Genomic DNA, 144179 nt, shown 5'->3' with positions numbered 1-144179 from the left:
GAGAGATGCTTTTCTAAGCAACTGTTTATGGAAAATAGATTTCAACCAACCCTGCTAGAGGAAAGATTGAATTATTTTACCAATCTCTGTATAGAAAATATGACAAAATTTTGTCATATGGAGAGGTGATCAAAGACTACACAGCCAAAATGACCCAGGAAAAGAATATTATAGAGACATGTCAGATAGTTAATTAGTAAAATATTATGTCACTTTTCTGGAATTTGTAGGTTTTTGGTATTTAACAGCCTTTTTTTTAAGTTATTTTTGTATTAAGGTATAATTGCCATATTGCATTAGTTTCAGATGTACAACATAATGATTGATATTTATATATATTGCAAAATGATCACGACAATAAGTTTAACATTTGTTAACTTAGGCGAATGTTAAATTAGGCTTAGGCTTTCATTGAAGCACACTTTTATTAAGCCTTTGTTGCTCAAATATTTCTTACGCAAGCGTTTCCAATTAAATTTTTTTTCTGAGTTCTCTTATTAATTGCAACATGTTTTATAATTTTATGTTTTGTATTGAAATCACTAATCTCTCTGGAACTTGATTTTTACATGGTTGAGAAGTAAATGTCCATCTTTGTTTTCTTCCATAGGCAAAGTTAGTTGTACCATGACTATTTATTTTTGAAACTACCTTTGCCTACTAAATTGAAATATTAACTTCGTCATATGTTAAGTTCCATGTATCTTTGTATCCATTTTCTCAGTTTACCTATTTCCTTCTACGTAGACTTGCGACAGTGCTAAGATCTTCTGATTTGATTTTCTTTTCATACATTTTACTTCCCCTAGAGCATTCTTTCCCTGGTATTTGACATTTTCAGGGACAGGGGAATAAGACAATAAAGTTGGGGAGGTTGGAGATTCAAATAATGTTTCATTTTGTAATTTCCAGCTTCTGGTAAAGAATTGAGAACAAATTGGGCTGCTGATGAGCATACATATGAAGCAGTTGCCTGGGGTAGAGAAACCCCAGGGGTTGGATTCCAGTCCTTTGGAGCTCTGGTTAGAAATGAATGTAATAAATCACGCACAGGAATGAACAAAAGAGTGAAAAAGCAGGATTCCCCCCAAGTAAAAAGGCAACGTAGGTTTACAGTAACCAATGTTCTCAGGCAAAAATAAGTAACAATGTTCTTCCTTTGACTATAAGAAAATGTGCAAGAAAAATATAAAATCATATTCTACCTTAGTGCGTATTCTATCCAGTGGAAGATAGAACATTAATTTTTTGCAGCATGGAATTTGTCACCTCCTCTTCCTCTACTATGGTGGTAAGATTTGTCTCTGTTTTGAAATGAGTGAGAAGGAAATTACCCAGTCACGTGGGAGCGAAAGAAGGAAAATACCAAACACATTCCTAGGAAATAGGTACAGCGTCAGAGGTGAATTTTATGAAATCAGTTTCCTCAGAGGCTGTCTTCTCCCTGAGACTCTGGAACCTACTTACTTGAAAATATTTAGCAGAGGATGGTTTCGATCCATCGACCTCTGGGTTATGGGCCCAGCACGCTTCCGCTGCGCCACTCTGCTCTTGGCTTGGCTGTCCTACTCTTCTTCTTTATCACGTAAAAGATAAGCCACTTTGCCAAAATAAACATTTTTCATTTCCTTATCTGTTTGTCCTGCACTTCCTCCATTTTTCCCCTTTCCTTTCTTGGCCTTTCTAAGATCGCTTCCTTCAAGAATTAGATGACCCTAGCAGTCATTTCCGAGGGAGGCGCGCTTCCCCAATCTGCAAAAGATGTATCCAGCTGTGACATCTTTTCTTTAGATGCTGCTCTGAGCTCAGAGGAGGAACTTTGAAGTATGTCAAGCAAAGCCCTCAGAAGTCCTTCCTCAGGAATAACCAAGGAAGGCATGGAGTCATACTTACTGTCCTTAGGGAGGAAGTATATTAGCCAGCATACTCTGTTTCCCGGTCAAGAAAATTTCTATGAGGAAACTAGAAGCAGCATTTCCCTGTATTGACATTTGCAGCCTCCTGGGCACCTGGTCTACCCATGCAGGCCTCTGCCCTTGGATTCATGAAAAGGGGCTTCTGATCCCTTTAGGTCATGTCTGCAGAGAGCTCTCTCCCACCCTCAGGGAATGTCTGCTCTCTCAGACCGATGGCCTGGATAGAGACCTCTGACACACTTTTATCCTGTGCTTTATTGGCCAAGTCCCTTCCTCAGCTTTCCTCTTGTTCTTTTCACCAACTTCCTTCTGTCTTTTCGGGGGTTTCTCTGTCTTCATTAAAGAATTGTTTTTCCAGTCCTAGGTGACCATTATTCTTCTAGAGAAGGAAAAATAATTTTCCCTCTACCCTTCGAAGTTCTTGGCTGGGAACTCTGTAACAAAAGATCAGCAAAAGAAAAACAAACAGAAACTGATTAACATGTATACCTCATGTATACATGGGAGATACCCAGGGAAAAAGGAGGAACTCATAGTGGTGGCTTAGAACTAAGGCTTAAATATCATCTTCAGCTAAAGACAAAGGAAAGAAACTTATAGAGGAGGCCAGTTATGGAGAGGTGACCAGGAAAAGCACGGTAAACAAGGGTAAGGTTTGTACACAGATTTAAGTCACTGCCTTCTCCATTGATAAGGGTCTAAAGTTGTCTCCAGAGGTTAATCTTTGTCTTTCCTAGTAGAAAGGGGAGGACAGACAACTTCGTAAATTTATGTCCTGCTTTTAGGCAAATACAGGGAGGGCAGAGAGCTTTTCTTAGATCTGCTGCTTCTCAGTTGCCCTCAGCTCAAAATAATCCTTAGGCCAAAGTGGAATATTTTGGAGTGGCATATTCTGCCATGCTTCACTCTCCAGCAATTCCATTTGAGTTTTCTCTCTTCCTTCCGCAAGAAACAGGTCGAGACACTGGGGCAGATATATTGGGGTTAGGAAGATGTTTCAGAACAGAAGTGTGAGAAAACTGGTGGGAATGATTCGTGTGGACAAGTTAGATTCTGAGCAAATCAGATTCAGTTCCCAGAAGGACTTGACCTGGGGCCACTAGATTTGGAGTCCTGGGAACTGTCACTTACCCCGTAAGGATGAGATTTATCACCTTCTTTTAATACCCCAGCTCCTGTTGCCTGGAGCCTGAGTTTTCACTGGACCTCTCACTCTGCCACTATGAAGCCTCCAGAGCCTCAGAAGGCTGCCCGTCATGTGCCTGAACAAGAATCTCGATGGAGAAACAATTTTATACCCCAAAGCCAGAATTCCTCACGCGTCCTCCCCTCCACCAAGGCTTTCCCTTTCAAGGTATTTAAGGCTATAGCACCTGGGCCTCTGGTCACTGGAAAACCAGTGAGACAGTGGAAGGAGGAGATTGAGAGCTTGCCATGTGACAAGCAGTGCTTCCCTCAGTTACTGCTCACCTTGCAGTTAAACGTCATCTGTTTTACACATGAGGAGACTGGGGCACACATCTGAGATCCTTCACCTGCATGCGCTACTTCATGTCCACGATATTTATCAGGATGCTATCTTATTCCTAAAAGGTAAAGGATCTGGCACTCCGGAAGAAAGGTAAAGGTAAAGGCATTCCTAAAAGGTAAAGGAACAATTTTAGGGGATTTTACAGAAATTATGTCAGGAGAAGCTAGACTTACCAGAAACGGAAATAAGTGTGATAGAACCACGAGGCTGGGAAAGTATTCTTGTACTATGCGACTGTTCCCATAAAGAGAGTGGGAAAGAGATGAGCGGATCCTGATGTGGAGGTTTAGAGAGGAAGGGGTAGAGGGAATCAGCAGTCTTCCAAATCCAGAACTGAAACAGGGCCCCCCGTTTCCGATCCCATCGTCAGGAACGATACCCAGGGAGAACCCCCAAATGTACCTACCGACGTTTCTCGGCCACTACCTCTCGCGTCCCTTTCCCCGCGTTCATAGGGGGACTGGCAAGTTATAAAATTCTGTAAAGCAGTCTTTGCTGCTTCACTGGGGGCTCAGTGTCAGTTTTCCCAAGAAAATTTCGCAGAGAGCTTGGGCGATGGCCTCAGCGCCGGAGCGGTGGGCAGAGCTCTCCTCCGAGCGGGTAGATTCGGCCGGACAAACGCAGGCGAGCAGCTCTGGCACCTGATTGCGTTTTCGGGGCTCGTGAGGCGTCTGTGTTCCAGGGACACCGGCCTTTCCGAGTTGACACGGAGTCCCTGGGACGCGCCGCCTGCTGGAGACCGCGGGGAAGAAGCAACCCCGGCGGCCCCCCGCGCAGCCGGTTCCAGTTTCCTGAAAAGACTTTAGAAACGCGGCTTTGAAAGGCTGTCCTCACTAAGCCCTTCGTCGCCGCTTTTCTACACGTTGCGAGTGAGATCCTCGTCCCCTCAGCCAATTTTCCACGAGGCGAGAGGCCAGGATGAGGTCGGTAGGGACCGTTTCCTGTCTGCACCAGGGACTGGAAACCTCAGGAGAGAGGCTGAGTGAAAACGCTCCACCGGCGATTCACACTCGTCACAACGTGGGATGGGATCTGAGCCGCCAGGTGTGAACAGGTGCAGCGAGGCCCAATTAAGTTTTCATCACATTAAGTAGCCAGACGCTGCATCACAGCCAGAAGACCTGACATGTTGTGTTGCCTGTCACATCTATGGTTTAGGCTAAGAAAATTTAGGGATGGGGCATGTTATGGACTGAATGGTGCCTCCAAAATCATATGCTGAAGGCTTAACACCCAATGTGACTTTACTTAGAGACAGGGCCTTTAAGGAGGCAAGTAAGGTTAAATGAAGTCATAAGACTGGGGCCCTAATCTAATACGACTAGTGTCCTTATAAGAAGAGGGAGAGACACCGGAGATGTGTACCCACAGAGAAAAGGCCCCAGGAGGGTACAGGGAGAAGGCAGCTGTCTGCCACCTCCGGAGAAATCAAACCTGGGACACTTTGATCTTCAACTTCCAGCCTTCAGACTGTGAGACAATAAATTTCTGTTGCTGAAGCCACCCAGCCTGTGGTACTCTGTTACGGCAGCCCCAGCAGACTACACAGATGTCTATTGTGTGTATGAGTTTGTCAGTCAAACCTTAAGACTCCCTGCAATGTTTATGCAGAGTGGCCACGCTGCCTTAGGAGTGAGGTCGGTAGTGTTCACATGGTCTCTTAAAAATATCAGTTTCTAGATGTACAACTTCCGGTTTTACTCTTTCTCATATCTTACCCTTAGGTGGACACACCTGCCAGGCCGGCCTTAGGTTCCTCTTTGTCACTTCCTCTTGTAAGGTTCACCTTTTTCAAACTTTTCAAAAGAAAACACCTTTTGCCACTGCTGAGACCATGATGGCCTGGAGGCTTGCTGCCTCCTTCACTAACGCCTGGTGGGGCTGGCCCAGTGGCAGAGTTAAGTTTGCGCATCCTACTTTGGCGGCCCGGGTTTGCTGGTTCACATTCCAGGGGCGGACACATGCATGGCTTGTCAAGCCATGCTGTGGCAGGCATACAGCATAAAATAGAAAATGATGGGCATAGATGTTAGCTCAGGGCCAATCTTCCTCAAAAAAAAAAAAGAATACCTGGGCCAAGAAGCCAGTGCAAGTTGTGGGGGGACTTCGCCATTGGGAGGACTTGCTATAATTCTGGCCCCACTCAGCCCCTGCATCAACTACGCCATCATGATCCACCAGGCCACACTCAATGCCTCTCTGAACTGATGGGGACATGCACAACATGCCCAGCCAACCCCAGGACCCCAGGGCCCAAGCTTGGAGTCGCCGAAGAAACTGTCAGCACCTCCACTGACAGGAGGAGGCCCCTTCCTCTGTGGCCTCCAGTAAAAATGTGAAAACTGAAAAAGGAACTCTTATCCTTTAAGAATATTAATATAGGGGCCGGGTCGGCCTGGTGGCGCAGCGGTGAAGTTTGCACGTTCCGCTTCTCGGCGGCCCGGGATTCACGGGTTCGGCTTCCAGGTGCGGACCTGGCACCGCTTGGCAAAAGCCATGCTGTGGTAGGCGTCCCACATATAAAGTGGGGGAAGATGGGCATGGCTGTTAGCTCAGGGCCAGTCTTCCTCAGCAAAAAGAGGAGGATTGGCAGTAGTTAGCTCAGGGCTAATCCTCCTTAAAAAAAAAAAGAATATTAATATAGTTAATTGCCCTGGAGGGTAAAAATCCTCTGGAATAAATTAAGATACAGTGTAAATATTGATGTCTGAAAAGCCCCTTTAAATCAGAACACTGGGCTCAGTTCCAGTTGCTTATTTCACATAAATTCACAGATGAGGATGTAAATATTTCCTGATTTCCTTGTAAAAGATCTGTTGTATGACTGAGGATAGAAATTATATACACTGGCAATAATATAGAGTTTTGTATTTCTATGAAATTTTATTTGAAGTCCTAGAAACAACAATTATTAATTTTTGCCAACATTTTTCTGATACCGTAAATCTACTGCTGTGAGAGAAGGATGTGTTCCAGGCCTCTCTCCGACGGCTTGTAGACGGCCATCTTCTCTCTGTGTCTTCACGCAGTCTTTCCTCTGCATTTGTGTCCCAATTTCCTCTTCTTATAAGGACACCAGTCATGCTGAATTAGGGCCCACCCTAATGATCTCACTTTAACTTAATCGCCTCTACAAAGACTCCGTCTTCAAAAACAGTCACACTCTGATGCATTGGGAGTTAGGACTTCAACATATAAATTTGATGCGGGACACAATTCAGCCTGTAGCAGATGCATACGTATTAAGGATTATCGTCTCTTCTTGGAGAATTGATTCCTTTATCATTAGGTAATGCCCCTCAATATTCCCAATAATTTTCCTTGCTCTGCAGTCTACGCTGTCTGACATTAATATAGTTTAACATAGTTACTCCAGTTAATATACAGTTTAATATAGTTACTCCAGTTTTCTTTTGAGTGGTGTTAGCATGGTCTATCTTTCTTCATACTTATACTTTTAATCTGAGTCTTTATATCTAAAGTCAGTTTCTTGTAGACAACATATAGTTGAGTCCTATTTTTTATCCACTGACAATCTCTGGCTTTTAATTGATGTATTTAGGCCAGTGGGGTTTAAGGTGACTATAATATAGTTGGATTGATATTTACCGTATTTGTGTTGTTTTCTATTCGTTGCTCTTCTCCTTCTTTGTGTCTTCCACTCTCTTTCTACATTCTCTGGCTTTAACTGAGCACTGAATAAGATCTCATTTTCTCTCCTCTCCTAGCTTATCAATTATACTTTTTTTTGGCGTTTTTTAGTGGTTGTCTGAGTTTGCAGTATCTACAAGATTTACACCTAATCCAAGTCCACTTTCAAATAACACTATACTTCTTCATGAGTAGTGCGAATGCCTTATAACAGAGTATTCCCAATTGCTCCTTCCCATTCCTTATCACCTTGCTTTCATTCATTTCACTTATCCATAAGCTAACATCACTGAATATAATGTTGTCATTATTATTTTGAAGAAACTGTTATCTATTAGATGAACTAAGAATAAGAAAAATATGGAGGCGACCTAGTGGCCTAGTGGTTAAGTTCACGCTCTCCCTTATGGTGGTCTGGGGTTCACCGGCCTGGATCCCAGGCAAGGACCTATGCACCGCTTATCAAGCCTTGCTGTGGCAGGCATCCCACATATAAAATAGAGGAAGATGGGCACAGATGTTAGTTAAGGGCCAATCTTCCTCACAAAGAAAAAGAGAAAAAGTTATTCTCTGCAACAGAAAGAGTCACAAGTACTATTCTGCTGCTGATGTGTTCATTGGCTGATAATTGATCTTATAAAAAGATCTTGTGCTAAATTCCAGAGACTGTGAACAGTCATGAATCTGAGGATTCAAGGGACCTTCAGTCCCTTCACTTGGGGTAGGAGGTTCCCTGTCTTACGGCTGTAACCCCCAATTCTTTATGGTCCCCGACAATATGCCGGGATCTCTACTAGGCAGTAGAGTAAGAGGTGCAGCATTAAAGACGAAACACGGGTCTGTCCTCAAGGAGCCTTCACCCATGAAAGAGACACAAACACCAATATCAGCCTGAGTCTCTAGGGAGACCCACGGAGAACTCTGCATGGGAAGCAACCCTGCCAAATGGAAGGATCAGAGAAGGCTTTCCAGGGGTGAAGGCATTCACACCGGGTCCTGAAAAATGACTACAATCTTACTGTGCTTCTTGCTTCCTGAGTCTTAGGCCTTGTTTTTATGTTTTCGTCATAGGAGAGTGAGCTGCCGAATTAATAAACTTTGTCCTCCTGGGAAAACTGCCAAAGGCGATGAGGCTATCAAAGAAGCATTTCCTCAGGGTAGGAATAGAGAACACCCGGATTCTGCTCCTGCTGCACTGCCAGGACCCCTAGTCTGATGCAGCCGGAATAAAGCGTGGACTCCATCTCTTTGTCCATAAGCCGAGGTCCCTCTTCTCCCAGAGACAGTGTGTACCTCAGTACGTTCTTGTTCTCATGGCATCTGTCACTCTTCATCAAGTGCCCACTGAGTGTCCAGAAGCCAGGGTTCTGTCCTAGCAAACATTCAAAATGATCCACACAGCCATGGAGTCTCAACTCCATGACATTTCAGCAAGAAATGACTTATTTTTCTCCAACCACTGCATTAGGATGTGTCTTGTTAAATCTCTCTTTCCTGTCATGTGAGCAAATTCCGTGATGGAGGACACATTTGGTTATTAAAAATTTCCATCTGAAACCAGATTTCTTAATTTCACAGTCTCCCCACAGTTCGCGCCTGAGGGGGGATGGAGAGGCAAGTAAAGGAGATGCAGGAGAGGCAGAGGAGGGGGCAAACTGCCTGCTGAGAGAGGAGGAGGGTGCAGGGTCGGGTGAGGCTGAGACACCCCCTCCCCACTTCTTCAAGGCCCAGCTTCTCTATTGTTTGCAGAGCATAAAAGGGAAAGAGACTTTTGTCTCCTCACTTAACTGGCTGCTGCCTGAGGCCTGTCTCTATTGTGGTTGCTGCTTATAACAAAGACTGGCCCAGACACCTTCTGTATGGGGTGAACCTGTAAGTAACCCCTCACCTGCAAACCACACTCCCTACAAGGAGGCGGGTGGCACTGACCTCTCGCTCTGCTCTTCCTCCCTGGTCTTCCTGTGGAGACAGGGAAGACGGATGGAGATGGTGGCTGGTCTTCAGAATAGTCCTACCACCTTTAGTAAGCCTTGAGGAAGGCAGATGGCCTCATTTGGGGCAGCGTTTTTAAGAATACGGAGTATTGAATAAATCTTGTTTTTCAATAAACACCACAGTCTCTAATCAAGAACAACTAGAAAAGTCCCGCTCACTATCTCTCCGATGAACACTGCCCACTGTGAAGGCTGAAGGGTCCCCATTGCTGTACGGTCTCTCTCAGTCCTGCTACCTGGGCTTGCAAATGAACCCACAGGGCTCCAGGAGTAAACAGACATCAAGTGCGCTGATGTGCAGGGTGAAGGGAGACTCCCTTAGTGCGCCTCCCAGATTCCTGCTCCTGTCTTGTCACCTGGCCTCCTCCACCAGGAAGCCTCCGGGAAGGGACTCCACCACGCAGGATTAGGGATGCTAGCTCTGAGCCCAGGCTCTGCCACGGGATCACTGCCTGACACTTCATCTCTCTACAACTCCTTTCCTACTCGCGTCGCAATAGTCACCATCCTTTTTCAACAGCTCTCTGAAATGTTTCAAAGTATTAATACTTCTGATAACAAATGCGTGGGCTTTTTCCTCACACCAACCAATTCTCCAACTCTCCAGACACCAACTGGCATCCTACAATTCAATTCCGTTCTGACACTACCTAGAATTAGTGCAGACCTCCCAGGTTAAGGGCTCAGTCCCTCAGGACTGCCCTCACTTCAGGCACCAATTGCAAGTCACAGGTCTGCCGTACTTCTGATCAACTGGCCACAAATCTAGGGTTCCTACGATCTCCTCTTGAGGTTTGATAATTTGCTAGAATGGCTCACAGAAAATTTGCCTGGGTCCCTAGAAAAACTCAGGAAAGCACTTTATTTATTATTACCGGTTTATTTTAAAGGATACAAATGAACAGCCAGATGAAGAAGTACTCAGTGCAAGGTCCAAAAGGGTCCCCAACACCAGAGCTTCTGTCCCTGTGGAGTTGGGCTGTGCCACCTCCCCGCACATGGGTTCATTCACCAACCCAGAAGCTCTCCAAACCCCATCATTTAGGGGTCTTTATGGAGGCTTCCTTACACAGGTGTGATACATTAAATCATGGTGGTTGCTCACTGAACTCAACCTCCAGCCCCTCTCGCCCCCCACCTCTCCAGAGGTTGAGGGGCCGGAACTGAAAGTTACAACTCTCTAATCATGTGGTTGGTTCCTCTGGGAACCAGCTCTTGTCCTGAAGCAATCTAGGGGCTTAGCAAGAGTCACCTGATTAGCATAAACTCAGGTATGGTCGAAAGAGGCTTATAATAAATAACAGGAGACCCTTCTCTCAACCTTATCACTCAGGAAATTCTAAGGGTTTTAGAAGCTCTTTGCCAGGAACCAGGAAAAAGATCAAATACATATTTCTTATTATATCACAGTACCTCAACAGCTCAACATGTACTTTGAAATATTATCTACCCCACAATGCTGTGAGGTAGTTTCTAAGAATAAAGATGACAGAATCAAATAGAGTGACCGAAGGCTTACATGAAAGGACTATCGAACTGCATAAAACGTAGGAGCAGAATTAAAAGACATGGGGTGACGATGTAACTCTAAGACCAACAATGGTGAGAAGCTACTTGCATTCTTAGGCTAGAAGGGACAAGAGAGAGAGAAGGTACCAAAACCTGGTGAGACCTGTCGGAGACAAACTATGGCCTTCTATAAAGCAGTATATCCATTGCCAACCGGGGGCCTAAAAAGGAAGAAATTAGGAGAATTGATATTCTGGCATCTCACTTCTCCCACCCTCCAATCCTCATTTGGTACTTCTTGTTGGCTGAATCTAACCAAAAACCAGTGTACAAGGAAGTTCAATTAATATAGTCTATAAAAATAATCTCCCAGGACACAGAAAAGTGGAGGAAGGTTGAGGGGGGATCTAGAGGGTCAAACAAAAAATGTACAGCACTAGGTATTACTAGATATCAGAGATGAGGAAGCTTGCCTGGGTCTCTCCAGACTTCGGACCCCAAATCTTCCTCTTGAGAGAAAGATCCAGGCAGTGCTCCAAGTATGGCTGTGCAGTTCATGCACTACACAGAGATGGTGGGCAAGGGGCCAAGCAAGGGCGGAAGGACAGAATGTCCTCTGCTCCTGAAGCCGTGTGCCCTGGGGCAGAGCTGAATTTGCCCAGAAAAGGTGAATTTTCTAATTTGCCCTCCCAGAGGGGGCAAAGTTTTTTAATCTGCATAAAGTCACAAGTAGGGTAGCAGTGGTCCTATTCCCAAGTGACAACCCCAGTCCCTACTAGCTCTGTCAGTCTTTTCCAGGGTTGCCATGTGCCTGTTTACAGATGGAATATTAGTCCTGTCAGCCGTCTCATTGTGTGAACTGGCAGGCAAACACGTCCTCCAGGACACGTTATCCCTCTTTGGCTGGTCTGTGTCCTGTGCTCCTTCCAGGCATATTGGCACTGTGATTCAGCATTTACACTGGAGGAGGAGCAAACAAGGGAATCTGTTTCTTTATCTTTTTCAGCTTCTAGAGGCCACCTGTATTCCTTAGTTGGTGACCCCTTCCTGGCATCACCCCAACCTCTTGCTTCCACCCTCACATCTCCTACTCTTGACTGATATTCCTGCTCCCCTTTTATAAGGACTCTTGTGATTACACTGGGTTTACCTGGATAGTCCAGGATAATCTCCCAATCTCACCATCCTTATCTTAATCACATCTGTAAAGTCTCTTTTACCATATGAGGTAACACATTCCCAGGTTCTAAGGGTTAGGATGTGGACATCTTTGGGGGACCGCTATTCTCCTCCACACCCCTCGTTTACTTTTTAGGCGTGAAATGGCTAGACCAGTGTAATTCCATCCCCTTCCTTCCTGTGTATGCATCAGAGAAGATTCATGCAGGGCGCTCATGCTGCTGAACTGCCAATACACTGTGCTGTTGGAACTGGCGTGATCCTCTCAGTGTCCCTCAGCTGGGGCTTCTTTCTTCTCAATCCTTCTGGAAAATCAGGTGAGGAAAGTGCTATGTAAGACACGAGCGCCCATGGGCGAGAACTTCTGGAGAGAGGCCTTTTCCAAGGCCTCATCCCTGAGGCCATAAGCATAATCCATTTCTCCTCTGTACAGCCAGAAAAGGGCTGCTGTCCTTCACAGCGTCTCGCAAAAACAGCCACTTTGGTTGAAAGTAACTTATCGAAGATTACAACCTCTGCACACAGCCTTGCAAGTGTGTGCTCAGTTTTCTTCTCATTCATAAATAACGTTGAAATTCATGTAGGCAAACCTAGACTCTAATCTTAGACTAAAGACACCAAGTCGTGTTGTGGGGAAGAGGACTGATTGTCCAAATCCCTCAGTCAGGAAATAGTGAGGCAGTTCTTGAATCCAGGTTTAACTCCCACTTTTGTGTTAAACTTTTAAAAATGGCACTTCTATTATACTAATTAACTCACTGGTTCTGAAACACCGGTTTTCATTGCCAGCAGCTCCAGGAAGAAAATCAGGGAAATGGTAAGAGACCTAAGGGAAAACTCTGTTTTTCTCCTCTACTCTCAAGACTTTCAATAGCAGATGTGTGGGGTTTTATCCCACACCAACCAATTCTCCAGTTCTCATCAGACATCAACTGGGTGTCCTTATAAATTTTACTCACTTCCAGGTAGACAACTATCTACCTGGAAACAGCATCTGATCCCATAGGCTCAGCCCCACAAGAATGTCCCCATTTCAGAAGTCAATCGCAAGTCCAGGTTATCACCTGTACTTCCAACTGACTGGCTATATATTGGGATTCCCCTTCCTCGAATTCAATCACTTGCTACAACAGCTCAGGAACTCATGGAAACGTTTACTTATATGTTTACCAATTTATTATAAAAGGATAAAACTCAGGAACAGCCACATGGAAGAGATGTATGGGAGAAAGAATGTGGAGCTTCCACGCCCTCTCAGAATGTGCCACCCTCCCAGCACCTTCAGGTGTTCACCAAGGTGGAAGCTCATCAATCTCATTTTGGGAAGTTTTATGGAGCTTAATCTACTGGCACTCCCCCCCTCTTCACCCCCCAACCTTCCCAGAAGCCCATGAGTGAGGCTAAAAGTTCCAACCCTCTAATCATTTGATATTTCTGGTAAACAGCCCCATTTTAAGGCTATCTAGGGGTCCCACCCTAAGTGACCTCATTAGTAGAAACTCAGGCATGCTCAAAAAGGGCTCCTTATAACAAAAGACACTCGTATTACTCAGGAACTTCCAAGAGTTTTAGGAACTCTGTGCCAGGCACCAGGAACAAAGAGCAAGTATATTTCTCATTATACCACAGGGACTTTTCTTAAAATGACCTTAAAATAACCAGATTGGGCCCAACATGGAGTCACTTATGATAAGCCCCACTTCAGCAAATCAAAGCCTAACTAAGTTTCTATGCTCAGCTCTCCCAGAAAAGGAAGCCCTAGGCCAACCAATCAGGGCTTACCGGTTCAGCAGAAGTTCCATGACCTGGCTCCAAGACGTCTTGAAGGTAACCCTGCTTTAACCAATCAGCAAATGCCAGTATAACTTCCCTTGTTCCTGCTCACTTCAGTCTATAAAAATCTCTTGCCTTGTACAGCTCTTTGGAGCTCCTGTCTGCTAGGTTGGATGCTGCCCAATTCATGAACTGCTGAATAAAGCCAATAAGATCTGTAAAATTTACTCGGTTGAATTTTGTCCTTTAATAATGAGTTGTTCTTTATTCTCCAATGGATACTTCCAAATTGTTTGGGATTAAAACTTTCATTTTTTTATGAAGTGATGTTGATGGCATTTGAAAACTAAAGCCACTTAGTGGGAGAGCACCTCCCCTCCAAACCCATGATTTAGGTTTTATTTTAGGCTTTGGAATGGTTGTTGAAATGCTGGGAATATGGGTGAATTTCTCCATGAGAGGTTCCCTGTGGGCTGGCCTCCTGCACAGCTCCTTGGAAACTGCGTATAGCTAGCTCTTAATGCAGAGTGCCTGAGCAGCAATTCAGGTCATCTGTCTACCCTAACTTGTAAGCTTCAAATTCTCTAGTCCTTGTTCACACCAGGGAGGATCTGGGGTTCCCCTCCTCAGGAATGCTGAGCTGGCAGAACAGTGCTGGAGCCCAGTTTCTGCTGCTTCACGCTGCTGTTGGATCCCAGCCCCTATTACCCTGTGGCTGGCGCTTCCCTAATCATGCAGCTGAAAATTCTCACAGCCTAAGAACCAGGGATGCTCTCCAAGAATCAACATGTAGCTCTGAAGGATCTGCACACTCCCTACTGTTCCTTCATGGTGAAAGACTCCTAATAAGCACCAGCCCAGCAGCCTGGGTTGTGTACTGTCAGGTCACCTGCCTTCATTGAAAAGAACCAGAGCCCCAGCACATGGCACTGACTGAGCTCCCAGCAAAAAGCCAGCACCAATTTGCCAACCATGGAAGTGAGACTTCTTAAAAGTGGATCCTCCAACTGAGCCTCTCCAGTTGACACCACTTTAAAAAAAGACAAGCCGACCCTGACCAAATTGCAGATTTGAGAGCAAGATGAATGGTGTTTCATTTTAAGCTACTATGTAATGGGGTGATTTGTTTTGCAGCAATATATAAATGGAACAATAAAAAGCAAAAGAGAATGCAAGATCTTTTTCACCCTCCTTAGTGACGGAGAGATGTTAAGTACTCAGTTTCAAATATGCTGAGTGTAAGATACATGGTTACTCAAGCAGCGATGCTCAGTAGGTAAGTTCTGGACTGCACATGTGAGGGGAGAACCAATAAGTTTTCTTGAAGGGCCAAGAAAGGATTATATCAAGGTATTATATATGAGATGGAGAGAGAAAAAGGGCCAAAGACTAAGCTTTGAAGAATGGCTTGGAGATGGCCTCACAGAAGGGAACTTATAAGAAAGGGTAAGAAAGAAAGGAGGAAGAGTGTGGTGTTACTGATGACATGGGAAGAGTGTTAAGAAGTTTAAATATCGAGAGGGCAAGTAATATTAAGACCAAAGACTGTCAATTGGAATGTACAACAAGGTCATTGGTAGTGATGTAGGCTAACGCCACATTGGAGTGGGCTGTAGATGGCATGGAGGGCATGTGGTTGGAGACGGTAAACATGTAAATTCAGCTAAGAAGGGAAATTGATAAGTAGTGAAAGAAAGCATGGAATAGGGGCAGATTCTTAAAGGCATTTGTGTTTGACTTAGGACTTGAGCATTTTTGAAAGGAGCTATGCATGTGTAGGGGTAGGGGGTATACAGGAATTCTCTGTGCTTTCTACTCAATTTTGCTATTAACCTAAAAAATTAATTCTATTTAAAAAAAAAAAGGGAGCCAGCCTTGATGGCCTTGTGGTTAAAGTTCAGTGCTCTCACTGCTTAGGCTGCCCAAATTCACTTTCCAGCCACAGAATCACACCGCTCATCTGTCAGTTGCCATGCTGTGGCAGTGGCTCACATAGAAGAACTAGAGGGACTTACAACTAGTATACACAACCATGCACTGGGGCTTTGGGGAGAGAAAGAAAAAAAGGAAGATTGGCAACAGATTTTAGATCAGGGCAAATCTTCCCCTGCCAAAAAGAAAAAAAGGATGGCGGATGGATTCCTGAGAAAATAGGAGGAAACAGAATTGAAGTGGAAGAAGAGGCCCTCTTCCTAGGGAGAAGGAAGAACATCTGTATTACAGAGGAAGGAATGAAAAAGTGATGACTACAAACACAGAGACATGTTGAAATATATATGAATTCAAGACATGCACAATTTTTTAACTTTAATTTAAATGTACATTTTTGGACATAAAGTTAGAGCTCTCCATTTATTCAACAATATCTGAGGATCTTTTATGTGCCCTGTGCTGTGGATACAGCTACAAAAAATGCATGGTTCCTATCCTCCGTGCAACTTAGAACTAATAAAGTATTTAAACTCTTTCAAGCTGTGTTTTAATATACATTAAATAAAACAAGTAATAATAATTATTAAAGTATCCAGAGTGTTAAAAGGTAAATTGAGGCATATTAAAAATTTTAATAGTTTATTTGAGCAAAATTTTGAGTCAAGCAGTATCCACTCTAGCAGATAGAAAGGAGTTCCAAGGAACTGTACAAAATGAAAGACTTTTGTAGGCAGGAGGGAGAGGGAACAATCAAGTTCCTCTACTATACCATATACTAGGCAAAAAAGCAGATTGGTTATTGAAGGTTACTTTCCATTAGGGGATAGGAGGGGTCTATCAGGCTGATTATCTAACTAGTGCTCATCAGGTGATTCCTGATTGACTGGTTTAAGATTCCATTTCTGGGAGAACCAAAATTGTAATTAGTTAAGTCTCAGTTTGGAGATGTGGGGCTTAGCATAACTGACTCCATTTTGGGTCTGTTTTCTTGCCTTTTAACAAGAGTGTTGAACATTCATCAGTGTGCCTGTCCTCATTAAAGCTGTACTTTTAGCAGCAGTCACAGTAAACTCAGAACAAGACGAGGATGCCAATTATGTCCCTACCAATCACCATGGTTGGCCCTGGAGGCCCTGATCAGTACATAGTGCTTAACACAGCAGAAATCTAAAAGTTAGAGAGGACACAAAAATCAGCTCAAAATGGATTGAAGACTTAAACGTAAGACCTAAAACTGTAAACTCCTTAAAGAAAACATAGGGGAAAAGCTTCATGACATTGATCTTAGCAATGATTTCATGGATACGACACCAAAAGCACAGGCAAGAAAAGCAAAAATAGACAAGTGGGGACTACATCAAACTAAAAAGGAACATAAAAGGAAACAATCAACAAAGCGAAAAAGCAGCCTGTGGAACGGGAGAAAATATTTGCAAACATATATCTGATAAGCGATTAATTCCCCCAAATGTATGAGGAATGCCTATGACTCAATAGCAAAAAAACTAATAACTTGATTAAAAAATAGGCTGAGAACTTGAATCGACATTTCTCCAAAGAAGACATACTAATGACCAACAGGTAATATAAAAAGATACTGAACATCACTATCATCAGGACAATGCAAATGAAAACCACAATGAGATATCTCCTCACACTTGTTAGGATATCTGTTACTGAAAAATAAAAGATAAGTATTGATGAGGATATGGAGAAACTGGAAATTTTGTACACTGTTGGTAGAATCTAAAATGGTGCAGCCACTACAGGAACAGTATGGAGGTTCCTCAAAAAATTAAGAATAGAATTATTAGGTATTTATCCAAAAGAATTGAAATCAGGATCTTAAAGAGATATTAGCACTCCCATGTTCATAGAAGCACTATTCACAATAGCCAAGATGTGGAAAAACCTGAATGACTGGTGACTGTTATTTACATACATGCAATTGAACAGGATTCAGCCTTAAAGAAGGAAATTCTGCAATATGTAATAGCGTGACTAAACCTTGAAGACATTACGCTAAGTGAAATAACCCAGCGACAGAAGGACAAATACTTCATGATTCCACTTATATAAGGTATTGAAGATAGTCAAACTCATAGAATCAGAGAGGCGAATGGCAGTTGCCAGGGGCTGGGGAGAGGAGGAGAAGAGAGAGTTGCTAATCAGCATAAAGTTTCAGTTATGCAAGATGAGTGAGTTCTAGAGATCTACTGTACAACATCGTGCTTCAAGTTAACAATACTGTATTGTACACTTAAAAATCTGTTCAAGAGGGTGGATCCTGTGTTATGTGTTCCTACCACAATGAAATAAAAATTTAAAAGAGAAGAAAAAATAAACTAGTCGTTTTTAGACCATATTATCCTGAATATATGTATATATATTAAAAAGCTATAATGACTACAATTCTTTGGTATTGCTGCAGTAATAAGCAAACAAGTGGAAATATATATACAGTCTAAAAACCTATCCATGTATTATAGAAACAGTATATAGTAAAAATGGCATCTCACATCAGGAAAGAAATGATGTTATACTCAAAAAAATCATTTCAAAGTAACAGCTTCTCGGTGTGGAGAAATAAATAGACCCTTGAGCTACACCATAACAAAAAAAGAAAAAGAACCTAAAAGACTGAACATTACAATGAAAAATCAAAACTCTAAAACCTTAGAAGAAAACATGGGACATGGGGTTAGAAAAACATTTTTTAAAACAGACCCTAAAAGACTCAGCAATTTGAGGTACTGAACGCATATCCAGGGAAATTATAAGCTGGGGTGGGTGGGAGGGGAATTGGGGAGGGGCAGTAACACTGTGCTCCCTTCAGAAGGATTTGTCATTGCCTGAAAGCAAAAACAGCTTGCTGTGTCTGACAATCAGAAGTGGATGAATAGAATGTGATATATATTCATTGACAGAAACCCTCTCAAATTTAAGCGCAACAAATTAAATTTAAATATATTGAGAGGAAATGATTTCTAAACATCAAGTGGAGTGAAAAAAGAATGATGCACGTAGTATAACATATTTATATAAATTTGAACAAAAACGCCAACAAAGATCTGTATCAGTTATGGACAAATATACAAATAAAAGAGCAAAAAACGAAGGGCTTGGAAGGCCACACCGAATGAATGATAATGGAGCCTATGGGGAGAGGAGGGAAGGGAGGGGAGTAAGCCCTGGGACGATGGATAAATAGGATGCTGCTTCATACGTAAACATTCATTTCTCACTAAAACTAAAAAGACTAAGCAAAAATAACAAAATATTAAGTACTTCTGGATTGTGGATATCTAGGCAACTGTCGACATGCCCATTTCTAACCAGGCCAGCACACTATCTCCATCATCCCTGCAGGAGCCTCTAGAGTAAGTGCTGACCAACACTTGGTCGGGCAGGGGCATCTCCCTGCGCTAGCAACTTAAGACCTTGCAGGATGCCTTCAATGCCACCGCAGAGTGGAACACACCCTAGAGCTTCCCAGACATTCCCCTACTCCTCCTACCTCTGCCTCTAATTCTACTGAGATGCTGCTTTCCCACTGGGGGATGCATTCCCCGCGAGCTCTTATTGGTTTTTCCATTGGCGGCTGCATTGACAGCGGGTTCTGTTTGGTTTTCCCATTGATGGACAGATTCCCAAAGGTAGTTCTGATTGGTAGTTTTTAAACATTTGCCAGCTGCTTTTTCCCAACAATCCCACCCAACCCTAGTCCCTGAGTCCCTCACCCTCTCAGTGGAATGCTTTTGTGAAGGGCAGAAAGTTACCTATGTCTGCCTACAGCCTCTCATCTTCTTTGAATAATAGTGCTAGTGCTGGCCATTACCTTCAAGGGGCTCATTCAGGCTGTGAACAGGATTGAGGTCTACACCCTGCTCTGTCCTCATTGGCAGGTGTCCTGAGCTGATGCCATGCCCTCCTCCCTCACCTTTCTGAGCTCGAAGGCATTCTGCCTTGCTGCCAAAATGATGTCCTTGTTATTTCCTTTTTTAAATGAAAATATTTTTATGGCTTTTTATATGACGTCTTTGTTGAACATGTGAAGCAACATAGGAAAATTAAAAGCTCTTCCAGAACCTTAAATCATATTACTAAGCAAAATAAACCAACTCTGAAAAGACTCCCTACTGTGTGATTCCAACTATATGATATTCTGAAAAACGCAAAACTATACAGTCTATAAAAAAGATCTGTGGTTGCCAGGGATTGGGGTTCGGAGAGTGAATGGGCAGAGCATGGAGGATTTTTAGGGCAGTGAAACTGTTCTGTACGATATTATAATGGTAGGTACGTGAAGTTATACATTAGTTCAAACCCCCAAATGTACAACACCAAAAGTGAACGATAATGTAAATTATGGACTTTGAGTGATTAAGATGTGTCAATGTAGGGTCACCAGTTGTAACAAATGCACCATTCTGGTTTCCCTCTGCACCTTCCTCTCAATCTTGCTGTGAACCTCAAACTGCTCTGAAAAAATTGTCTTTAATAATACTAAAAAACAAAACAAAAACAAAAAGAACGCACGCACATAAAAAAAGAAGCCCCTGAAAACCCGCTCAAACACGTATAACAATCAGATAGTTTGGTCTAGCCCAATGCAAACACATCTGTATATATCTGTTTTTTAAACTTCTAAGTTATAGTTGTTATTCCATTCTACTGTACTGTAATCTATTTTATTAAATCCCATTTATTGGAAATCTGTTTGTTTCTAGTTTTTCTTTCTCATAACGACATCTCCTACGAACACACCTGACCCCTGTGCCTGGGACATGTTGTCCTTGAAGGGTAGCAGAATATGCCACCCCAAAATATGCCACTTTGGCATAAAGATTATTGTGAGCTGAAAACAATAGAAGAGGAGCAGATACAAGAAAAGCTCACTGTCCTCCCCTGTTTGCCTAAAAGCGGGACATAAATTTGTAAAGGTGTCCCCCCCCCACCTTCCTACCAAGAAAGACAGAAGTTAATCACAGAGACAGCTCTAGACCCTTATCAGCGCAGATATGGCACCAGAGGAATCTATAAAACAAACCTTGCCAAAACTAGCCCTTACCTACCATTAGTTTCCCCGTATATTTGCCTTCCCACAATTTGCTACCCTAGAAGATCAAAGTCCTTTTCCTTTGTCTTGTCCCTTCTCTAAAAATGTATTGTTTTTTGTTAAGATGCTATATAAGCCCAAATTCTAACCACCCCTTTGAGTTCCTCATCACTGAGTTCTGTGTATTCAAGATGCACGTTAATAAACTTCTGTTTTTCCCTTATTAATCTGTCTTTTGCCCAGGGCCCTAGCCAATAAACCTAAGATGGATAGAGGGAAAACAGCTTTTCCTCCCCTACATCTTCTTCCTCAAGGCTGACCACTTGCTTAACTGACTCCTTAATTTCTGATTCAAATGCCCAACCCCTACAGGGAGCCTGTCCTGACTTGACTGCTCTGAAGCTGACAGCTTCGGTGGAGGCTTCATTGGAACCCATGGATTACAGAGCCCTGGGGCTGGCACTTTTGTTTCTTGTGCTCTGAAGCTGACAGCTTCGGTGGAGGCTTCATTGGAACCCATGGATTACAGAGCCCTGGGGCTGGCACTTTTGTTTCTTGTGCTCTGAGAAGGTGCATCTTGTGTCTCCTGTAGAAAAAGTTGGAGTCTAAAGAGACTGGAGACACAGATCCTGCGGAGAGGTCACTGCTAGAGTCATGTTTAGACCTACCAAGGCCTCTGGGCAGTGGGAGCAAGCTCTCTATATACAATCTTCTTTTTCCACATAAAACAAGAATACTGCCCTCCCCTCCTAGGCCCCCGATGTTGCTGAGCAAGAGCTCGCCTCAGAAGCCAACATTGTGGCGCATCAGTCTTTGAGGTGTCGACGAAAATAATCCATAACCAATCTATAAATGAAAATTTGGGAGAGTTTATTCTGAGCTGAAATCTGAGGACCATGGCCTGGGGCCTTTCTTCCCGAAGGAACAAAGGGCACCAAAGAAGTGAGGTATACAGAGTGGTTATATATCCCCATACAGGACATATGATTGAATGTTTCGCATATGATTGAAATGTTCCTCCCACAATAGTCACAAGATTGCCCTGTCAGCACAGCACTTGATGGACACAGCAGGTAGTGGGCCTGCTATCTGGGCGGGTGTAGCAGGAGACAAGTCTATTGTCTCGAGCTGGACGGCCACAGGTGAGCGCAGCAATCACTTCCTAGCCTAAGGAAAGATGCTTAATCCTTAAGGGAATGCCAACATTGGGAGGGGGAGGGAAGTTGCACCTTTAGCTCAAGGGCTTTTGCTCTTGCCATAGGGAATCGCTAAAGCAGATATACAATGCATGCTCAACAGCCTGGGTCAGGCCCTTTTGGAAAGACAAGATCAGGCCGAATTAGGTTTATACCAAATGTCTTCCCCATATTCTCCAATATATCCTATTGCTTGCCATTTTTATTTGTCAGAGGGAAGAAAGGCTTTATTGGAAGAATGATCATCAACAAGAAGACAGGAGGCCAGGCTCTCAGATCTGTCTCCTGCATCCAAGGTATGGGGTAAGGTTTAAGGGATCAGGGAGGACTGGCTGGTAGTCGAAGTGCTGACAGGGTGAGTTTCAATTGGCAGTTCAAAATTTTTCTCTTCTGTGCATGCTCCTGACTGGCTCAATGCTCCTGAAAAATAGCTTTAACATCCTACTAAGATGGGATCAGTTATGGGAGGTTACTAGGAAAAGTACAGTAAACAAGGGTGAAGTTGTTATGTAGATTTAAGTCATTGCCTTCTCCATTGATAAGAGTTTCTAGAGATTTAGAGTCCTCCTCTCTTTCCTTGCGCAGAGAGGGAGGCACCCTTACAAATGGCGATTTCTCTTACAAATGTAAATTTCCCTTACAAAAGGGTAACTTCTACTAGGTTTTCAGAGATGTTCCCGTCTGCTGTTTCTTAATAACCATCAGCTCAAAGTAGCCCTTATGCCAAAGAGGCATATTTTAGGGTGTCAAATTCTGTTCCTGGTCCTGTGGTTACACTGACACTAACTGTGAGGTCACAAGGGAGGCAGAGAGACCTCAGGAGAAGACTCATCTACAAGAAATCATAAGGACTCCCAGGGAAGCCGGGTACCTGGGGGTTACTGTAAATATTCAATATGAACATGGTTACCTTTTGGCCTTGTTCCCAACACAGACACAGAAGAAAAGAAGTTAATCTTGTTAGTTTGCTGTTTTCTTGTTTAATCTGAGGCGTGACTCAAGTGTCACAAGGATTTATGAGCTTATTTTGAAGAAGAAAAAGAATGCCTTTAAGGAAGTGACAAATAAATGGCAAACAAGAGGATTTATCGGAATATATGAGGAAGCCATTTGGTGTAAACCTAATTTGGCTTGACCTTGTTTTTCCAAAAGGGCCTGACATGGCCGTTGAACAGACAGTGTGTATCTGCTTTAAGCATTTGCTATATACCAAACACAAGAACAAATGGCCTCAAGATAAAGATGTAACTTCCCCCACATGGGCATTTCCTTAAGGATAGGCATCTTTCCCTAGGCTAGGAACTGATTGCTGTGCTCACCTGTGACCACCCAGCTGGCGACAACAGAACAGCCACCCTGCTGTGCCCACTGAGACAGCAGACCTTCTACCTGCCGTGTCCATCAATCACTGTGCTGACTAGCAGTCCTGTGACTATTCTAAAAGGTACATTTCAATCATATGTAAAACATGCTCTTTGAGGGTATGTAACCATTCTGTACACCCCCATTTCTTTGGTGCCCTTCCTTCCCCAAGGAGCTATATGGTCCTCACATTTGGTTCAGAATAAACTCACCCCAATTTTCTTCCTTTTTTTATATATATATATTTTTTTTTTTTTTTGAGGAAGATTAGCCCTGAGCTAACAACTGCCAGTCCTCCTCTTTTTGCTGAGGAAGCCTGGCCCTGAGCTAACATTGTGCCCATCTTCCTCTACTTTATATGTGGGACGCCTACCACAGCATGACGTGCCAAGAAGTGCCATGTCTGCACCCGGGATCGGAACCGGCGAACCCTGGGCCGCCGAGAAGTGGAACGTGCGAACTTAACCACTGTGCCACTGGGCCAGCCCCACCCCAATTTTCATTTACAGATTGGTTGTGGATTATTTGCATTGACTGAAGTTATGAGCACCAGGTAACAAGCCCCCAGCTGCCACTGATGCCCAGAAGTCAGATTGCCCAAGGGCTTATCTGGAGTGAAACAAACATGATTACACCTTTGTTTCTCTGAAACTACTCCTCTCTTGCCCCTTAGCTCTGTAAAACCCTCTGCTCTCTTCTTTTGTTAAAGTGAATTGGAGGAGCCTATCCTCCCACCTTCTCATTTTGGCCAATTGGAATAAACCTTTCTCCATCTCCAAGGACCAGTGTCTCAGTGATTGGCTTACTGGTCATCCGGCACATGAAGTTGAGATAGGGAGGCATCACCAGGAGGGAACTGGCTGAAAACCTGAGGCATACACTGAGGGAAGTTTTCTTTCTCTTCTTTCTCTGCCCAGTGGCTTCTCCCTGACCCCTTGAGACTCAAGGTGGTATCCAGGGTGCCCTATCAGCCCTCTGTCCCCAAGATCTCAAATGCCAGGAGAGGGGGTGCAAAGGGGACCTCACACAGAAGAGTGAGGGAGTCAGTCTCTCCTCATCTGGTTTCATGCCTTCAGGAGGCCAAACCCCTCCTTTCCCATGCATCCTGAGGGCCTTCTCCAGGAAAGGATTTTCAGCCTGAATTTTAAAGTTGGAGCAGGAAGAAGGGTCCCACACTTCTATCCACAATGAAACGAGGGCAGGGAAGGCTCACACCTTGCACTTGCAAGGATGATGGTGGCCTAGAGATGGTGAAAGGGCACGGGAGAAAGGGCTGTGTGGCCATGCCCAAGAGCATCACTTCTGCAAACAGCTCATCCCCAGCCTCACCAGGAGATGGGGCCTATGAAGAACCTGCTACTCTTGAACAGCTCTCATGACTTGGGAACTAGCTTCGAGCCACACTCCAACACCACGTGTTCACGAACCTGGAAGCTCTCTGAACCCAGTCCTGTTGAGCTTTTATGGAGACTTCATTACATAGGTATGATTGATTAAACTGTTGGTGATTGATTCGACCTCCAGCCCCTCTCCCCTCCCTGGAGGTCAGGAGGCGGGGATTGAAAGTTCTAACCCTCCAGTCACAGGATTGGCTCCACTGGCAACCAGCCCAGATCCTTAGGTGCTTTCCAAAAGTCACTTAATTCATTTAACAAAAGACACCTTTATTATCTCAACACTTAGGAAATTCCAAGGATTTTGGGAGCTGTGAGTCAGGAACCATGGACGAAGAGCAAATATATATGAGAAATATATTTTTGACCAAATATAAATCACAACATCACAGCATGATTCCTAAAATCCAAGTTGTTTCTCCAATATATCCAAGTTGCAAAAACTTTAGCTTTTTAATGCAGTCCATTTCATTTTTCTTTTTCTTTCTTTCTTTCTTTCTTTCTTTCTTTCTTTCTTTCTTTTTCTTTCTTTTTTTTTTTTTTTTGAGAAAAACTGGCCCTGAGCTAACATCTGTGCCCATCTTCCTCTACTTTATATGTGGGACACCTACCACAGCATGGCTTGACAAGCAGTGCCACAGCCGCACCTGGGACCCGAACCAGCAAACCTCCAGCCGCCAAAGTGCACACTTAACTGCTGCACCACCAGGCTGGCCCCAATGCAGCCTATTTCAGATGGAGAAAGAAGAAAGCAGTAGACATTGTCTACAGCTCTATATAAATTTATTAATCATTATGGTGGGCTAAATAATGGCCCTCAGAGATATCCAGGTCCTATAACCTAGAACCTGTGAATATTACCTCAATTTGCAGATGTGAATAAGGATCTTGAATTGAAGAGACTATCCTGGATTATCCAAGTGAGTCCTAAATGCAGTCAGAAACATTTTATAAGAAGGAAGCAGAGGGATATTTGACTATAAAGAAAAAGAATGTGACCCTGAAACAAGATGCTACACTGCAGGCTTTGAAGATGGGAGGAGAGGCCATGAGCCAAGGAATGCACCTCCGGAAACTGGAAAAGGCAAGGAAGCTTATTCTCTCCTAGAGCCTTGGGAGGAAGTGCTGTCCTGTTGGACACGTTGATTTTGGTCTACTGAAACTGGGTTCAGACTTCAGACCTCCAGAGCTGTAAGAGAATAAATGTGTGTTGTTTTAAGCCATCATGTTTGTGGTAATTTGTTAAAAAACAGACAAATACAACTAATAAAGTCATTTTTATTGATTTCTGCATCCTACCTCCTGTGCTAGGCACTGTGCTGAGGACTGAACATTCAGAACTAAAAGATAACTATTTTGCTAGAGTTTACAATCTAGTAAGGATGACTGGTAAGTAAACCAATGTTCCTACTACAATAAACATGTGCCTGAATACTCAAAATGCCAAATTCATTTCCAATCTTTTTATTAAAAGAAAAATCAGCATATATAAAACATTGTTAAAAGAGATTAAAGAAGACATAAATAAATGGCAACACATCTTGTGTCCACGGATTGGAAACTTAAGAATGTTAAGATGTCAATACTACTCAAAGTGATCCACAGCTGCAATGCAATCCCTATCAAAATCCCAATGATGTTTCTTTGCAGAAACAGAAAAACCCATCCTAAAATTTATATGGAATCTCAAGGGATCCCGAATAGTCAAGACAATCTTGAAAAACAAGAATGAAGTTGCAGGATCCACACTTCCTGATTTCAAAACTTACTACAAAGCTACAATCACCAAGACAGTATGATACTGGCATAATGGTAGACATATAGACGAATGGAATATAATAGCGCCCAGAAATAATCCCTCACATATTCAGTCATATGATTTTTGACAAGAGTGCCAAGACCATTCAATGGGGAAAGGACAGTCTTTTCAACAAATGATGCTGAGAAAACTGGATATCCATAGGCAAAGAATGAAGTTGGATGCTTACCTTGCACTGCATACAAGGATTAACTCAAAATGGATCAAAGACCTAAATGTAAGAGCTAAAACTAAAAACTTTTCGAATGGAACGTAGGAGAAAATCTTCATGACACTGGATTTGGCAATGACTTCTTGGATATGACACCAAAAGCACAGGCAACAAAAGAAAAAATAGATAAACTGGACTTCAACAAAATAAAAAACTTTTGTGTATCAAAGGACACTACCAACAGAGTGAAAACACAACACGCAGAATGGGAGAAAATATTTGCAAATCATATATTTGGTAAGGGATTAATATCTAGAATATATGAAGAACTCTTACAACTCAATGACAAAAAGACAACCCAATTTAAAAATGGGCAAAGAACTTGAATGGACATTTCTCCAAAGAAGATAAAGAAATGGTCAATAAGCTCATGAAAAGATGGTCAACATCACTAGCCACTAGGGAAATGCAAATCAAAATCATAATGAGATACCACTTCACACCCATTAGGATGGCTATTATCAAAAACTTGGAAAATAAGTGTTAGAGAGGATGTGGAAAATTGACATCCTTGTGCATTGCTGGTAGGAATGTTAAATGGAGCAGCCACTGTGGAAAACAGTATAACAGTTCCTCAAAAACTCAAACATAGAATTACATGATCCAGCAACCCCATTTCCAGATATATATCCAAAAGAATTGAAAACAGAGACTTAAACAGATATTTGTACACCAGTGTTCATAGTAGCATTATTGAATATGGCCAACAGGTAGAAATAACTCAAACATTCATAGATGGATGAATGGATAAACAAAATGTGGGTAAAGACCTACAATAGAATATTATTCAGCCTTAAAATAGAGTGAAATTCTGATGCATGCTATGACATGGATAAACTTTGAAGACATTACGTTAAATGAAATAAGCCAAACATATATATGATCCCTCCCATATGAGGTACCTAAACCAGTCGGATTCATGAAGACAGAAAGCAGTGCTGTGGTTATCAGGGGTTGGGTATTGGAGAGCTGGGGAGTTATTGTTTAATGGGTATAGAGTTTCAGTGTGAGATGATGACAAATTCTGGAGATGGTTAATTGTAATGGTTGTGCACCATTGTGAGTGTACTTAATGCCACTGAACTGTGACCTTAAAAATGGTTAAAATAGGGGCCACCCCATGGCCAAGGGGTTAAGTTCACATGCTAGGCTTTGGTGGCCTGGGGTTCGCTGCTTCAGATCTTGGGCACAGACCTACGAACCACTCACCAAGCCATGCTGTGGTAGCATCCCACATAGAAGAACTAGAATGACCTACATCCAGGATATACAACTATGTACTGGGGCTTTTGGGAGGAAAAAAAAAAGAGTAAGATTGGCAACAGATGTTAGCTCAGGGCCAATCTTCCTTACCAGAAAAAAAAAAAAAAAGGATACCTCGGAAAAAATTACCTATAAAAGTTAAAATGGACATTTCTTTGAAGTCCCATGCACTATACTGTTCCACTGGTGTTTTCTTTTAGAGCATTTTCATATTCGGGGCACTTTTTTCCTTTCCTTATAACTTCCATTTATCAAAACCAATAATATCAAAACTCCATGATCAAGACCACGAAAGTCTTTTGCCCAGTGACCCAAATCCTTCGCAAATCCAGGCCAGGAAACCTCAGGGCAAATACAGAAGAATTTGAATTCAAAACCTTCCTCAGGACTATCCTATGCTGGTTTCTCTGTCTAGCTCATGCACCCCGACATTTAGCTCCTGATTACAAAGAATGACTTTTTAGAACCAGGATCCCAAGGAACAGCCTTGGAGACCCACAGCCATCAGAGTGCAGGAAATGCTTGGCAGGGAGAGCTGGGGGTGGGGGTGGGGGAGTGGAGGTTGGGGTGTAACTAGCAGTCTTCAAAGAGGTGGTGGGCGTACCAGTCAGATCACTTGACTCAGCTTCTTCCTATCCTCATACAATTTACCACCTTCCCCCAGGGCTTAAGCATTCAGCTGCTCTTTCACCGGGTCTGTTTTCTGCATATCTCTGTGATTTTAACTTTGGTATTGTGCTGATCTCAATCTGGTTTTTGTTAGTGTTTACTTGACACTGAAAAATCTACCATCTTGCTACATAGGCATCTGCATTAGTGGTGACTGCTGCATACTAGGAAGATGTTTTAGCCACTGCAGTTCTTACTCATCCTGGTGAGGGACATGCAGGTAGCCTCCACTCTCTGCTATGTCAAATTGTGGCTATGATTAGTCTCCGTAAAGTCACCTATGGCACTAAGCTGGAATTTCACTGAGGAACATTCCTAGAAGTGGGATCACTGAGTAGTAGTTAACAAGGCTTCCGGAATAAGCACTCATCATGCCAGTACAGCAAAATCTAAGACCTAGATTTCTAAGACTACACTCAAGAATTCCATGTAGAAATTCATACCTAAGTTTTTATCATAATTATTGGAAACAGAGGAAGGATATCTTGCTCACATGTGCCTGAGAAAGTCCCATGGGAAGGTTACCCTTGAGGTAAATCTAAAAAACAGTAAACTTTAGGTAAAAAAAAAGTAGGGGAGATATTTTGAGCAGACAGACTTTTTAAGTTTGGGTTCTTTCTATTAGTAAACATTTCTTTGTTACTAATGACCTAAAAATATTTTCAGCAATGTCATAATCTTTTATGGGGCTGTCTTTTTAATAATTTTGAAATAACATAGGTAAATCCATTTTATAGACTCTCATAATAGATATTTCTGCGCATGGAGAAGATCCATGAATTTCCCAGTAAATCTCTGCCCAGCAAAAGCCCAGTAGCCCAACTGTGGATGCTCCATCAATTGGTGCTCTTAGCTTACCATCACGATCTTCTCATTGGTACAATTTCAAGTATCCCTGTCTTGTGGGGGACTTGACCTGGGTCTCTGACCAGAGACAGAAGTGTAACTTTTGCCTTGTGCCCACAGCAATCTAGGTTGTTCGGGAAAGAGAGAGCTTTTCTTTTTTGTTTTATAGTTGTGATCTTTTAAGCCAGGTTCCTGGGTACTGGTCTGTCAATTGATTGTGTACAAGTGATGGCCTTATGATGACAATTCAACATTCTGACACCAAACAAAATAATGACTATTCTTCCATAGTCTTCATGGATTACAGGGTTTTGCTGTATCGTTGTAGCAAGGAATCTACTATTTGGGTTTGTGAGATTGAGTGTTACCAGGATCTTGTTCAGTTGTGCTTGTTAGAAAGAAAGAAACTGTGCTCAGCCGCTACAGAAGGCAATTTGGCAGGATCAATCAACATTTCAAATTCATATGTCCTTTGATGTGTATGTGATGAGTGTGCAAAGTACACCTGCACACAAAAGAAATTATTATATTCAAATTATTCACTATAGCATTATTTGTAATAGAAAGATTGGGGAAAACCTATTTATCATCATAATATAATTAGTTAAATAATTTATGGCATATATACAAAATGGAATAATGTGCATAATTAAAAGATAATAAGGAAGATCTTTATTCATTTAGTCATGATTACTTCCAAAGATATCTCTAAGTGAAAAAAGCAAGGTGCAGGACAATGTGTCTAGATGCTACTACCATGGGGATGGGGTGAGAGGGAATATATGTTTGTTTCAGATTGTACATGCACTTTTAAACCTCTAGAAAGATAACAGGAAACCCACGACAGGGGTAACCTGTTGAGGAGGCTGCGAATGGGGCAGACGGCAAATAGATGTAGGAAGGTGATGTTCATGGCATCTGTACTGAGGATGTTTGAACCAAGTGAACGTTTTACCTCTTTTAAAAACTGAGGAATTTAAGAAACACTATAAACTCATAGGAAACGGCAAGAGTAGTCTCTGGAATGGTAACGAAAGTGAAGTTCCTTATTCAAAACATAAATACTTTAAGGAAAAATTATAAACACATACTAAACGGGGCTGGTCGGAGGACCAAAACTGATCCTGAGTCCTCGCAGGCAGAAGCGCCATTTGAGGCCACTCGGGGAAACTCTAGGCAAAAAGAGAAGCAAGCTCCAGAGTGGCGTTCAACACTGGTCCTGGAGGTGCCGTGAAGACAAGCCTGGGAGTCTGAGGAGAATCATCGGATCCAGCGAAAATCGGCCTCTCCTCTAATGACTTTCTACAGAAATTGGACCTGCCACTAGTGACCTGAACCTGTGAATCCAGGGCTTGTAGGTGTCTCAGTAGGTCAGACCAAGATCCCCCATTCTGACTCCAACCCTTTGAGGAGTAACGTTGACTACCACAAGGACTTCCTAATGGACACGGAAGAAATGCTCTTACCGTAGCATCTTCGCAGCGGATTTTTTGGGCCAAATCCACAGAAGTGAAAAAACTGAACTCCTTATTTCAAGTCGATCAGCCGTTTTTGGTTTCGGTGAGGAAGCCCGTCTCTTTTTATTCAGGCACAGGTACAAGGAGGGAAAGGACATCTTCCCTTTTTCCAAAAACATGCAAGAGTGAGCACAGGCATTCTCTTTCTCAAGCTCTTTCCACTCACAGGAGGTTCTTTATTATTGTTGCTTTTTGGTTTTGTTGTTAAAATAAGGAGCTTACAACCATTTTGATGGTTTATAGCATTTATTGAAGAAAATGGGTCAGTTGCGACTGGTGCATTGTGGAAGGCGGAAATAGGAAGAGTTAGGGAATTGCCTGCTTTATTAGAGCCAAACGTTAAGTGACAATGCAGGCTTAGCGTGATTTTAAGACATAAAGAGAAAAGAAATTATTCTGTTAATTACGTGATTAATTAGTTTAGGTGATTTGAGCATCATGAGGATAATGCCGCTCTTAGGAGTTTGGTCTTCAAATCGGCCAGATCAGGGTCTAATTCCTCCGCCAGTTTCTCTATAAGTGCCAGTACGCATATCCAAATGAGGTTGCCACTATTTTCATGGAAAATCTTCTCTTTGCTTCAGCAATTAAGAGCAGAGAATAGAGTCCTCAATTCCCTGCTTGTCTCAAAACGGAATTCTGTGCCGCCTTAGAAATCGCTGAGAAAACTCCCTTTGCAGAAAACCCAAATGTCCTGCCCTCGGGATTCCAAGGAAGCCAGTCTCATCCTTCGCGTAGCAGGAGGGGGTCTTTCGCTGCAGGCGCTTCCTCAGGTCAACGTCACCAGGAACCCTAACAGCCCGGCGACTGGAGCTAAAAAGGGAGAGTGGGGCCCCGGAATCTATCGGGCAGCCGGGGGAGGTAGTACGATGCGGGCTTCAATGTGGCTCCGGACTACGGAGGGAGCGAGAAGGTTCGTGCTTCTGATATAAACAAAGATTATATTTGGTTCAAATGGAGACTGTCAGGAACAAAAAAAGAAATAAAGCAAGAATAATAATAATAGACACCGAAGAGAAACAAGAGTATGTTTCCGCCCGGTTTCGAACCGGGGACCTTTACGCGTGTCAAGCGAATGTGCTAACCACTACACTACGGAAACACCTGTGAGTGTCAAAACTGAAGGAAGTATGTCCGAAAAATCCAGATCTGGAAATCTTTTCAGAAGTTTTTTTGGTGTGGTCCTTTCATATCTCTCAGATTTTCTATTCGTTAAAATCAAGAATACTACGTCTTGATGGTTATTTGCCAAGCAGATATTAGAACATATATTCACCAGATATATTTACGAGAATGTCCAGCAATCTATTCATAATAGCAGTCCAAAGAATGGAAATTTCCCAAGTGCCCTTCCCTAGTTGCATGAAAAAATAGAATGCAACAAGAAAGAACAAATTACAACTTATATGGATGAACCTCACAGACTTGTTAGCCAAAAGAAACCAGACACCAAAAAGGACATACTCTATAACTCAAAGTGTTTAAAATTTACAAAGTAGGCAAGACTCTTTCCCACTATTAGAAGTCAGAATAGTGGTTCCTTCTGGAAAGAATCGGGGGATGTTCTTGATTTGCATGCTGGTTCCCTGGGGGGTTCAGCTTGTGTAGAATCATCAAGACGAACATTTATATATTGGGGGGAGGGTTTTATTGGAGGAATTGGCTTATGCCAATTGTGAGGGCTGCTTAGGCAAGTGTTAAATCCATAGGGCAGGCACTCAGATAAGATAGGTCATCAAGAAGGGCAGGCCAGAAACAGTATCAAAAATATCAATGAAACCAAAATTTGGTTCCTTGAAAACTTCACCAAAATTGACAAGTGTTTAGCTAGATTGAACACAAAAAAAAGGAAGGAAGAGGAGACAAATTACTAAAATGAGAAATGAAAGTGGTGATATAACTACAGATTTTACAGAAATAAAAGTGATTTTAAGAGAATATCATGAAAAATTGTATGACTGCACATTGGATAACTTAGATGAAATGGACAAATTCCTAGAAACACACGATTTACCAAAGCTGAAAGATGAAGAAATAGAAATTTGAATAGACCTATATCTAGTAAGGATATTGAAGCAGTAATCAAAAATGTTGCAACAAAGAATTGTGTAACCCAGACGGTTTCACTGGTGAATTCTACCAAACATTTAAAGAAGAATTAACATCAATCCTTCTCAAACTCTTCCAAAAAGTTGAAAAAGAGGGAACATTTCTTAACTCACTCTACGAGGTCAGCATTCTCCTGATACCAAAGCCAGACAAAGACATGACAAGAAAAGAAAACTGCAGACCAATATCCCTTAAGAATATTCTTGTAAATATTCTCAACAAAATACTAGCAAACTGAATTCAACAACATATTAAAAGGATTATGTACCGTGATCAAGTAGAATTTATTCATGGACTGCAACAATGGTTCAACATAGGAAAATCAATCAATGTAATATACAGCACATTAATAGACTGAAGAAAAAACCCATGTGATCATCTTAATAGATGCAGAGAAAGCATTCGACAAAATTCAAGATTCTTTAGTTACAAAAACACTGAATAAAGTAGGAATAGAAGGAAATTTCATCTTCATGATAAAATCCATTTATGAAAAACCCACAGCTAACATCATATTCCATGATGAAAAATTGGAAGCTTTTCTTCTAATATCTGGAACAAGACACGGAGGCCCGTTTTCACTACTCCTATTCAGTATGGTATTGTCAGTTTTAGTCAGAGTAAGTGGGCAAGAAAAATGAAATAAAAGTCATCTAAATTGGAAAGGAAGAAGTAAAATTCTCTCTGTTCACAGGTGACATGATTTTATTTGTAGAAAATCCTGAAGACTACACACACAACACAAACGTTAGGGCTAACAAATGAATTCAGCAAAATTGAAGGATACAAAACTCAACATACAGAATTCAGTCATGTTTCTATACACCAACAATGAACCATCCAAAAAAAATTAAGAAAACAGTTTTCTCTACAATTGCATCAACAAAAATAGAATATTTAGGAATAAATTTAATCAAAGTGGAGGAAGATGTGTACCCTGAAAACTATAAGACATAATTGAAAGGAATTAAAGAAGATACCAACGAATGGGAAAACATCTGTGTTCAAGGATTGTAAGACTAATATAGTTAAGATGTCAATAATGCCCAAAGCTATCTACAGATTTAATGCAATCCTTATCAAAATCCCAACATGTTTTTCCAAAAATATAAAAATCTATCATAAAATTCATATGGAATCTCAAGGGAGCCTGAATAGCCAAAACAATCTTGAAAAAGAAGAAGAAAGTAGGATCACTCACTTTCTGATCTCAAAACTTACTATAATGCTACAGTAATCAAAACAGTGTAGTACTGGCGTACAGCCAGATGTACAGACCAATGGAATAGAACAGAGAGCCCACAAGTAAATTCTTGCATATGTGATGAATGGATTTTTGACAAGAGTGCCAAGACCACTCAATGGAGAAAGGATAGTCTTTTCAACAAATGATACTGGGAAAACTGGATATCCATATGCAAAAGAATGAAGTTGGACACTTACCTTGCACTGCATACAAAAACTAACTCAAAATGGATCAAGGACCTAAATGTAAGAGCTAAAGCCATAAAACTCTTAGAAGAAAACATTGGGGAAAATCTTCACAACATTAGATTTGGCAATGATTTCTTGGATATGACACCAAAAGTACAGGCAACAAGAAAAAAAATAGACAATTTGGACATCATCAAAACTGAAAACTTTTGTGCAAAGGACGCTATCAAGAGATTGAAAAGACAACCCACAGAATGGGAAAAAATATCTGTGAAGCATATATTTGATAAAGGATTAATATCCAGAATATATAAAGGACTCTTACAACTCAACAACAACAAAAAACAATTTAAAAATGGACAAAGGACTTGATTAGACATTTCTCCAAAGAAGATATACAAATAGCCAATAAGCACATGAAAAGATTAAAAACATCACTAGCTATTAGGGAAATGCAAATCAAAAGCACAATGAGATACCACTTCATACCCATTAGGGTGACTAGTATATTTTTTTAAAAAAGAAAGAAACTAACAAGTGTCAGGGAGGATGTATAAAATTGACATCGTTATGCTTTGTTATTGAGAGTGTTAAGTGGTGCAGCCACTATAGAAAACGGTTTAATGGTTCCCCAAAACGTTAAAAATAGGGGCCAGCCCTGTGGCCTAGTGGTTAAGTTTGGCACACTCCACTTCTGTGGCCCATGGGTTCAGATCCCAGATGTGGACCTACACCATTTGCCAGCCATGCTGTGGCAGCGACCCCCACGTAAAATAGAGGAAGATTGGCACAGATGTTAGCTCATGGCCACTCTTCCAGAGCAAAAAAAAAAAAAGTTAAAAATAGAATTACTATATGATCCAGAAATTTCAATTTTAGGTGTATATCCAAAAGAATTGAAGGCAGGGACTCAAACAGGTACTTGTATACCAACAGTCACAGCAGCATTATTCAGAACAAGCAAAAGGTAGAATTAAGCCAAATGTCCATCAACACATAAACAAAATGTAGTATATACATACAATGAAATATTATTCAGTCTTAAAAAGGAATGAAATTCTGATATATGCCACAATATGAACCAACTTTGAAAACATTATGCTAAGTGAAATAAGCAAGATACAAAGGAAAAATATTGTACAATTCCATTTATATGAAATACCTAAGATAGTCAAATTCATAGAGACAGAAAGAGTAGTTACCAAGGACTGGGTATGGGGGGAATAAGGAGTTATTGTTGAATGGGTACAGCGTTTCAATTTGAGGTGATGAAAAAGTTCTAGAAATGGATAATGGTTATGGTGGCACAACAATGTAAATATACTTAATGCTACTGAATCGTACACTTAAAAATGATTTAAATGACAAATTTTACATTATATATATTTTACCACAAGAAAAAAAATGCCCTAGAAAAAATATGTATAAAAACTGTAAAGTAAAAGGGATACAGAAAGATATACAACACAAAAGTTAACCATAAAAAAAAGTAGGTGTGAGTGTATTAACATAAAAAAAAGTAGACTTTAAGACAAAGAGTATTACCATAGAGACATTTCATAATAAGAGGGGCATTTCATAGTGTTAGAAGAGAAACATTTTATAAAAGGGAGATATAATAATTCTAACTGTGTATGCATCCAATAACGTAATTTCAAAATACACAAATAAAAAAGACATGAAAACTTGTGTCCACACAAAAATCTGTACTCAGTTGTTCATAGCAGTTTATTTGTAATAGCAAAACACTGGAAGCAAACAAAATGTCCCCCAAACTGTTAATGATTAAATAAACTACCATGGAATACTACCCAATAGTAAAAAGGCAAGAATTATTGATACAACAAAATGGATGGATCTCAAGGGTTTTAGGCTGAGGGAAAAAGGCCAATCTTAAAAGGTCATCCAGTGTATGATTACATTTATATAATGTTCTCAAAATGACAAAATCACAGAGAATATGAACAGATTAGTGGTTCTCAAGGGGAGAGGGAAGTGGGTATAGCAACAGGAGGAAGAATTTTGTGGGGCTAGAATCATTTTGTATCTTACTTTTGGTGATAGTTACATGAATCTATATGTGATAAAATGACCTAGAACTATCATGTGAACATCTTGTACCAATGTCAAATTCCTGGTTTTGATTGTGCTACAGTTATATGTCATGTAGCCTTTGGGAAAATCGGGAGAAGGGTATAAGGGGCTTGTCTGTACTTTCTTTGTAATTTCCTGTAAATCTATAATTACTTCAAAATTAAAAAGTTAAAAAAATCTGATGGAACTAAAACTAAAAAAATACACACTCGTGGCTGGGGGTTTTACCATACTTCCCCCCAGTAATATATAGAACAGATAAAAATACAATCAGTAAGGATAAAAATGATTTGAACTACACTCTTAACCAAACAACTTGACCTATTAGACTTGTACAAGACAATATCAAACAACTGCCGAATACTCTCTAAGTGCAAATGGAAAATTCACAAAACCTGGGCCATTAAGAAAATTTCTCTAAATTGTTAAAGGACTGAAATAACAAAGTGTTCTCTAATCAATACAGAATTAAACTAGAAATCAGTAACAAAAAGGAAGTGAGAATATATCCAAATGCTGGGAAATTAACATCACACTCCTAAATTACCCATTAATCAAAAATGAATTACAAGAGGAATTAGAAAATAGCTTGAACTAGAAAATAATGAAGTATAAAATATCAAAATTTATGATTAGCCTCTAAAACAGTTTTGGAGAGAAAATTATAGATTTAAATGCATATTATCCAGTCAGACATGTAAGAAGTTGGGAGTCACCACTCTGTCTCAAAAACAGGTAAAAAACTGAACAAACTGAAAAAAACAACTCTTGTTAGATCCATCAGAGAACTGAGGTCGCAGGGCAATCCACTGACCCCAAAGTGGACAGAGAGATAGGCAAATACACAGAATCACCCCTTACCGGAGCAGAAACCCACAAGCACAAACCTCTGCAGGGAGGAGGGCTGGGGCAGAAACTGAACTGTAATTGAGGACTTGCTGGAGGGTTAGCTTGGACAAGTCTGAGAGATAAAAACCTCCCGGGCACCCAGTCGTCTGGGTAAATTTTACCTCCAGGAGCTCAAACAGTTTCTTGCAGCAAATATGGGAGAAAAATCCCTTTGTGCTTCTGGCAAAGGAAGAGGAAAGGAATCATTTTTAAATATACCAGAACATTCTGTTCTTCTTAACAAGGTCTGCCCTCAAGAGAAACTAGTTAACCAAAGCCTAACTCCTGCGGTTTTATCACAGCCTAACTGACCCGGGAGGAAGGCAAACATCCTCCTCCAGCGAGCTGGAGCCTTTCTTGTGGAAGAAGGGAAATAGTCAATTCTAGCCCCATTTAGACTTCCAAGTGGGAGAAGGCAAATACCTAACTTCCACTCCCTCTAGACTTCCTGAACTACCGAAAGCAGGGGGAAAAACTGAGAAATATTTGTGAAGTTCACAGTTTAAGGACAGGCTCACTCAAAGACTGGGACCTAATCACAGGACTATAGAATGCTTCCCCTCCCCCACATCTTACCATCACGTTACTAAAGACCTATTTACAGCAGTTCCTTTTATCCAGGATGTCACATCCAGCTAACAAGAAAAAATTATAAGACATTCTAAGAGACAAAAAACACAGTTTGAAGAGACAGAGCAAATGTCAGAACCATGTTCAGATATGGCAGGGATGTTGGAATTATCAGATCAAGAATTTAAAACAACTATGAGTAAGATGCTAAAAGCTCTAATGGACCAAGTAGACAATTACAAGAACAGATGGGCAATGTAAGCAGTGAGATGGAAATTCTAAGAAAGAACCAAAAAGAAATGCTAGAGATCAAAAACACTGTAACAGAAATAAAGAATGCCTTCTGCTCTGTGAAAGACATTGCCAAGAGAAAAAGATATGACAGACTGAGAGAAAATATTTTCAAAAGACATATCTGATAAAGGACTGTTATCCAAAATATATAAAGAGTTCTCAAAACTCATCAACAAGAACACAACCCATCAAACAAGGGACCGAAAACCTTAACAGATCCTCACCAAAGAAGATATACAGAGGCAAATAAACATATGAAAAGATGCTCTACATCATATGTCATCAGGGAAATGCAAATTAAAACAACAATGAGACACCACCACACACTTATTAGAATGGCCAAAATCCAGAACACTGACAACACCAAATGCTGGTGAGCATGTGGAACAATGGGAACTTTCTTTCATTGCTGATGGGAATGCAGAATGGCACAGCCACTTTAGAAGATAGTTTAGCTATTTCTTACAAAACTAAATATATTCTTAGAATACTATCCAGGAATTGCACTCTTTGGTATGTACCCAACGGAGTTGAAACTTACGTCCACAAAAAAACCTGCACATGGATGTTCATAGTAGCTGTCTTCGTAATTGCCAAAACTTGAAAGCAATCAAGATGTCTGTCAGTAGATGAATGGATAAATAAACTGTGGTACATCCAGATAATGGATTATTATTCAGCGCTAAAGAGAAATGAGCTATGAAACCATGAAAAGACATGAAGGAAACTTAAATGCATATTACTAAGCAAAAGAAGCCAATCTCAAAGGCTACACACTGTATGAGCCCAACTATATGACATTTTGGAAAAGGCAAAACTATGGAGACAGTAGAAAGATCAGTGGTTGCCAGGGGGTAAGAGGACGGGACAGATGAATAGGCCAGCACAGATTTCTAGGGCAGGGAAACCACCCTATATGATACTATAATGATAGATTTCATTATACATTTGTCCAAACCCATAGAACATACAATACCAAGGGTGAACCCTAATGTAAACTAAGGACTCTGGGTGATAAGATGTGTCAGTGTAGATTTGTCAGTTGTACCAAATGTACCACTTTAGGGAGAGATGTTGATAATCAGGGAGGTTGTGTGGGGGGGCAGGGAACATATGGGAAATGTCTGTACCTTTTGCTCAATGCTTCTATGAACCTAAAACTGCTCTAAAAAAGTAGAATCTATTAAAAGAAATAGTAAATGCATGTATGAAAAAAGAGGAAAGGTCTATGTTTGCGGATTTTACCAAAGGAAATAAAGTTTTGAATTTTAAGCTAGGCGGAGAATAGATTTAGAGAGCCAAGCCTGGGAGCTGTATGGAGAGTAGCGAAGAACAGATATTAAGGGCCTAAACTAGGGACCCATAAAGAACAGAGGGAAAGGATATTTCACAGAGTTTGAGGTAAACTCAACAGAAGTTGGCAATCATTTTGATGCTGGGTGAGGAGGTGGAAAGGAATTCTGAGGGACGTAGGAGGACGAATTCCAGTGATTCCGTCGTCATGTCAAAACGTCAAGAAGTAAAAGTCAAGTTTGGTCAGCGCCAAGATGTTTGGGATTTTTCTTATTGTGGTCACGGTTTTAGTATAAGGCTCATAGAACTTAAAAATTTCTGGACTGAATACCTCCTAACCTCAGAGTGGTGGTTGTTTTGCATCACTTTTAAAATGCAATTGTAGACAATGACTCAGTAACAAGCCTGACTAGAGAGAAGACCATACTTTTAGGAGCTAACGCTGATGAACACAGGAAACTCAGGTTGGGTTTACAGAGCCACACCTCCCAGCAAGGGGTTTCCGTAGTGTAGTGGTTATCACGTTCGCCTCACACGCGAAAGGTCCCCGGTTCGAAACCGGGCGGAAACAAGCCAAAGAGCTGCCAGCTTTTTCTCTTTCTCATCAATTAATGTCGTGTGTTTTACATAGACGCCTTTTACCTTCCCAGCCCAGCGCATTCTATCGCTAACATGAATGCTATCCAGCGCGCAGCCTTGCGGTATTGAATACAGTCTTATCTCTTGCTACGAGGATCCCCCAAGACAACAGGAGGCAAGAACATGATGGGAAGAGGAGCCGTCTATCTCCTCTGTCACCAGGCCAGGTGACATTTAATAGGACCTGGAAGAAAGAGGAGTTGTTTGAGAAAAGAATAACATGAGCCAGGAAAGAAACATTGCGGTTGGAGAGAAGATTCTTTTACAAAGTCCTAACCTGAAGAATATTTTTTATAGTGTAACATTTCCCTATTTAGTACCTTTAAGTTCTCATGTCTTCTAGAATTACTTGATATCATTGACCATCACTTTAGATTCCACTCTATTTTTAAGTGTCCTTTAAAATCCAGGCTTTTGGCAAATAATTGCACTCTCAGACAGGGCCAGCTTTACAGATATGCAAGCTATGCGTTTGCAGGAGGCCAGGCACTTGATTTAATGCTTTGCTTTTGCTGGTTTGAAATTCTCAATAATTTCTAAACAAAAGGCTCTGCATTTTCATTTTGCACAGGGCCCAGAAATTATGTAACACATTCTTCTCCCAAATGCTCAGAAAAGGAGCAATCATCCAATTTCCTCATTCCTTAGAGGCAGAAACAACAAGCTGAGAGCAATGCCAGCCTTTGCCTGACAAGGAATGTGGTGCACATTACCAAGGTGAGGGGGCGCATTTGTAGAATATAATACTTTGAAGACATGTCCTAGAATATCAAAAGAAAAAGATCGGCTAAAATATGAAAACTTTATTTCAGGGTTTGATGAATTTTTTCCAGCCTTTATTTTAATCTAAGAAATGATCCAGGACTTCAGGTCTCAATTGCCTCCAGTGTCTTGTTAGGTTTTTTGCTTTGTTTTGATTTGGTGTGTTTCTTCACTTATCATCCTTCTTGCTCTCTTTCAAGATGTCATCATGTTATTCCACTTTCCAAAATATTCAATGATGTCTAGAGTTCAGAATCATGCAAGAAGGAGGAATGGTTATCACGGCGCTCAATTTATACAATATGCATGTCCTATCTTTTTCTTGCCTTCTTTTAGACTTGTATTAAAAGCAAAAATGTTAAGGGAGACTGCAAGTTTCTTAACAAATGTGGAAAGTAGCTATAAAAATTTTAAAATAGAAAATTGTAGTTCAACTCTAGGTTACAGCATAGACTTTGCTAATTCGAGGTGAATAATTTCTTAACTCCCTTTTCTACTCTCCTGGGCAAAGTGCCTGAAACATCAAGACTCAGCATCTGAGGCTTCAATTAGGTATAAATCCAAGTTGTCTTAACCAGTGACAAGAATTTTCCTTCAAGGACTTCACCTTATAAAACCACAAGGAGAAAGGCCCCGCTGGGATTCGAACCCAGGATCTCCTGTTTACTAGACAGGCGCTTTAACCAACTAAGCCACGAAGCCCCATGCCTCATACCTCCTAGTCACATATTATTTTACAAAATTTCACACCTCAATCTGTTAACATTTTTTATTTCAGCAGTTTCCTTGGGTTTAATAAGCTGTACCTGGGCCTCAGTCAGAACCAAAGAAGAACGTTCTCGCTGTAGAGTGAGAACGTTGAGTTGAGACAACTTCCTTTAGGAAACTGCTCTAGGAATGCCACTAGACTATAGGCTCTGGCAGTCGGGTAGGGACCTTGCTTGTTTTGACAACCATTGTATTCCTCAGGCCTAGCAAGGAGTCTGCCTTCTCTTATAAGCTCTCATTTCATTTGTTCACTCTGAGGGTGAGTGATATCAGGAACAAGGCCCTGGATTTTATCCGCATTTTTCTCTAACTTTTGGCCCCCAGTGATTCCGTCTTTCTGACATGCAAAATATACTCACTCCCTTCAAGTCTGATTCCTTTACGTCAATTGAAGTCCAGGACGGCATCATCTGGATCAGGTAAAGGTTCAGATGAGATTCCTTGGGGAGGAATTCTCAAGTGAGATTCTTCTTAATTTTGAACATCTATATGCTTAAGATACAAGTTACCTGTCTCCTAACGGACAGGCACAGGAGGCGTAGGATAACCTCTATACACACTCCCATTCAAAAAGAAGAAAACCAGGAGGTACGCTAGTCCATTATAATTCTAGAATCCAGTGGGCACACGATGCTACATTATTAGGACTCAGTAGTGCTGTCCGGGAATGATTCTCCAGGGCTCTTGGTTCCACCAATTGGGCTCTCAGTTCCACACACCCGTCCTTTTAACAAGAAATTTTACTTACTTGCGGCCAAGTAGTCTTCTTAGCCTTCTTCCTTCCCATAGCAGTCTGGGAGGTCCAAAGTCCTCTTTTCATTTTGCACTGTCCTCTATCCCTTTTAGTTCAAGGCATCAGGGTCCAACTACAATTCCCTTTAAAAACAGGTGATTTTATGAAAGTTGTTGGAGTTTATTCCTTCAGATCTGGAGTTGGTAAACTATGGTCCATAGGCTGAATCTGGCCAGCTATCTATTTTTATAAAGTTTAATTAGAACACAACCAAATTCATTCATTTAGTATTATTTACAGCTGCTTTCCTGCTACAACAGCAGATTTGAGTAGTTTTAGAAGAGACCGAGTGGCCCAAAAATCCTGAAACATTTACTATCTGGACAGTTAAAGAAAAAGTTTACCAACCTCTGTGTTAAACAAAAGCCTCATTTGCAAACCTCATGAAAATAAGCCCTGTCTCCCTTGGCTTTCTATAAAGCTACTGGACGACCACTTTTGTTGTGTGGATAGGATCTGTAAGGCAGGTGCTTAAGATGCTTAGGAGTTTGTTTTTCTGTTTAGATATGACCTTAACTCACTTTGGGGGTCTTAAAAATGGATTTTACAATCACTCCCTTGGCTTCATCTTTAAACCACGTTTTCTGACAGTGCTCTGGAATTGATTTTCGCCTGAAAGTCCTTTCTTAATTTTAGCATCATTTTCCATCTAGAGCAGCTGGGAATAATAAATAGCTTTCCTTTCAAATTCTATAAGTTCTGGTTCATTTATATTTAACAGTTCTTCCCTTAACTTAAATCTCTCATCTCACATTTTACTATAAAAAGCAAGAAAAGGCTAGGCAACACCTTCACAAGTCTGTCTGGAAATGTCTTTAGCTAAATTAGCCAGCTCATGGTTTGTTTTCACCATTCCGTGATACTGCAGGCAACAGTGTTCCTAAACTTTCTACAACTTCATTAAGGATCCTTTTTCTGTCTGGTTCAGATAACATTTCCCTTGGGATTCATTTGATCCAACTGTGGCTTGCCTATAAACTTTGTTAGGGTGGGTCCAAACCTTAGTTGGGCTCATTTTGCTCCCATACTTAGGTTATACCTTTGTGAGAACTCCACCTAATGCCCCATAAATTATGAGGTCGCTTCACTATAGCTGGTGAAGACTATTCCCAGCCCTTTACAGCTTGCTGTTTTCCAGTAGTTCTTTCCCCAGCCTCATGGAGTTTCAACCCCACTCACGCACCAATCAATATTACACCAAAGATACGAGCAGATCCCTCTGCAGACTCTGGAGCTCTCTCTTTGCACAGCTTTCTCCTCTCTGGTATTCTGTCCCACGTATTCTAACTGCAGTTAGACTGTGAAATCCCATCGTTGTGCTCCCAATTCAGTGTCTCTGTCTGGCTCTGTCTGAAGTCCCCCTCACTCTGCTGAGGCCTGGAAACTGCGTCTAGGCAATAAGCTATAATCTTTGTAAGATTCACCTCATTTGTTTCCCTTCTCTCAGGGATCAAAGTCCTGCACTGACAGCTGACAAATGTCTGAAAATGGTCATTTCACATTTTTATGTCCAGCATTCAAATTGTGTACAGGGGAAGAGCAATTCCCATAGCAGTGACTCCTTCACAGGTCGAAGCAGAAGTCCTCATCTCTTTTTTCCAGTGTTCTTTTTCAGTAGTATTATAATTTTAAATGCCATCCATGTTGCTGCATGTACATCTACTCTGCTACTTTGGACATCGCTTAATATTCTAAAGGATGTATTTACAACAGTTTACTTAACCACTGTCCAATAGCGAAAATAAGGTTTCTTCCAATTTCAAAAGACCACAAATGATGCTGTGATTAACTTCCTTTCATGTGTACTGTCTGCACATGCGTCAGATTTGAGGGGGTGGATAGGGTGGGGGAAGATTCATACCAGGAGCAGAATAGCTCCGTCATAGAATGTGAACATCCTTCATTTGAGTAAGAAGTTCTCCAGAATGACTTCGTCAGTTTAAGCTCCCACCAGCAGGACATGAGAGTGCTTATGTCCCTAGTCCTGCAATAATTGATTTTACTGAGCTTTTCAATTTTGCCAGTCTAATGGCAGTAAAGTAATATCTCTTTTTACTTTTTATTTCTGTGACTACTAATGATTTTGGAATTTTTCGTGCAATCTTTCTTAGTCTTCATATATTTCTCTCCTAAATTGCCTGTCCTATCCTTTGCCCGTTTCATTTGGATCTTGCTGATTTTCGTGGCCTCTTGCTATATATATTAAGCCCTTGCCATTTTTGGACAATTCAAATATATTCTATTATCACATTTATCTATTCATGTTTCTATTTGGTCCTTTATTTTACATATTCTTAATTTTAATGTAAGCAAACATTAGAATTATTTTAATTTATTGCTTGTGCTTTTGAAGTTCTTAAAAGTTCCTCTCTGCTCCCCGGCACCTAAGGATATTCTCCTTCATATACTTTCAATAGCTTTCTTTTTCACTTTCACATTTAAGTATTAAACTTCACAGCTCATTCTACTGTGCAGCCCATGTTAAGAACGACAGTAATAAAGTGTTTTGAAAACTTTTGTATCTGATTCTATCTCTGATATGTTTTTTTGTGGAAACTTCCAGTCATCTCCATCCCCATCCCAACTCAGTTCTTGCCCCAGCACTCACAGATCTGAATTTCCTTCAGCATTTGGTAGAAGCAGGAATCTTTCAGGCCATATCTCCTCTTCTAGGAATGGAACCTTGATCTGGTCAGAGACAGAACTCAGATCTGGACAGCCAAAGGACTAGAGGGGGCCATTCTGTGTACATGAACTTATCAGGCAGAGAGAAAGATCTGGCTACGGGCCCGTTCAGTCTGAATATCCCAAATAAGTGAGGGGCTTCTTTTTCATCAACTGAGATTCTGGGGAGAGTTGTCCTCAGACCCACTTTGCATGTCTGCTACAGCTGACACCACCTTCTCACATTGTGGCGCTTCTTCTGGTTACCTGAGGGATGTGTCACACACTGGCGTTCAGTACTGTTACATAAATTAATTATATTCCAACCTGTGCTTCAGGATTCCATTTCAGCTCTGTCTTCTCCAGAGACTCAAAATTTCCCATCTGGGAGCTTTTTTCAGGGACTCTTTAGTTCTCCATGACAACCTTTAGCACGACTAACTGAGGGTAGTGAGCAGACAAATGATGTTAGAATTACCTAGGAGTGCTTGGTAAAATTAAGATTCTTGGGGTCCACCCTATATCTCTTTAGTTAGGATCATTACAAGAGGAGTTCTGGAATCTTCATTTGTAATAAGTCTCCCCGGAGGATACTTTTGGCCTCAAGGATTAGACTGTCCACTGTAACAAGAACGGGCTTATCAGGGAAGAACTTGGAGCCCCCGGGCGGTGTCTTACCGTCTGTGTAGCCTGCACCGAGCTCAGTGTGTTCCTTTGACGGACATGCTGGTCTGTAAAGTTAAAGCATTTCATCATTAAAATCAAAGTCACCAAATTGAACTGCTCTGTGTCCACCAGAGATTTCCAGATTTACTCCCAAGGCGAGCTCGTTTTAATATAACGTCCCTTGGACCCCGGCGCTGTTGCCTCCCATGCTTCAGCGGGTCTGGAGCGGAGGCTTGAATTCAGCAGGCAAAACAATGATCTCTTTAGGAAAAATTGGGACAGCGCCTTTGGTGAAGCCGAGGTAGTAGGTGGCGCTAATGCGGTGATTTCTCTTACTCTCTGCCTCCCTCCCCGTTCTCGTATTTCTTTTCCTATCAAGTGAAAAAAAAATTTATCTGGAAGTTAAGAAGTGATCTTATGAGGGGAGTTCGAAAAAAGTGGGCGCTTTCTGAAAGCACAGAAAGCATGCTGTATTTTCTCTATCATAATCCCCCTCATATTTTAATACAATTCCACAAAAACAAATAATTCAGCATTTTCTTAATGCTCAGCGCAAATACATTGGTTCTAATAAAAAAATAATTGCGTAAAGTAGGAGCCCAGTCACCGGGATGGCCGAGTGGTTAAGGCGTTGGACTTAAGATCCAATGGGCTAGTGCCCGCGTGGGTTCGAACCCCACTCTCGGTAGATTAAGTTTTCCTCTCCAGAATCATTCGTGAGAAAATACCACCCTTTTTCTATCCGTTTGCGAAAACGTTACGCTGCTTTTTTGTCTTCAAGCCCAAAGAAATTGCCTCAGCAGGCAGTAATAAGAGCGTGAATTATTTTCCACCACGGTCCTATCAGATTGCTAAAATAAGAAACAACCCAGCAGTCTGCCTAATGAGATTTTAATACTCTAGGCCTTTCACTTCCAAGAATGGTAACCTGGTGGCCATTTGTCCCTCAGGCAACACAAAAGAAGCTCTAACTCTCTGTAGCCCCCAGGAAGTGAGAACCACCCGCGGGGGGATTCTCTTTGTTTCCAAATTGCTGTATTCAGAAAAGTACAACCCTGCCCAGGCTGTCCCTCCAACTCACTCTGGAAAGCATGGTTGAATCCTCCTCAGCAGAATGTAAGGTTTTTTGTTTTGTTTTTTCCATTGTGACTTGTAAAAATGGTCCCTTAGTGGAGTTTTATTTGCATTTCTCTGGTTGTACTTTTGTTGAGCATCTTTTTATGTCAAAGAGCCATCTGTATTTCCTTCTCTGTGAACTGCTTATTAATATCCTTTATTCATTTTTCTACTTAGTTGTTAGGTCTTTCTCTTACTATTTGTAGGAACTCTTTAAATGTGAGTCAATTAAACCTTGTTTTGATATGTCACAAGTAGTCCAGTTTGTTATTTGCTTTAGAATTTTGTGGTAATTTTGAACATGTACACTTTGGGCTATGCAGTTGAATTTATCAGCCTTTTCTTCTGGTTTTACGTCTGACTTAGATATGCCTTTCCCCACTACAAGATCAACAAGAGTAACAAAAGAACTCTATGATTTCTTCTAGAATGTCCATGATTTTTTTAATATTTAGATCTTTGATTTATTTGATTTTTTCCGTGTTTAATATGCGAGGTATAGATCCAATGCTACTTTAGTTCCAGAGGGCCACCAATAATCCCAACGCCGTTACTGAAGAGCCACATTCTGCCCATCAGTTGAAATGCCAGCAGACTAAATTCTGTTCTAGTTAAAATCCAGAGAAGCAGAAGCCTGGAATCTTTAGGATGATTTGAAAGAGCGTGGACTTTGGAACTCAACAATCAAATGTTCTAATTCCGACTTTCCCGCTGACTCTCTGAGCCTTGATTTCTTCATTTGTTAAATGCAGATAATAATCCCTACCCCATGGAAGGCAGTTGTAAGGTTTAAAGTATCTATCTATGTATCCATCTATATCTATGGAGAGGCAAGATTCATCCCTACCAAAGGTGGGTTTTCTTATCTTTGTTTCTTGGACGGGGTAGAGAGAGGATGCGTGGTGGTTTGTCTCTTCTGAAATGAGACGACAAAGATTTTACACAAATTGGAACTTTCTAAAGAGAAAACACAGCAGTCTCTTAGTGGTCAGTTAGCAACGCTGTTTAGAGTGTAATGCTGATGACACCAATGTCCGGGTTCCATTCCTATAGAAGTTAACTTATGTAGTTTTCCTCACAAGAGAGTCAACTGCAGATCCATGCCCATCTCTGCCACAGGGAAGATCTGAACCTGTTGTATCTGGCACTTGTTTTTATTAAATTCTTCTAATTGTCGGTGATGCTGGCAATTTCTACTTAACTCCAACCTCTGTTGTTGTTTCTTGAGTAGGCAGATTTCTACAATGGCTCCCAAGGTGCCCTTCCACTAGTATATAAGACCTGCACAATCCCTTGGACTGTGAATACAATTAGGGTATGTTATATAGCACAGTCGACTTTCAGAAAGGGAGGTTATCAGGGGTGAGCCTGACCTAATCAGGTGAGCCCTTAAAAGAGATTGGGCTCTTCCTAGAGTCAGAGACAGAAAATGTGAAAGGAATTGAGAGATTTGAAGTGAGGTAGAGTCTCTGTTGCTGGCTCTGAAGATGGAGGGGACCGATGGAATGCAGCTGGCCTCCAGGAGCTGAGAGCACCCAGCTAACAGTCAGTGAGTAAACAGGGATTCCACCATCACCGCGAGAGCTGGAATACAGCACTGTGAAGGATTTTAGCCTTGTTAGATCCTAAGCAGAGAACCCAGCCACCCAGTGCCCAGATTTCTTACCTACAGAACTTTGAGTAGATAAATGGGCATGGTTTTAATCTGCTAAATTGTGATAATGTGTCATACAGCAACAGAAAACTAATAGATTTGTTTTTTTTTTTTAAAGCAAATAACGTAAAATGCAAAGATGGAAACGTTATAGCGGAAAATTGAACTGTGTAGGCTGGGGTGTCAAGTACCTCTGAGGGCCACTCTCCATCTAAATACCTTGCTCTCCCTGTCTTTTTCTTGGGGTCCTGCTGCTGAGGGAACTTCACATGCTTCCTTCCAATAGATATCTGGAAACTGATATTAATTTAGTTTTTAGATTAATATAAGCATATGTTCCCTAAGTGTGTAAGTATAATTTATAGAGAGAGAAGTGTGTACTTGTAGATATTAATTTCACATCTAACACATAAAGTAACAATAGCTACCAGTACATCCCTCAAACTAATTTTTTTGTAGCATGCATCTTGACATTAGGAATGCAGCACTGGGGGAAAAAAACTAAGTCTCTACCCTCCCAGGCTTTCTAGGTAAGGAAGAGACCCACAGCTGTTTTGTCTTTTCAACAGGAAACTGATTCAATATGCTTTACTAGTCTGTTGATTTAAATTTAAACTCATCCAAAAATACCCTCACAGAAACACCCAGAATAATGTTTGACCAAATATCTGGGAACCCCATGGCCCAGTCAAGTTGACAGGTAAAATTAACCATCACACCAGTTTAGTATAAGAGAAAACAAGATTAAAAAATAAGGAAAAACAATTTTCACCAACCTTAGCATAGTAAGAATGAAAGAAACAGATGCAACATGTTTTTCTTGTTTAAATTTTTTTTTTTTTTGCGTGAGCAGGTTATTCACCTGGTTCAAAAATGAGAAAGTATTAAAAGGCATAAGGAAAAGTGTTTGGTGCCTCCTTTCCCTCATCTCCCCGGTTCTCACCAACACCTTTGCTTTAGCTTCTTATGCATCCCTCCTGACTTTTTTTTTATGATACTTGCAAACATGAACATAGTCTTATTTTATCTAATTTTTTATTGAGATCATAATAGTTTACACCATTGTGAGATTTCAGTTGTACATTATTTCTTGTTTGTCACCACACAAGTGCTCCCCTTCACCCCCTGTGCCCACCCCTCAACCCCCTTCCCCTGGTAACCACTGAGCTGTTTTCTTTGTCCATGTTTATTTTATCTAACTTTTACATAAAATGGAAAATATTTAACCATTATTCTGCAGCTCTTTTCTTCACTTAATATATGTAGGAGATTTCTATTTTATCAGTACTTAGCTTACAAATAGCACTTATGAGTTTTCTTACTGCACAAAAGTGTGACATTTTAAAACAAGTTTACCCATCCAGCAAGGAGCTGAATCTGAAAACTTCTTTTCCATCGCACCTCTAAAGGAGGGAAAGGGAACAAAGTGTAGGTTTATTGGAACTAGAGGGAGGAGGAGAAAAGACATCCTTAATTTTTTTTGCCCTAATGAGGGACAAAACGCTTTTGGCCTAAAGCCATGTGGTATTCCCAGACACCTGAAGTAGGGGCTTGGAAGCAGCTGGTGATAAAGGGAAATTATACATTCATTCAACAAATATTTATTGACCCTTGCTCTTCAGAGTTAATAATTAGCTATCTATTATCTTTCAGTAAAGATGCTTAAGAAATAGCATTAAGTAAAAAACACGTTACAAGAAAGTTTTTAAAAGATGATAATCCCTTTTAAAAATGTACAGATACAGTATATGTATATAAATGTCCAGAAGTAGACACACAACAAAATGTGCTTAACACACATAAAATGTGTTTTGTAACACATAAATTTTCTTTTTTTATTTTTATTTTTCCTTCTTTTCCCCAAAGCCCCCCACTACATAGTTGTATATTTTAGTTGTGGGTCCTTCTAGTTGTGGCATGTGGTACACCACCTCAGCGTGGCTTGATGAGTGGTGCTAGGTCTGCGCCCAGGATCCAAACTGGCAAAACCCTGGGCTGCGGAAGTGGAGCATGTCACCTCAACCACCTGGCCAGTGGGCCAGGCCCATAAATTGTGTTTCTTCTAACACATAAAGTATGTTTATCTTTGGAATGTGGCAATATACATATATTTTTTTCTTAGCCATATATTTTTATGTGTTTTGACAGTAATCCTTGAAAATACTTCTATAATTAAAAAGGGAAAAAAGTAAATTCAGAAATAAAGAGTGAAAAAACAACCAATCAATCCTTGGGATCTTTAAGCCAAAGATACCTCCAGTACAACTGGGGGAAAATGAAGTAAATTATGAAATACTTAAAGTAAAACTTTAAAAAGAATCATTTTCCCTGGTGCTCAGAGTCCCTTACTTGGGACAGGAGTCATCTGACCTTCAGTCCATATTCAGTATTAGTGATAAAGAAAGTCAAAACAATATAATATTAGAACAATTAACATTCCAGTTTACTATCAGGATTCTATGAATTTGCTTATCTAGATAGAAAGATTCCTCTGAAGGTCATCACTCCCTGGTAAAAAGATAAATTTGCTCTTAAAAGGCAGTGGAGCACAGTAGTTCAGAACAAGGACCCTGGGGCAGGCTGCCTAAATCCCAGTGAGGCTACCCCTTACCTGAGACCTTCAAAAGGAAAAGTGAGTGGACACATGGACACGGGAGGCCAACAATCTTGTCTCGCAATTCTGGCTTTGCACCTTACTCCCTCTGAGCCACAATGTCTTCATTATTAAAACGGAGCTAATAATCACTAGCCCACGGAGCCGTTGTGAGCAGACACATACACATACACGCACATACACACATACACAGTGCCTGGTAAACAGCAAGTGCTCAATAAATATCAGTTTCCTTGCTCCTTAAAGAAAACCGTTCTCTTCCTTTATAAACTATCCCTAATGAAAATGTTTCTGTCTACTTTCTGTAGCTTTTAAAATATTCTAGACATTCATTTCTCACTTATCTAAAAAGTCTGTATCATCTCAGCAACACTTGTATCAAATAGTCTTTAGATAGTCTCATTGGAACAAGCAATGTTTCACCCTAGAATCTTGGGCATAAGCCTCAGTCACGAGGTCCAACTTCCGTCTCTAGGATGCCCATGCTGTCCTTTTTCACCGCAATGGTTTTATGTGTAGTAGGGCCAAATGGTTAGTCTTCTGGTGACATCAGATGATCGGATACCAGAGTGAGGAAGACCTCTCCACCAAACGTAGAGACTATGCCCACCAGAAACATTTGCTGCAATGACATTGTGGGAAAAAACTACCAGTCACAACACTTCCAGAGAGAAGAGGATTTTTATCAAAACTCAAATGTCACAGATAGGGAAGGAGCATGTAATAGACAAGGAAACACCCCTACAGAATAGGAGGCCCAGCAAGGGTATATTTGTAGAGATAATGGAAATAGGCACCTACATACTTTAGGAGCCAAAACAAAAGGCTGCTGATCTGTTTCTCCTTCAAACACACAAACAATTCTCCTCTTCACTTTTCTCTGCCATGAAACACACCCATGGTCCTGGGCTCTAGAAACAGAACAAGGGGAAGAAGTCAGTTCTTTCCAGAAAATGCGACACTGCACTTGGAATAAATGTGGGTGGCTGAAATCTCCAGTTATGCATGGAGAGTCCTCTTCATTGCGCTCACTCTTTCTGCTTGGTTTTAGGCTCAGTTTTGTCTCTTCTGATAGGATGGTATCCATATGGCTTGGCTGAGATTTTAAAACTCAGACAGATCCAAAACACGGGGATTTGCAAAGGCAGAAGGCTCCTAAGAAATTAATGATACTGATGATTCTGGGGAGGACAATCTCTATGTTTCAAAGAGTTTAACAGGACCCAGAGACTAAAGTGTGAGTTGCCCACATAAATTTTTACTATTACCCTACAACACATTGTCCCAGCTGACTTCCTGGGCATGCGACTTGGGCAGTTGCACAGGGTCCTGCCATCAGAAGAGACTTCCACTTGGTGTAATGCTCTCCTGTCATTGTCTCCATGTTGTTAATAAATTTTGAACTAGAGGTTCACATTTTCATTTTGCACTGGGCCTCACAAATTATGCAACAGGTCCTTTCACCAACGAATTGCCCCAAGCAACTCAAAGGAGGTTTCAGAAGCACTTAACCGTTTCTCCAAATTGTTTTTTTAGTTATGTTAAGAGATGCAATCACCAACCTCTCTGAACAGGTCAAACTCCACCACAAGAGCTATGCCTGCCCAGACAGGCTGAGAAATGCTCAAGAGATGACCTTTGCTTCATTTCAATGTTAAGATCTCTGCCCCAGGAGGAGCTTAGGCCTTATTACCATAACATGTGAAGTATGTGGAAGCATGTTTTCCAACTGACCCTGCACAAGCGAATATCCACCTCCCTCTTTTGAATATTCATTCCTCATCTGACCTAAATGGCCCCTGCTTTCCCTTGCTTGGCTTTGGAAATGATTCCCAATGGTTTCTATTTGCTGCAAATAAATATTACTTTGTGTGACCAGTACTTCTGGTGAAGGCTTTGATTTCAACTCATAAGAAGCGGACCCACTGTAGTTCGGTAACAGCCCTACACATTGTCTTCTATTTTCTATTGTCAATAAAAAGATGGGGCTGGCCTGGTGGCGCAGTGGTTAGGTGCACACGTTCCACTTCAGCGGCCCGGGGTTCACCAGTTCAGATCCTAGGTGCAGACATGGCACTGCTTGGTAAGCCATAAAGAATTAACACCAATCCCTTGCATACCCTTCCAAAAAACTGAAGAGGACAGAACACTCCCAAACTCATTTTATAAGGCCATTTTATAAGGCCTGATACCAAAGCCACACAAAGACACCAAAATAAAACTATAGGCCAATATCCTTGATGAAAATATATGCAAAAATCCTCAACAAAATGCTAGCAAATTGAATCCTACAGCATATTAAAAGCATAATATACTATGACCAAGCAGGATTTATCCCAGGGGTACAAGGATATACATCATCATCAATAACTCTCAACGACTGTTCAATTAATTTAATACACCATATTAATAGAATAAATGATAAAAATCACATGATCATGGGGCCGGCCCCATGGCCAAGTGGTTAAGTTTGCACACTCCTCTTCGGTGGCCCACAGTTTCGCCAGTTTGGATCCTGGGTGCAGACATGGTACTGCTCGTCAGGCCATGCTGAGGCAGTGTCCCACACAGCATAGCCAGAAGGACCTATGACCAGAATATACAACCATGTACTGGGGGCGCTTTGGGGAGACAAAGAAGAAAAAATACAAAAGAAGAATATTGGCAACAGATGTTAGCTCAGGCGTCAATCTTCAAAAAAAAAAATCACATGATCATCTTAATAGGTGTAGAAAAAGCATTTGAGAGTTTTCAGGATAAAAACTCTCAACAAACAAGGTATAGAAGGAATGTACCTGAACATAATAAAGACCACATGTGAGCCCACAGCTAACACCATTCTCAATGGTGAATAATTGGAAGCTTTTCCTTTAAGATCAGGAACAAGGCAAGGATGCCCATTCTCTCCACTTCTATTCAACATAGTACTGGAAGTCCCAGTCAGAGGACTCAGGCAAGAAAAAGAAAAGAAAGGCATTCAAACCAGAAAAAAAAAAAAAAAAGGTAAAATTGTTCCTGTTTACAGATGTGATGACATGACTTACACAGAGAAAACTTAAGACTCCATAAAAAAACTATTAGAACTGATAAATGAATTCAGTAAAATTGCAGGATAAAAAAATCAGCCAACAAAAATCAGTTGTGCCTCTATAAACTAGCAATGAACTATCCAAAAAGGAAATTTGGAGAACAATCCCATTTACAACAGTACAAAAAAGAATAAAATGGGGCTGGCCCAGTGGTGTAGGGGTTAAGCTCACGCTCCTCTTCGGTGGCCCAGGGTTCATAGGTTTGGATCCCAGGCCCAGACCCACACACCACCCACCAAACCCATGCTGTGGTGGCATCACACATACAAAATAGAGGAGGACTGGCACAGATGTTAGCTCAGGGCCACTATCCCTCAAGCAAAAAGAGGAAGACTGACCACAGATGTCAGCTCAGGGCCAGTCTTTTTCACACACACACACACACAAAAGAATAAAATACTTAGGAATAAATTTAACTAAGGAGATAAAACACTTGTACAATAAAAACTATAAAACACTGGTTAAACAAATTAAAGAAGTCACAAAGAGAAAGACTTTCTGTTTTCATTGAGTAGAAGTCTTAACACTGTTAAAATGTCCACACCAAAGAAATCTACAGATTCAATGTAATCCCTATCAAAATCCCAATGGCATCTTTTACAGAAATAGAAAAAAATATTCTAAAATTCTTATGGCAGCACAAAGGACTCCAAATAGTCAATCAATCTTGAAAAAGAACAAAGCCAGGGGCATCACCCTTCCTGATTTCAAAATATATTACAGAGCTACAGTAATCAAACGAGTATAGTACTGGCATAAAAACATACAGACCGATGAAACAGAGTGGAGAACCCAGAAATAAACCCACACATCTACGGTCAACTGGTCTTCCACAAGGATGCCAAGAATACACAATGGAGAAAGAATAATCACTTCAATAACTGGTGATGGGAAAACTGGATATCCACATGTAAAAGAATAAAATTGGACCCTTATCTTACATCATACATTAAAAACAATCAAAATATACTAAAGACTCAAATGTAAGATCTGAAAGTGTAAAACCGCTAGAAGAAAACACAGGAAGAAAGCCTCATGATATTGGTCTTGGCAATGATTTCATGGATGTGACACCGAAAGCACAGGCAACAATAGCAAAAACAGACAAGTGTGACTACATCAAATGAAAAAGCACGGTAAAGGAAACAACAGAATGAAAAGGCAACCCATGGAACGAGAGAAAATATTTGCAAAGCGTATATCTGATAAGGGGTTAATTCTCAAAATATATAAGGCAACTCCTACAACTCAACAGCAAAAAACAAAAAAACTAATAGCCCCATTAAAAAGTGGGCTAAAAGGCCAACCCCAGTGGCCTACTGGTTAAGTTTGGCATATCCTACTTTGGTGGCCCAGGTTCAGTTCCCAGGTGGAAACCTGTACCACTCATCTGTCAGTGGTCATGCTGTGGCAGCAGCTCAGACACAAAATAGAGGAAGATTGGCAACAGATGTTGTTAGCTCAGGGCAAATCTTCCTCAGCAAAAAGAGAAGAAAATAGGCTAAAGAATTGAATAAATATTTCTCCAAGGAAGACATATAAATGGTACACAGGTGTATGAAAAGATACTCAATATCACTAACCATCAGGGGAATGCAAATCAAAACCACAACAAGATGTCACCTCATACCTGTTAGGAGGGCTATTACCCAAAAAACCCCACAAGTGATGGTGAGGTGTGGAGAAATGGAACCCTCGCACCCTGTTGGCAGGAATGACATGGTGCAACTGCTATGGAAAACAGTATGGAGGGTCCTCAAAAAATTAAAAATAGAACTACTGTATTCTAGCAATTCCACTTGTAGAGATTTTCCCAAAAGAAATGAAATCAGGATCTGGTAGAGACAGCATTCCCACGTTCATTACAACACCATTACAATAGCCAAGATGTAGATACAGCCTATAGTTCATCAACTGGATAAAGAAAATGTAGTATATACATACAATGTAATATTATTCATCCTTTAAAATATGAAATTCTGCAATATTCGACTATATGAATGAACTTTGAGGATATTATGCTAAGTGAAATAAGCCAGTTACAGAAGGACAAATATTGCATGATTCCACTTATTTGAGATATCTAATATAGTCAAATTCATAGAATTAAAGAATGAAATGGTGGTTGTCAGGGGTTGGGGGAGGGGGAAATGGGGAGTTATTAATCAATAGGGATAGTTTTAGTCAAAGAAGATGAATAGGGGGCTGGCCTGGTGGCGCAGCGGTTAAGTGCGCACGTTCTGCTTTGGCAGCCCTGGGTTCACTGGTTCAGATCCCAGGTGCAGACATGGCACCAAGTGGCAAGCCATGCTGTGCTAGGCATCCCACATATAAAGCAGAGGAAGATGGGCACGGATGTTAGCTCAGGGCCAGCCTTCCTCAGCAGAAAAGAGGAGGATTGGTGGCAGATGTTAGCTCAGGGCTAATCTTCCTCAAAAAAAAAAAGAAGAAGAAGAAGTTCTAGAGATCTGTTGTCCAACATTGTACCTCCAGTCAACAATAAAGTATTGTACATTTAAACATTTGTTAAGAGGATACATCTCATGTTAAGTGTTCTTTCCACAAGAAAAAAAGAAAAAGAGAAATGGATCAGTATAGTTATGGATGAGAGAAGGAAAGCAACTTAGTCCAGACACAGAAAATGCTACAGGAGGATGTGAAGGCAGAGAAGAAACAGGCTCAATACCTGTGATTCTAACTTCACTTCCCCAGTGCTGTGTACACAGAAACACCATTCTGGGATTGCGGCCAAATAGTCCCAAAGCAGCATAGAGGTTCATCTTTCGAAACTCGAGAAGTTGGCTGTGACTATTGCTACCAGGACAAGTTTTCTACTGAATTTAGGAAGTATCCAGGATAATTGAGTATTTATCTGAAAATACGTGAAGAAAAGGTTAAAGATGACCCAAGGCATCAAATACATGTCTCTCAGGCACGTATATTGACACTGGGAGCACCAACAATTTGGGATTTGCAGCTTAGTTCCACATTCTTATACCTACTTCCTGAGTGAGAAACTGAAACTAAGGTAATCTGTTTGTTTAAGTTGACATAGGACATGACAGTGGTGATTCTAAGAGCTATCTCTTAGTATCCTTTAGTTTTCAAACTGGGGTATGCGTATCCCTGAGAATACAGACAGTTTCAAGGGAATCCATTTCCTGATCTTGCACTTCCACAGGGACTCACTTGTGGCTGATCTGCCAGTAAACTTTCTGCTTTCCCACCTCCTCTTTTGTCACAACTCTTTTCTCATTAAGGAAAAAGGAGATAACTCTCAACCATCCCATATCTTATCGTTCATCTTGCCCCAAGATGCAAAACCTCCTTGAAGCATCTGACAACAGGACCCTAAAATAAGATGTCAGTGATAAAGTGAATGGCTTAAATGACTGGGTAACAAAATCTTATGCAACCCAGGTGGCTTCTGTTTATTACATTTGCTTTACACAAAAGTGAAAGAGGTTCTAACCCAGTTGTCAGTAATAGATTAACAAAACTTTTTTTTAATGATATATAATGTGATTTTGGCGTTAATACAGGAGTTAGAAAAATTAGAATTGCATTCCTATTTCAAAACTCCTTTATTTTTCTTTTCTTTTTTTTTTCTGAGGAAGATTTGCCCTGTGCTAACATCCATGCCAATCTTCTTCTATTTTTTAGTATGTGGGCCACCAGCACAGCATGGCTCCTAACAGAGCAGTGTAGGTCTGTCCCTAGGAACCAAACCCAGGCCGCCAAAGCAGAGCACCAGTGGAGCTGGCCCTAATTCCTCTTTTTTATGTGAATATAATCTCTCATATCTATAATGAAAAACAGACATAAAATTGATGTTGAACTTGTCTCATTCTTGCAACAAGGAACATTCATCCATGGATACATGAATCAATTGGAAAATCTTAAGTCCCATCCATCTCATTAAGAGATGGATTTCCAATTCGATTTTAGTTTGTATGTCTACTAACTTATCAAAATATATAATACAGTCACAATTATTTGATTGTATACTTATAACTCTTAAAGCTATATGATCACTGGAAATTTTTTAAAAATTAAGTTCAATGTTCGTACTTTTTGCTGCAGAGAAGAACAACAGGGTAGATCAAAACAGGCGTGTTACAATAGGATGTATTTTTGTTGGTAGGGGAATGAAAATACGAGTTCAAGAGAAGGACATAAAATTTCAAATGTTAAAGAAAATTTACTTTTTTAAATGGACGGTCCATTTACAAAATAATCACTATGGTATTTAGATTCATTTAGAAGAGTGATGAACACATTTTAAAATGTCACAATTTACAATGTACTGGAAATAATTCTTTACAACTGTTTGAACTTATGTGAAATTTTTAGATATCGATCTAAAAATGTGCAAGGGGGTACATAATTTTTCAAAGGAGTACGCTTTCAAATTTTGAAGACTGCTGCTCTAGAGTAGGCGTTCTTAACATGTGGCATGACTTTACAGACAGCTTTAGGAGTTAGTCTTACTAGTTGTGTAACATTGGGCAAGCGACTCAAGACTCAGCTCAGTCTACCTTACATGTAAAATAGGGATAGCAACAATACCTCACCTACAGATAAAGCTGTCAAACTTTAGCATGTATCAGAATCGCCTGCAGGGTTTCTTAAAACAGATTACTGGGCCCCCACTCCCAGAGTTTCTGATTCAGGAGGTGTGGAGCCGGACCCTAAATCTGTATTCCTAACAAAGTTCCAGGTGATGCTAATGCTGCTGGCTCACTTTGAGAACCTTAGGCCTATCTCATAAGGTCGTTGTGAGGATTTAAAAAGTTAGTACATAAAGTGCTTAGAACTACACTGGCCCATGATAGGTGCTAATACATATTAGCCAGGATAATCAGTTAGGATGGTACTCACTGCAACAGAAAATTCAACTCCAGTGGGTTAAACAGAAAGGAGTTAATATATGTTATTTAACCAAAAATCCTGAGGTAAATCATCCAAGGTTGGCACCACTGTCCAAGAATGTCATGAAGTTCTCAGGCTCCTTCTACCTTCTTGCTCTTTATTCTGTGGCTTTCATCATTATGATGCATAATAGCTGCTGCTCCTCCAGGAATCTCGTCTGCATTCCAGATAGGAAGAGAAAAGGGCAAACAAGTACAGGGTAAAGAGTTGATGGAGCAGGCCAGCCAAGTCACACCCTCCTCTTTTATAAAGATTTTATTTTTTTAGAAATAAATATTTCCAGAAGCCCCTCAAAGTGACTTTCACTTGAATCCCAGAGGTCAGACCCAGGTCACATGCCGCCCCCAATACGAGAGAGTCAGGAAAGGGAAGGATTTTTGTGTCTCTAACTACCATGGAGGAGGAAATCAAAGGAGAAGGACATTTGGGATAAAGAATAGACAGCATCTGCCTAAGGTATCCATGAACACCCGGAACTCATACCAACTATCAAGTGGATGTGTATTTTTCTGAGCCTTCATGAAATTTTTAGAGTCCAAAAACCAGGGCTCTCAAGCCCACATTTCTTGACTCAGTCCAAATATTTTAACAAAAACGATGTCCGTTCTCCTGCACACTCTTTCTCAGCCATCACATGAAATCATAAAGCCTGAGAGCATGGAAGCCTCTTAATTGCTGTCTCCCTTTCTTTTTTTAAAGATTCTACTAAACTTGTGAATGCTGCTTATATTATTTAAACACTCGTTTACAAGTAGCCCTACAGGGTATTTTGTGGTGTGTGTATATGTTTTAATGTAATGTCCCAAATAGAACATATACTTCTTTAAAAAAAGGCTTTGTATATTTTTTTCCTGTTTTATTTGCATAAAGTTGGGGAACAAGGAGCATTAACTAGAAATTAAACGCCTCTGTCCTGAATTTCAGGCTGGCGTTAATCATTAGAGATTTGAGTTCCCTGACAAAAGAAACTGGATGGATATTTAAAGAACAGAGGCAGGACTGGATTTTTTTTCTGAGCGTTAGAAAGACTGCTTAATTCAGGACTATAACCTAAACCCTGAGGGATCTGCATTCTTCAACATATCACTTTCATTTAATTGGAAGAAGGAAGGCCTATGGACAGAAATGTTTGCTTTATCCTGTTCCTGAAAACACTTAGATCAAAGTATTCATTCTAAAGTGTCAGCTGATCAGTGGGTACAACAGGTTAGGGAATGAGTTCTGAAATTATTAATGTATTAAAATAGAGAAAGTTTAAAGATATTTAAAAATGGCGCAAAGCTTCATATTCTGGAAAAAGTAAATTTAGAAAGTGAACATCTGCTAGAAGGCTCACTTCCTATAGCAGAGGAGTCAAGAGCTTGGTGGAAAGAGCCTCACCACCTACAAACTGGCCAAGAGGATGCTCCAGTGTGCAGAGAAAAAGCGATTTACAAGAAACAAGGGACATTTTTTAATTAATGAGCTAACAACTTATAAAGTCAAGCTTTAAATGAAATTCAGTTTGGTTTTGTCCTAACAATGTTATACGTAACATAGTTCCGTGCCAAGCTTTCTATGTTAGATCATTTTTATTTTTGAATATGCAACCCAAGCTTTCTTCTGTAGCTGAGACATCCTGACTCTCAACAGCAGATGTCCTAGTTCTCTTATCTGGGCCTTAACCTAGTTATGGTTTAAGAAAATTCAGAAAAGGTAAATGTCCACTTTCGAGGCTCTTTGATGAGAAATAAAAATTTTTTGAAACTTGAAATCCCACTGATCCAGTTGATAGTCTCAGTTTTTGGCATCTCTGCTCTTTAACTATCAGAATAGAGCAGCAGTTGGCAAATTTATTTGGGGCTGTCATAAAACCATGTTACCATTAATATGAACAGTTTCCTTAAATATGGATCCTCTGGTGTCAAATGAGATGTGAACTCTGGTTGGATACTTTCTCAACTAGTCACATTCACAAGTTCCCTTATTAGGTATTATGGGTTGACCTGAGTTCCCCCAAAATTCATACATTTGAGTCCTAACCCTCAGAACCTCAGAGTGTGACCCTTATTTGGAGAGAGGGTCTTTACAGAAGCAAAATGAGGAAAAGTTAAAGTGAGGTCATTGGGATAGGCCCTAATGCAATATGACCACTGTCCTTATAAAAAGGAGAAAGATGAAAACAGAGACACGCATAGAGGGAAGACGATGTGAAGAGACGTGGGGAGAGGATGGCCATCTACAAGTCGAGAGAGACCTGAAACAGACCTTTCCCTCACAGCCCTCAGAAGGAATCAACCCTGCTGACGCTCTGATTTTGGATTTCCAGCCTCCAGAACCGTGAGACAATACACTTCTGCTGTTTAAGCCACCCGGTTGTGGTGCTTTGTTACAGCAGCCCTAGCAAACTCTACAGCAGGGAGTCTCTGACGTCGAACAAAAGTTTTCTCTCACTCCTCATATTCTCTCTTCTTGCCTCATGCAAGGACACTGTTATACAAGAAAGGCTGGGCTGTGGCTGAAAATTTTCACACTTACAAACACAGAGTGTGAGCAAAAGTGTTGTGTGCTACTTTCATTCTGTCATGTTGCTGAAAAGACGTTGCTTTGTCACAATATTTTCTTTCCCTTTCCTACAGGCTGTGATTCAGTTTTGCCCATGTGGACAAGGACAACGCTCTGGAGACTGCAGAGCAGTGAGAAAAGCACAGGCCCCTGGAGAACTTTTCGGAGAAGAGCTTCCAGAAGGCTGTGCCTTGCCTTTCAGAAGGACATTCACATGATAAATAAATTTGCTATCTTGCTTAAACCCTTGTTACTTTTTCTTTGGTGTACAAATCATACAAACAACCTAACTAATCTATGAAAGACAACAGAATAAGGGGCTGATAAACAAGGAGGTGGCCAAAGTTTAACTCACTTACCTAGATTATTCCAAGAGTCTCTTAACTGATTTTATTGCTTTTGGTCTTGCCCCTCTTCAACACATCCTCCACACTATAACTATAAAGTAATCGTTCTAACGTATAAACCTGGTTATGCTATGTTCTCATTTAAAAGCACTGCCTAGAGTTGTACCGTCCAAAATGGTGGCCACTAGCCATATGGAGCTAATAAAAGCAATAAAAATTCAATAAAATAAACTCAGTAGTGCTAGCCACATTTCACATGTTCAGTAGCCACATGTGGCTAGTGATTACCATGGTGGATAACACAGATGTAGGACATTTCCATCATTATACACAGTTCTATTGGATGGCATTGGCCTGGAAGATGCACGTCTAAGTCCCCCACACAATCTGTAAATGCTTTCTCTCTCCAGACTTACCTGCTCTTACTATGTACTTTAGCTAAGGTCACCAGGCTATTTCTCAGCGTGAATTTGTTTATAATCCTGCTGCCTGGAAATTCTCTCTCCTCCACATTGTCCACCTGGAAAACAACAATTCATTTTTTAAGTGTTACCTTCTCTATACACATATACCCAAAAAAACCCTAGAGGCATTGAAAGCAGAATTAATTCTGAGCATACTTTCTCTTTTATCTACAATACCCGCAAAAAATAGAAGATCCAGGAGGTTCTTTTTTTTTTTTTTTTAAAGATTTTATCTTTTTTCCTTTTTCTCCCCAAAGCCCCCGGTACATACTCTTAGTTGTGGCATGTGGGATGCTGCCTCAGCATGGCTTGACGAGCGGTGCCATGTCCGCGATTCTAACTGGCAATCCGAAACGGCGAAGCCTTGGGCCACCGCAGCGGAGCACGCGTACTTAACCACTCAGACACGGGCCCACCCCATAGGAGGTTCTTTAAACAAAAAAAAAGGGGCTGGCTCCATGGCTGAGTGGTTAAGTTTGCGTGCTCCCCTTCAGTGGCTTGGAGTTTGCCATTTCGGATCCTGGACGTTGACCTGCACACCGCTCATCAAGCCATGCTTTGGCGGCATCCCACATAAAAGAACTAGAATGACTTGAAACTAGGATATACAATGATGTACTGGGGCTTTGGCGAGAAAAAAAGAAAAAGAGGAAGACTGGCAACAGATGTTAGCTGAAGGCCAATCTTCCTCACACACACACAAAAATTTCACAACCCAACAAACAACTTGATTAAAAAATGGACAAAGGACTTGAACAGACATTTCTCCAAAGAAGATACACAAATAACCAATAAGAACATGTAAAGATGCTCAACATCACTAATCATCAGACATATGCAAATCAAACCCACAATTGTATCACCTCACACCCATTAGGATGTCTACTATCAAAAAAACAGAAAATAAATATTGGTGAGGAGGAGGAGAAATTGGAACCCTTGTACACTGTTGGTGGAAATGTAAAATGGTGCAACTGCTATGGAAAACAGTATGAAAGTTCCTCAAAAAATTAAAAATAAAACAGTATGATCCAGCAATTCCACTTCTGGGTATATACTTCAAGAACTGAAAGGAGGGTCTTGTAGAGATATTTGTATACCCATGTTCATAGCAGCATTATTCACAATAGCCAAGAGGTGGAAGCAATCCAAGTGTCCATTGATGAATGAATGGATATAAACACAGGTGTGGTTGAAAGGGGTCTGTGATGAATAACAAGATACCCACTTCACATTTATCACTCGTTATCATATTCCTAGTTGCTGTTTTTTCCTGAATTGACAATTTGGTACACCCTGGTTCACTTATCTCATTCCCCTTTTCTAGACATTTCTTTCTTAATCAACATACTTCTGAAGCTTTTCTTTGTAACAAATTAAAAAACCCAGATCTTTGCAATTACCATGATTGCTAGAGACATCATGCAGGAAATGGCTCCCCTTAGTTATGTACTGAACGAAAAGTTTGTGGAATGGTTGGGGGCCACAAATCTTGATATAACTTAACTTTTTTATGTGGTAATATAAGTTAAAACGAGACACTGTAGCAGAAGCACTCCATTGCCTTAAAAGTTGTGAAATGTGAAACAAAATGGGGTCACATGTCTAAGGGCTTTAAACTGGAGCCGGGAAGCCACAAAGCAAATGGGGCTTACACACGTCCTCACTGGGCTGAACGTGAACTTTCAAACTAAGTCAAGACACGAATTTTCTGAGAAATCTGCAATTTGTCACAGTGACAGACTTGTCTCCCTCTAGCTAGCCTTAGCAATCAATTATGTTTAGCCAAGATTAGCTTTCTGCCACCAACTCTACGTAGCATTCTTTGTAATGCAAACCTTCCTCTTTTGCCTTTAAAAGCCCCTGCCTCTTACTCCCTAGTGGGATACCATTTGAGTTGCTACTCTTATCTCTTCTCCCTGAATTGCAATTCTTTGATCCCAAAATAAATGCCTTGATGCCTCTCATTTTGGCTCTTTATTTTTAGGGTTAACAACGTCGAAACCACAGGCTTTGCTGTCATATGGACATGAATTCAAACCTTTGGTTTTGACACTTACTAGCTATATGACTTTGAACGTGTTACCAGGTTAAACTCTCTGAGCCCCAGCTCTACCATTGTGAAAAAGGGATGTAACAAGAGCATCTCTCAAGCAGGGCTGTGAGGATTACATAAAATAACATTTGTAAAGTACCTAGTAGTATCTGGCATATAATTCCTCAGTAAGTGTTATTATAATCATTGCAACAGAACAAAGATCATTTGAAGGATATTTTTTAAAAAATTAGAGCTTTAAGAATATCACTGAGTTTTTACATCAACTCCTAACAGAAAAGACACTGGAATTCTATCACTGAGCGCCCAGCAGTGCCAGAAAATCCTTACAGGGATTTTGCTTTTGTGAAGAAAATATGCTTAAACAGAGAAAAGTATTGCTGAGTTTCTCAGATTAGATAAGGATAAAATGAGAACTGTCTTCCTCTATCCATTTCTTGCATTATCCAAGTTTGGACTCAGTACTCTGCTGGTAGATTTCATTCGAAGAATCGCACACACGAAATTAAGTGCTAATTAAGCCCGCAGTGCCTCGACTAGGCAGTGTCAGAAGAATGGTTTCTGCACAGAAGAATAAAGGTGAGATGCGCCTCTTGGATCTGACAGTAGCCCAGTGGCTACCATCACCAGCTGCACATTAGCATCACCCGGGAAATTTAAAAGCGCCCCAAGCGATTCACAGTTATAGGCAGGCTTTGGAGATGGACCGCTACTGTCTGAGGACCACCTCCCCGCCGTCCCCCCACCCCCTCATAGCATTACACATCTCATATTTACCTGATGCCCAGAATCATCAAACAGTGCACTCACCACAGTCACAACACTTCTGCCTTCCGGGTAACGGTTTTCCACAAGGTACTATTATCCAGAGCAGGCGACCTCCTCAGCACCAGTCGCTCGAGAACCTGAATCTCTCCCCGCATGTGTCCCTCCCTCACAACCACACCCATAAACAGTGACTTATTACCGCCCGCGAGGCCAGGCTGCTTCCCGATGGACCTTCTCCGGTAGCGACATCCAGGCCTGCGCCATCTGCTCCCAGGCCAGATGAGTCCTAGCACAGTTGTCACCTTCATTCCCTTCCAAAACTCGCCGAAATTGCTTTGGGGTCTGGAGGGGAGGAGCAGGTGTTTATGTGCCTTCATCTTCCCTTTGTCACCTCCAGAATTTTGCAGTCTGCTTCTTCTGAGCAAGAACGTGGGCCATGGGTATACCAACTCTTCCCAGACTTAGGTTTCTCGACTTTGCCGAAGTCCCACCTTCATCAGGTTAGAGGCTCCGAAGCCTGGCCTTTCTGGAGCCGCCTAAAGCACCTGGCCTCCCTGCTTGGGCGCCGGATTCGGGGTGTTGGTTCCCGAGATCGCGGAGGCCCACTTCCAGAAAAACAAGACCGCGAACACTATAGCCTCTGGGGTCGCACGAACGGACAGGGGTTTACCTCCCCCAGCGTCATTTCCAGGGCTACTCTAGGAACCTGGGAGGTTCCTGCGTCTCGGTGGTTGTTTCTAGCTGTTGGTGCTCCACGTGCTGGTCTCTCTTCGCCCTGCTTTGTAGCGGGGCGGGAAGGGTTTAGGTTTGACAGAGAAATTGTTTGAGAAAGCTTCAAAAGTACATATACAAAGATAGAGTAGTATAATGAATCCGATGTACGTGTACATACTTCACACCATCAACAATTATCAACTCATGGCAATCTTATTAATCTATGACCCAACTCTCATTCCTCCGCACAAATTGAAGTAAATCTCTGACGGATGTCATTGATAAATTTAACATAACCTGGACTAAGGAGAAGTGAGTGAGGCACTTGGCTTGGGCACAAAATTTAGGAGGCTGCCAAAAAGCTTAGAAATCGAAACAAATATTTTAAGGTAATTTTTTAAAATCAAAATTAATGCAAAAAATCCATAATGAACACCATTTCAAAATTTTTCATAGAGAAATTATCGACTTTTCCTTTTGCCTCAAACTCCTATATAATTGACATAAGATTAATACATACTTAAGTATCTCTAAAAGATAAGGACCTTTTTAAAGAACATAATCACAATACCATTATTACTTCTAAAAATGATAACAAAAACAAGATCACCAAGAATCTAATCATTGTTCAAATTTTACCGGTTGTTTTATATATTTTATAAATATATTCTATAATATAAAAAGCATATATGTGATAAATATGTACTCTTTTAAACAATTCATTGGGCAAGTATGGTTCAAGTTTTTTGAATCTATAGTTTCTCTCTCTCTCTTTCTCCTTTTACTGTATTTTTAGAAGAAACTTGAAGTTTTCTACAGTCTAGATTTTGTTTCCCAGGGACTTTCAAGAATGCACACATCAGAAAAGTCCAGTCCCTCGCTCCAGTGTAGGGAAGGAAAAATAATCTTTCTGTCTATCCCTCTAAGCTCCCAGCTCCAGTCCCTGTAACGAATGGCAGAAACAGGAAAAAAACATACAAGTTTATTTATTATAAGTTGTATGTGACATAGGAGCCCTCATAAGGAAATAAACTCCCAAAGAAGCAGCTAGAGTTAAACGTGTAAATAATGAATCAGATAAAGAGCAGTAAAATTATGAAAAAATGACAAAGCAAAGGGACGTGGGCTAGCATAATTAGTTGGATAAAGTGACAGGAGGATAAGGGTTAATTTGTACAGATTTTCCTCTGCCTCAACTTTCCATCATTGATAATAAGGATCTTAATTTCCACTTGGCATGAGGAGGACATTTTTCACACGGGAATTTTCATCCTGAAAAAATGATATCTAATTTGGTTCTCATACCCACTGTATAAATATCCACAGTTTCTTTATTACAAAGATGAGTTTCAGATCCAATGTATTTTTTTTTTCTTTTGATCAAAGGTTAATAAATACATCTCAGTCCCTTAGTGTAGATTTTGCTTTCCTGGAGAGGATTGTAACTGGAACTTTTCCTGGCTTATCCTACACTGACCAGCCATCTTTTGCTGTGGAGTTCATTGTGTCAAAGGAGGCTCACATACGAATGAAAGGACTACATACCACACTCAATATTATTCCATGGTATAGGGTCTTAAAGCTTCTGTTTATGATGAATTTTTCATCATACATAATTGAGAATTAGGAACATGGATTCTTAATGAAGCATTTATTTATATTCACTCATTCACTTTGATATTATAAACTTCTAGGTTTTACAGAACATCTCAAGGAATTTTCAACCCAATCCCTAAATAAAATGACTAAAATATAGTTAAAAGACAATAGCCAAACAAGTGAATAATATGATGCAACCCAAATATATACAAGCACTAGAGAAATAGTATCTGTGTCGTCTCTGAGTGGGGATCATTAAAAGTTGAATAAGATAAAGCTTTTCCTGAAAGTCATTCGAAATCATTAACACAGGGTATACCCTTTCTCCACTTCTCTGGTGCCAGAAGAAGGAGCTTTGACTAGAAAGCTTTCTACTTTCCTTTACAGTTAATTGGTTTCTCTCAAAACAGATCCTCCTGTTCAACAAAAGGTAGTTTTTATATGAGAAGTATTTTTCCACATTTTAAAAAATATTTGTAAAGACCTACTCCATTTTTAGATTATCTGTAAAGCTTGGCTTCTAACCAAAGGCTTTTCTATATCATTATGCTGCTAAAGCTTCTTCATCCTATGTGTTCACCAGCCAGTGTTCACTAAGGACAGAGTTTGCCATAAGCTTATCCTGTCTCTCCTACAGAGTTTCCCAAATGCCTCTCTAAATGGTTATCAAGCTCACAGCCTTGTCTGCGATCACATATAAAGAAGCATTCCAATTTTGTCTGCTAGATATCTCTTCCAGGTAGTTCAATTTTCATAGAAATTTCTTGTTTTGTAGCCAATTCTGCATTCTTGTTCCTTGCTTTCCCACCTGAAGAGTTCGCCATGTAAGTAGTCACCGTCCGCTCTAATAGGGTAACAACCTCCTTCTCCCCCTCCCACAGGCAACATGCATTAGAAGCCCTTTCAAACAATACATGGGCAGGGTTATAAGTCAAATAAGAACCCAGGAGAAGAGGTGGGTGTTAAAGATTGAGAGAAAAAAGTTAGAAATATCTATGGAAAAAATGAACAAGAGGGAGAGAGAAACAGAGTATGATGCCTGGGGTATGAAGCTTATGTGAACAAAAGAAGAACAATAGGAAAGAAGTAGGAAGGGGAAGCTCTCTTAGATAGTGGTAATGGTGGGTAATGCAACCAGGATGGAGTGGTGGGGCAAAAAGAAAATCAAGGAACATGGACAGTGATAAGATATAAAAAGAAAAACAAGGGTCATAATCAGTGGAATGAGTAAAGAGAAAAGATTATTATGTCTGTGGGTAAAATAGGAAAGAAAAGAGAGAAATACAGTATTTGCCAATCAGATAGAAGAGTAAAAGGGTCAGGGTCTGTGAAGGGGTAAACTCTGTAGACTGGTTTCTAATGGGTAAACTCATTGTGCAGTAAGCCAATCAAAAATTCAGGAGTCATTTACAATGTTCCTAATGTCAAGGTCTTCTCTTATACTCCGTTAACCGCCTAAACTCCTTTAAACTTTACTTTGCTTCAAATATGGGCCACGACTTTGATATACTCTTTTTTTGACTCAATCTTCTTGGCCTTTCTCTACTTCTCACTATTTACCTTCATCACAACTGCAGTAGGCAATGTTGATAACTAATCAGCATTCTTAGTTGCAGAAAACAGAATCCACTCTAACTATGTTAAGTCAAAAGGGATTTCTTATGAGTCCACAGAATTTCTTGGAAGCCAGAATCTAGTGTGGATACTATACTGCCAGAAGCACCCAGCCAATCACACTATGAAATTATGTCACTAGAAATCCTACTGCTGCCACTTTCTGTTCCACAAAACCCTAGATTTTCTGTCACAGTAGCTGCAGATAAACTAAAATACCCCCAAAAGCAAGCAGGCGTGAAAGGATTTTAATCTAATATGGAACTGGAGGATCTGAAATGGAGAATCTCACACATGTGGCCTCAGAACGGAACTTAACTGAGAGACTGATTTCCCCTAAATGCCTGATTTGCAGATGACTAAGACTTACCTCCTGACCAACGAACATCCTCCCAGAATCTCTCCCCATCCTCAAGCCAATGAATTTACCACTTGGACTCTGGCCAGACTTCCCCCTCTTTGCCCTCCTTGCCCATAAACACATCTGGCCCCAAACCCTCAATGGACTCTCCTGTAGCTTGCCATAGCATGACTTTCCTGAATTGCAATTCCTCTGCTGTTTCTGAATAAACTCAATTTCTGGGAATTTGAGCTTGCCTCAGTTTACCTCTTTATTTAGGTTGACAAATGCCAGAAGAACTATCCAGTCTTCATCTCAACAACATTCATTTCTCCAAGTCTCACACAAGTGCGCCTGCTCAGCAAAAGCTATGTCACAAAGGGAATCCTAGCAACAAGGGGGTCTGAGAAATTGAGCTTTCACCCATTCGGGCTCCAATGTAGAGGAAGGCACACATTGTACAATGGGGTTGCAGAGGTATAGAGTGAGCCAATCTATGTTACTGGTCACAGTTGCTACCTGGTACTCATTATACCTTTTCTCCTTAATATAACAGATTTTGTTCACATTTCCACTACTCATACACAGAAACTAGATAACTCAGGGATTCTACCCTCATTTTAAGGTCCAGGGACAATTCAGAATTAGTCTAAGATAAATACGTAAATCCTGTGCCCTTATAGGTGATTGATTCAAGAATTTAGGTTTAAACCGATAAGCATATGGTATTCCCCTGCTAGGTATTATCAGTTCGGAGGTGGGCAAGGGACCTAAATTGGCATAATCAGACTTTCATGGTTGGGAGGAGAAGTTATGACTTCCATCTGAGTCAAGAGCAAAGAACAGATTGCCCCAGGTACTTCCGGCAGCAATATTAATGATAGCTGTAAGGCTAGACAGCCTGAGGGTAATGCCAACTCCAGAGGGAGGCAGAACAGAGCAGATCACAGAGAAATAGAGTCAGAATCATGATCCAACTCCCATCCTACCTGGGGACTTGCTGTTGAATAAGACATTGTATTCCTTTCCTCAACTTATTAAAATGAGATTTTCCTTTTTTATTTTGCAGCCAATTGATGCATCTTAATACAATAGTCTCAATAGTTCGAAGCTCTCAATTAAATCTGGCAATGTTGAACATCTTTTCATGTGCCTGTTGGCCATCTGTATGTCTTCTTTGGAAAAAAGTCTGCTCATATCCTCTGCCCATTTTTTGATCAGGTTGTTCTTTTTCGTTGTTGTTGAATCATATGAGTTCTTTATACATTTGGAGATTAACCCCTTGTCTGATAAATGATTTGCAAACATTTTCTCCCAGTTGGTGGGTTGTCTTTTCATTTTGTTCCTGGTTTCCTTTGCTTTGCAGAAGCTTTTTAATCTGAGGTAGTCCCTCTTATTTATTTTTTCTTCTGTTTCCCTCCCTGAGTAGACCTGGTATTCAAAAAGATACCACCTATGTCAGAGTGTCCTGCTATCTTTTCTTCTAAGAGTTTTATGGTTTCAGACCTTACTTTCAAGTCTTTAATCCATTTTGAGTTAATTTTTGTGTATGGTGTAAGATAATGGTCTACTTCCACTCTTTTGCATGTGGCTGTCCAGTTTTCCCAACACCATTTATTGAAGAGATGTATCTTTCTCCATTGTAGGTTCTTTGTTCCTTTCTCAAAGATTAGCTGTCCATATGCACACAGAATTTTTTGTACTCTAGTTTGTCACTTAATATTTCTTTCACACCTTTTCATGAAGGAGAATAGATTGCCATACTGAAGAATGAGAGATCAATAAATATTTATTGAAACTATACCTAATTTCCTTTGATTATTGGGCAGCTTGGTATATCGTACAGCTTAAGAAAGAAAATGGTTTGTTCACAGTATAATAGAAAATTAAGGATATCATCTCCACCCACCTCCTTCCCTGGGTTGGAAAAGCCTACACTTTGTGCAATGGATAAGAAGTTTCCAGAGTCAACTCCTGGCTGGCAGGACCAACTTATTTGAAAATAGGCTCTGCTTTTGACAATGTACAAGGTTGAAAGTGCAATTTGAAATATCCAAGATACTAAGGGAAAAGTGCAAATGCAAAACAATGAGTAAATAATTATGCTCTCTTTCGTGTGAAAAAGAAGAAAAATAATAATCAACATAAATATTTACATGTATATGCATAAAGAAAATCAGTAAGCATAAACGAAAAATTAAGGACAGAATTTACCTATGGGAGGTGATGGTGAGAAATGGGCTGATGGAAGACAAGGATGGAAGAGAAACATTTTCAATGTATCTTTTTTTAGTTTTTGCTTTTTGTAACAAGTGAATGTATTATGTATGCAAGAACACTTTAAAAAATGAGCGTGCAGAGTATAAAACAAAACAAAATGTTATAAATAAAAATTTTATAAACAAAGTTTTGGAAAATTTTTCTTTCACATTTTCTAATCTTGGTTTTTCTTAGACTGAACTGGGGAATGCAGGATGACCCAGAGTGAGTGATATGAAGGCTGAGTGGTTTTACAATTTGTTTTCCGAGGAAGGAAGCAAATAATTGTTTTATCTCCAAAAAAGGTTTCCACACAGGAAAAAGAAACAAAACTAAAGAAAGACCCCTTCTGATACCTTCTAACTGCCATGTCTCTGCTACCGTTTTCACCTTGGGCGTGTTCACTTTGAGAGCGAGGTGGAGGAGGAGACAAGTCCTAGGGAAACAAAACGCAGCGACCAGGAGATCAGTTTCCTTAGCCCACCTAACTTTTCAGGACCCTTCAGAAAGGAAGTTGAAAGTGCTAATCCGCGCAGTCCAGACCAGAGATAAGAACACTAAGAAGTGAGAGGAGGCCTGTGTTACTCTCCATTTTGGAGGACAAAATTACCAGGTAGACTTGGCCCGTACGGGGATCGAACCCGCGACCTTGGCGTTATTAGCACCACGCTCTAACCAACTGAGCTAACCGGCCAAGCTGCACGTCCCTTTCTTTCAGATTGTAAACGACACTTAGCATTGTTTTCTTGAAGCTTTTCTTTGCAAGAAGAGAGAATGCTTTCGCCCTTCTTCCCATCTTTCCCTACTGGCGGGGAAGAGGAGTGAGGAGGGGGGAAAAGCTGCATATTTTGCCTCAAGGAGCCGTCCTACTTCCGGAAAAACTTAGTCTTTCTCAAACCGCCAGTTATGACCCGAGGAGATTCAGGCCAACATCCCGCAGCAGGGCTTCCCGAGACCGTGACGGGCGGATCACGAAACTGACCACAGACCCTCGAAGGACTTGGCTCCCGCGCGCGGGATCCGGATTCCTCGCCGCTCTGGAGACCATTTCAAGCAGTTCAGCTCCTCCCGGAGACCTCGGGACCCGGGAACCTGCACCCTTTCGCCGCCTGGCCTCGGGATGTTCCGCAGTCGCTGAGACCCTGAATCCACATCCGCGTGTCCCGGGCTTTAGGCTCCGCGCGGGCAAGTCAGGGACTTGGCGCTGCAGTGCCGATCATCAAACGCTTGGTGGCGCCCGAGCGCGAGACTAGGGTCCGCGGGGCCGAAAGAACCATGGAGATGGCCTCTGGTGAGCAGCTGACCCAACCGCGTCCCTGGGCAGAACAAGGACGCCCAAATCAATGACAGGGGATGTCGAAGCCAGGGCGTCTCCGGCGTCGGGACCGTTATGTGGGCCGGGGAGAAACGCCGGGATCTGGAAGGGGAGGAGGAATCGAGGCCCAGTTCGGGCAACTCAGAGGACGGAGGACTCTCTTCGAGAGTCACAACTTCGATACGCGCCCTTTCCAGCCTCGACCTGATCCACCTGCTGGCAGGTGTCAACCCAGGGAAGGGCCACTAGAGCAGCTAATTCCTAAGTCACCCTCTGCTCTCTTTGCTAGGTTCTACTCCCCTCCTTCCGCCATGACTATTTCTAAGCTAGAGGTAGTAATATTTTCAGAAGTTAATTGGCCTGTGTACGTTTTAAAAGCCTTCTTCATGCTCTCTCCCTCCATTTGTAAGTACATGTGTGTGCATATATATCTACATATTACATAGTCTTCTTTTGGATATGCACTACTAATATATAAAGTGTTTAGTACTTGAAACACGTTTTTCTCGAGAAATGAGAATCACGTCCTTTGATTAGCTACTTCGGCATTTATTTTCTAACTTTCCATCTCAAATGTTTGCTTTTAATATCATAAATGTAAATTATTCTTCTGGTCCTTTAGCACCTTTTACTAACTTTGTACATCTTTTGAATCAACTAGTAGATATCTTCATTTATTTTGTTCTGTGGGGAAAATTCTGCAAGTTTAGAGCAGAATATTATTATTAATATTCTTGTTTCACTCGGGCACTTGCTGTGGGAAATGACTTCTGAAAGCCTGGCTTACATTCAGACTGACTCTGACCTGTAGTTATCAAAGTAAGCATCAGTCACCCCCTTTTTGTTTAGGTCAGTTGCCTGAGAAACAGACGCTGAGATGGAGATTTGTGTGTAGGAGGTTTTTTGGGAAGGCCCTTATAATCACCAGCTACGAGAGAGTGAGGGAAGCAGGATTGGGAAGAGGCAGAAACTGAACTTGATGCAGTTGAAACAGGCCTCCGTCAGTCTCAGGGGGATATCTGTACCTGGAATGGCCCTTCAGAAATGTCCTGAATGGTGCGGGGGAGGGGGGGGGGGTGAGAGGATGGGGAGCTGGGCAGGCCGTTTTATTCCTCCTTCAATCAGTCTTGGATTTGGACTGTCACCTGGGGTTGGTGTAACTTTGAGCAAGATGACTCTCTTCTGTTGAGATCAAGGCCCAGAGACCAACCCAGCTGTGAACCATTAGCAGTCAACGTTCCTGAAGTTGAGGAATATCTAGTCCCTGTATTCATCCTTCCAAAAGATCCTTTTGTTTTGACTGAGACCAGATGTCTATTCTTTTTTTCTTTCAAATCACTTGACAAACCAATTACTAGGAGCATTATGGATAAGAGAATAGCAAAATTACGTCCAAATAATACGTAACTCAGGATATTCTTAAGGCCGGCTCCGTGGCTTAGCTGGTTAAAGCGCCTGTCTAGTAAACAGGAGATCCTGGGTTCGAATCCCAGCGGGGCCTGTAGTTGCCCTCCTTTTCGTGAACTAACGCCAAAGTGTAAGATATTTTCTCTAGTTGAATAGGAAACAACTTGAATTTACACCAAATGAATCTTCTAATACTCGGGCCTTACACTTTGCTTGGGAATAAATGGGGTACCTTGTATAAGGGAACAGAGGTAGAAGATTGAACAATGCCATTCCCAGTACATATACCAAGAGTAATTTAAGGACTCTTAATATTTGTCCCAACATCATGATATTAGCATGGATAGGTAGCCTAGCCTAGCTGATGTTTGCCCCTGTGTCCTACCGTTTGAGATCAAATGATAGAGATTCAACAGCTTTAAAAACATGCCCTTTCAGATATCCTCTGGATTTGCGTGATTATTGAGAGAGATTAAATTGTTTTTGGAACCTCAGAACCCTCAACATACTCGGAATAGAGGTGGCACTCAGTGATTTGAATGCACTGAAGACAGTGGTCCACGGTCTGTGGCGGTGAGTTTAAATCCTCCACCTTTGAATCTGCCTGGCCACTGACCACATCTTCGAGTAAACCTGTGCTTTCCCTTTGCCTTTTTGCTCTTAGTCCTATTCTAAAGGAAAATAAGGGGGAAAAAATAAAAGAAAGAGCTAAAAAAAACCCCACCCTTATTTAAGGTTTAAGTTGAGGACAGTAATCACTGTTCCTACTTTTTAAATGATTCTGGACTCCAGGACATCACTGAAATTTTTGAAAAGAGGAGAATATGATGTCATCTTAAAAGAATGGTTCTTTTAACAAACATGGTCCTTATAACAAAACATGGAAAGTATCTAACAAGAGACTGGAGGCAAATGAAAAAGCATTTTGAGACCTGCAGTCTTAGACATTTTCTAAGCAGATATTTACATATAATGTCTGAAAAAGACATCGATTTCTGAAAACTATGGTTTCTGTTTTATCTGCACTATTTCTTTGGTCTTTCTAAGATCTGTCTTACAATTATCTGTCACACTCTACAGTTGCCCACTCCCCAGTCCTTAGCAGCGTGCACAGAATTCTACAAGCAATGGATTGCATTGTAAGCACCTTCTTACTCTTCACTGCCATGGCCTAATAGATTGAATATTTCTTTTTTGAGCATCCGGGAATGCAAATGTGTCAGAACACTGACATTTTACGGAACCCCTTAAAATGGAATTGAATCTAATCAATGACATCCTGTACCTCCAGAAGAGCTGAGTTCTTAGCAGTACTGAATGATAAAAGGTTGTTACTTTATAAAACAACTTGAAACTAGTCCTAGACACTCATATTTGTGTCTTTGCTAAAGGAACTTCTTTCTAATCAAAATACGATTTCTTTCCTGATATAAGTTATTCTTTATTCAAAACTCCTTCCCCATTAAATGTTCCATGGCTTGGGATCTTCAAAGGGACAGCTGCTCTTTTGTTCTCTTATGTAGGCCTGGTCTTGTCTTAGGCCAGCTGTGTGGTTCTTTCCCCTTCATGTCCAGGTATTCATTCCCAGCGTTGGGCAATGGATAAACTCTGGTAAACTGATTTGAATGAAATGGCCCTAAAAAGCTGAAAGGTAAGGCATGATGATGATGGAAAATGTTGGGGAAGAGAAATGGTTGGGAAGTGTTTCCACTTGGTGTCTAAGCAGAGAACTTTAGGTATGTGAAGTGAATGTGAAAATGACTGCACTATGGAAAACTACTTCCAAACATTCTTACTCTGCAGACTCAGCTGACATCTTCTGGATTCAACTGTCCTTGTTACCTGTTTTCATACTTTCTTCTCTGTGTTGGAACTGTTTAATGCTTAGTCTGTCTACAATTCCACATAAACAATACACCAAATTCAGGAGTCTTGAACACCCCCAGATTGTTAAGTTTTAAGTTTTCTGAGCCTTGTACCTAAACCATGATCACACATGGAAAAATCTCAAGCATCTTCACACTTTCCAGGGCTGACTTTTATACCTTGGCTCCATTGCTGAGTCTCTGGAGTTGATCCTTCCTGCACCTCTCAGAATTTCTTCATCCACTGTGAGTGCCTTGGCTGCCTGCCTGGAGCTGATCTTTCAAAATATTCTCATCTAAAAGAGGTCTCTCCCTGGCTTCAAACTCGTATTTCCTTCTCCACCCGGATCTCATGTAGGTACCACTAGCACAGGACACCAGAAACTCAAATGATCATCAATCCCATTGGAAACCTCTGGTTAAACTTCACTGCTCCCACCGAGTTACCCCACATCAAATCATCACAAAGTCTTGCTGACTTTACTTTCAGCATATGTGAGATGTCTTTTCCTTCTGTCCTTCTACTGGTCCCTATTTGTGTCTTCAATATCTCTTCTTCACTACAATCTGCAGCAGCCTCCTCCTGTTCTTATCTACAAGATTGGCCATCTGAAGCCATTCTCAGCACAGCAGACAAAGTCTCTGGTTTAAAATACAAACCATCATTTCCTCCTTAAAATTTCCCAATCTTAAACCTTTCTTCTTTTTCTAGTATATGCATTTAAATCTATATATTTCCCTCTAAGCACTGCTTTAATTGCATATTGTACTTTCATTCATTCAGTTCAAAATATTTTCTAATTTCTATTGTACTTTTACTTTGATTTGTGGGTTATTTAGAACTGCAATGCTGAAGTTTCCCAGTATATGAGAATTTTCTAGTTATCTTTTTGTTGTTGATTCGTAGTTTAATTCTGTTATTGTCAGAAAACATTTTTAAAAATTATTTTAATCCTTTAAAATGTATTGAGACTTGCTTGATGGCCCTGTTTTGGTGAATTTTTCATATACACTTGAAAATAATGTGTATTCTTGCAGTAGTTGGGTGTGGTGTTTTATAAATGCCAATCAGATCAAGTTGATGGGTTAACAGCTATGGTTCAAGTCTTCTGTATCCCTACTTATTTCCCATTTTCTTTCAACTTCTCATCTGTTAGTCAAAGGGGTCTTTAAAATCACCAACCATAATTGTGATTGTTCTATTTCTCATTTTAGTTTTCCTAGTTTTACTTCATATAAGAATTAATATGCCTTCTCTATGAATTGATCATCTTATCATTATGAAATATTCCTCTTTATCTTTGGTCTTACTTTTTACCTTGAATTTTACTCTGTCTGATGTTGAAATATCCACACCAGCTTTCTAATAGTTGGTGTTTCCGTGGTCTGTCTTTCCCCACCACTTTACTTTCAACTTGTTTTCTTGTTTTTCAAATGTCTCTTGTAAGCAAGACACAGTTGGCTCCTGTTTTTCTTTATTTTATTTTACTATCTTGCCTGCCAATCTCTGCGTGTTTTAATAAAGTGTTTATCCTATTTACATCAAAAGCAATTATTTATATTCGGGTTTAAGTCAATCATCATGTTGTTTTCCATTTGTCCTACTTGTTCATTGTTCTTCCTTTTCTGCTTTCCTTTGAATTAATTTCTATTATTCAATTTATCTTTTGTTTAACCTAAAATGCATTATCTTTTCTCTCCAGTTGCTTTTAAGATATTTTTAATCTTCAGTTTTCAAGCATTTCAACATAATTTGGCTAGTTATAGTTCTCTTTATGTTTATCCTGCTTGTCATTTGCTGAGCTCATTGAATCTATGAGTTGATGTCATATTTTTTTATTGAGTTTAAGATTAGTGCACTTTAATGTATGTAAGTTACATCTTGATTTAAAAACAAAAACAAAAACACTTCCCTGACGATATCTACACTCCAGGAATTGAAGGTTAGTCTCCAGTCCCTCAATCACTTTCAGATTAAAATATACCTGCTTTGGAAAGAACATTCCTTCTTCCTTCTGATCTGGCCCACATCTTATCATTTAGTCTCATTTCTTTCCATGCCCTGCTTCAGATCCTTGGATTTTCCCTCAAAGACCAGGCCCACTCCATTCAGTTTCTCATGACAAAATTCTCTTTCTAACCTCTATACAACTTACACAGTTCTTTTCATGTGTTAAGTCTCAGATCTGGTGTCATTTTCTCTAGGAAGGCTTCAAGGGTACTGGGGCAGTTTCCAATTTTTTGGCTGTTCTAGACAGACTGCTTTGATCATTACAGCGGAAATATTTAGTGAACGCATCTCTGTTGGTAGATGATATTGCTGATTTCAATAAATGTAAATTCTTCTGCAAGCAAAAGACCTAAGACATCAAGGAACATTTACTTCCAAACATTGAGAACCGGGTTTCCGTAGTGTAGTGGTTATCACGTTCGCCTAACACGCGAAAGGTCCCCGGTTCGAAACCGGGCGGAAACATGTTTCTTTTATGTGTTGCTTGAGTCTTTCCACTTCCATTTAGATACAAATCTGCACCTTCTTTTTGCAGTCCCAGACTTAAAAACCTACACGAACCTGTGTGCTCCTTTTGAGGTCCAGGAATTTAAAATGGAAGCTGTCCTGACGCCACGTGCTCTGAAGCCGGCGTCTCCCCACCACCCCTCCCTGCACATCGCGGGGCCCCTCTTTCTCCTTTCACTCGGCCTCCGCAGCCTGGAAAGGCTGAGGGGCCCGAGTGGTGTCAACCGGAGGAGGCGTCCACGGCAGAGGACCCCACCTGTGCTGCGCCGGGGGACTGGCTCCCTTGGAATCCCGAGAGCGGGACGCGTGGGTTTCCGCGAAGTGACTTTCTCACGAACTTCAACGAAAGAAAAGTGCTCCGTCTCGAAACTGAGCCGCGACGGCCACCGAGTGTCAACAGCCTTCTCTGGTAATTAGCATTAGTAGTAGTAGTAGTACCATACGATATTTCCAAAATCATCAGGCGTGGAAGGGGAAGAAGCGTTGTGGAGAGGAGAAGGGGGGTGGAGGACTGAATAAGGAGAGATTCCCGCCCCCAAGACCTCCCCGAGGATCTGTATTGGGCGAAGGAGACTTTTACTTTCATTTTCAGGACCACCGTTCTCCCTTCTTTCCCACCACCCCCAGACGGATCTGCTGGGACTTGTTTCTCCGTGGGGCTTGATCAGCTCGAGTGCGTTCCCCGCACAGTGGGAAATGCTGGCGCGCCTTGGGCTGCGGCGGTGGGCTGAGCCCGGCGCTGGGCCGGACCTGCACCCCGCCCCCCACCACGCTCCGCAGCCCCAGGGCCGCCTCCGGGCGCTCACTCGTGGCCTGCAGCCTCCTCTTCAATGGATTCAATACGGCGTTCTCCCGGAACTCAGCATCGAGCATCCAGCTCCACTCGAAGTGGCGCCCAGCAGGCAGAGATCGCCCCGGATGAAAGGAAGGATCCTGGCCATCCCTGAAATTAGTTTAGTGTACGCGCGGAAATAAGAAAGGGTTTAAAAGTTTCGTGAGTTGTTTGTGTTTCATAACGTATTTTGCTAAAAATCAAGAATTTAACAGGGACAGTTTTTCTTCTGGAATGGACATAACACTAGAAGGAGGATGCTTGCACTTTCCTAACCCACGTTCAGGGAAATTGCTTTGTCTTTTTCCCTAGTGTCAAACTCAGTTAACATCAGCTCCTGCGCTAAGTGACCACACGGGGGCGACAGAGACTGGGATCTCCGGGTGGGGAGCCAGCGCTTAGAATTTGCCAAGGTTCCCGTCAATGGACCAGGAGGATTCCCACGCTCCTTCTGATATGAATTCTTCCAAACTTATTGGGGGAAATTTAACTGGCTTTTCATTAGAGGTTAAGTCACATTAGATCTCATATTCTGAATATTTTGGCTGGGTAAAGGGAAGAGGAAAGAGAAACTACCATTTTAGGAGTCTGATATATACTATACATTTTATAGATGTTGTATTCTACAACATTCATTATATGTAACTGCCCACAATCCCGACCCTTAGGTACTTCTCCATCCGCATGTCACAGCTCACTGTCTTTTGCAGTCTATGTTCCATAGGTGTGGGCCTCCAGGCAATCAGTTTCTCTCCTACCACTGGACTTTGCACATGAGGTCCTCTCTAGCTGAAAAGTTTTGTGCTTACCTCTTTGCACAGTTATCTCTTGCTCATGCTTAGATCTCAGTTGGTCTTAGATCTCTACTTTTTCTGGAAAGACTTCCTTAAAATCCCTAAGTGAAAGTCCCATATTCTTCATAGTACTATGTATTTTCTTTCCTTGAATGTTTTACATTTATCAGTGAGATAACATGATTAATGTCTGTCTTTCTCACTGGAATGTGGTAAGTTGCATGAGGGTGGGAGCAGTGTCTGGTTTCATTCATCCATGAGTCCACATTGCACTGCATATGCCTAGTACATAATAGGCATCCAATGGATACTGTTGTTAAGACTGAACCTTTACCATGATTCTCTGAGGAAGATATTATTCTCCTGATTTAGCAAAACCCTGTGGTAGATACATAAAAGATGATGAGAAAGGAATCTAAGCATACCAGTAAAGAAAGTCATCAAACCACAAAAGAAGAGAGCAGGAGAAGAAGAAAGGAACAGAAGAACTACAAAACAGCCAGAAAACAATTTACAAAATGGCAGTGGGTATCTACCTACCAATGATCACTCTAAATGCAAAGAAACTAAATTTTCTAATCAAAAGACAAGAGTGGCTGAATGGATAAAAGAACAAAACCCATCACTATGCTGCCTACAAGAGACTCACTCCAGATGTAAGGATACACACAGATGAAAGTAAAGGGGTAGAAAAAGATATTCCAGGAAGATGGAAAACAAAAGAAAGCTGGGGTAGCTATACTTATATCAGATAAAATAGACTTTAAAACAAAAACTGTAATAAAAGACAAAGAAGGGCATTGCATAATGATAAAAGGGTCAATTCAATAAGAGGATATAGAATTTGTAAATATTTATGCACCCAACAGAGGAGCATCTGTGTGTAAAGCAAATATTAACAGATCTAAAGAAAGAAATAGACAGCAACACAATAACAATAGGGGACATTAATATCCCTCTTACATTAAAGGATAGATCATTCAGACAGAAAATCAATAAGGAAACATCAGCCTTAAATGACATGTTAGACCAGATGGATTTAACAGGTATATACAGAACATTCCATCCAAAAGCAACAGAACACACATTCTTCTCAAGTGCACAAGGAACATTCTCCAGGATAGATCATATGTTAGGCCACAAAACAAGACGTAACAAATTTAAGAAGATTGAAATCATATTTTCCTAATTACAAGTTGAGACACTGAAGCTTGCAGTGTCTCAACTTATTTTGCCTAAGTGTGGAGCTAGTATGTGAGTTATGATTCAAACATGAGTACTCCAGCCTCCACATTATATGCTGATTCCTTAATAGCCTATTTGTCATGGGTATAATTTCTTCAAGTTCCCAAAGCCCTGATCTTTGCAATTTCCAAGTGTAGGGGAAGAAAAATTTTCCTCTAGTCTCTTAGATTTGTAGCTGGGACCTACTAATTAAACTGACAAAAGGTATATTAACAGGAGAAAAAGTTTACAAATTTTATTGACGTTATCATTTTTTATTTCAATTTTATGTACAAGAAAGCTTCATAGAAAAGAAGTGAAAACCCAAAGAAGCAGTTAGACTTGAAAGCTTTTATATGATTTTAACAAAGGGTGATAAATTGTAGAGATGTGACTAGACAAAGAAAAGGGGAATTTGGGCTTTTAGGGACAATAATTGTGGGAAGGTAAATACATGGGGAAGCAAATAGAAGATAAGGGTAATTTTAGTAAGACGCTGTGCAGACTCATCCTGGTGCTGACTTTCCATCTCTGATGATAAGGGTTGTTCTTCTCCTGGTATGAAAGATGGGAGAGGAGCACCTTCACAAAAGGAAATTTATGCCCTGCTTTTAGCAGCTAGGAGGAGGACAGAGAGCCCTTCCTGTGTTTGCTTTTTCTCAATTACTTTCAGCTGAAAATCATCCTTCTGCTAAAGTGGCATATTTTGGGATGGCATATTCTGATCCCCTTCAAATGTCATGTTGTTGAAACTAATAATGAGAAAGAAATGGCTAGAGCAATAGTAATAGCTACAATTTATTACCAGCTATTAAACAAAATATTGAATGATTTTTTCATATAAACTAACAAGCAAGCCTGAGGGCTAGATGTTATTGTTATTTAAGTCTTTTACCTCTTTTATAGATATAGAAGCTGAAGAGTGGAGAGGTTAAATAACTTGCTTGACATCAAACAAGTTTTAAAATTTGGAGCCAGTATCTTAACCCATGTGTATCTGAGGCTAATGTGTCCTCATTACTGCAGTTTTCTAGAGGAAAGACAGGTCTGTGAAAGACACAGATATTAAGAGAGTGAAACTAGGCATAGACTATGAGCCTGATTTCCCCTGTGTAGGGAGAGGCAGAGAAAGTCAGGTATGAGGAGACTCTGAGGACATGGAGAGTAACCAGAGATAGCAAATACAAATGTTATGCTTGCTGTTGGTACTGCAGCCCTGGGGGAAATGGGGAAATGCACATTTTAGGACAAAAGGGAGGGTTGAATTTTTTCATTTAAGGGAGTGGGTATGAACAATGGTACTGACATCAAGGCAATGTTCCCTGAGACAAATTATACAGATGATGGCCCTTGAATGTAGGTGTCAGAAAAATTCTAGTCGGATGTACAGTTCTTGTGCAGGAAGCTGTTTGGTTTGGTAGCAAGACCACCCCACTTTCCCTATAGTTTTCCCTCTTTCCTCAATTCAGCCAACATTACTTTCCCATCCTCCCCCTCAATCCCACCCTCTCCCCTAAGCCATCTCTGGAAGAGTAGAATGATCTCTAGGCAGGAAATCTGAACATCTGGATTTCAGTTTCAGTTTTATGATGTTGTGATCCTGGGAAACTCAATAACCTATCTGGCTCTCATTTCCTCCTCTGCACAATGGGATTTTGAAACCTATTTCATGCATTTTCAACAAATATTTATTGAATGTTGCCCATGTGCCAGACACTCTTCTAGGTTCTGAAAATCTAGCAGTAAACAGGCAAAAATCCCCGCCCTCATGGAGTTTGCATTCTCATGGAGGAGAAAGGCAATACACAAAATTAATGTTATATAGCACATTAAATGATCATAAGTAATGTGGAGAAAAACAAAGCAAAGAATGGGGAGGAGCATTGGCGTGAGGGAAGCTTATAGTTTTACATATAACGTTCAGGCTGTGTTTCACTGATAAGATGATATTTGAGAAAAGACCTGAAGTAGGTAAGGGACTGAATCATACATACTTCAAAGTAAGAGTATTCCCAGCAGGGGGAACAGTCAGTGCAGGTGCCCTGAAACAGCAATGTGCCCGATACATACAAAAAAGAACAAGAAGGACAAAAGTAACTGCAGAAGAGTGAGCAAGGAGTGCAGCCAGAGAAATGAGAGCACAAACAACCCTACAGGCCAGACGAGGACTTCGGCACTTACTCTGATGAAATGAGGAGATACTATTGAGTTTTGAGCAAAGCTATGCCATAAAGCTTTTTAGGTTCAAAAAGATCTCTGCTTTTCATAGAATGTTTTGTATTAAGAGATATTTGCAATAGGTATTCCATGTTAGAGATGAAGATGTCTTGGACCGGGGTAGCAGTCGTTGGAGTGGTGAGAAGTTTTTCAGATCTGGATTTTGAAGGTAGAGCCGAGAGAACTCCCTCACATGTGAAGAATGAAAGAATAGTTGAAGTCAAGGATGTTGCCAAGGTTTTTCGCCTAAGTATCTGAAAAGTTGAAATTGTCATTAAGTGAAATATGCAAGCTTGGGGTTGGAGAAGATTTTCTTGGGGGCACTCAAGAATCAGTGGTCCCACTTTCACGATACATGGCAAATGACCCGTACTTGTCTTCAGTCCGTTGAGTGCAAGACTTTGCACCTGAGGCTGTGATGGCCGAGTGGTTAAGGCGTTGGACTCGAAATCCAATGGGGTTTCCCCGCGCAGGTTCAAATCCTGCTCACAGCGTTCTCATTTTCTGTTCCACAGTTTGAAACTTCGGCAAAATTTAATTCCTCCCAGCATGCAGAGAAACCTGTTAGGCGGCAGTTCCGATTTAAAACCCGAATATTTCAGGAGGGCAGGCACCAGCCAGTTGTGAGTTTCCTCATTCCCTTTCGTTGTCCGGGTGTCTGAACCTCCTGAACCCAGTCTCCCCATTGTCCTGACGGAGCTCCGGGTTTCGAGCGCCCTCAAACATGCTAGCTCCGTTGAGATGAAACTTTTAAATTTGATAGGAGTGTCCGATCAAAGCAGCAAAGAGAACAGAGGAGACGTTGAAAATCTTGGGAACAGCTTCCCTTTCTGATTATTCAGAGCCGGCAGCTTCCTTAAAGCGGTCTTAGGCAGCAATCTTAGTATTTGTCCTGACATCGGAGGCTGGTTAGAGCCATAACAATTGAGGATAATACTCCATCGTATTTGCCAAGTGCTCTTTGAAGTGCTTTATGCAAAGGAGGAAATTGAGACACAGGAGAGGATATATTTTGACTTCTGACTTTGCCTTGATTTTCAAGTCCATATGAAATCTCTTTCTCCTTCTCAACGTGCTAAACCCCTCTTTTGTAGGCACTTTTGCGTTTTCCCCTATTTTGCCTACTTTGAACAGCTAGGTAAATTTTAAGCCAGTTTCCTCTGTTAGTAAATGAGTTCCTAGTTTCTAAGTTTCTTTGTCATATATGATTCTTAAAAGATATACTTCTATAGAATCCTTGCCTGCTTATTGCATTTTGTGTTTATTGCATGTTGTGGGTAGATGAATATTCTGGGGAAAAAAGTAATGAAGACCTCAAAATTAATATAATTTTATTATAATAAATAATTATATTTTAATTAATTAATTATTAAATTAGTTATATATTTATTATAATGAATAAAGAATATAATATATTAATAATTAACATAAGCTGGATAAGGAGGAAAGAGAGGGTGTAAAATAGAGTGAGGGACAGGCAACAGATAATTGAGTCCATGGAGATTTGTTCAAACAACGAAAGCAGCTACTAAGTACCAAACAAGTTTCCAATGCTTGGAGTTAGAGAATAACTAAGACTAAGCACTGTTTAAAAAAAAAAAAAAAAACAAGAAAAAAACCTAGTTAAATGTATATTATGCAAACAAATCAAAAAAATAAATAATTCTTTCCCAGAATCAGAATACTTTTTGGTCCTAATCCATGTCTAAAAAAAAACAAAAAAGACACCATTTCTCCGAATGGTACAAACTGCCTATAGTAATAAAAATACGAATATTGACCACCGCTCTCACAGGTGCGGGCCAGTGGCGCAATGGATAACGCGTCTGACTACGGATCAGAAGATTCTAGGTTCGACTCCTGGCTGGCTCGCTCGGCTCTCTTTTTCCTTCACACTTCGTGAGTACTTTTTTCAAAAGGATGTTGAAACAATTCTTAGAGTCCTTCGAATGTATTTTCCTGGAACTGATCCTTCACCTTCTATGGCGCTGCCCCATATCGGCTGTCAGTCGAGTCTGAAAGAGACTTCAGAAACATCAAAGGAGCCATCCTGTAAGATTTTCTTCTTCCTACTTTCATCTCTTCCCGAACTTGAGAAAGGAGATTGGCTGAAAAAGACCATTCGAAGGAAGGTTTTAAAATCAAAGAAGCTTTAAAGAAAAATAAACAGGAATTTTTTTCTACCAGTACCTTCTGCATCAATATTTTTTCCCATTGAGGAGAGTCATCACTCATGGAGGTCTATCCTGCACGGCTCTTTCCTCACATGGCTACTAGCAAAAAGAAAAGGCACATCTCCTGGGGAAATGTTGAGTCAAGAAAGGTTGGGCTGTGAGGTCGCGGGGTGCGAGAAGCTCTTCGCCTCGGTTGGACGCTTTAGGCAGAGCTCGGCCCTGAAGCCAGCCGATGCCACTCAGCGCCGCCGTCTCCCCCACGTGCCCGGCCCGCGGTCTTCCGGACATATGCGAGTTGAGAAACTGGCCCTCAGGAGACAAGAGAACCAACGGGAATCCCTTTTATTTGAAAAAGTAAACACCTCGGGAGACAATGAGGGTGTAAAGGAAGACGTAGGCAGTGGCAAGTTTGGGGGGGCCTCGCTGAACAGACCGGCCTCATTTCTCTGCATGGAGGCGGGGTGGAGGTTAGGAGGCAATCACTGTCAAGCGGATGAGAATTCCTCAAACTCGACCAAAAGAGTGTCATCATACGTGGATCGATTTCCGAACGTGTGGCTTGTATCCTCTTTCTGCCTTGCAGATAAATTTGTTAAAGTTACCAATGCGCGCTGTCAGAGGCGCTGCGGCTGAAACTAGTGATGCGCCAAAAGCGCGTTGCCTCCGGTGGTCCATGGCTGGCTTTGAACAAGGTGGAAAGGAGAGCTGGCGATTCTTACAGCATCTCATTCAGTTCCCTGCTCTTTACAGCTAAAAGGAGAGAAGAGTTTTCATGAAAGCCAAGTGGCAACTTCAGATGGAGCGGATATTTACCTTGGAAATTGACTGGGACGAGGACAAAGAATGAAGCACAGACGTTACTGGGAACAAACCCCGTGTATTGCTGCTGTTAGCACCCCGCTCTAAACAAGTCAATGGTCACCCTGAGCCTGCTTCCTTTTCTCTATTGAAACTCTTTGAAGGAGCCACAGTAATATTGTCTACGGAAGTTTCACTGAAAACTAAGCAGGCAGTTTTGTAACTCTTCCAAATTCCCCCTTCCCTAAAACATACCCACCTCGCGCACACACTACTCCCTCACTTTTCTTCAAGAAACTCTTCCCAGCGCTTCTATGTTTTTTATTAAAATAATAACAAACAAAACGGCAACACAGGAATTTCCTGTCCCATTAAGAGAAGAAGAACGTCTTACCTTAAGATTCAGAGCAGTTGCAGATCTAGGGTGTAGGCGGCTTGAGTTGGAGATGCCTACTCCGCCCACCGGGGTCAAAATGACCCCGAGACTGGCCCGTACGGGGATCGAACCCGCGACCTTGGCGTTATTAGCACCACGCTCTAACCAACTGAGCTAACCGGCCACCTGCAGCGTCTTTTATCTTTTAATAAATTGGTAAGTTCGTTGACATTTTTGTGTTTGTCAATAAAAATAAAGGGAATATTTCTTCCCCCTCTCTGCTGCCTCCCTCAGGGAGATCTTTAAGCCATATTCACCGACGCTGGTGCGAGGGAGAAATGTTAGGCTCCTAGTGTTACTCTAAAAGTATTTAAGTCCCGCCAGAGTCTTTGACCTTTTATTCTTCTAGTCTTCAAGGGCTCTTGCCCTGGGTTTCAAGAGCAAAGTCTTGCAGGTGTTCAAAAATCATGTAAAAGCAATCTATCTGGCAATAAGGAACATACAGTATTTCAATTCTTCGGATTTGGACAACAAAATCCACGAAGAAATTTTTGTGCAGAGACTGAATCTAGTTTATTTCTCTATGGAGAATCTACTGTAACAGGATTTTCAATTGTGGATGAAGGGAGCCTCCCCTTTTTAGAGGCGTGTCCGTACTGGATTGCAAATTGCAAACTTCTCTTTAACGACTTGTAACTTTATTGCCTACTATTTTCAAGTTTGTTCAAGGCAACCGAAAGGAAGGCGAGTGGGGCTGAAGAAAGGAGCCGCGTGTTCTCAGGATCTCTAGAGTCACAACATAGGCGTTGACGTCGGCAACGATACTCGCTGTTGGAATAGGGGCGTCCCAACAGTACTGGAGTGACATAGTAAATCTGGTATGCTTTCTGAAGGCGGTAGAAAAGGACCGCGGTGGCTTGCAGAAGGGAGCGATTGCGGTGGCGCCTGGCTAAGTACTAAAATTCTCAGCCAACAGCACATTCTGTGTGTCACTCAAATTCCACTTTGCCAACTAAAGGATACAAGCACGGGGTTGCGGAGGCGAGAGTCAATGAGATGCGCTCTTTGGTCCTTGGTGAGACTGTTGGTTTTATCACCTGAAGACAGGTTGAAAGCCATCTCCTGCAGCCTCAGGAAATCTCCCTTTACATGTTCCTGGGGTTGTATTATTTCTTTTGTATTTTTCGAACTTTCCTGCTGACTGATGACTAGTAAATTTTCAGCGCATATATTAATTTAAAGCTAAACGAAACAAGTAATGCTTTTCTTGATTTTAGAAACGACGCTGGTGCGAGGGAGAAAGGTTAGGCTCCTAGTGTTACTCTAAAAGTATTTAAGTCCCGCCAGAGTCTTTGACCTTTTATTCTTCTAGTCTTCAAGGGCTCTTGCCCTGGGTTTCAAGAGCAAAGTCTTGCAGGTGTTCAAAAATCATGTAAAAGCAATCTATCTGGCATGGCCTCTGCAGTCACATGTCTTCTTTATTCGTGTCAATGAACGATATTCCGGCTTTTGAGGATCCCTTGTACATTCCAAACTCTTAAAGTTCACGTGTAAAGCCATCCTGAGAGAATAAGCTTGTTTTTTATGTAATTTTAACACCAAAAAGATTACTCTTAACTCCTTCTTCGGACAAATGGAGCTCCCTAGGGTGGCTCATCTCCCTGACTTTCCTGGACTCTGTCCTGAGGTTTATGGAAAGATGGCACAAATCTGGGCACTGGCTCTCCCTTTAGTAACTCAAACCAAGCACTGCTGGCAGGAATCCTGCACCTGCTCCTAGAAGAATCAGCACGTTTCCAGCTGGTGAAACCTAAGATTTAGGTCTATTGTCCTCACCACACCCCCACCTTCAATCGCGTTCCCTGGTAAAGTGAAGGTCCCAGATCCAAGAATTGCATTATTTTTTTATCCTATTTTAAAATGAAATACTGTGTGTGAACATTACTAGCAGATATTCCGGACCAAAAGAAGGGGTCAATAAAAGATCTGTCCTTCTTTGACTGTACACAACGGTCTAGAATGAACAGTGATCTCCACCTATCTTAGACCCCCACTACTTCCATATCCTCCCCAGAGACTGTCAGAGTTCTCAGCTTCTTGTTTATCATCCCCAAAATATTCTATGCATATTCAAGCATAGGCAATACAAACCCGCAACATCTACCACAAACGTCTTGTAGGAGATTTTCAAAATATTCGTTATATTCCGGATTAGATTCTGTTAATTAATTACCTAGCAGTGTCTCAGGAAAAATAGTAAATCAATATTAACAACGCCTATTTTATTTTACAGCATATATATGAGTCTGTGTTTATATACATATCATCCCACATAATCGTAATAAATACTCCTAAAATTCAGTTTTTGTTTAAGCTGTCGTCTCTTGCTTCTCTGAACAGTTAAATGACTAGCCAGGCATTAGGACCATCCCTGTAGCTGAAAACCACTAAAAGTGCTGTATAGAATAAGCAAAACTTCGTACAAGATTCACAGTTCTCGCAAGAATTTAAGGATTTATAAGGCCAAAAACTAAGTGAAGGCAGAAACTGAGGTAATTCAACGGAGAATTGAAAGTGCTTATGCCCTGATTCTTAGAGATGCATTTAACAATATATAAGTGCACACGAAATAAAGCACTGAATAAGTTTCTCTTTACCTCAAGGAATTACTGGAAGTTGTGAAAGAACTTCACTGTGTAGGCGGAGAACCGCGTTTTGCCACAGGATTTACAAAATGGTGACGCGCCTGCCGAAACCCGGGATTGAACCAGGGACCTTTAGATCTTCAGTCTAACGCTCTCCCAACTGAGCTATTTCGGCGACCCTTGGAGGCATCTTTTTGTCAATTACTTTTAAATAGCTATTTTCCTTTTTGGATGTTACATTTCAGAGAAAAGAAAATCTTTTGTTTTCTGAAAATACCACATTTTGCCCGTTTCAAAAATAATTGTGCCAACATACAATCAGACAATGGGGAAAGATACCCAAAGTTTCCTGAGTATGATAGGAAGAATGAAAAAGCAGAGTGATAAAGGATAATTTGTATATGATTCCAATGGATATGAATTGGATAGCTGTAGGAGTGTGGTGATTCAAAGCTTCCTGCTGGAATGGGAAGCTTCTTAGAATTCAAGACAACACCATTTGGAATCATTTCTAGTTTGGTACTCAAATATATTTTACTCTTTCAATGTTGTTATTTCTTTTCCTTTCTATTCTATTAAGGTATAAGGTACATACAGTAAGGTACACAAATCTTAAGTGTACAGCTTAATTAATTTTACAAGTTTACATCCCTGTGTAACCACCATCTGTTCCCCCCTGCTCCTTCTCATTTGATACCTTCCCAAAGTTAGCCACTGCTCTGAACTCTTTCACTATACACACTGTCATTTGTTTTTCGACTTCATGTTCATTGAATCAAATAGAACCTGCATTCTTTTTGTGAATTTTTTTTGAATTTTGCCAGCAAGATTTTATCTCTGGCTTAATTTTTTTCATTGTGTCTTTTATCGAGATATAATTCACATATCATAAAATTTAGCCTTTTACAATTCAGGGGGTTTTGATATATTTACAAAGTTGTGCAATTATCACCACTATTTAATTTCTCTGACTAATGTTGTTTTATTGAGGTATAATTGACATATAACATCATATTAGTTTTACGTGTACAACATAATGATTCAATATTTGTATACATTGTGACAGGATCACCACAATAAGTCTAGTTAACGTCCATCACTATATATAGTTACAAAATTTTTTTTCCTATGAGGAGGACTTTTAAGATCTACTCTCTCAGCAATTTTCAAATAATAATACAGTATTGTTAATTCTAGTAATCATGCTGTACGTTACGTCCCCGTGACTTATTTATTCTATATCTGGAAGTTTGTACCTTTCGACCTCCTTCATCCATTTTGCTCACCCCCCACTTCCTGTAACCACCAATCTGTTCTCCATATCTATGAGTTTTTATGTTTTTTTATTTTTTTTAGTTTCTACATATAAGTGAGATCATATGGTATATGTCTTTCTCTGTTAGACTTATTTCACTTAGAATAATGCCCTCAAGGTCCATGCATGTTGTCAAAATGGTAAGATTTCATTCTTGTTTATGGTTGAATAATATTCCATTGTGTGCATATATATATATATATATATATATATATATATATATACTACATCTTCTATATCCATTCATCCATCAATGGACACTTAGGTTGTTTCCATATCTTGGCTATTGTAAATAATGCTTCAATGAACACAGGGGTGCATATATCTTTTCAAGTCAGTGTTTTCATTTTCTTTGGACAAAATACCCAGAAGTGGGATTGCTGAATCATATGGTAGTTCTATTTTTAATTTTTCAAGGAACCCCCATACTGTTTTCCACAATGGCTGCACCAGTTTACATTCCCACCAATAGTGTACTTTTCTCCACATCCTCACCAACACTTGTTATTTCTTGTCTTTTTGATAATAGCCATTCTTACAGGTGTGAGGTGATATCTCACTGTGGTTTTGATTTGCGTTTCCCTGATGATTAGTGATGTTGAACATCTTTTCATGTATCTGTTGGTCATCTGTATTTCTTTGAAAGAATGTCTATTCAGGTCCTCTGCCCATTTTTTAATCAGATTATTTTGTTTTTTGCTATTGAGTTATGTGGATTCTTTATATATTTGGGAGATTAACTGTTATTCAGATATATGATTTGCAAATATTTTCTCCCATTCAGTAGGTTGCCTTTTCATTTTGTTGATGATTTCCTTTGCTGTGCAGAGGCTTTTTAGTTTGATGTAATTCCACTTGTTTATTTTTCCTTTTGTTGCCTTTGCTTTGGGTGTCAAATACAAAAAATCACCACCAAGACTAATGTCAAGGAACTTACCCCCTACATTTTCTTCTAGGAGTTTTATGTTTCAGGCCTTATATTCAATTCTTTAATCTATTTTGAGTTGATTTTTGTGTATGGTGTAAGATAGCAGTCTAGTTTCCTTCTTTTGCATGTGGCTGCCCAGTTTTCCCAACATCATTTATTGAAGAGCCTATCCTTTACCCATTGTATATTCTGGGCACCTTTGTCATAAAATAACTTACCATATACACATGGGTTTATTTCTGAGCTCCCGATTCTGTTCCATTGATCTATGTGTCTGTTTTCATGTCAATACCATACTGTTTCAATTACTATAGGTTTGTAATATAGATTGAAATTGGCGAGCATAATGTCTCCAGCTTTATTCTTCTTTCTCAAGATTGCTTTGACTATTCAGGGTCTTTTGTGGTTCCATACAAATTTTAGGATTGTTTGTTCTATTTCTGTGAAAAATGCCATTGGGGTTTTGGTAGAGTCTGAACTTTTATGTCTGGCTTCTTTTGCTCAGTATCGTCTTTGAGACTCATCTATATATTTCTGTGTAAAAGTAATTTGTTCCTTTGCGTTGACTTCCATTTTATGGATATACCACAATTTACTTATCCATTCTAATCTTGATGGGCGTTTGGAGTGTTTCTATTTGGGGGTTCTTATAAAAAGCACTGAACCTTCTTGTGCAGGGCTTCATGTGAACACAAATACTCATTTATAAGATAGATAGGTAGGTAGGTAGGTCGGTAGGTAGATAGATAGATAGAATTTCTGGGTCATAGGATATATGGAATGTTTAACTTTATTAGATGCTCCTAAACAGTTTTCCAAATGGTTGTACCAGCTTACACTGCTGACAACAATGTATGAGGCTTCTGGTTGCTTCATAGTGCAGCCAATGCTGGGTATTGTTAGTTATCTTAATTTTAGCTATTCAGGTCAGGATGTAGTGATAGTTCTTTGTGATTTTTAACTTGTATTTTTTTATGACTGATGATATTTTACACCTTTCCATATGCTTATTCCCATTTAAAAAATTGGGTTGGGTGCCAATCTTTTTTAATTGATTTGTGGTTCATTATATATTGTAAATACAAGTCCTTTGACAGATATATATGTTACAAATATCTTCTTCCAGGTTGTGGCACACCTTTAGCTCTCGTAATTTTGAGTTTGAAGATGTTAATTTTGATAAAGACAATTTTTTCAATCATTATGATTAGTGCCTTTTTGCATTCCACTTCAGAAATATTTGCCTACACTAGAGTCATGAAGCTCCTATTTTTTCACCCAGAAGTCTTAGTGTTTTACTTTTAATATTTAAGTCTATATCTTGAATTTATGTGTGACGTGAGATAGAGATTGAACTCACTTTTTTCTTATCTGATTTCAGTTGATCTGGTATTATTTATTGAAAAGTCAATCTTTTCCCCACTGAATTGCAATGTCTTCTTGTCATAAAACAGAGAACTGTATATGAAATTGGTTTTTTTTCTAGACTCTCTATTCTATCCCATTGGTCTACGTGTCTGATTTTACACCAATACCACATTGTCTTAATTTCCATAACTTTAAAATAAGTAATAGCACCTGATAATAAAGGGCCTCTCGTTTTGTTTTTCTTACTCCAATTGCCTTAGCTATTCTGGATTTTTAATAATTTTATTTCAATGTAAATTTCAGAATTGATTGTCAATTCCTACCCCTCTTTGCCCACCCCAGAAAACCTGCTAGTATTTTGTTTGCCAATGCATAGAATCTATAGGTCAGTTTGGGGAGAATTGCTATTTTAGCAAAATTGGATCTTTCTCGCCAGGATCATGGTAGATTCTTCCGTTCACTTAGGTCTTTAGTTTCTCTCAACAATGTTTAGTAGTATTCAGTGTAGAAGTGTTGTTTTAAAAGATTAGTTGCTGCATATATCATTTATCAATGCTATTGTAAATGGTACTTCTTTTTAAATTTCATTTTTTAAATGTTTATTGTTAGTGTGGAGACATGCCATTTGTTTTTGTATATCCTTTTTATATACAGTAAATTTGCTAAATTTACTTACTGATAATAGTTTGTGGATAATTTGGATTTCTATGTATGCTATCACGCCATACGTGATTAATGATGATTTTACTTCTTTCTCTCTAGTCTTTGTACTTTTTCTTGGCCTATACTGCTGCTTAGAACCTCCAATACAATGCTAAATGTGGTTGCGATGGTGGACCCTCTTGTCTTTTCCTAATCTCAGAGAAGAAAGCTTTCAGTATTTTATCATTGCTTATAAAGCTAGCTATAGGTTTTTTTCTAGGTACTCTATCAGATTAAAGAAGATACCTTTTATTCCTGGTTTGCATAAGTTGTAATCATGAATGGGGGACTGAACTTTATTAAATGATTTTTCTGCACCTACTGAGGTGTACACATAATTTTTCTTTCTTTGGTGTTTAGTGTGCTCAGTGTATTGATTTTTACATGTTAAGCCAATCTTACACTTATAGAATAAATTCCATGTGGTCATGATAGATTATTCTTTTAATATGTTGCTGGATTAAATTTGCTAATATCTTATTTAGTATTTTTCATCTATTTCCCTGATATATATTGACCTGTAATTTTCTTGTTTTGCAATGTCCTAGTCAAGTTTTGCTATCAGCATCATACTGATTTCATCAAATAAGCTAGGAAAATTTTCTCTCTTTATATATTATCTGGAAGTTTTGGTGTACAGTTTGTATTATTTCTGTCTTAAATATTTGGAAGAATTCACCAGTGGAGCTATATGGACCTAATCTTTTCCTCGTAGAAAAAATTTCATATTAGAGATTTCATATCTCTGATATAGTATGGATTAGATTTTCTATTTGCTCTTGTGTCAGCTTTGGCATATTACATTTTTCACACATTTCATCTAAATTGTTAACTTTGTTGGCATAAATGTGTTGATATCATCTTACTATCTTTTTGTGCTAATATTGGTAATTTGTGTTTTCTCCATTTTAAAATCATTTTGCTAGAAATTTAATGACTATATTAATCTTTTCAAAGAACTAACTTTTTGTTTCATTGATTTTTTCTATTGCACATTTATTTTCATTTTAATGGATATTTGCATTTATTTTTAGTATTTCCTTCCTTTTACTTTCTTAGAATTAATTTGCTCCTTTTTAGCTTCTTGAGATGGAAACTTAAATATTTGATTTTCAGCCTTTTCTTTCTAACGTACTTTTAGAGACATACATTTTCCTCTGAGCACCGCTTTAACTGCATCTCACCATTTTTAATGTTGCATTTTTATTATCATTCAGTTCTACATAATTTTTATTTTCCATTTGATTTCTTATTTGGCCCAAAAGTTATTTAGAAATATGTTTGTTGCTTAATTTCCAAGCATTTAGAGATTTTTCTAGACATATTTTTTTCATTGTTTTATAATTTAACCCACTGTGATGTGAAAGTATAGACTACATAACTTAAATCCTTGGAAATTTGGTTTATGGCTCAATATATGCTCTATTTTGATATGTGTTCCATGTACATTTGGAAATAATATGCATTCTACCACTGTTGTATGCATTGTTTTAGATATATCAATTAGATCAGGTTGACTAATCACGCTGTTTAAGTCTTCTCATCTTTACTCCCTCTAGTTTGTCCTTGTTCCTTGAATTGCTTGAGCTTTTTTTTTTTGAGAAGCTGGCAAATGTCTGCCTCTTCAGCTCTGGAAGATCGTAGGAGATGCAGTACTGCCCCTCAGATATTTTGAAGTTTTTAGTCTCTTATCTCCCACAGCTTCAAATCTGGCAAAAGTCTTGAAAGGGAGAGCAGCTGTATGAGATAGAGGCCTGTCTCTAGCAGGACTTTGTGTTTTAAACACAGTATGATTATGGAAAATTTTACACTGTCCATAGTTTACATTAGGATTTATTCTTTTTGTTGTACAGATCTACAGATTTTGACAAATGCATAATGTCATGTATTCATCATTTAGTATCATACAGAATAGTTTCAATGCCCTAAAAATCCCCTGTGCTCTACCTACCCATCCTTCATACACACTCCTAGTTCCTGGCAACCATCTGTCTTTTTACTCTTTCTGTAGCCTTTTCCAGAATAGCAAATAGTTGGAATCATACAGCATATAGCCTTTTCAGACTGGCTTCTTTTGTTTAGTAATATGCATGTAATGGTCCTCCATGTCTTTTCATGGCTCGAAAGCTCATTTCTTTTTAGCATTGAATAATATTCCATTGTATCTGTATACCACCATTTGTTTATCTATTTGCCTATTAAAAGACATCTTGGTTGCTTCCAAATTTTAGCAATCATGTATAAAGCTGCTATATACATTCATGCACAGGTTTTTATGTAGTTGTAAGTTTTCAATGCATTTGGGTAAATACCAAGGTAAGCAATTGCTGGATCATATGGTAAGACTTTGTTTAGCTTTGTAAGAAACTGCCAAACTGTCTTCCAAAGTGATTGTACTATTTTGCATTCCCAGCAGCAATGAATGAGAGTTCCTGTTCTCCACATCCTCAACAACATTTGATGTTGTCAGTTATTTGGATCTTAGTCATTCTAAATGTGTATAGTGATACCTCATTGTTTTTTAATTTACAGTTACTTGAAGACATATGATATAAAGTCTTTTCATATGTTTATTTTCCATCTGTGTGCCTTCTTTGATGAGATGTCTGTTCAGATCTTTTGCTCATTTGTTAATTGGGTTATTTACACATTGTTAATTTTTAAGAGTTCTTTGTATATTTTGGATGCCAGTGCTTTAAATATTTTTAAATATTTAAAAATTTTTTCAAATATTTTTGAATATTTTCTCCAGTTTGTGGCTTATCTTTTTATCCTGTTCATAGCGTCTTTCACAGAGCAGAAGATTTTAATTTTAATGGAGTCCAACTCATCAATTTTTTCTTTCATGGATCATACTCTGTGTTGTATCTAAAAAAATCAAAACCAAGCCCAAGGTCACTTAGAGTTTCTCCTATTTTATCTAGAGAAGTTTTATGTTTTACATTTAGGTCTGGTCTATCATCTACTTGAGTTAATTTTTGTGACGTATGTAAAGTCTGTGTCTAGACTCGTTTTTTTTTTTGGCATGTGGATGTCTAGTTGTTCCTGAATCATTTGTTAAAAGGACCATTGTTTCTCTATTGAAGAGTCTTTGCTCCTTTGTCAAATATCAGTTGACCGTATTGGTGAAGGTCTGTATTTGGGCTCTCTGTTCTGTTCCATTGATCTATTTGTTTATTCTCTCTCCAATACCATACTCTCTTGATCACCGAAGCTTTACAGTAAGTCTTGTAGTTGAACAGTGTCAGACTTCCAACTTTGTTCAGTATTGTGTTGGCTATTCTGGATCTTTTGTTTTTCCATATAAATCTTGGATTCAGTTTATCAATATACATAAAGCAACTTATTGGGATTTTGATTATGATTGAATTGAACATATAGATCGAGTTGGGAAGAACTGATGTCTTAACAATATTGAGTTTCTTATCAATGAACCTGGAATATCTATTTATTTAGTTCTTCGATTTCTTTCATCAGAGTTTTGTAGTTTTCGTCATACAGATCTACATATTTTATTAGGTTTATACCTAAGTATTTCTCTCTTTTTTGGTGCTAATGCAAATGGTGTTGTGTTTTTATTTTCAAATTCCAATTTTTCATTGCTGGTATATAGGGAAGCAATTGGCTTTTCTCTGTTAACCTTGCACCCTGCAGCCTTACTATAATTGCTTATTAGTTTTAGGAGGTTTTGTTGATTCTTTGGGATTTTCTACATAGACAATAATATCATTTGCAAACAAAGAAAGTTTTTTTTCTTCCTTCCCAACAGGTATACCTTTTATGTTCTTTTCTTGTCTTATGCATTAGCTGGTTTCAGTATGATGCTGAATAGGAGTGGTATGAGGGAATATCTTTACCTATTTTCAATCTTTGGGGGAAAGAATCCAATTTCTCACCATTAAGTATGATGTTAGTGTAGGTTTTTTGTATATCTTCTGTTTTTTTTTTAATATTCCTTTTACCAACCTCTCCCTATTTCCCCCACCCTTCAGCCTCTGACAACCACTTTCCCGCTGTCTGTTTCTATGAATTTGACTTTATTTTTTTAGATTCCACATATAAGTGATACTATGCAGTATTTGTCTTTTTTTTTTTTGGCTTATTTCACTTGGGATGATGCCTTCCAGGTCCATCCATGCACAAATGACAGGATTTCCTTCCTTTTTTAAAAAAAAATCTCTGTTTTTTTCTGCAGGGGAAGAGTAGTCCTAAGCTAACCTCTGTTGTCAATCTTCCTCCTTTTTTCCACCCCCAAAGCCCCAGTACTTAGTTATGTATAGTTGTGAGTTCTTCCGGCTCTTTTATGTGAGCTGCTGCCACAGCATGGCTGTTGACAGATGAGTGGTATGATTCCACACCTGGGAACAAAACTTGAGCTGCCAAAGCAGAGCACACAAAACTTTAACCACTAGGCCATGAGGGCTGGCTCAGAATTTCCTTCCTTTTTAAGGCTGAGTAAAATTCAATTATATACAATGCAACTAACATGGTGGCACAGATATCTCTTTGAGATAATGGTTTTGTTTCCTTTGGCTATGTAAACAGAAGTGGGATTGCTAGAACGTATGATACTTCTATTTTTAATTTCTTGAGGAATGTCCATACTATTTTCCATAGTGGCAGTACCAGTTTTATTCCCACAAACAGAATACAAGGCTTTCTTTTCTCCACATCCTCGCCAGCATTTTTTGTCTCTTGTCTTTTTTTTTAATTCTTTTTTAAAGATTTTATTTTTTTCGTTTTTCTCCCCAAAGCCCCCCAGTACACAGTTGTATATTCTTTGCTGTGGGTCCCTCCAGTCGTGGCATGGGGGACGCTGCCCCAGTGTGGCTCGATGAGCAGCGCCATGCCAGCGCCCAGGACCCGAACCAACAAAACACTGGGCCACCTGCAGCGGAGTGCGCAAACTCAACCACTCGGCCCATGGGGCCAGCCCCTGTCTCTTGTCTTTTTGATAATAGCCGTCCTAACAGGTATGAGGTGATATCTCCTTGTGGTTTTGATTTGTATTTCCCTGATCATTAGTGATGTTGAGCATCCTTCCACGTACCTGTTAGCCATTTGTATGTCTTCTTTGGAAAAATGTCTATTCGGGTCCTTTGCCCAGTTTTTAATTGTGTTATTTATATTTGCTATCAAGTTGTATGAATTTCTTATATTTTTTGGATATTAACCACATATCGAATATGCGGTTTGCAAATATTTTCTCCATTCCATCAGTTGTCTTTTCATTTTGTTGATGTTTCCTTTGTTGTACACATCTTTTTAGTTTGGTGTAGTCTCATTTGTTTACTTTTGCTTTTATAACCTTTTGCTTTTCGTGGCAAATCCGAAAAATTATTGCCAAGACCTATGTCAAGGAGCTTACCCCCCATCTTTTCTTCTAGGAATTTTACTCTTTCAGATCTTACATTCAGATGTTTAATACACTTTGAGTTGATTTTTGTGTATGGTATAAGATAGGAGTCTAGTCTCATTCTTTTGCATGTAGCTATCCAATTTTCCCAGCACCATTTATTGAAGAGACTAACCTTTCCCCATTGTATATTCTCAGCTCCTTTGTTGTAAATTAACTGACCATATATGCATTGGTTTATATCTGGGCTTTCTATTCTATTCTTTTGATCCATTGTCTGTTTTTATGCCAGTATCATATTGTTTTCCTTACACTGCTTTGTAATATATTTTAAAAACAGGAAGTGTGATGTCTCCAGCTTTGCTCTTCTTTCTCACTATAGCTTTGGTTATTCAGAGTCTTTTATGTTTATATAAAAATTTTACAATTTTTTTAAAATTTCTGTGAAAAATACCATTGGAATTTTGATAGCGATTGCACTGAACCTGTAGATTGCTTTGGGTAGTGTGAACATTTAAAAAATATTAATTCTTCCAATTTGCAAGCATGCAATATCTTCCCATTTATTTGTGTCTTCTTCAATTTTTGGCATCAATGGCTTATACTGTTCAGTGCACAGGTCTTTCACCTCCTTGGTTAAATTTATTTCTAAGTATTTTACTCTTCTTGGTGCTTTTATAAATGAAGTTGTTTTCTTAATTTCTCTTTCTGATAGTTTGTTGTTAGTGTATAGAAATGCAACTGATTTTTGTATATTGATTTTACTACAACTTTACTGAATTTGTTTGTTACTTCTAACAGTTTTTGAGTGGAGTCTTTAGTGTTTTCTATATATAATATCATGTCATCTTTTTATTTTATTTTTTTTTTTTTTTGCTTAATTACTCCAGTTAGAGCTTGTAGTACTATGTTGAATAAAGGCAAGAGTGGGCATCCTTGTCTCTGTCCTTATCATAGAGGAAAAGCTTTCAGCTTTTCACTGTTGAGTATGATGTTAACTGTGGGCTTGCCATATACAACCTTTATTATGTTGAGGTACATCCCCTCCATACCCAGTATGTTGTGAGTTTTTATCATGAATGGATGTTGAATTTTGTCAAATGGTTTTTCTGCATCTATAGAGATGATCACATGACTTTTATCCTTTATTTTGTTAATATGGTGTATCACATTTATTGATTTGCAGATGTTGAACCTGTCAACTGAAATAAAGAGTCTGGGTAAAGGTTAAATGAAGGAGTTTATTTAATAATCAAATGAGAAACTGGGGTCCTAGGAAACTCTGAGGAACCACTTGGAGGCCTACAGATCTTATACACTTTTCTTTAACAAAGAAGTTTGTGTGCAGCGAAAGGGCTTACACATCTAATATTCATATACTTTAAAGATAACATAAACAAGAGCTTTTTTTATTATATATCAAACAAGACTTGTAATGTTGGTGTTATCTATGTGCAAAAAGAGGCAAGGACCAGGGTCATCTACTTTTCCCTTCAATCTCTAAGAAGTGCACCTGGGAAATGTAAGAGTGAGGTACCTTTTATCTTTTCCTGTTGTGGATCTGTCCAGCTGATGTCTTCAGTCATGAGAAGTGAGGTCACGTATTCATTCTAACACAGGCTTAGGACGTTCTGCTTGGTTGCTTCACAGTACAGCACGGATTTTTGTACTGACTTTAAGCCTATGCAGCTTGCTTGTTAGACTCACTTGTTAGACCAGGGAGAGGGTTCCCAAAAGTTCATTTACAAACCTGTTCAGATTGTCTCTTTTTCCTTGTGTGACTTTTGGTAGATTATGTCTTTTGAGGAATTGGTTCGTTTAATCTAAGTAATGGAATTTGTGGGTATGCTTAATAATACGTAATATTCCTTTGTTATCTAGTAATGATGACCCTTCTTTCACTTCTGATATTAGTAATTTTTGTGTTCTTTCTTTTTTTCTTTGTTAGCCTGGCTAGAGGTTTATCAATTTTATTGATCTTTTCAAATAGTCAGCTTTTAGTTTTATTGATTTTCCCTATCAATTTCACGCTTTCAATTTGATTGATTTCAGCTCTAGTTTCCAATTTTTACAATTATTTCTTTTCTTCTTCTAACTTAATTTACTCTTCTTTTCTAGTTGCCTCAGATGAAAGCTTATATTATTGATTTTAGATCTTTGTTCTTTTCTCGTATATGCATTCACTGCTATATTTCCCTTTAAACACTGCCTTCACTACCTCCCACAACTTTTTTTTCTTTTTGAGGACGATTAGCCCTGAGCTAACGTCTGTTGCCAGTCCTCCTCTTTTTGCTGAGGAAGACTGGCCCTGAGCTAAGATCCGTGCCCATTTTCCTCTACTTTATATGTGGGACGCCTACCACAGCATGGCTTGCCAAGCGGTGCCATGTCCGCACCCGGGATCCGAACCGGCGAACCCCAGGCCGCCAAAGCTTAACCGCTTAACCGCTGCACGACCGGGCCGGCCCCCATCCCACAACTTTTGATAAGTTGATTTTCATTTTCATTTAGTTCAAAATGCTTGAGAGAATAACAATTCAACCTACAACACAGAAGGAATATATGAAGCCAAAATAAAATCTTTTATTTCTTTTTTCTTAATCACTCAGATAATCGTTAAAAATAATAATAGCAATAATGTATTCAGCGATTATAGCTTACAGATAAGTGAAATGAATGACAACAATGTTATAATGGTTGGGAGAGAGGAATTGGGAATATTCTGTTATTAGGTACTTGTGCCACCCATGAAAGTGTTATTTGAAAGTGGATTTAGATTAGTTACAAATATATGCTGCAAACTCCTCTAGCTTCTGGTGGTTTGTTGGCAATCTTTTGTGTTCGTTGGCTTGTGAAAGCATCACCCCAGTCTCTGCCTTCATTTTCACAAGACATTCTCCCTGTGTGCAAATCTGTTTCTGAATTTCCCCTTTTAATAAGGATACAAGTCATATTGGTTTTATTGGATTAGGACACCGTCATCCCCGCCACTCCAGTATGAGCTCATTGTAACTTAATTAATTACATCTGCAGTGACCCTACTTCCAAATAAGGTCACATTCTAAAACTGGGGATTAGGACTCCAACATATGACTTTGGAGCAGGAGGAACAAAATTCAACCCATAACAGTATAGTTGGGTCTTGCCTTTTCATGCATTCTGATAATTTTGTCTTTTATTAGTGTGTTTAAAACATTTGCTTTTAAAGTGATTATTGATATAGTTGCATTAATATCATTTGTATTACATTTGTAAATGTTTTATATTCATTTTCTTTGTTCTTTGTTTTCTACTATGTTTCTCTGGGTTTAATTGAGCACTTCCTATGATTCCATTTTCTCTCCTTTTAGTGGATCAATTAGACTTTAAGTGTTGTTACTAGTACTGTCCCCAGCTGTGAGCTTCCGCTCCTGGTACCTGTGATTCATGGTATCTGCCTCTCTCTCCAGTTTTGGGGTCAGCAGGTTGCCCTGTGACTTCAATTCTTGATATATCTAAGAAGAGTTATTAAGTTTCTGTTTTTCTCAGCCCTTCTCTTGCTGTGAGGATGGGAGGGATGACTTCCAAACTTTTTACATCAGACTGGAAACTGGAAGTCCTCTATGTTTACTTTTAAAATCTCCTCATCACTTTGGTTAACAGGCAGCCAAGTATTGTTTTTCACTAACATGTGATCTCATTTAATTATATGTTCACTACCTGACAATTTTTGATATTTTTCCTCTTCCAATCAAATCCTAATTTATATTATTTGCTCCTAAAACTGGCTTTGAGATTTTCCAGAAGGCCCATAGAAAATCAGGAAAGATTTGCTCTTTAATTTTCTAAAAAAGAGAAGTGTTAGAAATAATTAAATTTATTTGATATATTACTATTGATGAGTTGCATGAGCAGCATTGTCAAATCAGAAGAGATGTTTAGCCCCCTATGTGGAGTGAGTCAAACAGTAATGTATGAGAGCACAGTCTCCTTGACTTTACCCACTTCTGACAATATTTGCAAGTTTGGAGGGTTCCCAAAAACACCTTTGGGTTTGATAATTTGCTAGAAGGATTCACAGAATTCACCAAACCTATTATATTCACTGGTTACTGCTTATTACAGGGAAAAGATACAAATTAAAATCAGCCAAAAGAAAAGACATATGAAGTGGATTTTGGCAGGGCTCCAACATAAAACTTCCATTGTCCTCAGGATAAGTTACCCTCCTGGCATCAATGTGTGACAATACATACAGAGTATTGCCAGCTCAGGAAGCTCACTCAAGCTTCTGTGTCCAGAGTTTTTATTGGGGCTGCATTGCATAAGCATGAGTGATTGATTATCTATGTGCTTGAACTTAACTCTCCAAGTTGACTGATACCAGTGATCCAAAGCTCCCACCCTAAATCACATGGCTGCTCTTTCTGACGTGGTTATGGCATGTGATCAGCTCCACCATCCCCCCCCCCCCATACACTACTATTAGGTATAATATAGATTATCTCCCAGTAGCTGAAAGCAAAGACCAGATATCTCTTTGAGCACGGCCAAATTTTTCTTTATATAGGCGGGCATGGGCTCCTCTCCAGACACTCAACTGGAATGGTATCTGGCAAAGAAGAGAATATAAATAACTCTGCTTTTCCAAGAAGCTAACAACATAAACCAATAGCCTGCATTGAGGAGGACTGGGTGACTAGGGGATAAGAATTGGGAAGACCTGTGTAAATAAAAATATTTTGAATATGAATATATTATCTATACAAAAAAATTAAAAATTAACAAAATTGATATATGAAATTTAATTTGGACGTGACAAAAGACACAAAAGTAGTCCACATTTATGTTATGTATAAAATCACTTGTGGAGACTTTTAAGGATACAGATCTTTTCAGTTTGCACCAGAAATAGAAATGGCAACTGAGGAGAAATAAACAAATAGCAAAGAGACCCAAAAGTTCAAAATGGTAAAAAAAAAGATTCTTGTTTCACTATTTAAAATTCTATCACTACATAAATAGTCTAAAAAAATTATTAGACTTATTCTCATATGAAGAGTGAAATTGTAAAAGTGGAATATTTAGCCTTTTTTGATGGTAGTGTGAGATCTTACAGTAGCTATTACCCTACATTGGGGCTAAAACAAACTCTTTTAAAATTCTAATTGTCAGCCAAGCATATATATTAATCTTACACTTAGCAAAAGCATATGTCAGCCCCAGAAAAATCTTGAGTTATAGTGTTTAAAATATCCAGCATTTCCATTTGCAGAAACCAAGAAGAAACACATTTTTTTTCCTTTTCGTCATCCCATTCAAACCACCTTACTTTTTCCTCCTTCCTTTTCTATTCTCCTTCTCTCCCCACAAAGTTCTGACTTTATTCCACTGTACTATTTTGAGACTCTATAGATATTTTTGAGCATTTACAAGTGTCACATAGTGGATTGTTTAGTTAAAAGTTAAAGACCAAGTCATAGTAATTGTGCTTGATCAGCAAACTAGTAGGAAAGACAGTTGTGTATACAAATATATCTTTTTTACAATGAGATACATGTGACTTTAGTATTACAAATTATCTATTAGTAAGAAGAGAGAACTCATCAGACTTTTTCTCTGGGCCGTGAAGAATGCGTAGGAATCTGTCATGGACACAAGATGAAGAAGAGCATTCTGGGTAGAGAAAAGAGCTTAACAGGTCAGGGCTACTGCTACTTTTTTATGAATACTGGTAAATCCCTTCTCTGACCTTTGATCTTCACATTCTTTAGTGAGAGAAACTGCAAGACAAAACGAAACTGTCTTGTTAATGTCATTCATTTCTCAGTACCTAAATTTAACCTTTATTTTGTTAAAATAAATTAAATCAATAAAATAAAAATGAACTCTCACTCTAAGGGGTGAGAATGGGGGAAGACAAAGGGAGTAAAAGGAGCAGAGGTCTCCACGATACCACAGGTGGAAAAAGTATACTGAGAGGTGCGATCTGTTCAGAGATAGGAATTGAGCTGGGTGCTAAGAAACAAAAGCAATTGAGATATAGTCCTTGCCTCTCCCAAGGAGTTTATGATCCAATAAATGGGAGAGTGAAGTAAATAGGAGACTGAACTAATGTACCAAGTGCCTGGCACAGCATATGAAGTTCACAGGAGAGTGTCTGATGCAAACTGTGGAAGTGGAGCTCCCACCATGCCCTGAGGACAGACAAGGGATCACCAGTGGAAGAAGTGGAGGCAAAGAAAGAGAAGGAAAAAAGAAGTGTCAGGGCAAAAAATGGGTATTTATCAAGGTACAGAGGACTTTGGGAGGGACTTTGGACTGCAAGCAGGGAAATATCCAGAAACATTAAGGAGGTAAGATAAAATCAAGGAGACTCAGTAACAGGTAGATATGAAGAGTGTAGAGAAGCACAGACTCAAAAATGAATTTCTGACACAGGGATTAGCACAGTGTTATGTTAAGTAAAAGAAGTTTAACACAAAAGCCCACAAACTGTATGATCCCATTTATATGAAATTCTAGAAAAGACAAGACTACAGTGATGGAAAGCAGATCAGTGGTGGCCAGTGGCAGGAGTAGAGGAGAGAGGTGATGAACTACGAAAAGGAAGGAGGAAAATTTTTAGGGGAAGGTGCTGTTCCACATCTTGAATGTGGTGGTGTTTACACAATGGTATAAAATTACTGTGGTTGGCAAAATAAGGATTTCCCCAAAGATGTTCATACCACAATCCTCAGAACCTGTGAATCTGTTACCTTATATGGAAAAAGAATTCTGCAGATGTGATTAAGGATCTTCAAATAGGGGGTTTACCTGGATTATCCAAGTGGGCCCGATATAATCATAAGGGTCCTTTTTTAAAAGGTGGAAGAGAGAGGCGTGAGTCAGAGAAGGTGTGACAAGAGATGCAGAAATCAGAGTGATTCAATTGCTGGCTTTGAAGATAGAAGAGAGCCAAGGGCCAAGGAAGGTGGGCAGCCTCTAGATGCTGGAAAAAGCCAAAAAAGACTCTTCTCTAGAGCTTCCAGAAGGAACACAGCGCTGCCAAGAGCTTGATTTTAGATTTACGAGCGACGTTGTGGACTTCTGACCAACAGAACTGGAAGACAATAATCTTTGTTACTTTAAGCCACTAAATTGGTGCTAATTTGTTACAGAAGCAATAGGAAATTAGCGCAATTACGAAAATTCATCAAACTGTGAACTTAAAATGAGTGAATCTTCTTTCATGGACATATCTTACTAAAAGGAAACATTAGAAAACCACATTGCTGTTTTCTGTCTTGAACAACTTCACAGAAGTTGGTGCGGTTAGAGTCGTTGCAGGCTTCTAAACTCAAGCCATGGAAACTAGGGACAACGCAGCCCTTGAGTGATCAGAGATTCATGCAGAAAACAGGAAAGACCCCTGGAGACACTTCTTTGTGTCTCCGGCAATTTTACTTTCACACTGTTTCCTCAAACATCATTTGGTGACTGTCTTAAGTGGTATCATTTATAACATCATGCCAAGTATTAGCTTTTTAAAAATTACTGAAGAGGCTCTTCTATTGAAGAATATGCAGGAGTAACCTCTTTTCTTCTTTGTTCTCTAACTACTTCTGGGGCCCTGCCCACATCTAGGCCTTTGCATCTGTCCTTCCCTCTGCCTGGTCTTGTCTTTCACCATATGCATACAGACTTTCTCCTCTATTTCTTTCAGGCCTCGGATTAAATGTTAACTTTCTTAAGAGACCTTCTATAACAACTCTATATAAAATAGTACCCCCGGGACATACCCTAGTATCCGTTGTCCCTTTTACCTTATTTTTATTTTTCTCTATAAAACATATTACATATTTATTTTTAATTGTTCATTATTTCTTGCTGCTGGAACTTAGGTTCCAGAGAGCAGAGGCTTCATCTTTTTATTTCACCACAGCAACCTATCACCCAGAGTGGACCTGGCAAAGAGTAGGCATTGTGTATTTATTGAATGACTGCATTTGAGATAAAGAGCACAGAAGATGGAGCATAAGCGAGGTTGATAATTTCCCCTTGTGTTCACATTACAGACCCGCAGGAATTTCCAGTTAGAAACGTCCGGTAGTCAGCAGGATGTGTAGCTCTGGGTTCAAATGAGAGGACTAGGTGGGAGAGAAATGTTACGGTCATCAGATTATAGAGAGAGATTATAATGATGGGGATGAACATAATACAAGGAACGTGTATATCATTAGATGAGAGGAAAACTGAGGACAGAACTGTGGGGAATATCTATATTTAAGGCACAGAAGAGAATGAGGGCCCTGCGAGACAAATAAAATCGAGGAGAGACTGGATAAAAGCAGAGCAACCTTGAATCATTTATTTCAGGCATATATAGCTCTCCAGACAAGGCCGATCGCTTATTTTCTGATGAAGTTAGGAAGAAATACACACCCAGCCACCTATGTCTGATGTTTCAGGGCTGGAAAAAAATTATTTCCTATTTCCCAGTCTGATTTACGTGAACTAGGTGGTGGGCTCGACTCAAAGCACATTTGGATTTCCCAGGTGGAGTTCAGCAACCTCACTGCAAGCCTTGTGGACATCAAAGCTAAGATGTCTGGGAGCAGCATCCGCACATCCTTCAGCCCCGGTGACAGCTGCACGAAATCGCAGAGCGCAAGACCCAGTTTTTCTGTTCCCTTGTTCGGCCCCCGAAGAGCTTAGGAATAGTTTAAAGAAAGGAGCTGAGTAAGGGTGGAGAGTCCTTTGAAGCAGTACAACCCGGCCGTAAGATCCCCTATTGAAGAGAAACGAATTTGCTTGGATGGTTAAGTTCAATTTGCTTCCTTTTGGTTTGCGATTTCTTCCCCTGTTTGAAAGTGACCAAGTGGCCTCCTTAATCATGGGGATATCCGCGGTCTTACCATGGAAAATAAATAACCCCTTTTTTAGTTTCTTCTTTAAGGAGAAGGGAAAAATACATTAGAACGAAGTGTCTGAAACCGTAAAGGGAAGAAAACATGCTCCAGGTGAGGCTCGAACTCACAACCTCGGCATCACCCGCACATATACTGCTGTATAAGTACCGCGCGCTAACCGATTGCGCCACTGGAGCATGCTTTCCCTGCGCTCTCGTTGCGCACTCTACAGAGCCGTGAGCCATGGGGGCGCCTATGCCCGCGACACACCTGAGCGGGAGCGCGCTGGACTGCCAGGTACCCTCTGCCGCCCCACGCTTGCCACCTTCCTCCGCGGCAGCTAGCCTAGCGAATAAAACACGCTTTAATCAAGACGCTTCCATTTCTCCTGGAAGCTTCATACATCTTCGTGTATGTGATCCTTCCTCTACGCCATCGGGTAATAGCATTTCCCAGGGATCCAGGGATGCTCCTTTCAAAAGCCCAGAGAGAAGCCTGAAGAGAAAGAGGGAGCGGACTCTGGCTCCTCCTCGCCTTCGCTCCAAGAACGGAACGACTTGCGTGGTAGACACCGGCTATTTGGCTGGAGCTCAGCATCACCGCGCACCGCCGGGCCGGTCCGTGATGCTTCCTACAAGATTCAGGACAGCGAGAAGCCGAGCCCGCCGCGCTCCTGCCTGTCGCCCTGACCTCGCGTTCCAGCAGCTCCAGGCTGCGCATACAAGGGTTCCAGCAAATCCTCCCCAAGCATGCCTGAAAACTGCATTCGAAGTCAAAGAGCCAGCTAGTCTGGCATCTCTTGTGGGAAAACTGCCAGAGTGGTAACCACTCCTTATTTGCGCTGCGTGTTACAGAGGTCAAGGCGATGTCCAGCCCTCCACCTCCATCCTGCTCCTCCACCTGTCTAGACCTTTAGAGATTCATTGCGGATACTTTGCCTCTGCGACATAATGCCCACCCAGTATCCTCATTTGTTCCTTGGGGCCTCTAACTATAAAGCCAGTTTTGGTTTTTTGTTTGTTTTTGACCTGGGGAAACTTCAGCTGTCAAAGTACACATACACAAGAGATACAAAGCTTTTTGGGCTTTTACGGAATAATTCCTGTCAATGAGAAGGAGAATTGTGTAAAGAAGGGAATAGCCTGCCTGTTCCTGACCACATAGAACCCAACAGGACTAAGAGTAACAGACCAGTGACCAAATTTCTCCATACAGACACACGAAAAGGTAGGTGAGAGAGAAGAACCGCTTCCACATCTTGATGTCTGTTGCCTCGCCGTATTGAGATCATTATGTGTTTTAGATAATCCTTTAAAGTGAGGAGCAGTGAGAAGCAGCATAAGCTCTTTAGTAGTGACTCCTTCACCAGATGATCTCCTCCTACATCCCCACCACACAGTCCTAGAGAAAGAGCCTGAGCTCCCCTGAACCTGCAGAGTCGTACTATCTAAATAACAGTAGCAGCCACTGGTTGGATAGAGCTTACCAAGAGCCAGACACTGTTTTAAGTGGTTTATATAAACCTCATAATAACACTCATGGTGCTGTGTTCCAAGTCTAGATCTAGATAAGAAGAAATAGTAACTAGGGAATTATTGCTCTTAAGGGATAAAAACTCACAAAACGGGATGTTACAGGATATTAAATTGACTTTCATCAAGGAAGACAAGTCAGTGACACAGCATAGGCATTAAAAGGATAAAATTATGTTCATGGAGAAAAAAGTAGATAGAAAGCTAAGTGCTTTGAATTGTTGATGTGAAAAAAAAATAACCATCTCCTGATCTCTGCCTACCCCTCCATGGAAGGCTGGCCTGTATGGACCATATCATGGGCTCCCCTGCCCTCTGACTTCTACTTGAGTTTCATTTGTGCAGGAGATCAAAATGAGAGAGGACAGAGAGGTTGGGGTAATTATTCTCTGGATCCTTTACTGTGGGTCAAGTCAGGCTAGTTCATCAAAGTCAACCTTTCCTTCAAGTTCCAGTAAAGGTTCCTTTCCTCTCTCTTCAGACCTAGGGGTGGTAACCAACCATCTCCCTGTCTTTGTCCCTCCCCCTAGCCTGCCCACACCTTTACTAAGCAGCCCTTTTATGAAATCTTTCTAAAAGTATCCCAGTGTGAATGCACCATCTGTTCCTTCTTGAGATCCTGATTGATAGAAACTGTGATACAATTGATGATGTTCTGAATGACTGGAAGTAATTTTAGAGATGGTATGTAATATTATGCTTTGAAAATGGGAGTGAAAACATGGAAAAAACATATTTTTGTAATTGATGGGGTTCAGAGCATGCTATCCCAAACTATGGCATCTTGGCATATTAAATATTTTAAGCTGAAGGAGTTTGAGAAAACAGCAGAAGGAGGAAGGTCACTCTGACACTCCCCCGTCCATCTATTCTGAAGCAAGTCATGAAACCTCCTGTGAGAGGCACCCTGAGGAAGGGAGCATCCTCATCTCCAAAGACAGAGGGACTGCAATAAGAATCCAGTTTCCTGAAGTTTACTACATTTACCTCATGTTCTTTGACTTATCATATTTCTCCATGACTGTCCATTCTTCATCAAACCCAGCATAAAAATGCTCAGGTTTAACTATTTTGGGGGGTCTTCATTTCCTTATGAAGGCTCCCATGTCATATAAAACTTACATTAAATAAATTTGTAGGCTTTTCTCCTGTTAATCTGTCTCTGTCAGTTTAATTTTCAGACCCAGCCAGGGACCCTAAGAGGGTCAAGGAAAACTTTTTCCTCTTCCCTACATAATAGTAATAAAAATGCCAAAAAAACACACTGAATCTTTAACTTACTTATCAAGAAGATGAAGATTTGGTAGCAACTGAAATGTCCTGTTAAAGTCATCTCAAATGGCACCTATAGGTAATTAACTTTCAAATTCTTTCTCGAAAAGACGATTCTGAAAAACCCAAGAATCAAAGCTCCCATCATTCTGTTCCAGAAAGTATCAGATATGCTGCACTTCATCTGTCATTTGAGAAAGATGATAAGGCTTTTTTATAAGCTGGGAAAAATACCATTTACCTTTGGGTGTCACTTCTCTTCACAAATCTTTAAGACCATATTAATAAAGTGAAAACTCTGAAATAGTATTTTTAACTTCTCAGGGCCTAACTCCTATGTACTTCTACGGCACAGAATTTCCAACCACATTGAAGACTTCTCTCCTACTTGATATTTTTAGAACAGTGCTTCTCAACCCTGGAGAAACTGAAAATTGCCTAAAATCATACGCATGAACAGTTCTCACCCCCAGAGATTGATTTTACTGTTCTGAAGTAGATTCAAGAAAGTAATATTTTTAAAAAGCCCTTATTTGATAGATGTTCTCTGTTTATAAGCCTAAGTAAATAAAAATGAGAAAAAAAGTTTGGATCCCTCACAGGTACTCAACCTGGAGAAAAGGCAAAGGTCATACATCAATTTTAAAAGGGTCACCCAAAGAATGAACAATTAAGAGCACCAATCTAAAAGAAAAGTTCTGGGAATTGAAGCAGATTGCCAGGTTGTCTCTGTATACACTTCCAGGATACTTTATAGAATACAGTAATCAGGCAAAAAACTGAAAACAATCACCAGTATCCTCCAATTTAGAAGTATGTAGATTGGGGAGGTAGAGGGGAATGCAGCCCAGGAAGAAGTTGCATACTGTCCCTCCAGACTAGAAAGCCATCTCCCCCAACACCGATGGGGTGCTTCCCACAAGACGGAAGAACTGCCAAACCTCACTATTTTGCTGTCCTCTCTCTGGGATGAAGTTAGGAGAATCTTGGAGGAAGAATTATCCGGAATAAATGACGTCCAAGAAGAAACCAAGTCCTGGCAGGACAGAAAGTATGAAGGAAAATAATGTGGAAATAAGGGTCAGTTACTGAAAGATGCCCAGGAAGTCTGAAGCTCCCTCTCAACAACTAGGAGGAATCGGCACTAGGTACAAGACCAAGAGAACCCTACGATCCTCTCTTTCTCTCTGTCATTCTCTTCCCACCCCACCTCCCCATGGGTGATAATGGAAGTAGAGAGAGGTAAAACTGGTGGAGGGATATGGTCTTAAGGCTAATTTTCTCTGACAATCTCAAACCAACAATTCCACCTAAATCAGAAGAACAATCTAAGACTGATAAGTTAGACTGCTCCTGTCATGGCACTTTGAACAACATTGCAAAGACTCATTACATCAACCAGAGTTCTTAGCTGTATATGGCTAAACCCAGCTCTACCATAAGTAGATAAGAAATCCACTTAAGGATACAAGGCAGCTCACAGAACACCTGAGGATGCCAGAGAACCAGGCTTGGAGGCTCTGTAGCCCAGAACAACAAACAAAATCACACTATAGGACTGCTCACACTGTTGCCATTGTGAGGCAGTGGTTCATAATTTTTCTGGAAAATGAACACATTTGCTGCCACTCTCACCAGAATGGATGTCTTTTTTTTTTTTTTTTTTAATAGATTGGCACCTGGGCTAACAACTGTTGCCAATCTTTTTTTTTTTTCTGCTTTATCTCCCCAACGCCACCCCCCCCCCGACACACACACACAGTTGTATATCTTAGTTGCATGTCCTTCTAGTTGTGGGACGTGGGGCGCCGTCTCAACATGGCCTGACGAGCGGTGCCATGACCGCGCCCAGGATCCGAACCCTCGGCGGCTGCAGCAGAGCGCGCGAACTTAACCACTCGGAGCCGGCCCCAGAATGGATGTCTTGCACTATCTGCTTCTTCATGTCTAGAACTCCTGAATCAAAGTTTGACATGAATGAATCTGGTGGTGGAGGCTAGGGCATACGCTTATGCTCTGGCTGCAGAGAAAGTGAATTCAAAGACAAGACAATAGAACTAGACAAGAAAATGGAGATTGAAGAGCAAGGAGAAGAAAGTGAGACATAACAATAACGTTACAGCATTAACAAATTAGAAAGAGCAAGTAAAGAAGTCTGTCTGTCTCCTCAAAAAAACTGAGTCAGTGACAAAACAAGATTAGTGAAAATTTCATAGAATTCAAAGGAAAAAAACAAACATATTAAGGTAATCATAGACTTTACCGAAAGATGGAGATCTGCGATGTGATTTATAATAAGAAATATGTATTTGGTCTTCAACTCAATGCCTGGCACAGAGCTCCTAAAACCCTTGGAACTTACCAATAAAAGCGATAAAGGCGTCTTGTTAATTAATGAAGTCACTTTTGGAAAGTCCTTAGGTAACATAAGGATGGGAGCTGTTTGCAAGGGAAACCAACAGTGTTAATTGGAGGGTTGGAACTTTCAGTATTATCTCCCCTCCCACCTCTGAGGAGGGGATAGGGGCTGGAGGTTGAATCAATCATCCATGGCCAATGATTTAATCAATTGTGACTGTATAATAAAGCTTCCATAAAAACCCAAAAGGACAGAGTTGAGACCTTCCTGGGTTGTTGAACATGTGGAGAATGATGAGCTGGGAGAGGCATAGAAGCTCCAGGCCTCTTCCCACATACCTTGCCATATGCATCTCCTCCATCTGGCTATTTCTGAGTTATATCCTTTTACAATAAGCCAGTGATCTAGCAAGTAACATATTTCCCTGAATTCTGTGAGCCACTCCAACAAATTAATGAAACCCGATGAGGAGTTTTTGGGAACTTCTGATTTATAGTATGTTGGTCAGAAGTACAGGTAAAAACCTGGATTTGCAACTGGCATCCGAAGTCCAAGGAGGCGTTGGAGGAATCTCCAATCTACAGTTGCTTGGTTAGAAGCACAAGTGATAACCTGGACTTGTGACTGGCATCTGAAGGAGGCGGGGGGAGCAGTCTTGTAGGACTAAACCCTTAATCTGCGGCATCTGATACTATCTCCGGGTAGATAGTGTCACAACTGAGTTGAATTGTAGGATACCCAGCTGGTGTCTGGAGAATTGCTTGGCTGTGTGAGGAAGTCTCTACAGCCTGCTCCCCACATTGGAATTGGTACCAGAACCTATTTAAGATGTAAACAAAACCAAGTAAGATGTAAACAAAACCAGCTCTCTTCTTGGTACAGATACGTTTCCTAATGGAAGTTTCCTTTATAAATGGAAATTACTTTACAAAAGGGGAAATTTATACAAGTGACTAGTATCTGAAGTAGAGAAAAACTAAACGGGACAAGAAATAAAAACCTGGGTAAAATATTCATAAAGAAAGCCATCTTCCAGGAAAAACAAATATTGAATCCATAAAAACTGGGACATATAATTATTAAACTTCAAAATACAGAAAGAAAGAAAGTCACCTACAAGGGAGCAGAAATCAGATTATGAGATTCCACAGTGACATTAAGTACAATTTTTAAAGATATATGAGTTTATCAATGTCTTGCTTGGGCATCTCCCAGGGCCCTGAAATGCAAGTGAGGGATCCAATAGCTTGAAAAGTTATTACCTTCACAATAAATCTACTTCTGAGTGTCTACCTTTGGACCAACCATGTAACTGGCTAAAGGGTAAAACCCAGGAAAGAGGCTGTAGTTGGGCCAAATGAGAAGACAATCATCCCTGAACAAATAAATTATAGCCAGGTGAGTTATGTCTTGTTTTCAAAATGATTTCATGGATAGTACCCTATAGATGGGATAAAATCAATTATGAGGTAAAGGAGGCATTACCCCAGATATTCTGTATGTGTATTTTGATAACTCTTATGTACAGCTAAATTCGAGCTAAGAGACTAAAACTTTCACATCATTAAACAAGAATAAATAAAATAATTAGGACTTTGAGACATGACATTGGAAAAAGAATAACAATGAAAGAACCAAGGCAGGCATAAGAAATAAACTAAAATAGATGAAAACAAAATTTAAAAAGGAGAAAACAGGATCAAAAAGATTATTTTTTTAGGAAAAAATAAAAGAGATAAAATATATAGCTATAAGTAGATAAAATATGTAGATATAAAATAGATAAATATCTATTTTTAAAATAAAATAGATTACAGTTAGGCTAGTAAAATGGTAACATAAAATTGGGAAATGCAAAGAGGATGCAGAAGAAATTTAAAATAATTATGAGTACTTTGTACAACTCAACAAAAAAATCGAGAACCTGGACAAAACAGGCAATTTTCTAGAACAATAAATGTCACTGCTATTGATTCAATATGAGCTAGAGAGCCATACAGCCTAATAACCATGGAGATAGTTAAATGAGTGGTTAGAGAGCTAAGTGCAACATCACCAGGCCCAGATGATTTCACTGGTGAAAACTTTTCAAGTCCTGGTGGAACACATGATTTTGATGATACTGCAGGAAAGGAGAATGCTTCCTTCTATCCTTTTACTTTCTGTGACTGGCATAAGAATTAAATTGACATAAAACAGATTAACAGGAGAAAAAAATTTTAATTACGTATGTATGCATAGGAGTTTCATAGATGATTGAGACATATATCATCCTGGGATATGCAAAAGATAGAGATTTGGGGCTTCTTATTTGGGAGAAGTAAATTATGGGAAGGTGAGGAAGGAAATGTATGGTAAATAAAGGTTGCCTTGTTGTGCAGATAAGAGTCCCTCAGGTGATAATATTTGTCTCTGAGGCCAGCTCTCTTCTTGGTACAGATACGTTTCCTAATGGAAGTTTCCTTTATAAATGGAAATTCCTTTACAAAAGGGGAAATTTATACAATATTTTTAGGCAGTTAAAAGGGAGATAAAGAGCTTTTTTTGCCCCTGCTGGTTATCCATTGGCTTTAGCTAAAAATAATCCATACGCCAAAGTGGCGTGTTTTGGGTTGGAATGTTTTGAACCCCTTCAATATTTAAATAGTTTCATAGCATATTGAAGGAAGGAATGAGCACAAATATGGGAAATCTCTGTACTTTCTGCTCATTTTTCTGAAAACCAAAACTATTCTAAAAAATAGGTCTATTAGTTTAAAAAAAAAGAGCACTGATTAATTTTGCTTCGTAGGGGAAGAAAAATAATTTTCCCTCTACCTTTCTAAGTTCTTGGCTGATGTCGATGAAAATAATCCATAACTAATCTATAAATGAAAATTTGGGTGAGTTTATTCTGAACTTAAATCTTAGGATTATAACCCAGGAGAGTCTTTCCACAAAGGAACAGAGCATTCCAAAGAAGTGGGGGGACACAGGGTGGTTATATACCCTCAAAGAGGGTGTTTCACATATGATTGAAACGTCCCTCCCACAATATTCACGAGATTGCCCTGTTGGCACAGCACTTGATGGACACAGCAGGTAGTGGGTCTGCTATCTTGGTGGGCGTAGCAGGAGGCAAGTCTATTGTCTCAAGCTGGGCGGTCACAGGTGAGCACAGCAATCAGTTTCTAGCCTAAGGAAAGATACTTAATCCTTAAGGAGATGCCAACGTTGGGAGGGGGAGGGAAGTTGCACCTTTATCTCAAGGGCCTTTTGCTCTTTCCATAGGGAATCTCTAAAGCAGATATACAATGCATGCTCAACGGCTTTGGTCAGGCCCTTTTGGAAAGACAAGGTCAGGCCGAATTAGGTTTACAACAAATGGCTTCCTCATATATTCCAATATATCCTATTACTTGCCATTTTTATTTGTCACTGAGAACCCTATAGTAAAATATTAATGAAAGAAAAACAAACAGAAGTTCATTATCATGTATACCTCCTATATGCATGGGAGATACCCAGGGGAACATGAGTAATTCTCCGAAGTGGCTGAAAACTCCAGCTTAAATACCATCTTTAGTTATAGACAAAAGAAGAAAGATGTGGGACAGAGGTCAGTTTTGGAGAGGTTATCAGGAAAAGCATGATAAACAAAGGTAAGGTTCTTTTGCAGATTAAAGTCACTGCTTTCTCCATTGATAAGATTCTCTCATATTTAGAATCATCCTTTTTCTGGGACAGTGAGGGAGACACCCTTACAAATGGAGATTTCCTTTATAAATGTAAATCGCCTTTATAAAAGAATAACTACTCTATTTTCAGAGTTTCTCCTGTGTTTGTTGTTTCTCAAAATAATCAGCTCAAAATAATCCTCATGCCAAAGAGGTATATTTTATTGTGAAACATTCTGTTACCGTTCAGCTTACTATATCATTGCAAAAGATATTCATAAACAGAATCCAGCAGTATACTTTTTAAGTGTACTCGTGAAAAAAAGATGGTCATTTCTATACTTCAAAATTGGTTCAACATTAGACAACCTATTAATATAATTCACCAATTAAGGAGTCAAATGAAAAAAGTGACATAATCTTGAGGGTGTGCATCAAATAAGGAGCAGGTAAAATTCGGTATACCTTCCTTATGTGAAAGATGACATGAGTGGAGCCATATTATAACAGAGCCAGAGCAGCCATTTCAGAAGAATTGCCATGCATGTCTTCTTTTCTTTATCTTCCAAACTGGACCAAACCGCCAAGATTCCATGAAGTCAGTAAGGACAAGAACATCCTATTAAGCTGATAAAATTGGGGGCTGGCCTCATAGCTGAGTGGTTAAGTTCACATGCTCTGCTTCGGTGGCCCAGGGTTTCACTGGTTCGGATCCTTGGCGCGGACATGGCACCGCTCATCAAGCCATGCTGAGGCAGTATCCCACATAGCACAACCAGAGGCACTCACAACTAGAATATACAGCTATGTACTGGGGGGCTTTGGGGAGAAGAAGAAGAAATAAAAGAAGATTGGCAACAGATGTTAGCTCAGGTGCCAATCTAAAAAAAAAAAAACTGATGAAATTGAAATTTGCTGATGATCAAATCACTAACCAATCAATGAAGTACAAGTCTAGCCTTTTGCCTGATCACTGAATCTCAAGCCAATCTATGAAGTACAAATCTAGCCTTACTCATCTAGCACCAATAAACTCTTCTTTAATACAACTTATCTCATCTTCTTCTTTTTCCCATAAAAACCCTGAGCCCCTCTCCTGTAATCAGGACACTATTTGGGTTTCTACCTGAATCTGTGCTCTCCAAATTGCAATTCTTTGATCTTCTTAAACTGGTCTCTGTTTTTGTAGATTGACACTGAATAAAAATAAGCTCTTAAAAAATACTTATGAATGGATATTGATGCGGGGTCGGTGAGCCGAGGAGTCGAAAGAAAGATTTCTTAGACTCTTAAGATCTGGCAGTAGTGCTCTTTTATTTAGAGAATAGTATAGAATAGCATGGGGACAGGACCCATGGGCAGGCAGAGCCGCTGCTGCTGCCCCGGCTGGCATGGGGACAGGACCCACGGGCAGTCAGAGGTCCTGCTGCTGCTGCTTCTGCTGCTGCCCTGAGTTGAGGGTTAGGGCTAAATTTAAGGCATAGGTATGTGAGTCATCTCTTTACAAAGACAAAGGAAAGAACAAAAATGTTAAAATGGTATCAGTGCAGGTGGGGTCTGGTTGTTGGGTGATCCCATGACTTTTAGACAAGAATCAAATCGGATTAAGTAAAGGTCAGAAGCCACCACCCTAAATCAGTTACATGAGATTGCCAGACAGCAACCAACTTAAGTTCTTGCCTTCCCCATTAAGAGTTTCTAGGGATAAGGTCATCTCTCTTCTTCTTCCTGGTACAGAGAGGGAGGCACCTTTTACAGATAGAGATTTACCTTACAAATGTAAATGTGTCCCAACAAGGGTAAGTTCCACTCCCCAGAGCCTCCTTGCCTGTCCCAGTTTATCAAAAGCAATCAGCCCCAAACAATCCCGATGCCAAAGAGACATATCCTGGGGTGGCCAATTTCAGGTCCCTACAAGGTCATCCCCCCTTCCTTCACAAGTGCAAATGTCTCTCAAAAGGGCAAGCAAAATTCCAGTCCTTGGAGCCTGCTTCTCATCTGTAGTTTTAAAAGTAACCAGCCTAAAATCCCCATCAGATATTGATGAGGATTTTTAGGCTGGTTAATTTTAAAATGGCTTATGATGAGGATTTTTAGGCTGGTTAGTTTTAAAACTACAGATGAGATTCAGGCTCCAAGGAGTGGAATTTGTTTGCCCCTTTGTTGGGAAACATTTACATTTCTAAGGGAAACCTCTATCTGTGAAGATGCCTCCCTCTCTGTGCCAGGAAGAGGGGGGGATGGTCTTATCTCTAGAGGCTCTTGGTCAATGCCAGAGGCAAGAACTTAAGTTGGTTGCTGTCTGGCAATCTCATATAACTGGTTTAGGGTGGTGGTGTCTAACCTTTCTAACCTTTACTCAATCCGATTTGATTCTTGTCTAAAAGTCATGGGATCACCCAATGACCAGACCCCACCCGCACTGATACCATTTTAACTTTTTTTCATGTTCTTTCCTTTGTCTAGTAAAGAGATGAATCATATACCTATGCCTTATAAAATTAGCCCTAACCCTCAACTCGGGGCAGCAGCAGGAGCTCTGACTGCCCCTGGGTCCTGTCCCCACGCACCAGCTCTGCCTGCCCATGGGTCCTGTCCCCATGCCAGCGGGGGCAGCAGCAGCGGCTCTGCCTGCCCATGGGCTCTGTCCCCATGCCAGCGGGGGCAGCAGAAGCGGGGGCAGCAGAAACTCTGACTGCCCATGGGTCCTGTCCCCATGCTATTCCACACTATTCTCTAAATAAAAGAGCACTACTGCCAGATCTTGAGAGTCTAAGAAATCTTTCTTTCGACTCCTCGGCTCACCGACCCGCATCATTTCTGGTGGCCCGTACGGGGAACTTGCTTCAGGGGATCTTCCGTACGGGGATATCGCTTCATAGGCTTGTGAGCTCGAGTTCTGGCAAGTGCCCTTTTCTTCCTTGTGCCTTTCTCTTTTTCAAGGATGGATCTAAATTCACTTCTCCATCGGGAACTTTCTTGGATGGCTGTATGAATCCACGTTTGCTGCCCATGGCTACTCTATGGGGCAAATCGTGGCATTCAGCTTGAAGAGAATCAGTACCTTAAGCCTCAGGGTGATGAAGAATGAATTAATCCATTCCTTCCTGACTCTATCTCTAACAGACAAATTTTACGTGGGCGCGGGTCGGCCACTTAAGTCATTAGGACGGCCGCCAATCTCCAAGACTCCCGTGGAAGGTTTCTTTTCCTAAGGCTGGATTGGCATCCCTCCCTCTGGCACCTGAGCACGCTCTGAACTGCGAGGAAAGTCCCACTCGGGACTCCAGTTCAAGGAAAGTACCAAACTCTAACCTTTGGTGGAGTATGGGAACCCCTTCTTGGGAGAATGGCTCCAGGCTGCAATTGGGTAGAATGTCCCCCAGACTGGCGGAAAATTCCTCACTGTTTTTCTCTATCCTTTATCCTGGGGACCATTCACCAGGCACCTATTACTGTCAGGCAGAATAGGGAAGATGTTCAAGGGATGCCCCCATCATCCCTTGCTACAGGAACTCCATTGGGGGGATTTTCAAGGTAATGGCTCCTTTTCTTTCTCCTTTTCTCTCGGGGACCATTCACCAGGCCTATGCTGCCAGGCAGAATAGGCACCAGGCACCTGTTACTGCCAGGCATAACAGGGAAGGTATACAAGGGATGCAATGCCGGGGGACGCCCCCATCACCCCTTGCTATAGGAACCCCACAGTAGGAACGACGGGTAGGACACTGCCCTAGGTTCAGGGGGGATTTTTCGCGGTAATGGACCCGTTTCTTTTGTCTCACTTGGAGTTACAATGGCCATTTTCATCTCCTTTTGAACTTTGCAACTGGGAAACAAAGAAATCTTTAAAGAGTAAAAGGCTCCACCCCTGGGAGCCCCAACTTTGGGTTTCTGGGCCTGATCACCCCAGCAACCCTAAGTGGGGGTGCCCTTTCTTCCTTCGGGAAGAAAGGCCCCGGGCCATGGTTCCTCATAAAGCTTTGTTTAATTTTCCCTTGATATTCTGTCTCATGTGAATTTCATTCTTTCTCCGGCCGGACGAACCCACATTTGGGAAGAGGAAATGTCTTCCTCCCCTGCAGTTTTGGTGCAGTCGGCAAAATAAAATTTCACTGGCTGGTAACTGCTTGCTCCTGGACTGCTGCGGCCAAGAGATCCCGGACCCCTGACGAGAGCCGGCAAGAGGTGAGAGTTCTTACCACGTCAGTCTCCCGGATCTCTGCCTGCAGGCTCCAATGGAAGCGAGAATGGTGAGGGTTTTTTTGCTCTTCTAAATTTAGATTAGCAGGAGAAAATGTTGGTGAGGCTAGCTTCTCGGATTCAGCGACTATACGATTTGAGTACTCACTGGTTTTAGATCCTTTTCCTCCCAGAGATAGACTTTTCCTTGTCTCTGTCTTTTTGTTTGTCATAAGACACAGGCATCTCTATAAGCCTGTTGTCTGGGCTTTTTATCTTGTTCTATGTCTTGAGAGCTTGGTTTTGTGACCTTTCTGGTCTCCGCCATCAGAGGATGCATGTACCGGCACGTATCTTGGCGGCCGGTCACATAGACTGGGGCTCTGGGAAAGTTTGTCTTGAGAGCTTGGCTCTCTTTGTCCGGCTGTGTAAGCTCTCGGGGAAGTTTGTCATAAGAGGTCCCAATTGATTTCATAAGGGGCCTTTGTCGTCTCAACCTTTGTTGCTTGCCTTTACTTTCTTAGGCTATTTTTGGGAGTGAATTTTCTGGATCTCTTTTGGGGACGCCTCTTTGTCCTTGGTTAAGCTTTGGTTGAGTCACTGTTAAGATCCTACTCGTCAATTCGGCCTGATCACCCCAGCAACCCTAAGTGGGGGTGCCCTCTCTTGACGGTTGACTCATTATTTTAGTCACCTACTGAGTCGGTTATGAGGGTAGGAGACCTGCGAGTCATTCCGTGAACTGTCGTGCTAGCATAGTGTGTCCCAGCAGGGGAACTGTTGTGTGACTCTTATCTTGATAACCCTCTGGAAGAGGCCAGGAAGGCCAGGTCTGATCTCTTCTTTTCCTTTCTTTGTCTGTCTTGTTCATCACCTCCTTTGTTGTCGCCAAGTCGAGGTTAAGTTCAGGCTGGACCTGAGCAGAACGTTGACCTTCTGTAAAATCAAAACTTAAGCCTTTTGCCAGGGACTTAACTCTCAACCTTGGCACTGGGAGTGCCTCCAGCCAGTTCCAGGCCTTTTTCTCCTGCTTCCCTGCCTCAACTATGCTGGCCCGGAGACAAAGTGCCCAGGCTGAGCGGGACTTGACTAAATCTTATAGCTATGTCAACACCCGCAATCGGCCTCTGCACCCTTTCTCCAGCTGCTGTCAGTCAGACACTGGCTTTACCGCCATGGGGCACGCCCTAAGCATCCCCAGAGACCCACCCTGTGGATGCGTTCTAACTCCATCTGGGAGAAAATTTGAGGGGTTTCTCTGTGTCTTTGTGATGCAGTTGGACAGGTAGATCAACCTGGAATGTAGTTTGAGTTACAATCCAGTTTCTGGGAAATCAAGACCAACTGTCCTTAGGAAATCCTTGCAAGACTGGAAATAGAGCTCTAGAGGCAGTTCAGATTCCACCTAGTTCCTTTATCACGAAAAGGATTATCATCTCCCCTCTCCAGGAAATACTATCTAGCCCATCACTAATTCCTAAGACTGAAGCAAAAAAAAAAGGAAAAAGAGAGGAGGGGAAAGGCAAAACGGCCATAAGCATGCCCTTGCAAAACAATCTAGCATCTTGAGTATCTTCTCCACAAATATTGGTAAAAGAAAACAATAGCTGTGTAGTCTCTGTGTACGTGTGTCTATGTGTACGTTATATGTGTGATATTTTACCTCCGGATGGTATTGCCAAAATTAAGAGCTCTGTTTAATTGGCTTAAAGTAAGCGCTTACATAAATTCTAAATGTAGTGGAAATTAATCCAATGTCTTTCAAGTTAACGTGATGTGAATTAACCTTTGGTAAATGAAAGCTTGTTTAAGTTTGTTGGTTTGATTGAAAATAGTCGTGTCAGAGTTGTTGGTATTTGCATACGATGCAGGCGTGCAGCCTGGGTTTACTAGTCAAATAAGTTCACATTGTCTGTTAGAAATTTGTCAGCAAAATAATAGGTTTAAATGATGACCAGTTTTGTCTAATGTCTCAAGTGATGTTTTTGTAGGTAATCTGAACATAATTGTTGGAAACAAACGGTTTAAATAGATAAAAGTGGGTATAATAACTGTTTTATGGTCTGTATACTTGGGGAAAAAACAGCTTTGAAATTCTTTTTGGTAACAATCTTGAGTTTTGCCAAGTTAAGTTAAATGATAAAAATCTGAGTATCTGGGTCGTTTTTGAATTGGATAGAACACTGAAACATTATTGCTAAAACGTATCTAAGTTATTTACTTTTGGCTTCTTGTTGTAAAGAGGCTAAAAGCGTTTGGGTCTGTTAAAAAGCGTGCCTTGTGTTTTATTGTGAAGCGGCGTGTTTCTAGAGATTATGAAGTGTTTAGAATGCTGATATAAAAGATTGCTTACCTTTTTAGTGTTTATGAGTTTTAATGTTAAAAATAAGCTGGTGCAGAAATTAAAATTTGGTTTTCTCTCAAAGGATAATTTTCTTGAACTTTTGGCCACTCTAACTCTGCCTAAAAGACAAATCTGTTTTGTTAAAATAATGCCTGAGGTCACTCTTAAGATTTTTGATTGTTTCTGTTGTCACTTTAAATAGATACCTGAGCATTGTTTCACAGTGAGCGTTGTTTGAACAAGTGTTCTGAAAACTTTTCATATTTTCTACAAGCTTCTCCCAAAAATATTCAAGTCCTGAATAAAAGGGTTTCTTTTGAAAAAACTAAATTACATGGGAAGCATTGTCAAATAAGTGATGATAAACTTTGTCATGTGTTATTATGTGGGTAAATGCTATTAATATAGGCGTCTTAAAATTATAGCATTCCTGAAATTTTGATCTGTCCTGGTTATCGGTTGTAATTCCAATTGTTATCTTGAAGTGTTGTATGCCACAGAAGTAGTCAAGTTTCTTTATCAATTGCCCTTTTGAGTCTTTTGTCCATTTACAGATAGTTGCTGTTTTACTCTGATACTTTTTGCTTTTGCAAATATGTTTCATCTTCAGAGAAATTCCTGGAAAGGATTCTGACACAAAGGTTCTAAACTACAGGGTTCTGATAAACTTTCAGAGCATAAAACTGAACTGGGTAAGAAATTACAGAATTCTAACAGAAACTGAGCTCATAGATCTGCTAACAGAAGATTAAGCTCAAGAATTGATTATACAGGACTGCGAACTGATGAGGATGATTATAATTTTTTATGACTTCTCTTTGAAATATTCTTGAGTTTTGATGTGTTGTTTTGTTTTCTCATATTTAAGGAAATCTTTTTCTCTTTTATCTTATGCTAACTATGACTTAGAGCAATTTGGTGAAATTATACCTTTATGAGCAAAACTGAAACATTTATCTTTTTCTCCCTACCTGATCCCTCCAGAATTTAGAAACTTTGTGAGTGAGTATGGTTATTTCGTGGCAATATAGTTATTTGCATAAGTTCAATAAGAATCTATTCTCCTTATAACAGGACACATTGGTTATATTACCAAGGCTTTGACTGGAATGTCATATTTGAAACATACAGGCTCAGATATGACAAGGCAGCTTTTCAGGAACAAAGATTGGACTTTCTGGAATACAGCCACTTGGAATCATGGGCCTGGTACCTTGTTTACAGAGATTCTGGCAATCTTACCCGGTAAGTAAGGAAGCTTGCTTATCTGGCAGGTGCAAGGAACCTCAGAATATTTTGGAGGACCTCGAGGAGAGAGGAGTCCACCCAAATCTGGAGGTACTGCAGGCAAAATCTGACAGCATGTCCTTGGCTTGCCTTTTCTGGCCTCGAGAGGCCTTTACAGTTCAATCTGAGATTCCTCATAAAAAATTCCAGCAAAGCAGATTTAAAAAGCCGGTATAATCAATTGCCATTCTTGCTGCACTTATGTAAATAATTGGACCAAGTTTTATTGAAACTACACTTATTTTGCAAACCAGTTTATCTTAATTTGGCTATCTTTTGTGAAAATGAGGGTGATTTTAGAGAGAAAAAATTATGTTTCAGTAGAAACTAGAGTACGCATTTATGGATATTAGATTCTAGCTCTTCTCCTCTACAAGATTCATCTATTACTAATCATAATGTCTCCTTGTGGCCATCTGTCTCTGACACCTGGGAGAACCCTGGCCACAATCAAACCTTTTCCTTCAATACTGCTGCCCAAATACTAACTAGATTGGCCTTGTCACAGGTGGATCATAAACAACAAGTTCCAAAGGTAAAGTCCCCAACTTATCAATACACACAGGACGGACTATATCAAATTTGGGACAAATATATTTGGCTCACTCCTACTAGTGGTCAACTCAGTCAGAAGGCCACTCTATGTTGGGAACAAACCAATCACACCTGTGATACATGGCCTAATAGCACCCGACCTCCCCATCATATGTGTTCCCATATCATAAGCTTAAAAAATACTGATTGGTTTGGGACTGACTGGGATAGACGGCCAAGCACACGTTGGTTAGCCCCTAATGGCACTCAGTGGTTATGTGGCTCCAACTTATGGCCTTGGCTACCACCTGGATGGATTGGACGATGCACCCTGGGTTTCGTCTGGATGCAAGGTAGAACTACATTTACTATATCTCCTCCTGCTAATTTACCCAACCTGCAACAGCGCTGGACCCGCTCTGTCTTCCACTGGTATGACCACGTTGCCTCAATTTGCCTTCCCCAATTAGGAATCGAAAGTGTCATCTGGCACATGGAAGCTCTAAACAAATTTACTATGAAAGCATTAAATGATACACAACATAGCCTTTCGCTGCTTGATTTAGAAGTGTCCCAAATGAGTAAGGCAGTCCTCCAAAACCGAATGGCACTGGATGTCTTGACAGCAGCGCAAGGGGGTACTTGTGCCATTATAAAAACTGAATGTTGTGTATATATTCCTGACTACCATCAAAATATCTCTGGCTTCCTATTTGATATAAGCCACCAAGTTAAGTCCATGTCTGACCCTACCCTATCTCTAAATGATTGGTTGAACTCTTGGTCAGGTCCAGGTTTCTGGACTACTATCAAAATCTTATTCATTGAGTTAATCATCTTGCTTGTATTTCTTATTATAATTTGTTGTCTATTTCGTTGTTTGTGTTCCACATGTCAACAAAGTTTCACCTCCTGGACCACCTCTCATCAAATGATTCTCTCATCGCCAGAGGATCTGTACACCTTGTCAGCCTTGGACGCCACGGGCGCAGCCTTCCGGTCCACTAAGCCTCCTACCTGTACCCATGGCCCCATTTAGGGACAGCTCTACAACCTTGTACAGCCGGAAGTAGTTACAGAAGACTGACCATCGTCCATATCCCCAAAAGATTTCGGGGCCAAAATGGGTTCAGGGGGGTTTATGATGAGGATTTTTAGGCTGGTTAATTTTAAAATGGCTTATGATGAGGATTTTTAGGCTGGTTAGTTTTAAAACTACAGATGAGATTCAGGCTCCAAGGAGTGGAATTTGTTTGCCCCTTTGTTGGGAAACATTTACATTTCTAAGGGAAACCTCTATCTGTGAAGATGCCTCCCTCTCTGTGCCAGGAAGAGGGGGGGATGGTCTTATCTCTAGAGGCTCTTGGTCAATGCCAGAGGCAAGAACTTAAGTTGGTTGCTGTCTGGCAATCTCATATAACTGGTTTAGGGTGGTGGTGTCTAACCTTTCTAACCTTTACTCAATCCGATTTGATTCTTGTCTAAAAGTCATGGGATCACCCAATGACCAGACCCCACCCGCACTGATACCATTTTAACTTTTTTTCATGTTCTTTCCTTTGTCTAGTAAAGAGATGAATCATATACCTATGCCTTATAAAATTAGCCCTAACCCTCAACTCGGGGCAGCAGCAGGAGCTCTGACTGCCCCTGGGTCCTGTCCCCACGCACCAGCTCTGCCTGCCCATGGGCTCTGTCCCCATGCCAGCGGGGGCAGCAGAAGCGGGGGCAGCAGAAGCTCTGACTGCCCATGGGTCCTGTCCCCATGCTATTCCACACTATTCTCTAAATAAAAGAGCACTACTGCCAGATCTTGAGAGTCTAAGAAATCTTTCTTTCGACTCCTCGGCTCACCGACCCCGCATCAGATATGATTAAAATTTGGGGCACTTCTTTTGACAGCCATCCAATGTTATCATGAGCCCCCTACATCTCAAGGTAGAAGTTGGAAACTCATCTAGGGTGCAGAGATTGACCTAGACTTCTCTGGTTGGCACACTCATGAGGACCTTTGGTTTAGAAGAGAGTAAAATAAGGAAGTAGCACTGGGAAGGTTTTGTTTATTTTTCAAGGATGTTAATGGAGACATGTGGCTCTCAGGAACAGCAGTGGCTCAGTGTTCAGTTTTAGCAGTATGAGCTACCAGGTCTATGCCTTACTGCAGTGGCATTGGGATCTTTGCTTAAGCAGCCCTATGGTGTACTGAGAAAAGAACCAGCCTAACAAGACACGGTCATCTTCAAGTCCCCTGGCCTAACAAGATAAGGCCCCTAACCAATTGGCAAGCTAGCCGAATCAGATAGAGGCCACCAACATCCACATTCCACAGCCTCTGGACTTCCCTGGGCTTATGCATGCACCCTAGTACCCAGGAGTCCACTGAAGGTGACACTAGCCCTATTAGCATAGTAAAAATCTCACCCAGGGGAGGAGAGCTAGCATGCTAATGATACATGCATTGCACGTAGTAGCATTCTACACTACAGCACAGGTGCAAGCACAGCCCTACCTCTACATGCCATGACAAGGTACTCCTGCCAGCTTTTGCCTAATAAAAAGCCCCACAATCCCATTCCCTAATGAGCCAGTCACCTGCCCCTTTCCTTTCTGCATTGGCTCCCTTGTGCCTCTCCTGTGCACAAGTTAACAAACTTACTTTTCTACTCCCGTTTGTTGTCTCTTGTATTTCTATCCTGGGGGACAATAAGAACCTAATGTGTCAGTAACAGTACTTTGGACATTGCTATTGGGTACATGGCCACCAAGCCTGGTTCTCTGGATCTCTATATATTTGGAATATTATAGGATGAATTTTTGAGTGTTAAAAGATAGAGCAGCTCTCATATAAATATAAAGTGAACATACGTCTGAAGGAGAAAAAAGTGTTTCTGGAAATTCTTTGGGTCCCTGGCTGCATCTAAAAATTAAACTGACAATGACAGAATAACAGCAGAAAAGCATAAAAATTTTATTGAATTTTTACACGTACATGGGAGCCTTTGCAAGAGAATGAAGACCTGAAGAAGTGACCAAAGTAGGAAGCTTTTATACCTTGAAACAATAAATTTGTGAAGAATTGACAAGACAAAGGGGTTTGGGCTATGGGTAGCAAATGGTGAAGAAGTGACTAAGAAGACAAGGATTAGTTTAACAAGGTTGGTTTGTGCAGATTTCTCAGCCCCAATTCCCCACCCCTGGTGATAAGAATGTCTTCCTTCCTCCTGGCACAGGGAGGGTAACTTTCAATGGGAGTTTTATGACCTGTGTGGGGGATTGGAATTGGCCACCCCGAGATATGTCTCTTTGGCATGAGGATTATTTTGGGCTGATTACTTTTAAAAACTGCAAACATGAGAGAAACTCTTAAAAGTAGAAGTTACCCTGTGTAAGAGACATTTACATTTGTAAAGGAAGTCTCCATCTGTAAAGGTGTCTCCCTCTCTGTACCAGGAAGAAGGGGGGGATGGCCTTATCTCTAGAAACTCCTAATCAAAGCAGAAGACAAGGACTTAAATCTACATAATAACCTTACACTTGTTTACTGTACTTTTCTGGTAATCTCCCATATCTGAGTTCCCCACAGCCAACATCCTCCTTTGTAGCTGAAGATGGTATTTAAAGTGAGAACCTTCACCATTTTGGCGAGTTGCTCAGTTATCCTGTGTCTTTCCCATGTGTACATGTTATAAAGCTTCGTTGAATTTTCTCCTGTTATTCTGTCTCATGTGAATTTAATTTGCAGCCTGGCCAGAAGGACCTAGAGTGAGTAGAGGAAATGTCTTCCTCCCCTACACCTGTTTCAGGGAAGAATGGTGAGGGAGGGGAAGGTCGGAGCAACCTTCCTGCTTCCACCATTTTCTCAAATTCCTTCTGTTTAAGATAGTCAATAGCCAAAGTGCCATATTTTGGGGTGATGTGTCCTGAATCCCATCATGTCAAGGATTTTATTTAACTCATTAATTTAGGAGGGAACCATTCTTTAATAAGTAAGATATCACAATTGGTTCAAGTGAGAATTCAAGTACCACACATACATAGTTAGATAAAAAATGCTAAAATAAGTTTACAAATTGATGCTAGCCCTGGTAAACTGATGAATGCAGGCTATAGTCAATTGCATTGCACCAGCCATAATTTGCATTTCTATGGACAGAAATTATTTGCATTACTATCAGCTTTCTACAAGTTAACTTCTTTCTCTGAGGAGTTATAAAAAAGCCTCCCTCAAGACAAACAAAAGCCCACACTCTCTATAGGATCAGCTAATCCCTGAAGGCTCCAGCATTCAATTGAAATCCAGTAATCTCTTTGCCTATTTCAGAACCTTCTACAAGATGTTCAATTTTGAAATTAAATTCCATTTCAGCTTAAACTTACCACAGTAGCTTCTGCTTTTATAATTCAGAACTCTAATTTATAAAATTTCTTAAAACAAAAGTCAAGATTTACTTCATGAGAAAATACTAGAAAATTTCCCATCAAGTACTGGAACAATTCAGCACAACAAATTTACTAAGTGTGCTGGGCTCAGTAGGGTGCAAGCAGGAAGAAACTTTATTCTCGTATTGCCTCTTTAAGCCTGCTTTGTAGACTACTTTTTCCTCACTTCTTGATGAAAACTCAGATAGATCCAAACGCCTTTTTGTATACTTACTCATACTGACAAAGACTTCCTCTTTGACCAAACATTAGTCAGGTTCCTCTGAGATCTCTTCTTTCCAAAGACTTGGCATTGGGTCCTGTCCTTGGCTCGCCTTGCCCAGTTTTAGTAAGAGTCCTACAAAGTCAGTTTAGCAAGAATTCTCCCACCCTTGATACAGGATCAAATTCCTCATCCTTTACCATTGATATCTAAGTCCTTGGCATATCTTTCACAAGAAAGAGGCCAACTCTGCCCTCTGGCTATAAATCTCCAGATATCTTTGCTATATTTGGAGTTGAGTTCAGTATCTCTCTCCTATTACAATAATCTGGAATAAAATCTTAACATTTTTAACAAGTGTCGGAATAACTTCTCTTTAACGATACTAGTAAGCCTCAATTTTCGGTACAGTATAACATCAAATCTTAAAATTCTCATTCAGTTTAAAACTTTCTCTTTTCCTAGCTCAGATCTTTTTAGATTCTTGAAACTGCAATGGGTGAGGAGGTATGTTTGGTCTCTTAAACTATCCCTCCTCGCAATGCTGCTCTTTCTGGCTCCTGTGAAGATGGAGAGCATGGAGCAGTGACAGGAAAGGTTAACAGAGAGGAGGAAAGGAGGAGAAGAGGGAAGGGAGAAAAGTCATTTTGTCACGTTGTATAGCTGGTGTTGTTCATGGTCCTCTCCTGGCTTTAAAAGTGCTCAGTTAAAGAAGTCTTCCACAGCTGTTAGGCAGTTTGTAACACTTATTGAAAATCCTGCTTCCCTGGGGAATCTCCCACCTCAATTCTTTGGTGCAAGCAATGCTTCTCGTGATTTGGCTCGTCTCTCTGCTCCCCTCAGACTCTGTCCTCCAGCAAGTCTGCCCCAACTATGCACACACATAATCTCTCCAGACAGCCTTTTGTAGGACATCCCTTCCTACAAGAATTAAGCCTCAGTCCCTTAGACTAGATACATATCCATCACCAAGAAACACTCACCTTTGTCTGATATCACTGAGAGAATGGCTCACCCGCTCTGTACCTCTCTCTTCACTCTGCTCTCAGAGTGATACCAAACCTCTTAATCTCAAGTTCATTTGCTGGGTGGATGCTCAATAAGCCAATTACTGAGACATCAGTTCTTGGAGATGGAGAAAGATTTATTTGAATTGGCCAAAATGAGAAGGCAGGAGGATAGGGTTCTCTTAAATCTGCCTTAACAGGAGAATAAAGCAGGGAGTTTATAGAGCTAAGGGGCTTGGCAGGAGGAGTTTTGGAGAAACAAAGGAGTAATCTGTGTTTCTTTCATTCCAGGTGAGCCCTTGGGCAATCTGACTTCTGGGTGTAAACAGCAGCTGACAGCTGATTATCTGGTGATTGTAACTTCTTGAAGGTGTTCTTTTTCTTCTGTAAAATAAACTCATAAATCTTTGTGACCCTTGAGTTACCCCTCAGGTTAAACAAGAAAATAGCAAGTTGACAAGATTAACTTGTTTTCATCTATGTCTGTGTTGGGAATAAGGTTGAAAGGTAATATTATTGAATATTTACAGTAACTCTCAGGTACCCAGCTTAAAGAGCAGCTACTCAGGCTCTTGCTTCTAGATGTTTTTAGCCGTGAATCAGGTCAAGCATTAATTCTTGTGTTTGTAAATTCCAGAGTACATATATCAAGCTCTCTAGATGTTCTCTTGAAGCCGCCCACAATTGGCTTTGGGACATGGAAGTAACTCCATCCTCTCTCCTATCTCTCCCTCAACTTCAAGTCAATTCTTCTACTTCCATCTTCATGGAGATTTGCTTAAAGCCTATATGATTTATTCACTACTCTAATGTAAGATTCTGGGGAGAAGAAGGGATGGCTAGTTTTTAAAAGGATACTCATAAGAATGGAGAGTAATTAAATAGTGTGGGGACCTGGAATTGGCCACCCCAAGATATATCTCTTTGGCATCAGGATTATTTGAGGCTGATTGCTTTTGATAAACTGGGACAGGGAAGGAGGCCCTGAGGAATGGAACTTGCCCTTTGTTAGGACACATTTACATTTGTAAGGTAAATCTTTATCTATAAAAGGTGCCTCCCTCTCTGTACCAGGAAGAAGAAAGGAGATGACCTTCTCTCTAAAAACTCTTAATCAATACCAAAGGCAAGGACTTAAATCTGCATTTTATTGTGCTAGTCTGGTAACCTCCCGTAACTGACTTCCCACCTTTAAGGATTAAGCATCTTTCCTTAGGCTAGGAACTGATTGTTGCACTCACCTGTGACCGCCCAGCTCCAGACGATAGAATTGCTTCCTGCTATGCCCACTGAGATAGCAGACCACTCCCTGCTGTGTCCATCAAGCACTGTGCTGACAGGGCAATCTTGTGACTATTGTGTGAGGGACATTTCATCATATGCAAAGCACCCTGTTTGGGGGTATATAACCACTCTGTGCACCCCACTTCTTCGGTACCCTTTCTTCCTTCAGGAAGAAAGTCCCCGGGCCATGGTTCCTCATAAAGCTTTGTTTAATTTTCTCTTGCTATTCTGTCTCATGTGCATTTAATTCGTTCTCCGGCCAGACGAACCCCCATTTGGGAAAAGGAAATGTCTTCCTCCCCTACAATAGTTTGATAATTCACATTCAATACAGAAGATGATTTTACATTTATGAAGCAAAGCAAACCTACAATTTTTGTTTAAAAATAGCAAAATTGTTAAAAGATAATTTTCAAAAAAGGATAAAATCATGATGCTCATGTAGGATGAGGTAAAGGGGAGATATAAAAATGAACACATGATAAAGATTTTATTTAACTAATTAATGAAGAAACTGGTGAGGTATTAGAACCAGTTCAAAGAAGAATCCAAAGAATAGGCACATTTATAGATCAGGAAAATTGAAATGAATATGGAAATGGAGGGGGAGGAGAATTGTCCCTCCACTGGACAGAACTAACTTTTGTATCTATAGACAGAAATTATACTGTACTGCTATAAGTTATCTACAACTCAGAGAGTCGTAAAATAGGTCCCATAAAATTGGAATTAGATAACCCTGAATGATGTGTTATAGACAAACCACAGTTTTCTACTGAAGCCCAAATATTTCCCTACAGAATATCAAGACAAAAAAAATCTTCTTGACTTGTGAAAAAATGCATTAGATGGGGTGGACAAAGTATGCAGAACACTGTTTACAATGAACTCAGTTTGTGTTACATGTTTATTAGTTAATGATGGTATTAGACCTGGATGAGTGGTGTGATTCATGCTATTACAACTGTATGATGTGGGCATTGTAAGTGTTTCTATGTTAAAGTAACAATATATTTGATCATATAGTTCTTACAATGTAGTAAAAAAAAAATAAGGATCCTTAAACCTCTTGCCTTCAGGTTATTTTTTTAACCTTTTTTGAAATAGGTTTAGATTTATAGGAAGTTGCAAAAATAGTATAGAAAGGTCTCAGGTACCCTTCACCCAGTTACTCCAAATGGCCAAATCTTGCATAACTGTAGTACAATATCAAAACCAGGAAATTGAAATTGATATAATATGTGTGTGTGTAGTTCTATGCCATTTTATCACATGTGTAATTTGGTGTAAATACTACCACTATCAAGAAACAGATCAGTTGAAGTATAGAAACTTTACCTCCTTTAAAGTCCTTTTACTGTCCCATTTATAATATAGTTTATTTATATTATATTTATGTGTTTTTATATACATTATATGTATTTTTATTTATATATTTATATATAAGAATTTATAATATAGTTGTCTTAAATATTTATTCTACAGACATTGACGATTACACCAGACTATGCTATACTTTTTGCTTCAACAATGAAATATAATTTAGAAATTCAAGTGGAAAAGGAAAACATATTGTATTTACCCACATTTTTGCTCTTCCACTTTTCCTCCCTTCCTGATGCTCTAAGATTCCGTCTTTTATCATTTCCCCTCAGTTTCAAAAACTTCCTTAGCCATACCTGTAGGTTTGGTGACAAATTCTTAGTTTTCCTTCGAGTGAGAAAATCTTAGTTTTCCCTTCATTCCTGAAGGATATTTTTTTTAAAATATAGAATTTGGGATTATCAGTTCTTTTCTTTCAGCATTTGAAAAAATTTGTACCACTTCTTTCTGGCCTCCCAGGTTTCTGATAGGAGATCCACTCTCATTCAAATTGTTTTCCCCCATATGTAAGATGTTTCTTTTGTAGTTTTCAAAATTTTTTCTTTGTCTTTAGTTTTCTGAAGTTTGATTATGATGTGTTTTGGCATAGATTTCCTTGTATTTATTCTATTTGGAATTTGCTCATTTTCTTGAATATACAGGCTTACGTATTTTGCCAAATTTTGAAAACTTTTAGCCATTATTTCTTTGATACCTTTTCAGATTCCTCCTCTTTCTCTTCTCCTTTTCAATGACATGAATGTCTTGTGTTATGGTCCCACAGGTCCTTGAGGATCTGTTCTTTTTCTTTTCTAAGTGTTCTTCTCTAAGTCTTTTCTCTCTGTTGTTCAGAGTGAATAATTTATAATATTTTATCTTCTAGTTTACCAATTCTTTCTTCTGTCTTCTTCATTTTGCTATTGAGCCCATCTACTGAGATTTTTCCTTTGGTTATTATATTTTTCAGTTCTATTTTTTCTTTTGTTCTTCTTTGTATCTTCTATTTCCTTTACAAGACTTTCTATTTTTTGTTTGTTTTAAGTGTATTTGTAATTGCTTATTGAAGCATTTTTATGATGGCTACTTTAAAATATTTTCAGATGATTCCAACATCCATGTTATCTTGGTATTAGTTTATGTTGATTTTCTTTCTCATTCAAGTTGAGATTTTCCTATTTTCCTCTGTACGAGGCATTATTTTCAAATGTATCCTGGACATTTTAGATAATAAGCAACTCTAGGTTTTATTTAAATCATCTCTTTTAGCAGGCCTCCTCTGACTGTGTCAATAGGGGGAAGGAGGGATACCTGCTGGCTACTGACAGACAGGAGTGGGATTTCAGGCTCCCTCCTAGGTCTCTGCTGACACCATCCTGGTTGAGAAGGGGATGCTGAGGAGCCTTCTTACAGCTGGATGGGGGTGGAAGTCAAGGCTTCCCTTTCAGCCTTGCCCGACAGATGTGGGGTAGTATCTGCAGTTTTTTCAGTGATGTTTGTCTACAGTAGGGTACTTAATGTCTAAAAGTTTTCTGTCGGGCTAGATTGTCCCTTCCCTGGCCTTTTGGCTAGAGAGAGCAGGCTTTTCTTGAGGTTTTTTTCATGTGTTCTCATTGGTGGTTCTTGTTTTTTGGTGTTTAGGAAAAAACTGTTCTGTGTTCTGTCTACCCTCAATACTCACAGAATATTTCACTTCTACTCACCAAATGTGTGTAAGTTGTTCACAGAGCAGCTGGGTGTCCTTGAATTAAGTTGAATTCAATTCTGATACTAACTGGAGTTAGCACAGACCCACAGATTATGAGTTCAGTCCTACAAGACTGTCTGCCACCCACGCCAGATGTCAGTTGCAAGTCTAGATTGTCACCTGTGCTACTGAACAATTGCCTATAAATTGGAGGTTCTCATGATCCCCTCCTCGTGTTCAATCATTTGCTAGAACAGTTCACGAAACTCAAGGAAACGCTTAAATTTACTGGTTTATTATACAGTCATGCGTCATTTAACAACGTGGATGCATTCTGAGAAATGCATCATTAGGTGAAGTTGTCATTGTATAACCATCATAGAATGTACTTACATAAACCTGGATGGTATAGCCTACTACACACCTAGGCTATATGGTAATAATCTTATGGGACCACTGTCACATACACAGTCCGTCATTGACCAAAACATCATTATGCAGTGCATGACTGTATAATGAAGGATATGATAAAGGACAGATGAATAGCCATATGAAGAGATACCTAGGGCAGGGTCCAGAAGGTTCTCAAGCACAAGAGCTTCTATCCCCATGGAGTTAGGAGGTGCATCATTCTGGCATGTGGATGTGTTCATCAACCTGGAAGTTCTCCGAACCCCATACTTTTGGGATTTTTATAGAGGCTCATCACATAGGCAAGGTGATCATTAAGTCAATTTCCAGTCCCTCTCCCCTTCCTGGAGGATGAGGTGGAGTGGGTTTGAAAATTCCAAGCTTCTTATCATGGCTTGATCTTTCTGATGACGAGCTCCCATCCTGAAGCTATCCAGGAGCCAAGCAAGGGTCATCTCATTAGAGCAAAAGACATGCCTATCACCCAGGAAATTTCAAGACTTAGGAGTGCTGTGTCAGGGACCAAGGGCAGATATATATAAATAAACATATATATAGTTATAGTTGTATATAGTTTCACATAGCTGGCCTCTCCAGTACACAGTCTGAGATATATAAAACTCCAAAATGAAAACCCAGGGAACTCACCGCCATGTCATTCTTTGGGTCCCAACGTCCCTTGATGGTCTTCTTTCTTCTCTACACCTCTCAGCGTCATCTTAAACTTGTTTTATATATAATGCCTAGGATTTTTAGCTGTACTTAGTGGGAGGAATAAGTCTATCTATTCCATTTAAAAAAATCATTTTCCTTTTTATCTATTTATTTTTTATATTTTCATTTTTATGAGCTCCATGAGTAAGAATTTATTGTGAGGATAGATTCTAGAAATACGATAATCATCAAAGTAACAGTTTTTAGATTTGACCTCAGGCACCACAAAGTGGGGTGAGTGTTAGAGCATCAAGATATGTGTACATGGAAAATTAACAAAAATTTGCTTTATCAGGACTCTGTATCTAATGAATGCTTGAGATACTTACCACTCACTACCATAGTCAATATAATGCATCACTCTCTCTTTCCCTCAAGATTTTGTCAATGAAACAAAAACAAAAATGTCACATCTAAAAACAAATACATGACAGCAATAACAAAAAATAAAAGCCACTCCCCCAAAACAAACAAGCCAAACTAACGAGGTTTTTTACGTCAAGAACAAATGTCTATTTCGCTCAGTGTGTTGTATTTTTTTCATATAATTCATGAATTTTCTTTTGTTAAACATTCAGTAAATTCAATGTTTTTCATTGAGATAAGATACATTTTTAAGTTAATTGAAGAAATATTTACTGATTTCTTAATAGGTGCGAGGCATTATTGTATAGGCTATGTATATATTACCATCTCCAACAAACAAAAATGCCTGTGCTCATCTATCCTATATTCTAATATGAAATACAGACAATATACAAGGTAAATCATTAAAATATATACTCTATCATACTTTGATAAGTATATAAATAAATACTAACAATAAGGCAGAGAATAGAGACATTAAATGTTGGAAGGGGGTATTGAAATATTAGACAGGATGGCCAAAGAAGGCATCCTTGAGGAAGTGTAGAGTACAGACTTCAAGGAAATAAAAGGGTGCACCATGAGGAAATTAGTGGGATGAGCATTCCAAGCAGGGGGACGCAAGCTCTGCAAGGACCCTGAGATAGAAGACTATTGGTTACTCAAAGAGGAGCAAAATGTTTGGTGCAACTGCAACAGCATAGTTAGGGGAGGACAACAGGATATCAAAGAAATATTGGGGGCCACACTGGATTTTGTGATCAAGGTGACCATACACCCCAGTTTATGCCTATTGTTCTGGTGTGATTGTTAATAATGCTGTTTTCATTCTCAAAAGGGTCTCAGTTTGAATAATAATGATCATCACGATTGTAGTAAGGATTTTGATGTTTACTCTAATAGAGTTTGCCATTGGATGGTTTGAGCAAGTGAATGAATAGATGACACAATCTGTCTTATGTTTCACCTGAATAACTCTGATGGCTTCATTGAGAGTAGACTGAAGGGGGCAAGAACTGAGGTAGAGAGACTGATTAGGAGGCTATTGCAATAACTCAGGTAAAAATGATGGCAGCTTGAACTAGAGTGATAGAGATGGGAGTGGTAGCAAGTAGTTAGATTTTGGACCTATTTAGGAAGAGGATGGGCCCGGCCTGGGGGTGCAGCAGTTAAGTTCGCATGTTCCACTTCAGCAGCCCGGGGTTTGCCAGCCCAGATCTGGGATGTGGACCTATGCACCGCTTGTCAAGCCATGCTGTGGCAGGCATCCCACATATAAGGTAGAGGAAGATGGGCAAGGATGTTAGCTCAGCGCCAGTCTTCCTCAGCAAAAAGAAGAGGATTGGCAGTAGTTAGCTCAGGGCTAATCTTCCTCAGAAAAATAAAAATAAAAATAAAAAAAAGAAAGAGTAGTAGAAAGGATATTTTGACAAACTGAGCATGAAAGAAGATCCAGGATTATTCCTAGGTATTTTTTTCAAGATATTTTCTAATAAACTTCTTATTTTGAAATAATGTCAGATTATAGGAAGCTCACAAATATAGTACAAAGAATTCCAATTACTCTTCATCCAGATTCACCAAATGTTGACTCTTTATTCACATTTGCTTTATCATTCTATCTATCTTGATATATATATGAAAGTATGTGTGTGTGTGTATGTGGTATAACTATTATTTTATCTCAATTTGGAACTATTTGAAAGGGAGCTGCAGACATGATTTATGCTTTACCCGTAAGAATTTTGAACAGTATACTCTGTATTTCCTGAAAAAAGAATTCTCTTACCTAACCACAATGTAATTACTTGAAAAAACCAGAACGTTAACCTTGATGCAATGCTATTATCTTACCTACAGATCTTATTATTTAAATTTATCCAAATTTAGTATCTTTTGAAGGAAAAAAAAAGTGGGCCAGCCCTTGTGGCCTAGTGGTTAAGTTTGGCATCTTCTGCTTCGGCAGCCCAGGTTCGGTTCCCGGTCATAGACCTATACCACTTGTGTGTCAGTGTCCATGCTGTGGTGGCCTCTCACATACAAAACGAGGAAGACTGGCAACAGATGTTAGCTCAGGGTGAATCTTTCTCAGTAAAAAAAATAAACTAAATAAACAAATAGAAGTATCTGGCCCAGGATTATGTGCAATATTTAGTTGTCATGCAATTTTAGTCCTTTTTCATTTGGAACAATTCCTCCCTCTTCCTTTGTCCTTTATGACCTTACTAATTTTTAAGAGTACAGGGCAGTTATTTTAGGCAATGTATCTCAGTTTGGATTTGGCTAATATTTCCTCTTGTTTATATGATAAGTGAAATTGTGTTATACTCAGTACTTCATGTCACGATGTCAGAATGTCAATTTGTCCGTTACTGGTGATCTTAACTTTTGGTTACTTGATTAAGGTGGTATCTGTCAAGTTTTTCAACTATAAAGTTACCATTTTTCCTTTCATTATCAATAAGTATCTTATTACCTAATAATTTTAGCATCCATTTATTAGTTTTGCCTGGATCATTAATTACCATTATGGTTTTCAAAGGGTGAGTTTCTAATTATGTCAATCTTTGTCATCTATTAGAGAGTATTTCATTGTGAGAAAAGGTCTTTTTTTTTTTTAAAGATTGGCACCTGAGCTAACAACTGTTGCCAATCTTCTTTTTTTCTCCCCAAACTCCCCCAGAATATAGTTGTATATTTTTTAGTTGTGGGTCCTTCTAGTTGTGCCACGTGGGACACCACCTCAGCATGGTCTGACCAGTGATGCCATGTCTGCGCCCAGGATCTGAACTGGCAAAACCCTGGGCCACCAAACCGGAACGTGTGAACTTAACCACTCAGCCATGGGGCCAGCCCAAGAAAGTCTTTTATTCTCCATTTTAAAAAAATTTATCCACATCACTATGGACTCATAGATTTACATTTTAATCAAAAAGTTACAAAGCTTTACATTGATCTTTTAATTTTCAAACAGTTCTGGATTTGGCCAGTGGAAACTCCTTCAAAGTGTGTCCTTTTGGCAGGTCCCATCATTCTTTCACATTTTTTCACACTTTGACAGTACAGGATGTTGCAAGTTTTGTCATATAAATTGCCAGGCCTTGACCGTGGGTACAGCCACACACATAGACGCATGCATACACACACGGTCACACTCAACAAATATTTGGAAGCCATTTGTTTATATAACAAAAATAAAGAGGAGTAGTGGTAACCTTGGGAATTGAAAAGTGATGCACATTAATAGGCTGCTTCATATACATAAAGGCTGAAATGGTATCCCTGAGTTCATGTGAAAAGAGAAAAATTCAGTCATTCATTTGGATATTTGGGGTCTCATTCTGCCAAACATTTGGTTTTTTGGAACCTCTCTTTGGGACTGAGACTTGTGCCAAACAAAAAATGCTGCTTGCTTCATTTGTCTTGGTTCTATGCCAAGGATGACAGATTTGAATTGCAAAATCATAATCAGAAGCTGTGTTTTATGTGTTTTTCTTATTCCAGCAAGATTTCTCATCACCTTCTGCTCATCTTTATGTCCTACCCTTTCTTCCACCAAACTCTTGCTTTTATGAGATTATCAGAGCTCTTCTGAGGTCTAGCTCTAATGTGTAGCTTCCTGTTTACATGAGTAACTTTTGAACAGATGCTATTTCTGAATTGGGAAGGAAACAGACTGACGTTATTTTTGAGGGAGAAGCTAAAGATCATTAATATAGCTAGTTATAGTTAGTAAAAAAGTATTACCTTTTTTTTTTTATAAGTTTGCTGAATAGTAACAGCTAGCCTAGGACCAATAACTATGGACACAGTATCTTACTGTCTACTGACAACAGAAAACAAAAAGTAAACATAGTCTGACTTGTAAGGATAGTGGCAAATTATTGTAAAGGAATAGAAGCCATATGTTCCACATTGTGTCAAAGCATGGGGATGGAAATGTTAAGAAGGAATGAAGGAACTAAATATGAAAAAGGAAGAAAGAAGGAAAGAAGGCGGGGAGGGAGGAAGGAAGGAATAGTTCACGTCCTCTTACCTGAATGATTCCTAATAACAAAGCTTTTTTCATTGTCACCTCCACCTGCGCTTTTATTCCTTTTAATTGCATTTTTCTCTCTCTCCCTTTTATTCTCACAATAAATCCATGGGTACAATGTCATGTTGATCTGTACCAGCCCCTAATATAACACTACTATGTGACAGAAATGGGGATAATGATTACAAAATAATTATCAATGCTGATGAATCAAACTACAGTTTATTTCTCATTATCTCCAGTTTGATAAATGAAGTCAAGATCTCTTCACATTTGGCCATTGTCTCAAAACAGTGTAAAAATATGTTAGAGTATAAATAACCTGGACCTCAATTTACCTCCCAATTATCCTTGATGTTAAAAACATGATTGTTGCTTGTGTTGAACCCATAAACTTCTGATTTACTTACCACTAATTTATGTTAAAATTATTTTGCTCTCCTTCAGAACTTTAAGAAGCATTGTCTCAATAAGTTGCCGTAAGATTTCATCAGAAGGTTACAGTCCAAGTCATAATTTAAAATCTGTAATTTTTAGGCATTTGGTTAGGTTCGAACCATTGAAAAAGTTTATATATTTCTTGTCCTACACCACACAAGTGTTCACAACAGTTGAAATTAGATGTATTGCCAGCAGAGTTAAACAGGTATAGATATCAAAGTTCTTAGATAATAAATTAAGATAGAAATAAATTCAGGCACAAAATGGCTTACATTGTTGTGAGCAAAAAAAAAACACTTCTTTTTTGGCAGTACTGAAGATTGCTTTCCCTCATTTTACTCTTCTAAAAATTTTAAACTGACTGTAATGTTTCTGCCTATCAAATCCAAATTTCAATGACTAATCACATTGTTTTTAAATTTCTGGAAGCATACTTCATGCGTGAAGCACCAGAGTTCAAGTTACCTTGTAGGTTCCATTAGCTGTGATTTTTTAAAGACTTTTTTTATGAGAGGAGTTTAAGGTTCACAGCACAATTGAGGGGAAGGTACAGAGATCTACCATATACCTCCTGCCCTGACACGTGCATAGCCTTCTCTACTATCAACATCCCGCATCAGAGTGGTACATTTGTTACAGTTAATGAACCTACACTGACACATCATAATCACCCAAAGTCCATAGTTTACCCTAGGATTCACTCTTGGTATTGTACATTCTTTGGGTTTAGACAAACATATAATGACATGTATTCATCATTATAATATATAGAGTATTTTCACTGCCCTAAAAAGCCTCTGTGCTCTGCCCATTCATCCTTTTCCCCAACCCCAGCCCTGACAACCACTGATCGTTTTACTGTCTCCATAATTTTGCCTTCTACAGAATGTCACATAGCTGGAATCAAACTATGTAGCCTTTCAAATTGGCTTCATTTACTTAGTAGTATGCATTTAAGGTTCATCTATTTCTTTTTGTGACTTGATAGCTCATTTCTTTTCAGCACCAAATATTATTTCATTGTATAGATGAACCACAGTTTATTCATCCATTCAGCTACTAAAGGACGTAATACTTGCTTCCAAGGTTTGGCAATTCTGAATAAAGCTGCTATAAACATCCATGTGCAGGTTTTTTTGTGGATGTAGTTTTCAACTCATTTGGGTAAATATCAAGGAGTACAATTGCTAGATTGTATGCTAAGACTATGTCTAGCTCTATAAGAAAATGCCAAATTGTTTTCCAAAGTGACTGTACCATTCTGATTCCCACCAGCAATGAATGAGAATTCCTGTTGCTCCACACCGTCGTCTGCATTCGGTGTTGTCAGTGTTCTCGATTTTGGTGATTCTAATAGCTGTGTGGTGGTATCTCATTATTGTTTTAATTTGCATTTCCTTGATGACATATCTGTTAAGGTCTTTGGTCCATTTTTTAATTGGATTGTTTTCTTTTTGTTGAGTTTTAAGAGTTCTTTGTACATTTTGGATAACAGTCCTTTATCAGATATGTCTTTTGCAAGTATTTTCTCCCAGTCTGTCTTGTGTTTTCATTCTGTTGACACTATCTTTCACAGAGCAGAAGTTTCCAATTTTAATGAAGTCCAGGTTATTAATTATTTCCTTCATGGATTGTTCCTTTGACGTTGTATCTAAAAAGTCATTACCAATCCAAAGATCACCTAGATTTTCTCCTATATTTTCTTCTGGGATTTATAGTTTTGCATTTTACATTTACATTTACAGTTAAGTTTTACATTTTGAGTTAATTTTGTAAAGGGTGTAAGGTCTGGCTAGATTCCTTTTATTTTGCATGTGGACATCCATTGTTCTGGCACCACTTGTTGAAGAGACTATATTTACTCTATTGTATTGCCATTGCTCCTTTGTCAAAGATCAGTTGACTATATTTATATTTAGGTCTATTTCTGGGCTATTCTGTTCTATTATTCTATTTGTCTATTCTTTCACCAATACCACACTGCCTTTATTACTGTTGCTTCGTAGTAAATCTTAAACTTGGGTGGTGTCTGTCCTCCCACTTTGTTTCTCTCCTTCAGTATTGCATTGGCTATTCTAGGTGTTTTGTCTCTCCATATAAACTTTAGAGTCCGTTTGTTGATATCCACAAAGTAACTTCCTGGGATTTTGATTGAGATTGCATTGAATCTATAGATCAAATTGGGAAGAACTGAAATGTCGACAATATTGAGTCCTCTCATCCATGAACATGGAATATCTCCCCATTTACTCAGTTCTTCTTTGATTTCACTCATCAGAGTTTTGTAGTTTTCCTCATATAGATCTTGCACAAGTTTTGTTAAATTTATACATAAACATTCTAATTTTAGAGGGTGCTAATGTAAATGGTATTGTGTTTTTTATTTCAAATTCCAATTTTTTGTTGTTGGTATAGAAAAGTAATTGACTTTTGTATATTAACCTTGCATCCTGCAAA

General features: G+C 40.0%; 2 long non-coding RNA genes and 13 other non-coding genes across 17 annotated transcripts; 6 read left to right on the top strand and 9 right to left on the bottom strand.

The window, feature by feature from the left end:
• Positions 1-1478: 1478 nt before the first annotated feature.
• TRNAM-CAU (transfer RNA methionine (anticodon CAU)) lies at positions 1479-1550 on the bottom strand. The gene has a single exon. It is a non-coding gene; the product is annotated as a tRNA-Met (tRNA).
• Positions 1551-31849: 30299 nt separating this feature from the next.
• Positions 31850-31923, bottom strand: TRNAV-GAC (transfer RNA valine (anticodon GAC)). Its single transcript has one exon. It is a non-coding gene; the product is annotated as a tRNA-Val (tRNA).
• Positions 31924-40001: 8078 nt separating this feature from the next.
• Positions 40002-40074, top strand: TRNAV-CAC (transfer RNA valine (anticodon CAC)). The gene has a single exon. It is a non-coding gene; the product is annotated as a tRNA-Val (tRNA).
• Positions 40075-40925: 851 nt separating this feature from the next.
• Positions 40926-46057, bottom strand: LOC138919457 (uncharacterized). Its single transcript, XR_011429656.1, has 4 exons — positions 45808-46057; positions 42421-42548; positions 42032-42112; positions 40926-41146 (listed from the first exon to the last, which is right to left on the bottom strand). It is a non-coding gene; the product is annotated as an uncharacterized lncRNA (long non-coding RNA).
• Positions 41533-41606, bottom strand: TRNAT-AGU (transfer RNA threonine (anticodon AGU)). Its single transcript has one exon. It is a non-coding gene; the product is annotated as a tRNA-Thr (tRNA).
• Positions 46058-46400: 343 nt separating the features above from the next.
• TRNAL-UAA (transfer RNA leucine (anticodon UAA)) lies at positions 46401-46483 on the top strand. The gene has a single exon. It is a non-coding gene; the product is annotated as a tRNA-Leu (tRNA).
• Positions 46484-51841: 5358 nt separating this feature from the next.
• On the bottom strand, positions 51842-66154 carry LOC102150856 (uncharacterized). 3 transcript variants are annotated; one of them, XR_289099.4, is made up of 4 exons: positions 65579-66154; positions 62508-62611; positions 59150-59357; positions 51842-52090 (listed from the first exon to the last, which is right to left on the bottom strand). It is a non-coding gene; the product is annotated as an uncharacterized lncRNA (long non-coding RNA). The 3 variants fall into 3 exon arrangements; XR_011429654.1 differs by lacking the exon at positions 51842-52090 and having other exon boundaries at positions 57794-59357; positions 65579-66078; XR_001379192.3 differs by lacking the exon at positions 51842-52090 and having other exon boundaries at positions 58450-59357; positions 65422-66087.
• Positions 66155-72525: 6371 nt separating this feature from the next.
• Positions 72526-72599, bottom strand: TRNAI-AAU (transfer RNA isoleucine (anticodon AAU)). Its single transcript has one exon. It is a non-coding gene; the product is annotated as a tRNA-Ile (tRNA).
• Positions 72600-74647: 2048 nt separating this feature from the next.
• Positions 74648-74721, top strand: TRNAT-AGU (transfer RNA threonine (anticodon AGU)). The gene has a single exon. It is a non-coding gene; the product is annotated as a tRNA-Thr (tRNA).
• Positions 74722-78895: 4174 nt separating this feature from the next.
• On the top strand, positions 78896-78968 carry TRNAV-AAC (transfer RNA valine (anticodon AAC)). Its single transcript has one exon. It is a non-coding gene; the product is annotated as a tRNA-Val (tRNA).
• Positions 78969-84489: 5521 nt separating this feature from the next.
• TRNAS-CGA (transfer RNA serine (anticodon CGA)) lies at positions 84490-84571 on the top strand. The gene has a single exon. It is a non-coding gene; the product is annotated as a tRNA-Ser (tRNA).
• A 1305-nt stretch (positions 84572-85876) lies between these two features.
• TRNAR-ACG (transfer RNA arginine (anticodon ACG)) lies at positions 85877-85949 on the top strand. The gene has a single exon. It is a non-coding gene; the product is annotated as a tRNA-Arg (tRNA).
• A 1586-nt stretch (positions 85950-87535) lies between these two features.
• TRNAI-AAU (transfer RNA isoleucine (anticodon AAU)) lies at positions 87536-87609 on the bottom strand. The gene has a single exon. It is a non-coding gene; the product is annotated as a tRNA-Ile (tRNA).
• Positions 87610-90172: 2563 nt separating this feature from the next.
• On the bottom strand, positions 90173-90245 carry TRNAF-GAA (transfer RNA phenylalanine (anticodon GAA)). Its single transcript has one exon. It is a non-coding gene; the product is annotated as a tRNA-Phe (tRNA).
• An 18467-nt stretch (positions 90246-108712) lies between these two features.
• Positions 108713-108806, bottom strand: TRNAI-UAU (transfer RNA isoleucine (anticodon UAU)). The gene is made up of 2 exons: positions 108769-108806; positions 108713-108748 (listed from the first exon to the last, which is right to left on the bottom strand). It is a non-coding gene; the product is annotated as a tRNA-Ile (tRNA).
• Between the last annotated feature and the right edge of the window lie 35373 nt (positions 108807-144179).

Source organism: Equus caballus, chromosome 20 (genome assembly GCF_041296265.1).
Source record: "Equus caballus isolate H_3958 breed thoroughbred chromosome 20, TB-T2T, whole genome shotgun sequence".
Taxonomy (NCBI): domain Eukaryota; kingdom Metazoa; phylum Chordata; class Mammalia; order Perissodactyla; family Equidae; genus Equus; species Equus caballus.
This window is presented reverse-complemented; position numbering and strand designations above follow the sequence as displayed.